This window comes from Myxocyprinus asiaticus, chromosome 9, assembly GCF_019703515.2.
Source record: "Myxocyprinus asiaticus isolate MX2 ecotype Aquarium Trade chromosome 9, UBuf_Myxa_2, whole genome shotgun sequence".
NCBI lineage: Eukaryota > Metazoa > Chordata > Actinopteri > Cypriniformes > Catostomidae > Myxocyprinus > Myxocyprinus asiaticus.
The window spans coordinates 3282371-3421004 of NC_059352.1; the positions used below are offsets into that span (position 1 = coordinate 3282371).

The window sequence follows — 138634 nt, forward strand, 5'->3', positions numbered from 1 at the left end:
CTCAGATGTTTCTCCTAAAAATTTACCATTAACTCAAACCCCTTACCCAAACCCTAAACCTAGAATTAGGAGAAATTAAAAAAGATGCAAATGAGACCATTTTTTTAATAGAGTTTAATGAATGTGAATAGCATAACTCAACATAGTCTCATGACAACTCGTAATAATTTGTACCAGATGGCGAAATCTCAAGATATCATACAACTTTTAGTCCAACCAATCAACAAACAGAATTTCAAATCGATACAATACAGGCATCAAATTTTAGCTAGCCTCCTTTCCAACACTTTATTTCAAGAAAGGAACCGTCTGTGAAAATTTGGTTACTCATTCCATATTTATGTATACAATACAAATGATTAATGTATGTTAATAACCTGTAATGCACTTCCCTCGTCTCGTTCTACAACCAGATGTTTTCTTTATTCTATGATACACAAAAGTTAGGTTTAGGTTTGGGGTTAAACTTAGGAAAAATCATAATAACTTTGGGCCTCATTCATGAAACACGAGCAGAACTAATTTGTGTATAAATCGTTCGTAAAGCCATTTTGTCGTAAATTTTTAGGATTCATGAAAGCTTTCATATTTTCAAAATGTTAGTTGATACGAACAAAATTTACATCTGCTCCCAACCAAAATTGTGCGTAAAACATCCGAACGTGTTGTATTCTTTCAGGCAAACTGACATGACTACATTTTTTTAGAAGTGAAGTTAAATAAGTAATGAAAAAAATGGGGCCTGGGTAGCTCGGCAAGTAAAGATGCTGACTACCACACCTGGAGTTCGCTAGTTCAAATCCCAGGGTGTGCTGAGTGACTCCAGCCAGGTCTCCTAAGCAACCAATTGGCCCGGTTGCTAGGGAGGGTAGAGTCACATGGGGTAACCTCCTTGTGGTCGCTATAATGTGGTTCTCGCTCTCGGTGGGGCGTGTGGTGAGTTGTGTGTGGATGCCGCAAAAAATAGCATGAGCCTCCACACACGCTACGTCTCTGCGGTAACGCGCTCAACAAGCCACTTGATAAGATGTGTGGATTGACGGTCTCAGATGCGGAGTCAACTGAGATTCGTCCTCCGCCACCCAGATTGAGGCGAGTCACTATGCCACCAGGAGGACTTAGAGCGCACTGGGAATTCCAAATTGGTGATAAAAGGGAGAAAAATTCCTAAAAAAAACCCCCTAATAATTAAATGAATGAAATTAACCTTAAAAGATAACATAAATTAGTTAAAATATATATATATATATAATCTTTGTTTTCATTTTAAACCACAGCCTATACTTATTTAAAAATATTTATTTGCTGATTGCATTTATTTTTTCAAAGAATAGTTTCACAGAATAGCTTATCGTTTTTTCCAGCAAAACTGCTTGACATGGGATGAAAGGTTCATGGAAAGAGGCAGTTTACGTTTGATTTTCTCGAAAAAATAATGCTAACGTAACTGGTTGGACATTTTTTTTAATTTGATTTATAATTTAGTATAGGCATCGGTTAATCATGTTCAGTTGATAACGTGTGGTCAATGCTAATGCTGTTAAATCCATAAATAAACACATTGCGGGCAGGTGTGTACACAATACAATGGGGAAAAAATAGAAAAAGCCCGCACACTGCCGTATAGCTTGCAAATCTGTAATATCTTACAGCGTTTCGGTCAAAGATCTTCTTCAGGCACTTTATTAATGTCTCTGAAGATTCTTCCAGTTGTGAGTATATCACTGTTACCATCATGATTTACCCAAGAAGTTTCACAAATGATTCTGGTGATGTGTTGAGAAATGAACCAGAGAAGGTTAATGGTGGAGAACATCCTCCTCCTGGCATGAACTGAAAATTTTTTACACATCATGTCAAACCATTTTTATTGACTTCTTGAACTGTTTGATTCACAAAAGAGTGTCATATAACAGCAAAAAACATGCGATGACAGTAAGTCCTCACTTTCTTTGAGACGCTATTGTGCTTGCTAAATCAAACTTTTATGATGTGAATGCACTTCATTCATATAAAACGATTTCATTACTGTTCCGCATAGATGTTAACAGCATTTACTAGCGAGTCCCTTCTTTATATGGCGTTTTCATGAGTGTGGATTATGATCATTGTGAATGAACGTGCACATGCCCCCTCTTTACGAATGTTTGGAATTTACTAACATACATACATTTTACTAACAAATCTGGGGAGTACGAAGCGTTTGTGGATCATGCAGAGCGTTTTCAGGAAGGTCCATTTTACGCTTAAATTACTCCGAATTTACTTATATATTTTTACGAATTTCATAAATGAGGCCCATTGTTTGTTGGTTCATTTTATTTTTCTATATAGCAGTAAAAGTTGCAGATTTCACCATCTTGTACTATTATTACGACTTGACATGAGACCGGGTTGGATAATTTGGTGAACACTATGACAAATGTTTGAGTTCATTTTGAGATCTCTGACTTTTGACTTTTGACTTTGGGATCATGTCAAATCTGAGCACAGTTTGTGTCATTGTTGAGATCTCTTCTAAAACTCTAAAGGAGATAATACATGTGAGATTGCTGAGGTATTTTCTCGGGAGAAACTACAGCAAGTACATACACACACACATATACATAAAAAAAAAAAAAAAAACAATATATATATATATATATATATATATATATATATATATATATATATATATATATATATATATATATATATATATATATATATATATATATATATATATATATATATATATATATATATATATATATATATATATATATACAGCTCTGGTACAGACACACAAGGTGATACACACAGGTTTAAATGGCAATTAAAGGTTAATTTCCCACACCTGTGGCTTTTTAAATTGCAATTAGTGTCTGTGTATAAATAGTCAATGAGTTTGTTAGCTCTCACGTGGATGCACTGAGCAGGCTAGATACTGAGCCATGGGGAGCAGAAAAGAACTGTCAAAATACCTGCGTAACAAGGTAATGGAACTTTATAAAGATGGAAAAGGATATAAAAAGATGTCCAAAGCCTTGAAAATGTACTGTTCAATCACTTATTAAGAAGTAGAAAATTTGGGGATCTCTTGATATCAAGCCAAGGTCGGGTAGACCAAGAAAGATTTCAGCCACAACTGCCAGAAGAATTGTTCAGGATACAAAGAAAAACCCACATGTAACCTCAGGAGAAATACAGGCTGCTCTGGAAAAAGACGGTGTGGTTGTTTCAAGGAGCACAATACGACGATACTTGAACAAAAATGAGCTGCATGGTCGAGTTGCCAGAAAGAAGCCTTTACTGCACCAATGCCACAAAAAATCCCAGTTACAATATGCCCGACAACACCTTGACACGCCTCACAGCTTCTGGCACACTGTAATTTGGAGTGACGAGACCAAAATAGAGCTTTATGGTCACAACCATAAGTGCTATGTTTGGAGAGGGGTCAACAAGGCCTATAGTGAAAAGAATACCATCCCCACTGTGAAGCATGGTGGTGGCTCACTGATGTTTTGGGGGTGTGTGAGCTCTAAAGGCACGGGGAATCTTGTGAAAACTGACGGCAAGATGAATGCAGCATGTTATCAGAAAATACTGGCAGATAATTTGCATTCTTCTGCACAAAAGCTGCGCATGGGACGCTCTTGGACTTTCCAGCACATCAATGACCCTAAGCACAAGGCCAAGTTGATCCTCCAGTGGTTACAGCAGAAAAAGGTGAAGGTTCTGGAGTGGCCATCACAGTCTCCTGACCTTAATATCATCGAGCCACTCTGGGGAGATCTCAAACGTGCAGTTCATGCAAGACGACCAAAGACTTTGCATGACCTGGAGGCATTTTGCCAAGACGAATGGGCAGCTATACCACCTGCAACAATTTGGGGCCTCATAGACAACTATTACAAAAGACTGCACGCTGTCATTGATGCTAAAGGGGGCAATACACAGTATTAAGAACTAAGGGTATGCAGACTTTTGAACAGGGGTCATTTCATTTTTTTCTTTGTTGCCATGTTTTGTTTTATGATTGTGCCATTCTGTTATAACCTACAGTTGAATATGAATCCCATAAGAAATAAAAGAAATGTGTTTTGCCTGCTCACTCATGTTTTCTATAAAAATGATACATATATTACCAATTCTCAAAGGGTATGCAAACTTTTGAGCACAACTGTATGTGTTTGAGTTAAATGAATATTTTTGTTTTATTCTATAAAGTACGGACAACATTTCTCCCAAATTCCAAATAAAAATATTGTCATTTAGAGCATTTATTTGCAGGAAATGTCAACTGGTCAAAATAACAATTTATTGTGCTTTAATGTCCTTTTTGGAGATCCCCATTGTAATGTAAAAGAGCAGCTCATTTTGGGTGAACTATCCCTTCAAAAGAGATTCATCAGTATCGACCTCATTTACACACTTAGCTGGAGTATCAGTCTGATAGATCCGATAAAGGATTTGCTCTTTCTCTTCATTCTCATAGTTATTTACAGATGGTAACTGTCTGACAAGGTGGCATGGACACATTTCATCAGCATGCATGAAATCTTTACCCTGGAATGTGGCCCGATATGTCAAACAGCACCTAAACAAAAAGCAAACAGAGCCTGAGTAAACAGAGTGGATGTTTCATAATATCATCCTGACTATGTATGTGCTGAATGTCTTTTCCACTTGCTATGTTTACACTTTACATTAACTTGTATTAGTATATGGATAGTTATGGAAGAATGCAACATTGAATATAAAAGAACATTTAATAAGAAGTAGATGTAAATGTTTGGCAGGCCAAAGAGATTTGGCTGGAAAAATGTCTGAACAGGTTCGGTTCATGGGTTACAGTAGTTAATCTTATGAAATCCCTATGGAAAAAATGAATGGGAAAAGTACTTCTGGAACCAAGACGGCTTATTAGCAATGTTTTCTCTATTACGAGTGTTTATGGGGATTGATTACCATGTAATCTAGACCTCCATCTTTCTCTACTGGACACAAATGTAAACTTCGCAAGAACGCACGTTAAGTATGTTCAACCGAATGGCATACGCGTAAAGTATATTTCTGGACTTACAATAGCTACAGTAGCTTTATAGCACACACACACACACACACACACACACACGTACACAAAGCCTGTTTTTAAGATTCACGCATTTCCGTTTCATAACAAATTTCCATAAAATTGAATTGAGTAATCTTTAACAAAATTAAGTTAAAAAAAAACTTCGATATTTTAGGTTTTACTAATTTAATTTAGTTAAAGATCACAAAATTCAATCTGATGGAAATTTGTTATGAAATTGAAATGTGTGAATCTTAAAAACAGGCTTTGTGTGTGTGTGTGTGAGAGAGAGAGAGAGAGAGAGAGAGAGAGAGAGAGAGTGTGTGTATGTGTGTGTGAGAGAGAGAGAGAGAGAGAGAGAGAGAGAGAATGTGTGTGTATGTGTGTGTGTGTGTGAGAGAGAGAGAGAGAGAGAGAGTGTGTGTGAGAGAGAGAGAGAGAGAGTGAGAGAGAGAGAGAGAGTGTGTGTGTGTGTGTGTGTGTGAGAGAGAGAGAGAGAGAGAGAGAGAGAGTGTTTGTGTGTGTGTGTGTGTGTGTGTGTGTGTTGGCCATTATGAACCTAAGAGATCTTGCAGTAAAAGAAAGGACTTTTGTTTTCCAGAACATTAAAGCATTATTGTAAGTAGACCAAAGTTTAAAGGACTGTTCATACAAAAGTGAAAAATCTCAATCTCAGTCATCCAAACAAACCAGTTCACTAAAATTAACCTTATGATTCAAATAAGAATGTTTGATTTTCCTCCTTGCCTATCATGCTTATAAAGAAGGGTTAATATGTGTGAACACGTTGGGAAAATATAGATATTCCGGGAGATTTAATTTTTCCAGGACAGATGGCCAAAATCCGTGATGATCCTGGAAAATCCTGGATGGGTGGCAACCGAATGCGATGTGACAATGATGATTCGAACTGAACGCAAGTACGAATGAGAATTGAGAGTTCAGACGGTAAGGTTGATTTTCAACAAATAACGACTTAAATTTTGGTCTGTTCCTCTCACAACGTTACCATATGGCTTTAGGAAACTAAATATATAGCGCACAAGTCATATAAACTACTTTTATGGTGCTTTTTGCCATTTTTGACAGAATTTTCCATTTTGGATATCGCTTTAAGTTCTGTCATTGGTTTTCGGTTAGTATTCGTTTTTATAATTCTCTATCTGTTTCTTCAAAATAAACTTTAGATACAAGTGCTGCACTCATCCCTCCCTTTTTACATCCAGTTGTGCTCAAAACAAGCCCGGACAGCTAACAACCCCCCCAGATAAACACATACAGGAAATGAGTGCGGTTGAGTCATGATTCACCCTCGACTGGAAACACTTAATGTCTGAAAGATTCATTCCAGGTTTTAGACAATCTCTGGCATGTGTACAGCACCAGATGCCACTTTTAAGTGCCTATTTGTTGCTTTTTGTTTATAGTGAGAACTCAGCTTTTAAGTCATTGCTAATTTTAGTATTCACATGAGTACATTTATACGCTGCGGCTTTCTGACGAAACTCCAACAGTTCCCATTAGAAACTGGAGATATTACTGAATATTCCTTGACATTCCTCCACAATGGGAATTTTCACAGACAAATTTGAGAAAAACTCTATTGAAACTGATGTAATTTTTTCTATGTTAAAATTTCTTCTCATATCCCAGCGCCATATACAGAGACAACTATCCATTCGTAGGTTGATGACATGAGCTCCTTGGAAATTTCTATGCTAATGTGAAGAAATTACACATTTTAGCTTTAAGAACTTATGTGATCCCACAGGAAAGAACAATCACAATTTAGATCTCTTTAACATCTCACTTGTTTCTCCAAAACTGCAATGAGATTAAATGTAGTGCAAACGGAGGCTTTTACTTTTACGATTTTTTTTCCAAAGCAAAAAAGACCTCAGCAATCTACGTGTCTCCTCTAGAGTCTCAGGAGAGATCTCAACATCATCTCAAACTGTGCTCAAACTTGCCAAGATACCAGAGTCTGCAATCGAAAGACGGATATGAAATCAAACATTACTCATTAAATTATTCCAAGACAAAATATTTTTTAGCAATGCTATCCACATTCACACTAAGAGCCAGAAACCTTGCACAAGTATGCAAATGCAAAACAAATGCTATGCCAACACATTTTAAGCATGCAGTAATGATTAACAGTGTGTTCTTGCAATGCTGTGTCAGTAACAAAACTCAGTTCTCAAATGTGCATTAAAGAGTTTCCTTCATATGTCTGTGCCATTGAACTGAATGTTATATTATTCATATTATCTATCTATCTGTTTGTCTGTCTGACTGTCTGTCTGTCTGTCTGTATGTCTGTCTATCTATCTATCTGTGTCTGTCTCTCTGTCTGTCTGTCTATATATCTATCTGTCTATCTATATTTCTGTCTGTCTGAATGTATATCTGTCTGTCTGTCTGTCTGTCTATCTATCTATCTATCTATCTGTCTGTCTGCCTGTCTATCTATCTATCTATCTATCTTTCTGTCTGTCTGTCTGTCTGTTTGTCTATCTGTCTATCTGAATGTATGTATGTCTATCTATCTATCTATCTATCTATCTATCTATCTATCTATCTATCTATCTATCTATCTGTCTGTCTGTCTGTCTGTCTGTCTGTCTGTCTGTCTATCTGTCTGTCTGTCTGTCTGTCTATCTGTCTGTCTGTCTATCTATCTATCTATCTGTCTGTCTGTCTGTCTATCTATCTATCTATCTATCTGTCTGTGTCTATCTGAATGTATGTCTGTCTATCTATCTATCTATCTATCTATCTATCTATCTATCTATCTATCTATCTGTCTGTCTGTCTGTCTGTCTGTCTATCTGTCTGTCTGTCTGTCTGTCTGTCTGTCTATCTATCTGTCTGTCTGCCTATCTGAATGTATGTCTGTCTGTCTGTCTATCTATCTATCTATCTATCTATCTATCTATCTATCTATCTATCTGTCTGTCTGTCTGTCTGTCTGTCTATCTATCTATCTATCTGATGGTTTATCTGATTGTCTATGTGACAGTCTGTCTGACTAGCTAACTATCTGGCTGTTGTCTTACTGTTATGTCTGTATAACCATCACACAACAAACATTTAAAACTAGTTCAAACCAAGATCAAAGTCTGTCGTGACAGACTTAACCTATCTAGTTAGTTTATGCTAATGTCCGCTATAGTGCCTCTGGTGACAATGCTGGAAATACTCAGAAATACTATAAACTTAGAAACATCGTTTAAGTATAAATATAGTTTACTTGGAATACTACAAAATAGTTGCAATCAACTGTGGTCTGAAACATTTCAGAACACAAAAATGCAAAAAGTCAAGCTTGCATAGCTAGAAGAGTTAGCATTCACATATTTTTGTAGACATAAAAGCATTGTCATATTTTTGCGTTTCGGGCCTTAAGTTGTTTAGCCTCGTGTGACCCCTGCGTACACATTCGTGAACGTTGTATTTTTGCTTCGCTATACGAAATGAATAACTTAAATTCATTTAAACGGACTGATCTCAGTACAGAAGACTCTGTGCTGTCAGTAAAGGGTTAAACTTTCGACATACAGAGTCATGTTACAAAACAACTTGCCGCTGATCACAGCGGAGCGGAAACGCCAACAAAACTACATGTAAGAAACCTAATTACATTTTTACACTGAAACCTATTTGAGTCAAAAGATAAGAGTCTCTAGTTTCATCTGATATGACATTTTTAAAATTTGAGCAGTTTATTGTGGAATGCCAGACTGATAAACACAATGTACACTAATGTGTACTTCAGTGCATTTCTTTCCTTACAAATCCTATATTTACTGTATATTATCACATTGAGAATCAATGGGTTCATCCAAAAGCTGAAAAATGTAGCTTTTAGAGGCCTTATATTATAGTTAGGATGAAAATAAGGTGCATTTCAAACTGTTCTGAGACCAGTGCAGACAGACAGCACACTGGAGGTTAAGTCATTCACTAAATAGGGAGCAAGGGAGCATCCTTAAGTGCATTCACTCCTAAAATCCGACCAAAAGTTCAGTTTCAGGCTGCAGATGATGTTTGGATCACTCAACATGTTTGGCAGACATGAGACAATGATAATCAGTACATAGATTCAGAATTTATAATGTATCATTTTATTTTAACATGGTTGGCAGAGGATAAGTATGCCAAGTATGACTTTGTGGAGAAATATCTGAGACAAAAAATAACTGGGAATATCCTGAGCTGTAAAAGAGCAACCTTTAAGCAAAAAACCTACCCCTGGCCTAGAAAGCATGTGTTCAGTCTATGCTGCTTCATATCACTGTGTCTTTCCACCACTTAACTAGTTCCAAATTTGCATGTGTTATCAGTAGAAAGACGGAAGCCCTCAAGACCTTTTTAGCCATGCAAGACAGCTGGTTGGAGATGGCAGATCGAGTAAAGACTCTTACCTTTAGATGAACCATAAAGGCTGGTCTGTGCCTTCAGGCATTGCTCTTGCTCTCTCTATCTCTCTTTTAAAGGAATAGTACGCCTACAAATTATTTTTATGTCAATTTGTACTCACCTTCATGTTGTTCCAAATCTGTCTGACTTTCTTTCTTCCATGGAACACAACAGGAATTTTATCAACTTTAGGAAGAATCATAAAAGCACCATGAAAGTATTATAAAAGTAGAGCATTTGACTTGTGCACTATATTCCAAGTTGTCTGAAGTCATACGATAGCTTTAAGTGATAGACAGACCTAAATTTAAGTTATTAGTTTATCTTCCCCACCACCAATGTGACTTTTAAAGAGCGGCCATGATGTTATTTAAAATTCCCTTTTTGTTTTATACTTGTTTATTCCTGTCTTAGTGAGTTAGCTTGCTAATCGCCAAGCCTTGCTTCGTCCGTCATCTTGGAGTCCGTCGCAGTAAGTGACATGATAGGTGTGGGTGAGAAACAGATCAATATTTAAGTCATTTTTTACTATAAATCTCCACTTTCACTTTCATGTTCTTTTTTTTCCTTCTTTTTTTGGTGATTTACATTCTTTGTGCATATCGCCACCTACTGGGCAGTGAGGAGAATTAATAGTAAAAAAGGACTTAAATATTTATCTGTTTTTCACCCAGAGATATGATAGGTTATCATATCTCTTCTGAAGACATGGATTAAACCACTACAGTCATATGGATTACATTTATGCTGCCTTTATGGGCTTTTTGGACCTTCAACGTTCAGGCCACCATTCACTTGCATTGTATGGACCTACAGAGCTGAGATATTCTTCTAAAGATCTTTGTGTTTTTAAGAAGAAAGAAAGTCATACACATCTGGGATGGCATGAGGGTGAGTAAATAATGAGATAATTTTAATTTTGGGTGAACTATCCCTTTAAGCAACTTTAAAGTCAGTTATATATATGAGCAAACTTCCCAGCTGTCACAGTTTTGCATGACAACAGAGGTTTACTAGTAATATTCACAGCTATGAGGCGCACAATAGTCAAGCAATATCTTTAAATATGGGATTTTCCTAGTATACTGGATATTTGTCAAGGATTATTTACTGTTTCATTATTCATAAAGTTCTAAATGAAGGCACTGTTAGCTGCTGCCCTTTCACATCTGTTGCTGTTATTGTAAATAAACCACAATGTTGTTTTCCAGGAAAACCCAACCCAAATTACACCTGTCTTTGACTGGCAGGTTTGCCATGTGTTTGGTGCCAAGATAAGCTTAATGAGGGCTTTATTAAAATTGATCCTGATATGCAAATCAAAATATAAATTGGGGGGAAAAATAGACCACTTATTGTAGCAAGCATTTTATGCACTTTCTTAGATTTCTCGATATAAGATCAAGCTTGTTGGCCAGATATCTATGTGAGGTAGCTTGGCCAGAGAGTATGTGCAAGCAAAACAAAAGATCTCCTGATAGCAGAAGCATGTAATGGCATACATAAACATCATGTTAATAATAATGATGAAAATAGCATTGATACTGGTTGTAATTATGGCAGTTTGGTTTTTGATATGTCACCCCAAGTCTAAATTTCTCCCCTTTTAAAACTCATCAGATTTGTTCTAGAAATCATCAGTGGTCCAGACTTGCATAATTGTAGACAAGTGTGAAATTATGAACCTCAACAGATTGCGTCTCAGTTGTGCATAAAATTTGCTAATCCGACGACATTGTTTAATTCGCTCACTAGTCAATGCAAAAATACAAATAGTTGAACTTGCGGTCATTGGAATCACAGGACACACATCATCCAAGTGGAAGCAAAAGTTTTTGTCAAAGTAAAGGATCAACATGCTGCAATTTGCATTAGATGTGGCACCATCAACAACAGGTGGTTTACTAAGTCAGTCACATCACAACCATCCCTTAATAAAGTGCCCTGCGCTGTGAGAATCAAACATATGGTCCAGATGAGCATGTAGTATTAACATCAACTGTCCACATTTGAAGCAATCATAGCGCAATCAATAGAAGACACAGTCTGACAATTGCTTACAACAAGACTTGATGCCTTTGAGTTAATCGTTCAACCGACTAAATATTGAAAATATGACCAAAAACGTCGAGAATTAGACGTGGCCTAAGGCATTAAAATTGTGCAATATATTAAACAGATTTGCGTCAAATTAAATATGGAGTACCCAATCTGACAATTTCTTACAATCCCATACAGCAAACATGATATTGAATTTTTTCTGGCCAAAAACATATTTGTAAAATATGTGTTGTAATCAGCACGGGGTTAAAAAAAAAGTGTAAACCAACAACATACAGTATTCTGTTTAAACCTTCAAATTTCTATTTATATTACAGAATATCACCTGAATGCACAGTAAGTCGTATATTTAACTCTCTCTTTCTCTCTCTCTCTCTCTCTCTCTCTCTCTCTCTCTCTCTCTCTCTATACATATATATATATATTATTTAATATTTTCTTGCCAAAAATATATATGCAAAATATTTTTGGTTTAAACCTTCAAATTTCAATTTATATTACATAACATTGCTTGAATGCACAGTAATATATTTAACTATATATATATATATAGAGAGAGAGAGAGAGAGAGAGAGAGAGAGAGAGAGAGAGAGAGAGAGAGAGAGAGAAATGAAAAATAGATATCTAAAAAATATATTAGTAATATATTTCTGGAGCTATTTTGGCCTTTTTTTCTACATTTTAAAATACATTAAAATATGTGTTTAAACCTTCAAATTTCAAATTATATTACAGAATATAGCTTTAATGCACAGTAAGTCATATAAATATATATATATATTTCATTTAATATAGAAAAGTTTGGCAAATTAAAAATAGATATCTAAAAACATATATTAGTAATATTTTTATTTTAAAATACATTTAAAAAAAAATAAACATTGCAAAATATTTATTATTGGGAAAAGAGAAACCAGGATTTTATTTATGTATGTATTTTTTTGCAGGAAAAAACTGATCTCTTTTTCAAAACAAACCCCCCGTGCATCAGATAATGTCTTCTAAGACAGGGCCTGGCTGAAAAGGGAATTCATGCAGGCTGCTTTGATTATTGCTGTTTAGTTCATTACAGCAGAATAAATAGGACTAGCTGTGTATCAGTTGGGAGAGACAGATGCTTTTAATTAAGCTGGATGAGTCTCATGTGCCGTGGAGTAATTTTCTTGTGCTGCAAAGTAGGTAATGAACATTTTCTGAGAAAGCAAGAAACATCTTTATGTTTTCCTTAGTGGGCCGGAGTGGCCAGTTCCCTCAGAAAAACGGACATCTGTTGTCTGCCATGGAGGCGTTAGGAGGCCGTGGCTTCGTTAGCAATAGCGTAGGACAATTGGCTGTGCGTGTTTTGAGTGACGTGGAGGAGGGGTGTTTGGGTGGGTGACACTGGAGACGAAGGCAGACCCCTGAATTCCCACAGAATGGGTTGAAGGAAGGATAAAAAGGACCCGATACCTCCACCCTACCATGTTCTACTAATGACCCCCACCAACTCTCTGTGTTTCCTCCCTGGAAGGGTCTGCTCCACCCTGTGTAGGAAGAATGCCTCTCATCGTCTGTAATTTAAATTAATTCCAGGCTTTTTCAGCAGGGATTCTTTGTCGGTCCTGCCCCTTTTAAACACACATGGCAATGTTTGGAATGGAATATTAGCTTACTAAACTGCACAAAAATCATATTCTTAATCAGTATGTTTGTCTTGTTTTCAAGTAAAATATCTAAACATCCCTGAAGCAAGATACATTTACTCAAGAAGCAAAATTGCTGAAGAAATCAAGACTATATCTTGAATTAAAGGAATATTCCGGGTTCAGTACAAGTTAAGCTCAGTTGACAGCATTTGTGGCATAATGTTGATTATTGATTTATCCTTTAAAAAAAATAAATAAAATAAAAAATAAAAATCTGGGTTACAGCTTACAGTGGAAGTGAATGGGGCCAATTGTTGGAGGGTTTAAAGGCAGAAATGTGAAGCTTATAATTTTATAAAAGCACTTATATTAATTCTGCTGTTAAAACTTGTGTAGTCTGCAAATGGGTTTTCAGAAATGTTTTCAGTTCATTAGTATTCTTTTTCTGTCTTTCACACCAACACAAACACAGGTAAACAAGCTTAATGTACACACACATGCCACTCACAGCTAAGAAGGTTGTAGATAGCAGACACACACACACACACACACACACACACACACACATACACCTGAAGATACTACTACAGCATATTTGAGATAAGAAAGTTAAGTTGCATTTTTAGAAATGCATTGGATCTCTTTAGCCAAGTTGCTGTCTTTGTCACATTGCTGTAATTTGGTTAATATTTCAGTCAATATTAAAGTACTAAAAGAGCTATTAGTGTCACATTTGTTTTTATTTAGCAGATTTGATTGGTTTTAGAAAGTAACTTCAAATTAAAGTAATTAGTAATCTGATTACTTTCCATATTAAGTAATTAGTAAAGTAATATAATTACAATTTTTGCAAAAGTAATTAGTAATCAGTAATATATTACTTTTTAGAAAGTAACTTACCCAACACTGGTTAACATTACATCATCATGGCAACAAATTGGCTATAACTTCACACAGATGCGGTTAGTAAGTGATTTTATCACAGTAAAATCATGTTAACACACATATTGTTTATGTCTTGTGGCTATACTTTTGAAACAGTGAGTATTTTAATGTTTACAGATTGGCCCCCATTGACATCCATTGTAAGTGTCTCACTATAACATCGATTTTTGCTCTTTTTAAAGAAAAGGAAGGGCAAGTGAAAATAATTTTTTTGTGGTAATCAACATTATGACACAAATGCTGTCGATGGAGCTAAACTTGTACTGAACCCAGAATATTCCTTTAAGCTTATTTTTCTTACTCATTTGCAAACTGTATTTTCTTATTTTAAGTTAATTTAACTACATTGTCAGCAATGTTTTTACAAAATTGCCAAGGGGATAAGAAAAATAAACATTTCAATAAATAGATGATTCTTACAAAACCTGTCAAGAAAATGTCCTATCCAAATTTAAGCCCCAATCTATACCACAAATAATAAATAAATAAATGTAAAAAAAATATATATATATATATATATATATATATATATATATATATATATATATATATATATTAAAAAATGTACATTTATATTTACATTTTCATTTAAAGAAAATTAAGCCTATATTTACAACCATTGAGATTTTTTGCATTGTGACATTGTTGTCAGGACACTTCTCATTACCGCAATGCATCTGGACCTTTAACTTTTACCAGTTGTTTTCAATGATGATTTTCATTACCGTAACATGGATTGTCATTACTGTGCACTACAGTAAAAATATGCTGTTCTCAATCTCAATATGTAAATAGCCTGACGATTTTTGGTTTTTAGGCTTTGGAATTTAAACAAATAAAGGTATGACAGTTAATCACTGGTGCCAATTTAAACACAAGAAACGCTACGTTAAGTGTTTTTTTTTTCAACAGATTTTGCATTGGCAAAGCTCAACGACAATTTGCATGAGATGTACATTGAAAAGAGATGGTTTCTATAAGAAACTCAATTTTAACATTTTCTGAGAGAAAAGAAAAATCTTTCCTCAACAAGCCACAGGATTTAACGTATCATTCATGTCTGTAGCACAAACTGGGGTTCCTTAAAATCCCTCATCCAAAGTAAGTATGAGAAGTGAAGCTAGCCTTAGCAAACACCACTAACTAGCACACTTTTCATTTAGCACATAATACGCTTTGTGGTTGATACAGCTTTCAGCCATCTTGAGACGTAGCATTTTCCGCTAATTGCCTATGACCTGCATTAGCATAGGTCATCCAATCAAGGGTTGTATAAAACATATGTATGACCCCAAACAAATGAGGCTTTGCACATCTTAATAAGACAAGGAAGTTTACATATATTAAAAATGTATTTATGCAAAACTGGGACACAAATGCTGCCAATGTGATGCTAGCTTAGCTTGTCTGTTGATATTTTGACTAATTAACAGCATGTACTCTATAATTATTCACTCATCAGATTTTGTTATGTAGTTAATCGTTTGATAAATCACGCAAAATATATTCTACAACAACTGCATTATTAACTGTATCTACAGTAAACTTTGACAAAAGTATGGACTGATTGAAATGTTTATATTTCATTTAAAGGAGCACTCAGTATGTTTTTCCTCATTAAAAAAGTTGAACTCCTGAGGACATGAATTGTAATTCTGCAATGTATGTAGGAAATCATGAGCACTTACATTAAAATGAAGACTCCAGTCATATCAGTATACTTATAAAAGCTGTTTTATTCTACATGGAGAGGGTCCACACAGTAACCATCCTGTTATTGGACACTTTCACTCACTGATTAAAGTAATCATGGCTGACTGTTAATACTACATTTCTACAATGACATCTGAAACTGAAAACTATTGATTTTAAATGATGCTACATCCAAGCCACTAGGTGTCAGTGTAAGTCCAAGATGACACAAAGACAAAAGTTACTGAGTGCACCTTTACTATGAGGACAAATAATGCTAGCTAAGGCAGGCATACTTAGAAAAGTAATAGCACACATATAGTCTAAGCTATCATATTTGTACAGAGCCCCATAGAGTACAGGGAGGGAGTTTATTTTCTAAAATTGTTTAGTGTTCCCTTGCAATAGTTTGCGTTCTCTCGCAATACATTTTGGGTTTCTTCACAATAGCTTTATCCATCCCTTACTAAAATTAATCATGGTTGCACTACTGTAACAACAGCTGAACTATGGTATTTGTAGTAAAACTGTAGTAACCACAACAGTTTACCATGGTGTTACTACAGGTAACCATATTTTAACCATGATATTCGTAGTAAACTAATAGTAATGATAAAAAAAATAAAAATAAAATAAAAAGTTGGTCTGGTTTCACACTCACTTGATTCTATTGAACGCCGGTCCATTTGCGTTCATCTTACGTCATCACAAACACGCATGGAGAACACAACGCGACTCATCATACTTTTTGTTTTTTTGTTATTTTGGTGCCATTATGCACAGCAGAACAAACGACAACTGCGTATATGTGCGCTTCATGGCGTAACTCATCAGATGTCCAGGGGAAGGCGGCTTGCTGCTGCTCGCAAACTGCGTTTTTTGAGGAGACAGCTGATTGCAAGGAATTGATTTGCATCTACACTGCACCCTTATTCACGCTCGTGTCCAAGGTGAAGTTATCGCCACTGTCATTTCCTATTATACCCTATATTTATTAGTCGAAACTAATGATGTCGTCATTGGCTAAAACGCATGCGCAGGTTACTTTACTTCCTGAACGAGTGCGCACCCGAGTCCGAGTTGCTTTCACATTCACTCGAATCGTGCTACAGTTCCATTGCAAACGAGCCCAGACCACCTCCCACAGGTAGTCTTGGGTTCAGTACTGTGCTGCCCTCCCTGGTCCGCATGACAGCTTTCACATTATCAATTTTCCATGTGAACCGTGCTGTGTTTCTAACTAAACTGCCAGTGTGAAAGCACTGACCAGTGCGAAAACACCCAGAACACCCTAGAAACTACTTAGCAACTTGCTAAAACCACTCAGGACATCTTAGCAACCAAACATCAATGGCCTAACAACCTCTCACAACAGCCTAGCATTGTTCATGGAGGCGAGTTTTTGCACTGGTAAGCTAAGCTCCACTCACATTTTTATTGGAAAATGTAAAAATCTAGTTTCTTAAAGAGCTGTAATTGATTCCCATTTCTCTTGGTAATCCATTAGCCTGGCTGACAGTAATAATTGTCCATGCTTTTTGTCTCTGCGTGTTTTTAATTAAGTTAGCTTAAGTTGTGTTGCCTTTTTCAGAGTTGGGTTGCAGCAAATGTCAACAAACATCTTCAAGACGCAAATCCATCAAGAGATACAGTTCTGTCACAAATATTTTATAGACGTTCCGTGTATACGCATCATCACGGGACTGTTCAAAGTCTGTTTGAGTGGGGGTTTCAATTTGTGCCTGTGTTTCACACCAATCAACACCTTTAAGGTACAAGAGGAAGTTCCGCCACAATCAGCTACATTCAATCATCAAAGCAAGCTTGTCAAAGTTGGTGTGGCTCAACTTACAGTTCTATGCAGTAAAGAATCAGCATAAGTGGAGGCAGTTATAGTCAACTGTGCACGCGCTGCAAAGTGACACATCTGGTTCAACAGGTTCTGAGGGAGATGCTCATACTTGCTTTACTGTCAGTTCAGTTACATGAGTCAGTCACTCAGTATACACGCTAACACCTGCGATTTTGTCTCAAGCACTGGTGGATGTGTTTGCTGTGAGAACGGGTGAAGATAGGGGATGGTTTGATAAGGAGATGCGATACAGTGAATCTGTTTACCGGTGAAGACATATCGACCAGACGAATCTTGAGGATGTGCACTACAAGTCAAAAGTTTGGATATACATACTCATTGTTTATTATTAATATTCTTCACCTTTTATAAAAAAAGAAATTTTAAAAATAATGAAGTCATATAACTCTTAAAAACTATGAAATAATGCATATGGAACAATTATTGAATAGGCTCTTGTTGGCTTGGGTTAGGGTTTTTTTTTTTTTACCTTTGTGAAGACATTAATATATAGGCACAATTTATATTTGTCTCCAAAACTAATTTAAAGTAAACTAAAATAATGGTTTCAAGGATCATGAGAAAACATTCACTCAACTGTGTCCAAACTTTGGACTAGTAACGCATATTCTAACTTTACAGATAAAAGGCTAAAGATGCCAAAAAATTATAGATTTGGCTATTATTTTGTGTGACATGTATGACCACATGTTGCATTAATAATAAAACGTTACGCTAATAAGTTATGCTGAATGCAGAAAGACAGTGTTATTGAATATTTGAAAATATTTAGTCAATATTTTCTCTATGCCTCTTTGTTTATCTCTACTCAACAGTCCTGTCACATCATTCAAAACCGCAGTGAGAACACAGTGGAAGATGATATAAATATGAAAAGAGTGATGCGGAAACTTCTTTCACATCATTACTGTTGTGCTGTCACACCAATTTGCGAGATAAGCATCAAAATGATAGGAGGTCTGTTTTGAGCAAATGGCAAAAACAAACATTCAAAGAGTAATCCAGGTAAGACAGGTGTTTGGTAGGTCCTTGATAATTGTTCAACTAAATCCTTCCGAGGAAATGATTTTAAACCGTTTGATATTTAGCATAATGACGACCACGACTTTGTGTGAGCACTGCTGCCATTTATTATGAAAAAAAAACAACAAAAAAAAAACAATCTTTGTACACATGAATTGGCCATGTTTGACATGCCTCATTGGTAGGGTACGCATATAGTGAAGTGCACAACTCATAAACGTCATCAATGGGGAGTCTTGGCTGATGCAAATAAAGAGAGTTTGGTTTTTATTTATTTCTTCTCCTGCAGCTTTAAACCAATATTACACATATCTATAAAGAATATCATTCCCACAGCCTAACCACTAAGTGATAAAAAAAAACAAACCCCTTTATAAAAGCTTAACACGTCTTTTTAAAAGTTAAACCAAACACCATAGTTTTACCAATATTTACAAATCCCATTAAATTACAACATAAATTAGAAAATATTTACATTTGGGGAAAGACAATTGGAATATTTAACTTCTAGTCTGACTTAAAGGCATGGAAAGATGATACACGCAAACAGGGTTGTACTCTCATACAAAAATACACAAGCACACACACCCAACCACATGGTATTTTATATGACCACATTATCTTAATCATTGTAACAGCATTCCTTAATTCGTCTAGTTTGTGAACATTTTAGGCCAAACTCGAAGGAAACGTTCAACTAAATGTCCTTCGTCTTGAAACAGCATTTCTCATTTAGCAAAAATCCTGGATGCTTCACTGATCTACTTGATCCAAATGAGTTTAGGGTCGTTTAAAATGGTAATCATACATCCTTGCACACAAAACACGCACTCATGCCAACAACTTGCCCATAAACTGAGTAACAATAACACTGAGTCTAATGAAGTCAAGCGTGGAACAACTTATAATGTCTCAAACATAATCACATCCCTGGTAAGTCCGATAGGAGGTCAGCACCAAGGAGGAGGACACTGAGGAATGAGATTTCCTCCTCCCAGATTGTTAGCGGGTAAAAACATTTTTAAATCCACATAAACTCTTGAAATGGTGTCTTTGGGAAACTCAACAATTTCCTCTTTGCGGTTCCCCTCAGAGAGACAACTTCCTGATGCTCATCTAAAGCATTGCTCATGCAGCGGCGCCACAGGAATTGCTTGATAAAGAACTTTGCCATAAGCCTCTCATGAAGGCTAAATATTGAAATGTGTATGTGTCTTTGTGGAGGAGAAAGTGCTGAAAGACGTGGAAAGAGGGCATCAAGTTTAAGCTTAACCTTGATGTTCAAAAAGCAGAACGGAAACAGACTCGACCAGTACAATAATAAGGAATCAGATCTGGTATATATGTCCGTAACAAAAATGTTTTTAGTATTCGAAACTTTGAATCGTCCAATCCTTAGCTCAACAAGTCTCACTTTCTGTGTTTGTCCATTTTGTCTACTTTGTTGCCGCCATCAGAAGACGTCTGTGAGGAATCTCCAGTCGAACTCATGTACATTTTGTCCACCTGTTTCAGCGCCTCATTGAGGTAGTTCTGCAGCGAAGTCATGGCCGCACAGATGGCTGGAGAGCCGAAGCCGTGGGTGATGAGACTGAAGTGAGTCAGACAGCTCTGGATCCCTGGTTCGAGAATGGGAGCCGGCCGAGAGTTTCCCAATGGTGATCGATCCTGAGTCAGCAAGTCAGTAAACTCCTTACAGATTTGCCTAAAAGATTAGATGGCCAGTTAAAGGCTATAGCATAAGAGCATTAACTCACTTGCAGATTTGAAAAGCTAGTTTTGTTATATCACAGGGAGGAATTATCACTGGATTAGGCGGAGATACTAGAGGACTTGTCCCCAGATGGATGACTTCTTAGGGACACCAAACCATAGAGTTTGGCCACCCTAAACCTACACTGAAAATATTAAAAGCTACTCGAGGTACCATTTAAGGTTCCTCAGCTGCCCCAACAGTGGAACCCTCTGGAGATCCACCCTTTCCCTGAGAAACTTACCTTTAGTTCCTGCAAGAACTTGAAGGACTGTGAATGGATCCTCTAGTAACCCCATCTTCAGGGAAATACTTCAAGGCTCGTAAAATATATATAGAATTTTCTTGAGTACATAAATAGGATGTTTGAGACACCTTAAAAGTGTGTCAGGTCGATCTCCAAAGGGTTACACCTGTGTGGCAGCTGAGGAACCCCTAATGGTGCCTTGAGTATCTTACCTTGCCAATGAGCCTGTGACAAGGAGGAGGGCGGGGCGGGGCCGTGACTTCGCACGCCCGGCCCCCAATCGGGCTAATCAGCTGAGGAGAGGGATAAGTGCAGCGGGATGCGGCAGTTCGAGAGAGTGAGAGCCACACGCAGCTGCCATGTGTGCATTTGTGTTGTGTGTCTTTTTGTTTCATTAAATATTATTTTGACCATTCAGCCGGTTCCCACCTCCTCCTTTCCCATTTTTACCTTTGTTACAGAGCCCTGATTGGTAAGGGATGTCACGGTTTCTCAACACGAACCATTTGGCCCGATGGTAGAAAAGCAGCTATAGTATCTTTTGCAAGCCCTTGCATTTTCCCTGTATGTCCTTGCGCAGAACAATCCCCCCACTGGCATCAATGGATTTGTAGCGCAAACCCTAGTGTGTACACTTTCACATTTTTCAAGCATCTGGTTTTATATGAAATGGGAGGAACAAATGGATGGTTACTCACTTGGCTGCCAAGAGCATGGTTTTACGAGAGTTGATCTCATTGCGTTCCATGTGTGGTCGACCGAGGTATTCTGCGATGGCTTTTGCAGGAAACTCTGTCTCGCAGACATACCCAAAATCTCTCGCCAGGTGTACGGCCTCACCTGCAGACAGAATCAGATGTGAATCAGATGACTAACGTACCATATGACTGAGCCACCAACATGAGTCAATGTCGACTCCATCAGTTTGGAACTGACTCAAAGTAACATCACATAGACAATAATTTCCACTCTAATCAAAGGGCCACTGCGATGAATAGATTCTCTCTTGCGGAGAAGGATGGTCACACTGCATGTCCTTAATGAGCCGATGTTGCTGAAGGCATCTAATGTTTGTTGAGACCCAACTGATAGACTAGCACATTATTCACAGTCCTTGTCTTTAAGGTCAGTCTCTCCTCTTGGCTAGCATGTGATAACAAGCTCTAATTCAGCTTTGAAGGTCTGTAAATACACAGCCTTCTAGTCATGTCCCTGCTTCCAACCCATGAGCACATTAATGGTGAGAATAGTGACATTAAGAGAGAGTGCTAAAAATATTCTACATCACTTCTGGTGCTAGTTCACTCGTGATCTCTGCGGTAACGCCTCAGTGACTCAACCAATTTAACCATATTCATGCGAAAGGTAAAACCAGAGATAAAATGTGAAGAAATGTAAAGATTGCTTACATGAACACGTGTTGTAAATACCTATTGTAGAGGAGACCTGGACTAGTTGAAAGTTGTCACAAGGGCTGTATCTCAATAACTATCCATAAGGTTTGTAGGCAAATATCCAATTGCACAAATGCTGGTTTTCTCTAGTAGTGGTTTTGAACTCTATGATGGTTTCAAACACCTAGTTAACAATTGTCTACTAACTCTGAATCCCTTTCAATTAAAATTCCTATAGCATCATAGTTTTGTAATAGCAGTTGGATATTGGCAACAGTGAACTATACAATCAAGGTTGAATTGTGTCATTAATGTCAGGTCAGGTGATATTTTCACATTTTTATTGGAGCAAGCTGTGAAATGTGTTTGATATGTTGTAATTTTATACAATTTGTTAATCGCTATTTTATAATTTTGTATGCTACATTTTCCATTTTTACTATTTCATGATCAGAGGGTTATGTTTCAAATATTTACTTTTTTTATTTTTTTGCTGAAAAGACATACTGAAGTGTGACAACAACATGCCCCGCTTTAGGAGAACGTGTGTTAAAATGTGCCCCCCCAGGCAATAACAGAAAAATGTGGTACTTCAGACAGAAACAAAAGCCAATACGTAACAGGTTAGCTGCATTCAAACCTCAAAACATCCAAAATAGTTTGTCATTTAGCACACTGAGCATGGATTAAATTAGTTAAAAAGTATGGAAATTGGTTTAGACTGGATTGTTATGTCATCATGTTTATTTGTATGATTCAAATAAGCTTGTGTTGTTAGCATTTAGCATTTTAGCATGCTAAAACTCTGGCATGTGGCTGGATTTACAGGAACAGTGATGTAACATGGGTAAAATTTGACTGACATAAAAGTGCTTACCTTCAACCAGGGCTGTTAGTAAGGTGACGTTAGCAGCCTTTCTACGACCCGCTGGCAAGTTTAGTCCAATTTTATCCAGTTTTTCCCTCAGTGATCGTCCGCCGTTCTTCGACTTAGCTCTTTATCATAAAATGAAGGTTATGTAAGATCAATGAAATTCATGATTGATGTTGTGATCTGTTGCATTTTAAATCAGTTTCTCCATAATTTCTCCATTTCTTAAAAAAAAAAAAAAGAAAAAAAGAAAAGGCAGATAAAATGCTTTTGCAATATCACAATTTATTCCATCCCACGTAAGAATAATATCAATGCATTTTTACTTTATAATCACATTTTATTTAATTAATTAATTAAAATATCCATTTCATTCCTATGGGACATTCTATTATGCTTGTATGAGTGAGCAACAGTAATTAAGGTGGGTGGAGCTTAGCAAAAGGTCAAATATTGTAGGTAAAACTCATGGATTGTATTTCTTTTGTTAGTGTTATATGATATTGAAGCCAATTTGTAAAGAGTTCTTGGATAAATACTCACCAAAAAACACAGGCGCATGAAACACAATGATGTCACAGCTCAAGCGTTTAAAATGCAACGAAACAAACATGCATACACATGCAGACAAAATGCCCACTTGCTGTTTCCGCAATTGTTATATGCATGACTAGAGCTGTGGGCTCGCATCACCCTTTACTACCCCCCACCCCCCAAAAAATGCTTGCTTTATGACCTACTTAACAGATATCTGTGTGTTTGTGTCCAGCACATGTGAACTGAAAAATATTCCCAGTAAAAAGGGGATTGAGATTAGCTTGGGTGTTTGATGACATCATCACAAATCCCCCCACCCCAATTTCATAGCTTCCAAAACATCTCATGCTGGCATAAGGGGCATAAAGTCAACTGTTCAGCATCATAACAAACAGGGCATTATAGTACAAATCTACATAGATTCAGATAAACACATCGACTGCCAAATGCATATGGGTTAATCTTATATAAACATGTCCAGGTTAGGGTTAGATAGGTCCAGGTAACAATTCATTCAAAAATCATACTTTTTGCATAAAAATAAAACAGAGAATTAAGATTTTATGCATTGTGAGATTATTTCCATGACAAGCACATATTCCCCAAAATTTCATACTGTGTAATGTTTTTTATTTTATTTTTTTATTGTAATTCTCATTATTCGCAATGCTGATTCTCATTAGTTCCTTTAAAACAGCAATTTTTGGTAATGCTATATAATTATTTTCTTTATTTAAAACAGCAAATATTAAAGGCAATGTAACAAATACTACCATAACATACAAATACTCTAAAATGTAAATAGCATATAGTTTTTTTATGCATTACACTAAGGAGTTAGATTTTTAATATTATTGTAATGAGAATTTAATTGGCTTAATTAGGTTTAATTGTAATGAATAGTGTCACAATGCAAAACAAACCTTAATGGTCAGTATACAAGGTATAATTTCTTATTTCTTTTTTATTTATTATTATTATGGAGTGAAAACTGACCTGGACATGTTCTTGACAGGTTTCTTGAGATTTGCCCCAGATTTACACCTGAATATATCACAGTGTTTCTAAGTCTAAGTGTGCATGTACAGTACGTATGATAGCTGCTCACCTGCGTAATACCCCACCGAGCAGGGAGGCGTTTAAACACTCCGGTGGAGACAGTCGTCTCTGAACTTCTGCTACCGTCACTTTGTACTTTGAGGTTGAACTCAGAAGAGAAAGACGACCCGGTACTGAACAGAACACCTCTGTGGGGTTCGACACCATTCCCAGCAGAGGCTCCTTCTGGAAGGGAATTCCAAACGCATTTCCCTTCGGCAGGGACACTGGACCTGAAGATGAGAGGCATAGTTTGATGGTCAACAGATTTGATCGGTATTCGTAGTTTGTTTTAAAAAAGAGTGAATATTATCTATCACTTTGCAAGGAGCTGAGATGGCATTAATTGGAGATGCTTAAAAAAGATTTATGGACTAAATGGGAGCCAAACATGTGATATGCATTTTGATAAAAACCAAAATGGGACACCACACTGCAGCACAGTCATCCATGCTATAATCATGGATGCTAAAATATTGACATAAACATTAATTCAGCAAGGCACACTGGTGACTCAAAAGAACATCAAAATTACTAACTGACTAAAAAGCACAGCAGAATCTGTCAATCAGCTTGTGTGCAAAACATACTGTAGATGCAACACAGGAACACATATAATTATATTTCAAGAAACGGAAAAGATCCCCAAGCGCCCTTAAAAAAACATATCCTCTGAAACAGATTTTTTGTCTAGGAAAACTTAGCTGCGAAACATTTTGCATTCGATTGATTTTGCAGTAGACGATCTTACTGCATTTTGCAACAGCGTGCATATAATTCAGACACTCCTTAGCTTGGTATTTTAACATTCTTCTAGTTTTTGTGCCATGTCAGTGCTTTGCAGGCATGCTTAACATATATTTATGAGTTTGTTTCTTTTTAAAGGGCATTACAAAGACCTACAAAACTAGAACTCATTAAGTTATCTTCAAATGCTTTTGGCATACACCAGTATTTCTTGACTGGTGGGTCATGACCGTTGGTCTGTTAGGGTAAAAACAATGCTAATTGCAAATAATACAATGCAAATGACCATATAATTATGCATAGATAATATTGCTAAATAAATAGACGCAGACACTTCCCATATCTTTTGTTGTTGACATCAAAGGTGTGCGTCCGATTTGATGGTATTTTGATGCAAATGTATCTTTCACATGGTAGAAGGAAGCCAAATTAGTCAAATGCAAACATGTACGGTTTAAGTGGCATGCCCTCATCCTGGAAAACCATGAAAAAAACTATGCAAGACAGAAGTATCGAACTAAATTGTTCATTACTAATGAAAAATGGCATTTTGGTTGCAAATCTAAGAACATTTTTGTTTACTATCGGATGATAACTTCGATAATGTGTTGGGTCGCCACTTTGATGTCCAATGTGAAAGCATAACCAGTTGAGATGCACTAGTATACAAAATTCACTTCAGCAACTAGTGGGTTCGCAAAACAAACAGACTTACAAAACTGTCTCTGGGTTTTGCTTATTCAAGAAGATTTCATGTCACAACATATGACTGAACAAAGTACCCATGCATGTTTAAATGCCGCCACACCCCAAAAACAGTTGATTCTTGTTTCTTCATCTTCCTCTCTATGTGTGTATTGGGGAAGAACGGTGCACCATCAATGCTCAGTGTTGTTTCAGAAGGCCAACTCGTTAAAAAAAAAAAAGCAATCCTAGGCTTCGTCTCTCTGAGCAAACACACCATTTTAAAGATTGCTCAACTTCCTCAACTATGGCCAGTCTGCCATTTTGAAGAGAATTCCTCCCTTTGGCTTTCAATTCATGTTGAAAGATTGGCATAATGCTTGGTGTATCAACGCCAGATTAGTTAAATGGACCACATGACCTAAAGGATTACTGATGTATGTATGAACCAGTACCACCTCAACTCCGCCTTTCTAAACCGTTGTTTCAGGAAAAGCAGAGCCAAATTTGGAGCCTGACTATAAACTTCCTCTGACAATAAAGGTGCCTGTTTTTACTCCTTAACCTGTTTTAAGTATCAGACCAGGGTCAGGGTCACACTAATGATAAAACCATGCCTATGCATAGAATTTAAACTACCTATACTTGAGCAATTGCAATAAGTGCACTGAATAAGTTTGAGGAAATATTCCGGATTTAATACAAGTTAAGCTCAATCGACAGCATTTGTGGCATAACGTTGATTACCACAAAAATTTATTTCACCTCGTCCCTCCTTTTCTTTAAAAAAATAACAAAAATCGAGGTTACATACAATCGAGGCACTTACAGAGGAAGTGAATGGGGCCAATTTTTTGAGGGTTTAAAGGCAGAAATGTGAAGCTTATAATTTATAATAGCACTTAAATGTATCCTTCTGTTCAAACTTGTGTGTTATTTGAGCTGTAAAGTTGTTGAAATGGTTGTTTACCAGGATTACAGGGTTGCGGAATGGCTACGAGGTTTTAAAATTGGATATAACTCTACACAATAAATCATGTAAACATGCACATTTTTTACATCTTGTGGCTATACTTGGGAAATGTTTATGGATTGGCCCCATTCACTTCCATTGTAAGTGCCTCACTGCAACCCAGATTTGTGCTTTTTTTAAACAAAAGGATGGACAAATCTAAATTTTGTAGTAATCAACGTTATGCCACAAATGCTGTCGAATGAGTTTAACTTGTATTGAATATTTGTTTAATGAAAACTTTTTATGAGTCAACTTAAAGAATCAAAATGTTTGCCATTGTAGGGTATAGCAATTATACGTGTACAAGATTTTTACAACACAGTCTTATTTTTTCCAATCACACTTCACAAATTTATAGTGAGGTACAGTAGTTGACCTGCGAGGTGACATGCAAAACTCCATCTAAATCTATTTTAAACAACATTTCTATAATTATTTTTAAATTATTATGAATGCACCATTTAGGACTTCATATTAATTGAAAACATGTGAACAACTAGTGAAAGCATAAAATGCGATTAAAAAACTTTAAAGATATGGTGACCAATTACAAGACCCAAGATATATACTTCTTTTGATACATTGGTATGAACTCAAACATAAAATCATTTTGATAAAAAATAGTCAATGAAAATATTATGAATAAACTGACCTATTCATATGAGTATTTGCCAAAAGTGCATTGCATAATTATAATTTTACATTTCTTATCGACCCATATAACTTTTTATGATTGACTTTAAAATATTTTGTGAGCCTTTGTGAGATATAGAAATTATATTTTGTGAAATCACACAAATGGTAGAAAATAAAAAGGCAACCAACCTTTTTTGATGACTGTATGATCAGGAATTACAATGCTGTGATCACCTTCGTGCTGCAAGAAACAAATTGCAAATGTTTTACTATCCACTTCTTCCCAAAGAAATAAATATGCAATTACCATATAAACACATCATATCAACTCACCTGAACATCATCCAATCCGTGGCCTAACTCGTGCAATCCAATGTTATCGCTTAAAGAATCTATGCCGTGGATATGCGGAGGGAGTAGCTCTGGTCTCCTGAAGCCATCCCGGCGCATCCCGGACGAGCCCCCTTCCAAGCCCAGAATTGGGCTGGCGAGGCCACTGCGGCCATGGGACCCAATGGCCTCTTGTCCTTGCCGTCCGGGCCATGACTGCTGCTGGTTAGACGCTGTAGATTGGTGTATTGAGTTGATATTAAACGGGTCGCCCAGGTGAGAATATGGGTCGCTGGATTGAGCGTATGGTAGGGGTTGGTATGGGGGAGGGAAGTACGGTGGTTGGAAGTCTGAGCCGGCGGTATGTGAGAGTGACGGTGGCGGGCTGTAAAGGTGCTGGCTCACCGTGGGTATGTGTGGTAACCGGGAGTTCCCATTACTGCTAACGTCATGTCTTTCCTGCTGAAATAGAGAGCACTTCACATTAAATGACCCAAAATGTACTCATACGAAAATGTCAGTTTAAATTAGTTTATTTAAATATTTTTATTTGACATCCTTTTAATGCACTATAAGTTGCTTTGGATAAAAGTGAAATACAGACTGCCAATAACATACATGCAAATGCATACATTTGAAGTGCTTCAAAGGGAAAGCATGAATTTTGGTAAAAAAGTAAAAAAAACATAATCTTCCATTTCAAGTTTTAATGCAAGACCGTTTTTATTTTGTTTTGTTTTTCATAATAGTCTTAGTCAAATGTTTTTATCCCTGGCCAATTGCCACGGATATGGGCAATTTGTCAATCACAATTCACAAATTCCTGAAAATAGAATTCCTGAAATAGCTGGGATTTTCCATGCAAATTAAAGACTGAATTGTAGTCTTTGCATATTAAACCATATAGTTAGCCTATATATACAGCATAAAGTTTACCATGCAACATTATACACAGGCTCAAAGACCTTGTAATAAATAACACTACTTTTGTACATTATAAAAGGTGAAAAGATGCAATTGTTACCTTAATAGTTACTTTCCAAAATTAGGCCTAAACGTAATGTATTTGGTTGATTCAGATTTAAATAACATTTTGAATTTGAATCAAACTAGTTATAATTTTGATGTTACCACATGAGGCACATTTTAGCTTACCTGAAAACAACTTTTACAGTGTAATTTGTTCTCTTTTTAATTCACTTGAAAAGCAGCTATTTTGAAATAAAGCACCACCATTTCAATAGAAACTCTCTTCTTTAATGGTGTGCAGCACTTGAGTGAAAGTGTGCATTAATGTCGCGGTGTCTCCGTCCTATTGTCTGGTAAAGTTACTTCGATAGTTACTGTCACCACAGACAAAGAATGAATGACAATGTTCGCGACGGGCCATTTCTATACAGGTAAATAGAGACCACACGCTTTCGACTTGAGAGTTTCACTCATTTTCATTCATATTGAAAACTGAAACTCGAAAACAATCACTCATGCTGCTTAAATGGAATAATAGTGTGCCAATGGAAGAGAAAAGTAGTGAAAACTAATAAGATTTATCGAAATTAATCCATTTGAAATATGCCAATTAATGCAAATGAGTCTCGAATTAAATGTTATCAGGCCTTGCATTTTTATTATTAGGCCTGTCATCATAATGATCATTATTTTCAATAGTTTGACTAATATAGTTCTTATATTTAGCAACTTCTAATTAGTCATTATTAACTAATTAAATAACCTTTTTTTTATATACATCTTTAAATGTATTTTTTATTTATTATTTAAACGAAATGCTTGTCACTAATAGTCTAGTGTCGTTTTTCAGCACAAGATTGGATTTTAAAATGTTATCTAATTAAAATAATAATAATAAATAGAAACTCTTTTTCCAACTCTTTACCAGAACACATTTTGCATAGTTTTTCGAAACAGAAATTGCATATGTCAGTTCTGATTTTCTAGTTGTGATATTTTAAACAATATAAATGCACTCGATAAACGACGACAAAACTTTGTCAAAACAATTGTTTTATCTCGTCGGGTTGTCCCTCTTACCTCACAGTCATCTTCATATTTCACGTTATCTGCTAATTTCCACAACATTTTGCCTCTCACAAGCGCAAATCGTGGACGTGCGGAGCTGTTGAGATGGTTTCTTGTTGTCTAGAATTTTCTATTCGTTTTGGAAAATTATCCAGACGAGAATTTAATCCGAGACGTGATGCATAGACGTCAAACATCAACTCTTGAAGACTGATGGAAAATGAATCGAAGTCCTGCAACTCTTAACAGAAACTAATTCGAGGGGCCCCGCTCCGCTTCAGAAGTGCCGATACTCGACTCCCTCTGACGGACAGAAGTGTTGCTCAGTCCTTCACTCGCTGATACTCTCTGCACAAGTCTCACTTCTATATTTGCATGAGCCAGCAGTGGGCGGCGACCTACTGTGATGTCGAAGTAAGAGCGAAGAAGTAACTGTTACTGATTGGTCACAGTCAGAACAACGGACCAATCGCAGAGCTGTCCGTCTGTTCAGAGGGTACCGCGATCTTGGACGACAAGTTACGAAAAAAAGTTGCTTTTGGCCAAAAAAAAAAAAAAAACTCCAAACATTGAATAATGATGTGGACATATAACTATTATTATTATTATTATTATTATTATTATTAATAATAATATATAAAATTAAGAGTTACATCAAATGTAATAATAATTATGATAGATAGAATAAATATCATATTTAAGAATGCTTGGTCACTACACTTAATAAAATAATAAGTTTAAGATTTGATTTCTTTATTGTTATAACAGAATTCCAAAAATTAAACTGAGTAATATTTAACAAAATAAAATAAAAACCCTAAATATTTAAAGTTTTATAATTTTATTTAGTTTTATTAATATATTTAATTTGATGAATTGTTGTGAACACATTTAAATGCGTAAATCTTACAAATAGGCATATATGTGTGTGTGTGTGTGTGTGTGTGTGTGTGTGTGTGTGTGTGTGTGTGTGTGATTAAATGTAGTATCCAAATTCTGGTCACGACTTCATTCGTTGTACAGATGGTCAGATTTCCTTGTCTTCTTTGCACATGCTGTCATTAAAGCTAAAAGGGGTTATGCTACACACACACACACACACACACACATACACACACACACACACACACAAAAGATCTGAAATACATGTTAATTTTTCACTGAAACTTTTCACCCAAATTGGTTATGCTAATGACATTATCTGTAGTTATTTTTTTGTATTAGGCAATAAGATTTTGTATCAAAAATTTCCTGATTTCGTGTCGAAAAAAATGAGAAACAACGCCGTATTTCCCCAGCTTTAAAAAACCCCCAAAAACAAACAACAATAACAAAAACCTTGTTTGCTTAACACTTGTGCAACCTTCGAGACATTTTTGTTTGTTAATGCCAATGGCATAAATTTGGCCAAAGGTGTGTATATTTGGTGGAATTTTGATGCCTCAGTTCCTTTAATACATCTATAATACACTGTGTACACAAAATAGTTACACTCAGGACCTTCAGGACAAAAATGTCCCCATTGAAACCCATTCAAATTGTAATATTTGATCCCAGTGCAATTAAAGCATAAAATCATGAATTCTATGATATTATGCTTTCATTCCGGAGCCCTGGCTTCAAAATATACATTTTTAATATTTTCCACCAGATGGCGCCATTTTTTTTATTTTTTTTTAGCCTATGGAGCAAATACAAACTTTTTCCCTATTTTCTGTTTGTTGTATTATAGAGCACTGCTGGACAAGTGAATAAATGATGCAGATAAAATTGTGTGGGTGTGTTGGTATGGATGTCAGAGTGTGTTTTGTATGTGTGTACTGAGAAATGTGTGTAAAAAAACAACAGTGGCATTATGTAAACAAACTGGCATTTAAAGGGTTAAAATCCTGAAAATGAATGAATATTTGGTAATAGTATTTTAGGACTGATGTTGGTTAAAAAAATCAAAGTCAGTGAAAGTGAAAAATATATTAATATATAATATTTTTATGGCAGTTTTATGACGCGGACATTTCTGTCCTCTAAGGTGCTGAGTGTGAGTATATTTTTAAATCTGACACTGCACAAAAAAATAATAATGCATCAAAATCAATGTTGTTGCTAATCATTGACATATCCCAGACTGTGATAATCAAACATTTTGAAATTTTGATAATTTAGATTAAAAAAATAATTTTATCTATCTATATATATATATATATATATATATATATATATATATATATATATATATATATATATATATATATATATTATATAAAAAATATATATTATATTATATAAAAAACAACAGTGGCATTATGTAAACAAACTGCCATTTAAAGGGTTAAAATCCTGAAAATGAATGAATATTTTTTTAGTTATGATCAGGACTGATGTTGTTTAAAAAATCAAAGTCAGTGAAAGTCGAAAATAATATTAATATATAATATTTTAATGGCAGTTTTATGACGCGGACTTTTTTGTGCTCTAAGGACCTCTGAGTAACGTTTTTTAAAATTGACGCACAAGGGTTAACTTCTTTTAAATGAAAAGTATATAATAATAATAAAATAAGCTAATAGTTAATACAATGATAATAATGATTAATAAAGTAAAGCCAAATGTATTGCATAGAAAGAAAGCAAGAAAGCAAGAAAAAGAGAAAATAGATAATAATTCATTTGAATAATAAAATCAAGCAACATTTCTGAAAGCCAAATCTATCGAAAATAAACGAAGAAAGAAAGAAAGAAAGTAGAAAATAGATAATAAACAAACGTACACATAATTAAGTGAGAGTCCTCAGGCCAGACTCACCTGTCTGTTAATTCCTTTAATGCAGGTGAATTAAATATAATCCCGGGGCAAAAGCGCCTGCGGTTATTTACAGTCTCAGCTCGCGCTTGACTGCGATAAAGGACGCCGCTTTTGTTGTATCCTAAATGTGTGTAAGTACAGGGAGCTTAAACGCCTGTGTTCTCTTTAAACCACAGAAGCGGGTGGGATTCGCTTTTGGTGAAACTGCTGCGAGATATTTCGATCCACTATTATAAACGCGAGCGACATTTTGCGTCGAGAAACATCTGGTGACATCGTAAACATCCACTGATGATATAATGGAATGCATGAATGTCTAAAACAATTTATAGCTCTCTAAAAAACAGTAACAGTCTGTATGTTGACGTGCTCTTTTTATTTAGTCGGTGCTGAATTCGATATGTAATTTAACGAATTGCTTGAAATAATCGAGATCATGCTTTAACTCTCATTATAATATCAAATATCCTCATCTGAAATAAAATAAATGAAATTATGAAACATGCACAGAGTAAAAAAACAATAAAACAACCCAAAAGCCTAAATGAATCGCCTAAAAAAGGTTAAGTTGACAAAACACGATCATATAGGCCGATATGGAGCAATAGTGCAGGCCCTTATTGTGAAAAGCACATTTAATTGAATGCATGCACACCACTCACCACTGTGCACAATTATTTATTTACTTAATAGCACAATTTGATGGCGTTTCCAAACAACAGTATAATTAAAAGGAACCTTTTTATTAGTGAATGATTAAATGACTAAATTTGTTGTTGGGACCGCTTGTTTTGTGTGTGCCTCATTTGTAAGCCGTAAGAATTTATGCAAAAATAAATAAATAAATAAATGCAATACAAAGTTACAAAATTCAAGATTGTCTGTGTAATTAGAAATTCTATGCATTTGATTTTTGTCTTCCCATAATAATAACACAGAGGAAGCAAGCGGGGAATTACGTTTGCCACACCCGACAATAGAGAAACGTTGCAGTTATTAGGCTATTTTTATTGCTATTTTATTATTATAATTAATCATATTTTTATTACTATTATAGTATTGTTGTTTTACTGTTTTTAGACTTTCTGCAAATAAAAAAAAATATTATATATAAAAAAATATAATAATAATAATAATAATAATAATAATAATAATAATAATAAATAAATAAATAAATAATACAAGTCTACTGGTGCTCAATAGCAATTAATTAACGGAATTCTCACAGCATTTTAGGAAATAAAGCAATGGTAAAACATAAACATAAAATGCAGAAGAAATAAAACTTAAATGGAACTTTTCCAACCATCTTTGCACAGATATGGGCCAATGTGTATAGAGCAATTGTAAATATATATATATATATATATATATATATAATGGTGATGTGACGTAGTATGTGTTATTTATTTATTTATTTATTTTCATACAAATGTATCTGCAGAGACCTACAAAGAAAATACATAAATTAATGAATTGAAAAACATACCCGCCAATCTATCCTCTCCAGTAACGACATCTGCTTTGGTAGCTGTTCAGTCCCCACCGCGAAACAGCGAATGCTCAGATCACAGGCGCTGCGCATCACTCATTGCACCTGGACGCGGACGGCTGGCAGTGCGCATGCGTGGCATGTTGTAACACCTGAGCGGGGGGAGCAGCATTCCAGCGGTGCGAAACAGCATTCCGATCGATTAAAGTGATTAATCACCACATCAGCTTTGTGGAGCAACACACTATTGCACAATGACGCTTTAATGAAAGAAAAGTAATTAAAATTCAAGACAAGACAATCCAGGTCCCCACACCTTTGACCAATAAAATTCCACTTCTCCAGTCATTCCTTATATTGGAAATAAGGATTCAAAAATATTTTATGCAGCTTGCACTAAGAAAGGTAGAGTACAGCAGGGCTAAAGGCACACCTTAAGAAAAATGTGCTTGTTTTCAAGTATGTATTTTTATTAAATATTGATGGAGCAACATAATTAGTGTGAAAAGGAATAATAACGGAAGGTTGATTTGATTAAAATTCAGGGTTTTTTTTTAAAGGTGGTGAGGGAGCCTTTTACCCCACACTGGAGGTATAAGGCCACTAAAAGGGTTATAGCAGGGCCATAGCAAGGTATTCTGGGCCCTCTGACTGTATATTGGTCAGGACCCCTTTCCTATTAAAAAAATCAAGTTTAGAATTTGTTGTGGGGCCCACCTGGACCTGTGGGCCCCTAGAATTGTTACCACCTTTCACCCCACTAGCTACGGCCCTGGGTTATAGTAACATCATGTTGATATAGGGGCAATAGATATAGAGCAAAATTTGTCATAATGCAAACAGTTTTGAGACAGCAAAATGCTTTTTTTGAGTAACAGATGAAGATAATGCTGCACTTCAGAAAAGGGTGCACAATTTCCTGTTCATTTCAAACACTTTTGACATCGTATAACATCTCAAGTATTCTATAAACAAATGAATCTCCATTATGAATGGATCAGTCAATGTGAGCCCACAAATCTATCCCCCTCCTCCCCTTAAAACAATCAATGTGTTTAATAGGGGCTTTTAGCACCTGCAACAGGGGGGCTTTTATTTATGTAAATGATAAAGTATTTTGTCTCAAAATAAATGTGATGAGATTTTTATTAGCTACATATATTTACAACATAAAAAAAAAAAAATCGTTAAAATGTTATAAAATTACCTCAAAATAAACTTTAGACCCCACATGCAAAGATCTCATGGATCAGGATATTTTTTCAGTGCATAGTGACAAACAGGTGTTTAGGGAAAGAGCTGAGGTAGTTTTTGATGCTATGTTTTTTTTATTTATTTATTTTTTCCCCCTTTTCTCCCCAATTTGGAATGCCCAATTCCCAATGCACTCTAGGTCCTCGTGGTGGCGTAGTGACTCGCCTCAATCCGGCTGGCGGAGGACGAATCTCAGTTTCCTGAGACGTCAATCCGTGCATCTTATCACGTGGCTTGTTGAGCGTTACCAGAGACCTAGCGCGTGTGGAGGCTGCACGCTATTCTCCGCGGCATCCACGCACAACTCACCACACGCCCCACCGAGAGCGAGAACCACATTATAGCGACCACGAGGAGGTTACCCCATGTGACTCTACCCTCCCTAGCAACCGGGCCAATTTGGTTGCTTAGAAGACCTGGCTGGAGTCACTCAGCACACCCTGGATTCAAACTCGTGACTCCAGGTGTGGTAGTCAGCGTCTTTACTTGCTGAGCTACCCAGGACCCCTGATTTTGATGCTATTTAGTGTTTTGGGAGAAATAAAAATCAAAGGAGCCTTTAGCCCCATTGTACCCTATTCAAAAGCTATAAACTGAACTGGTAAATGGTCAACAGTATATAAAAATGACATAACTTCAGAAGATTCAGATATGGGAAAACTATTTTAAAACTCCCCTGGTTGACCCTGAAATTACAAATAATAAGGCATAGCCTACAGGAACATGAAAATAAGAGAAGTCCTACAAGCAAAATGAAATCTTAAAAACCTTTTGGGGAAATAAAATAATGAAATATACATACACACTGAAAAAATGCACAAAGAAAATGAGTTCTTTTGATATGAAATTAAAATGTAGGCTCTACTTAACTATTTTGTGAATTAATTGAGTTAACCTAACAAAGTTGATTTGTTCAAATAACTCTAATGAACACTGCAACTTGCTGCTAGCGAGCAACAAACAGATTTGCATATTATACATCTTTTTGTACCGTATAACAAGTATGGTGCTTCTGAGAGTTTACAGATCATCAATTAGTCATTATACTGATGATTCATCCATATTTACTTCATGAGAATAACAATATACACTGATTTTTACAGTAGAAATGTACTCATCCTCGATCTAACCATTAACTCCACTCTTCTACACTATGGTAACCTCCAAAAAAATTCTAGTATTATTCACATAGTCCAAACACAACTGGATTTGGTGAACATAGATGGCTTGTACACAAGACCAAATGCTAAATAATTGTGTTGCATTAGCTCATTTTAATTAAGTTAATTGACCAAGCAGTAACAAATCACTTTGAGTGAACACCATCCTTTAGAAGTCTGAATCCATTTGAACATTTCATAGCAATGTGATCATATCACTTTCTGATGACTGTGTTGAATGTGATTTGGACTTTACACAATATAATGATATCCTCATCTCAAACATAGATGTATAAAGTTGCTTACAAGTGTAATAGCTTAGTATTTTCAATAGAGCTGCTTTCCCTTTTTCAGTGTACATGTACTACTTCCTTAAACAATTTAAGTTCCTTAAAAACACAAGGAGTAATACAGGACCTTTGTAGTTTCAAGTAAATACATTTCTCGAGCTTTCTCACCCACATTGCTGTAACAAACACAGAAATGAAGAAACAGCTGATAATTCAGAGTCTAGATTTATTTTTTATCTTGACTGTAGTACATTAATGATAATATGAATGTTAAAGAAAATAAATAACTACCAAAGATTTAATTATGGATCTAGGGAGCAGCACTTAACTGTAGACCTCTACTGCCACCTTGTGGAGAAATGAAGAGTTTAAATGAAACCCTTCACTACTAATGTACAGAAACAGTGCATGATTTCTTCCAAACTGAACCTTTATTCTGTACACAAATAATGCATATTTAAAAGTACAATAAATAGTGCATTATTCGTGAACTTTCAAAAGTAACATCAGTACTTCATAAAAATGCATTATTGCTCCTAAGTAACACCATAGATGAAAAACACACAAAGATCTGCCTTTTAAAATGTTGTTTTAAATGCCTTAATCTGAATTAAGCTGGCAACACCACATGTATTAAAACAAGATATTGTTGCAAAGCACTTTTACTTCTGATGATCAAATATAGAGTCAGAACATCAACAACAAAAAAATATTAAAAAAAGAACATAGGTTTCATAACAGCCGTAGAGCAATATAAAACGCTTAGGGACTATTGTTCTGCATGCAAGGAAAGCTCTATTATAGTTAAGATGTCCCTAACTGGAATATAAGTTTGCACACTGTCAACAAAAGATATTAGAGTAAAATCAAATTATAAATGTGATGCAAAAAAAAAAAAAGAAAGAAATAGGCTGCAAAATAAAAATAAACAGAAAGCAATGCATCAATCCACTTGATAGTTTGGTGTAATTTACTGCTTATCCAAAGCCTGACCACTAGAGAGTGCACTCTTCTGGGAAGGATGCGTTTAAAAGTGGTAGGGCGTGTGAGTGACCCAGTTGGAGATCTGGTCTTTGGTGCGTTTGGCAGAGCTGTGAGAGGTAAACAGCGATTTGTAGGTCTCAGATTTGTCCCGCATGTCTTGGATAGATCGCTTGCTGCCGGTCAAAGGTTCCGCAGGGGTCTTTATCATCTTCGAGTGCTCACCGGAGGTTGAGGGACCAGGAGCTGAGCAGAAAATAAGAGAACAAGGCACATATTTGGATGATTTAAATTAATATTTGGATGTATTATTTAACGTATAGGTGTTTCTTTAACCTCGGGCAATTTCATGTTGCTGAGCGGTTGTGTGAGGTATTGTTGCTGCTGTTATTTTTCCCCTGTTTTGTGATTAGTTATTAGTTGGAGAGTTTATTTATATTTTGGTTTATTTTTATTTTCTTGAGTAGGGAATTTAATTTCATTTGGGGAGCAGTTTGTCTTTTGTTTGTCATTTTGCCCGTACTCATCTCTGAAGTTTTTGCTTTTTTTTTTTTTTTTCAAATTAAACAAATTAAGGCAAATTGTTGATACTGTCTGCAGTGTCACATTTATGCTGCATCCTTTCCCCTAGATGGGACATAACAGAGTTCATTTTTTAAAGTGAATTAACACTCCTATTCTGTTCAAGAAGGGCCTCTTAACTGTTCACGGTCATTTTTGACTGGAAACATTACAAGTGTAACTTTTTTGTTATTAAATGATAACATTTATTCTCCCCGAAGTAAAAACCTGCCATCATTAACCCTATAACGTCTATGTGTATCAAATATGATCCACAATGTTTGACAGCTCCTGTTTCACTTTCTGTTCAAGCTGACAAGCCAAACAACCTATGGTGTGTAAGTTTCACATGTTTATGGCACCATTAAGTGGTTATTTGTGAAAAAAGTGGTTTCAATATTTATATCGATCTATTTAAAATGGCGCAGACTTGCGCGAAAAGTAACTCTTATGTTGGGATAAATAACAGCTTATTTTAATAAAGTAAAAGTGACAGTAATGATTATATTGTAACTGATATTTTAAAATGAGTATTTACTGAATATAAGCAACTTGTGCTTGGTTAAAATTTTGAATATCATTTTATTGAAAAAGCCCCTTTGAAATTCATGTATCTAATATGATACAACAGACTTTTGAGGCATATCTATCAATCGCAATTACATTACATTCATGCACACCACAAAAAAAATAAAAAAAATAAAAAAAACAAGCGCTTGGAAAATTCTGACATATATATTTTATAGATATATTTAAAGTGTGAACTAATATTTCAGTGTATTTTCATATATGCAGCCTGCTCTGTCATTATAAAAATCTCATTATTTTACATTACATTATTATGATGTCATCTTACCATAAGTTTCTGAGACCCAGTGAAAAAAGTTTTACAATTTTCCCTTTTTTAAAAGTCGATATAGTGTTTGGTGCATAAAATACATATGATAAAAATTGTTTATTGAAAAAAGAATATTCTATTCATATTGTATTTGATGTGCTGAATTGAACTGTGATACATTTCAGTCCATATTTATAGACTAAGGAGAGGAAGTTGTCATGGCCAAACTCGCAAACATTTAGTAGCTCTGAAAAGCCCAGAGAGTCCTCTGATAATACCCCAAGATTTACCACTGTAGAAAAACTTACATAACAAATGTCCTACACAAAAATGATACAAATATGATACATTAAAAAAAGTTTAGTTTTTTACGATTTATTTTTATAGTTTGTCTAATGGTACTAAAACAGTTCTTACATATGTCAGGCTTTACAGGGTTAACCAATGCCAACCATTTGCTTGTACTCAATGGTTAAATTTAAAACATGGTTTAACACCAATGCATGCTGGAATACCTGATTCACTGTGGGTTACACTGCTGCTCTCTCCATTCAGCAATGTAGATTTAGTCTCAGAGGTGTTTCTGGTCTCACAGTTTCCTTCCATTAACAGGCGGGGGTGGGGGTGGGGGGGGGGGGGGGAGAATATCACATTTACTAAAAGTTTCAGGTCAGAGAAAATAAATAGTTTAACCATTTTAGCAGGTGGTTTAGCAGGGGTTTCCCATTGCTTCTGAGAAATATATACAGTAGTTGTAGAGAGGTTGAGCAGGTGGTAATCAGTTATACTTTACAACATGTTCCTCCCAGAATGTTATACCACTGTGCATTCACACATTTAAAGAAAAACACGATTATACTTACTTTGATTAATAACATTAACAAACCTTATTACATCATATAATGCTTAACAGATCACTAAAGTACACTTAAATAGTTATTCAAGTAACCACTGATCTGTTAAGCATTGTTAGGCAAAGACAGTTCACAGTGACCATGTCTTTCAGCTCCAAACTGAACTGTTGTTGCTTTGTGATCTTCAAAGTTTATAGAGTAATTTATGAAAAAAAGTTAATTCTTGGGTGAACTATTCCTTTAATGTGATTTTATTGCACCTGTTGGAGTTGTCACGATTTCAGTAGTCAGTACAAATTCCTGCTAAAAATCCAAAAGTTTCGACACCAATTTTGATACCACTGCAACAATAGTTCATATACACTGCTTTATTGAAAAAGCTCAACAGTAATCTAACCATTAATAAAATTAAAACACTGTTTTACGGCACGCTGTCTTCAAGTCTCAATTAAGTAAACGTTGCTGCAAGTTTATGATGATTACATCATTCAGGTAAACTCATAATAATAAAGATCAAAATATAAATTCAACTAAAAATGTACCAATAAAAACAAATAAATTAAGAACTGTATTTTCTATTTCTGTTCTATCAGTATTGTCTTTTTGTCCTTAAAAAAGGAACATGGTTGTTCAAAGGTTTCACAGGAAGTCCTAAATGCACAGATTATATTATTTTGACTAATATTCTTTTTTTTTTTTTTTTTTTTTCACTTGTTTGCATTTATTAAGACAAATGTTTTTTGTTTTTGTTTTTTACTTGGTCCTGAAATTACTAGTACCTTTGACATCTCTAGTACCTGTTGAATCCTGCGGCTTGGAGGTGACCTTTAAATCTTTGCTCTTCTTTGATTTCTGTGGGGAGAAACAATGTACATTTGTGATACTAAAAATTGGTTCAGGCTGAAAATTGTTCTTCACATTATATGAAACAGAAAGTGATTTTCGCTTTTCAAGCAGTCTGTACACGAACATCCTGCCTTCTCAGAAATAAGGTCAAAAGTATTTGGTTTGCTTTCTTGTGGTTTTGATTCATTCTAGCTTTCAGTCACATCTCAACCATCACAGCTTTTCTTTTTCAGCAAGGCAGCCTTTTACCTTTGCTGTTTTTGCCTTCAATCTGCGCTCCTCCATGGTTTTCTGCAGCTTCTCCACATTATCTTTAGATCCATTTAGCACCACAATGTCATCTTCTTGGAAAGGATCACCACACTATAAAAAAACCACAAGAACGTCAAGAACTTGAGCCGGATGAGAACATTAAGCATTTTGATGATATGCAATGTTGGTGGTAACGTGTTACCATTTCTTACATTTCTACTTATTGAGAAATACAATTTTCTTCATAACTTACTTACGTAGGTCTACGTAGTGCACGTGACATGTCTCTTACATTCAACAATATAATATCTAGCAAGTGGAGCGACATCTATACAGTGGTTTAGACGATGCATGCATATTGGAGGATGGGAAAAAAAATGGCTGTTTTAATAGTGCCAGTAATAGTGAGTCATTGTGTCAATCACCTCGAAACTCTGATTTAATGATTTATTCATCATCCCTCAGAAAAGTTCATGGAAATCTCTGCATTGCTTTTTGATATATTAAAATATTTCAGCAAAATATATATAAATATTAGGGATGCATTGATATGAATTGTTTTTGCCGATACCGATATTAACAAAAATAACTATATGCCGATACCGATATTTTGCCATGTCCCTTAGGCTTTGTTCACACTGCAGGAAAAAGCAGATTTTTCCTCAAATTCGATTTTTTGGAGTGACTGTTCAAACTGCAAGTTATATGTGGCCAGATCAGATTTTTTCTGTTCAGACTAGTCGCTTTTGCTATCATGTCCACATTAGCTGTCATGCTAATGCAGCAAACTTGCATATATTCACCATGCATGAGATTTTAGCGATGGATGTTTTACCACTGATTACGCTTTTCATGAGGGCAGTATCCAAATATGAACATTCTTCACAGACAACATCTTAAAAATGGGAGAGGTGGCATATGCAATGTTAGTTGCTGCCCAGTTTAGCAGGGACATCCTATATTTTGGCCAAAATTATGACATCCCATACAGGACGCCTTTTATCTTGGGGTCCTGTATTTTAGCATAATATGGGTGCATATAAATACTTTCTCTATAATTTCAAGGAGCATACATCCAAATTCTGACGAGAATCACATTTTCGATGCGTTTAAAAGAAGTGTGTCACTGTCATAAAAATATGCCTGGCATTCATCAAGGACTGCCCAATTTAATCAAAGGACCCATATTTCCATTATTTTAATTCATTGCACACAGTCCATTTGCACTACCAACTTCTTAAGAATGTGCTGTCATTGTTTAAATTGTTGGTGCTTGAGGGAATGGACTATATAATAGGACGCAGAACCTCTGAATTAAATTGCACTTGGTCCAGCGTTTTTGAGCGTTGCACGCGTAATTTAGCCAAACCCACTTGCGCCTAGACTTAGTGCATGCTTGCGTGAAAATACCAAAACTTCACGGCCATGCCCACTGGACTTTGCGCTTTTGACTTACGGCATTGTGCGTAACGCTTGCACTCTTAAAATAGGGCCCCAATTCTTGGTGGCTTTAATTAGAAATTCTCAAGTAAAGTTTACTCACTCTTTGTTCAAACATTTTAAGCAATATAGCACTGAATTAAGCCATGCTTTCAGAGGTCCACACAGTAATTTGTTCCTCATTAAAAAAGTTGAACTCCTAAAGACATGAATTGTAATTCTGCAATATATGTAGGAAATCATGAACATTCACATTAAAATGAAGACCATGGAGAGGGTCCGCACATGACCAGTCGAATACCACTCGCTTAATCTCAGTAACCGTCCTGTTATTGGACACTTTCACTCATTGATTAAAGTAATCATGGCTGACTGTTAATACTGCATTTCTACAATGACATCTGAAACTGAAAACTATTGATTTTAAATGATGCTACATCCAAGCTGCTAGGTGTTACTGACGGCACCTTTAAAAGTGTACTAACATTTCAATGCTTTTTTTAACATACTTACACGTGGAAGCCTTCCACAGTGGAGCTTAATGCATGCTATGTAGTCTGTTAGATGGATTTAAATTTAGATTTTTACTTAATAGCGAAAGAAACAAGATCTAGAGCTGCGCATGCAGACCTGAACACTTGGTGGACAAAACTCGATGACGGTAACAATAAACAGATAATTTTTTGATCACGAATGGGTCATTTTGAGTAGAAAATGAACTCCAGAGTTCACAAAACAAGAAGTTACCAAACCTAACAACAAAATCAACAATAGAAACAGTGTAATTTAACTTGCAAAAAGTGAACCCATTATTTATTCAAGCCCGGTGCATGCTGCGAACACCAGCTTCGAAAAGTTAAGTCAAATGTACTTAATTCATTTACCTGCGAAATTTTCTCAAATTAGCAAATAAATATGACAAGGTTTTCTACTTAAGGATTGATACATGATGACACATTTGTAAGATAACAAACAATAATAAATAATATTTACTCATAAGCTAAAGCAGAGATGCCCAAACCAGGGCCCGCCGTATATAACAAGCTATTGCTATCGACTCAGCTTTTCATTGCATTCATTTAGCAGATTGCAGAGTGTGTGTATAATGAAATCATAGAGGGAAACCAGGGCAACTTTCATATTTTAATATAATACAGTTTGCAGAGCCTGAAATTCGACGTGGGATTGTGGGTATTGCACACAATTTTAATCATGCGCTTTGTCGCGTAGTTACTGAACTTAAGATGTTACATACTGTATGTATAAACCTTTCTAAACCTGTTAATTCCACATGCAAATTGCGTTATACCGTAAACGATATTGTTCTTGTTCATAATCAAGCTGTTATCATTGCAAGCGCATGACGGTGAACGCCTTTCATATCTTGGTGCTCCCTCATAATGCAGCACATTTGCAAGACAGGCAGAAATAGCAAAAATGCGTTGTGTATGGTACCAGCTGCATGGTTAAGAGAGATACTTAAACACCTGTTACATCTCTCATCTCCATCTCTAGTTCTATCCAGGGTCGGAAATTAACAGGGGCTCTGGGAATTTTGTTTCTCTCCCTGCAACCTGACATAGTTCCAAATACATACATCGCGATCTTCATTTGAATTTTCGCTGAACATTATTTGTTTCGTGCCGTCCGTTGTGCAGATGTTGCCGAGTCAGTGGAGGATGCTCATGCCATAAACCCGCACAGACGGGCACTCCGCATCTCACACTCCGCATCAGTTCAGTTTCGTGCTCACGTGCTAAAATTATCAAATGCTACAATGTAGATAATAATAATATTAACCAAAATAACATTTGGATGTGTCAAATAGCCTTGATGTTAAATAAAACGTTATTAATGGTGTATGAATCGTATCTCTGATGTTCACTGTTAAATGTTTATTTTTGCATTATTATTGTTTTATTCAATTGGCATGAAGGAATTGCTAAGTCTACTCCTGTGTGTCGGTGCATTTCTTTTGTAGGCTGTTAATTTAATAGTCAAAACATTTGGAAATATGTGAATGAGAAAAAAAAAAAAAGTTTTGTTTCAGTAACAATGCACATTATGCAATGTAGAGATTATGCAAATTTGTAATTATTGATTACAAAGTATTTGAGTATTTTTGAGAATTTTTTTTACAGAAATACTCAAACCAGCCCATCTGCCAGCAAAGCTCCAAATCACTGAGATCACATTTTTTCCCCATTTTGATGGTTGATGTGAACATGCTGACCCGTATCTGCGTGATTTTATGCACTGCACTGCTGCCACGTGATTGGCTGATTAGGTAATCGCATGGATGCTATTCTGAGATTCGGGTTGGCGCTGTTTTGGCGGCACGAGGGGGACCTGCACAATATTAGGCAGGTGGTTCTAATGTTGTGGCTGATCGGTGTATACTAACAATAAAATACATACAATGAATTTATCGTGTAACTACATGTTGTTGTGCAAAATTCGCATTTGCTGCTACCAAGGTTGAGGTACAATTAGGTCTAGGAGTAGTGTTATGGTTAGGTGTTAAGGATGATTTATAATGATGCGTTGAACCTACACAGTAGCCTGACATGCACCTCTTTAAAAATGACTGCATGTCATGTTGACGCAGACCACAACAGCTGTGATTGGTGCACTTTGTAACCAGAGACCACCCCTCAGGATGATCTGGGGTAGCGTCACATTTTACCTAGATTATTTTAATATCTATGCATCATATCATATTGTATTTGGACTAAAGCAATCGTCTCAATCGGGAGCATCTGCTATTTTTATGTTCTGTTTGTGTTTCATGAAGTTACAGGTGAAACGCAACAAAAGATATCGGTTTACAGCTTATAAACTTTTACAGCTTATAAACTTTTCTCAAGGCTTTTACTTGATATTAATTTGATATGTGAGTGAAATAATGCGTTGTATTCTACTTGCGAACCTTCTGATCTGCACAATGATTTGACTGTATGTTTGACAGTATTGTGTACAGTAAATAATCTTTAAAGTTATGGAAATGGAGTTGGTTATATTGCATATACGCATTTCAAAGTCTAAAACGACACCCATTTAGTGTTCCCCAAGCGTGTAGTTATTAATTAATTTGATGATATCTTTTTCAGCATGGAATGTCAAAATATTTATAAATAAGCGACTCAACAGCAAGCATACAGTATTTTTCTCATTCTTTTGCTCCCTGCAATGCAGGCAACATGTACTGTATAATAAATAATATGCATCTAAATTTCAACATTTTCACATACTTTGAACTCGTTAATGCTACAATAATTTAATATATACTTTTGAATCCACAAATGACATTTATTCTGTTTATTTATGAATGTATAATTAGCATTTTGGCTGTGTAATCGCAGAAAAATGCAGACACCAATGCAGAACTATAAATGTAAACCAACATGTTGGCCACTACGTGGAGCCTACGCCATAGGTTAGACGCAGAAGCATAAATCAGCCTTTAGGGTTAGGGTAAGGTTAGGTTTAGGGGTAAGGTTAACAGTGTAACAACAGATGTAATTAAACACATGTACTTTAAATGTAAGTACAAAGTGCACTGTATCAAATGCTTAACCCTTGTGCTCTGTTCGTTACGGGTGCGTTCTCTTAGTGTTTGGGGTCAAATTTGACCCCGAACAATAAACGTGTAAATATGTACCATAATCAACAAATGTAATAAACAAATGTAAATGTAATAACACTAACTACACTCATTTAAAAACAATTTAAAGTTGTGCAGTGTTGTGCAACTACACCATTCATTTTCATAGAAAATAGGAACATTTTATGTTACATTCACTTCAGTGAAGATCTACATTTCTCAATTCTATTCATGGAGAGAATATGAAAAATGTGTCATGCATTAGGAGCAAATTGCTGCCCCTAATGCATGTTTCTTTCGCTATTAAATGTATTTATTTTTTTTAATTAAAATGACCTGAAATTACAACTTTAACCAGCAGATTGCTGCAGAGGTCCACTCATTCGCTTGGTTGTAGCAAACATCTGATCACAAGTTATGCATTTGGATATATATTAAGACATTATCAAAAACATTTAAAACAAAAATGTTTTTGTCAAAGTTTGCCATTTTTATGGTTGGTGTTGGTGTGCGTGCATGTGTGTGAGCATGCTTGGTGTGTGGTAAGTATTATTGTCACACCCTTCTATTTCTGTGTGTGTATGTCTGTGTGTGCGTGTTGGTGTGCGTGTATGTGTGTGAGCATGCTTGGTGCATGCTAAGTATTATTGTTACACCCTTCCATTTCTGTGTGTGTATGTCTGTGTGTGCGTGTTGGTGTGCATGCATGTGTGTGAGCATGCTTGGTGCATGCTAAGTATTATTGTCACGCCCTTCCATTTCTGTGTGTGTAGGTCTGTGTGTGCGTGTTGGTGTGCGTGTATGTGTGTGAGCATGCTTGGTGCATGCTAAGTATTATTGTCACGCCCTTCCATTTCTGTGTGTGTAGGTCTGTGTGTGCGTGTTGGTGTGCGTGTATGTGTGTGAGCATGCTTGGTGCATGCTAAGTATTATTGTTACACCCTTCCATTTCTGTGTGTGTATGTCTGTGTGTGCGTGTTGGTGTGCGTGTATGTGTGTGAGCATGCTTGGTGCATGCTAAGTATTATTGTCACACCCTTCCATTTCTGTGTGTGTATGTCTGTGTATGCGTGTTGGTGTGCATGCATGTGTGTGAGCATGCTTGGTGCATGCTAAGTATTATTGTCTCACCCTTTAATTTATGTGTGTGTGTTCTCCATTGTGTATGTGTTTTGGTCTCACCCCTTCATTTCTGTGTGTTTTGCATTCTGGCTGATTTTATTTGACAAATTCTATAAAAAATGCTCTCTTTTATAGTCTCACCTTTTCATTCCTGTGTTTGATTGTGTGGGTGTGTGTGAGCATGCGTGTTCCACACTGTGGATGTGTTATAGTATCACCCCTTCATTTGTGTGTGTGTGTTCTGCATTGTGGCTAATTTATTGGTTTAATTTGACAAATTAAAAAAACGAAATTCTTGGTTTTATCGTCTCATCCATTCATTTCCTATGTGGGGTCAAATTTGACCCCGAACACGATGCGTGTGAGTATTTTTGATCACACCACCACAACCCAGCCCCAATTTATTTGTGTGTATAGATAGCAAATGTAGGAAAAGTCACCAAACTTCATGCCACTGAGATGAAGGTACCCATGCTTTTTAAAGAAGCAAAGTTCAAAGGGGTCATTTCTTCCCCCAAACTACTTATGTCAACAAAAAATTTCAGCTTTTAATGAGACTTTTACTATTACTATGTTTTACTATATGCGGACAGTTACACCACTTTGACTTTAAGCCCCCCAAAACAATCTCAAAATGACCTTGAACTCAGAAACTGCAAACATGTTTATCATAATAGAGGTGCATTTGAGTAATTGTTTCGTGTGAATTGCGTTTTTAATGTATTTTTGAATAACTTAATAGTCCTAGCCACAAAAAATGAGGGTAACGTCATTGACCCAGGGACAGAAAATTCAACAGAGTTTGAAAACAACATGAGGTTGAATAAATGGCAAAAAAATATTTTTTTTCGAGTGAACTATTCATTAGAAGTTAACATGAAGTAATTATCAACTGACAACACATATCTGACCAGTTCTGCTCCAACAACTGGTTACATAACTGGTCAGATGTTTCAAGACGATAATGGGGAAAAACAAATGAAAATGCTTCATTACAATATCCTCCTCGTGACTTAAGGAAAAAGGAAGTGTTAAAGAGGAAAAGAGCTGTAAATTATGGTTCTGGTTAGACCAACCCCTTCATCCCTTCCTCTCGTTCCTCCCACTCTCTCATGGGGAGCGTAACCGAGCAGCCGATCCCCACAGCTTAGGGAGGACAGCACGCGCACAACGACATCACAACAGCAACAAGCGGCACACGCCCAGCACCATATCTCAGTAGCACATATTCACTGTCTGTGACACACATCAGAAGTTTTCTGTTCAGCGGTCAGGCTGAAGTAAGCATTCGCGAGAACGTTTAACCTCATTTCCCACTTAAAGGAGTGGATAAGGCTTGAGCTAAAAGGTAGGCACACTTTAACTCATTGATTTATGGGGCTGCGTCTAAATGCACTAGAGAAATTGTGCGTAGACCTAATCGAAAGGAGTGTTGTAAGAAAGTTTGTTTAAGTGGTTTAATTGTTTCATTGAAAACAACATCAGGTAGTCGATTTAAAATCTAAATCACAACTAATTTAAAATACGTTTAAGAGTCTCACATCACATTTTAACACCATAGCCCTAGTATAGTTATTCTTGGGCCATTTTCAACCCTAGCTCATTGAGCAGTCCAAGCGCTCTCAGAGCAGTATAACGTGTATATGTGAACAACCCAAGTGGTCTCAGACGCCCCAAAAGGACCCTAAAGCGAACCGAACTCAGACCACATATGGGAATTTTTAGCAAATATAGATATACCATGATTACCTTGATGTGTTTTTGTCTCTCATATTCCATTCTTGTTGTATTATTTGAGCACCTAAAATGTACGGACCGGCCACATTCAGAGCAGAGCAGAGCAGCGCGTTAAGATGAACCGCTTTAAAGTGCTCTGATGGGCATACCGTATACAAAGGTTCGTGCTAAACTCCCACGAAAATGCAAGTGAGGATTTCTATAGTTTCGCTTTAATTTTATTTGCGCAGTGGCAAACGTTCTTGGCTCATACACACAATGTAAATGACACGCAGGAGGAGATGCTTGCTTGCTCCATTACTCTCGAGATGATAAAGAAGCATATTTTCAAATACACATAGAATTTCAAATGTTTTACTTAGGATTTATCGGAGAGTCTTAACATAATGTGAGAGAGTGAAGAATTTAGGACAGAAATACAGTATGCATTATTACTATTGCATAATGTAATAGACTTGCCGGTGTTGTCTGGGTTTCATAAATGATATAACATATAAAATATGACTTTTTATGTAATTCTATCCCTGTGGAATATTTTGTAATGAAAAAGTAAACAAATTTTAAAGCCTCAAAAGTAATCATATAGCCCCATTTTGTTATATGATTTCAAGTTAAATATCAATAAATTACTACTTAAAGTGTAGGCCTATCTGTCATAAGCATACGCACACCTTAAGAGTTATGACAATTGCTTATCATAATAATTGCAATTATTTATGAAAAATGATTGTCAGCCAATTTCCTAATCGTGACAGCCCTAGCTGCAATGGTGTCTGAGTTCTTAAAAAGCTGTGGTGTGAACCACAAAAGGTTTGAAGGCGAAGAGGGCCAAAATAGAAACTGGGTCCTATTTTAAGTCCACTTACATTGTGTACACCAAAAGCACTGAAGTCATTTGCATCTGGTGCCCTTTCCGGTTCACTTTAACCGAACTGGGTTTGGTTCACTTAAAACGTACTATATGTGAAACCACCCTTAAACTGTAATGGGTAACACTATTTTTAATGACAAGCAGCTTCAAAAAATAATTACACAAAAAGTACATGTAGTAACATGAGCAGGTCACAATTAAACCCATGAAGTTTGATCGTACGTTTACTTTTATGTCACCAGGTGCTTTAATGAATTGAAAGTCAGGTAGAAAACTGAACAAATCATATTCCACTGCGAGAGAGTGTATTACCAATAAAACTAAATATCTAGAACAATTTCTTAACAGATACGGCCTTATCTAAGTGCATATACTGACAATTACTTTACGATGTATCTACGAATACAAATCAAGATAAAAAATAAAAAAAAACATACTTTTTCAATGTTTGCTTTGTAGGTGCATTAAAGAGTTGAAATTTAGACTGCTTCAACCCTTCCTTAACCAATCAATAGATGAACAATCCTGGAATTCTCCAAAACAATCGGCACTCTATCCTTAAAGGAATATTCTGTGTTCAATACAAATTCAGCTCAATCGACAGCATTTTTTGCCATAATTTTGATAACCACAAAAATGTATTTCGAGTTGTCCCTCTTTTTAAAAAAAAAAAAAAAAGCAAAAATAAGTGTTACAGTGAGGCACTTAAAAGGGAAGCAAATGGGACCAATCCATAAACGTCTAAATACTAAATACGTTAAAAAAATTATAGACACAAGACGTACACAATATATGTATACATATATACATAATACATTTTCTGTGTAAACTTATATCCGATTTTACACATTTTTTGTCATGACAACATTACCCCAAAAACCCTGTAATCCTGCACAAACAACTATTTAAACAACTTTACAGCTCGAATAATACACAAGTTAACCAAATGGTTGCTTCACTTTTCTGCCTTTAAACCCTCAAAAAATTGGCCCCAACCACTTCCATTGTAAGTGCCTCACTGTAACATCGATTTTTGCTTTTCTTTTTTTTAAGAAAAGGAGGGGAGTCTAAATTATTTTTTGTTGTAATCAACATTATGCCACAAATGTTGTCGATTAAGCTAAACTTGTATTGAACCTGGTATATTTCTTTAATGTGTAAAATGTTCCACATTTATTTTAGGCCTCTGAAATAACTTTATGATGATTAATGTCCCCTGATGTCAAAGTTGTGTAGAAGACACGCAAGTCACAACAGGTTTTTTGTTTAGTTGAGAGGTTAGTTGATATTTTTTCTTGTTTTAAGCATAAAGTTTACAAAATTTGGTCATATTACTCTTCAAACAAACTTAATATGTTATGCCATTTTGCTAGTCAAGAAAATATATCTTGTTTTAAAAATATTTAGATTATTTTACTGGACAAAAAGACGAAAACACTAATTAAGAATATGATTTTTTGCAGTATACTGCATCCTGGGAAAAAAAAAAAATATTATTTAAATGGTAACATATTTATGAAAGTAGTACTGCCTTCCATTTTTTTTTTTACTGTAATACAGTTAAAAATGACTGTTGCAGTTATGAGAATCATTACTGAAAACAATGGGAAGAGTAAAGTAAAACATCCAGATGTGTAACGGTAGTGAGAATTGAGTGGACGAATGTGTTTGTGTCGTGAAAACAATGTCAAAATGTAAAAAATCGTAATAGTCCTAAACGTAAGCTTCATTTTCTTTATGCAAAATATAATTTCCGATTTTAAAAAAATTATAATTTACAATTTGGGGTGAAAATGACCAAGACATTTTGTTGACAGGATTCATGACAATCATCCGAGGCAGCAATTGAAATGCACCATGAAAAGGTCGAGCTCTACCATGTCAAATGTTGGCAACAAAACACAATGTTGATTTGGGGAGTTCAATATCAGTATTCCCGCAGGAACATCACTTGCTTGCTTCCGACAAGCCTTGCCTTTTCAAAAACAACAGTATGTTGTCATATTGGTCCTTTTGCAATTGCACATCAAGTGAAACATGGGAGTTATTATTATGCAATATTATGCAACAAAAAAAAAAAAAAAAAAAAAAAAAAAAGATTTTTGATAACTTTGCAAATTTATTTAAAAAAACTGAAATATCACACTGACATTCAGATCTTTTGCTATGACACTTGAAATTTAGCTCAGGTGCATCCAATTTCTCTGGACCACCTTTGAGATGTTTCTACACTTTGATTGGATTCCACCTGTGGAAAATTCAATTGATTGGACATGATTTGCAAAGGCACACACCTGTCTATATAAGGTCTCACAGCTGAAAATGCATATCAGAGCAAAAACCAAGCCATGAGGTCAAAGGAACTGCCTGCAGAGCTCAGAGATAGGATTGTATTGAGGCACAGATCTGGGGAAGGCTACAAAAAAATTCGGCTGCATTGAAGGTTCCCAAGAGCACAGTGACCTCCATAATTCTTCCTAGAGCTGGCCGCCTGGCCAAACTGAGCAATCGGGGGAGAAGGGCCTTGGTAGGAGAGGTGACCAAGGACTTGATGGTCACTCTGGTTGAGCTCCAGAAATCATGTGTGGAGATGGGAGAAACTTGCAGAAGGACAACCATCACTGCAACACTCCACCGATCTGGACTTTATGGCAGAGTGGCCAGACGGAAATCTCTCCTCAGTGCAAGATGCATATTGACAATTAATTTATGATGTATCTACAAATACAAATCAAGATGAAACAGTAGTGCTGTTAATAATAATTGCTTGTAGGTGCATTGAAGAGTTGAAATTTAAGCCGCTTCAACCCTTCCTTAACCAATCAATAGATGAACAATCCTGGAATTCTCCAAAACAATCGGCACTTTATCCTTAAAGGAATATTCTGGGTTCAATACAAGTGAACTGCATTCGCTGCCAAAGGTGCTTCAACTAAGTACTGTGTAAAGGGTCTGAATACTTATGTCAATATGACATTTCAGTTTTTATAAAGTTATAAAAAAAATCTGGGTTTTGCTTTGTCATTATGGGGTACGGAGTGTAGATTGATGTGAAAAAAATTAATAATTTAAAGCATCCTATATATAGGAGAGGTGGTGGCATAGTGGGTTAAAGCACAGTACTAGTAAGCAGAGGGTTGCCAGTTTGATCCCCACAGCCACCATTGTGTCCTTGAGAAAGGCAATTAACCCCAGGTTGCTCCAGAGGTATTGTCCTTGTAATATGTGCACTGTAAGTCACTTTGGATAAAAGCGTCTGCCAAATGCATAAAAAATGTAAATTTAAAAAAATATTCAAAGTCTTCTAAAGTCATAAGAACAACACAAACAAACTGAATTCACTATTGACTGAAAATCCCCCTCTACAGTGAGCTGTTAATTGCTCCAACTGGATAATTGAGTCAGTGAGTTGAACTTGAGAACCAATGTGAACGAATGAGTAGGTGAACTGGATCAATCAATTCATTGAAATGATCCGTTTACAAATCAAACATCATAGTTCTCTCATTAAAATGCAAATGAGAGCAATTTCATTGAACAACAACTTTTTGGTGTGTTTCGCACACAAAGCTATCATATAAAAAAAAAAAGAGACTTTTAATATACCGCAAGTCATATGGATGACTTTTATGATAAATGCTTAATTTTGTCCTCATTAACTTTCACTGTATGGAACGGAGCAGCCAGGATTTTCTTCAAACCTTCACATTTTCTGTTCCACAGAGGAAAGAAAGTTAAACAGGTTTGTGATAACATAAGGTTGAGGAAATAATGACTTTCATTTTTGTGTAAAAATAACCCTTTAATTAATTACCATGCCCTGGGTGGCTTGAGCCAAAAGCCCTATAAAGGGTCAAGGTACAGTTTGAAAAGCAATATCTAAAGCCTGAGCTAAAGACTAACCAACAAGTCACGCACAGTACACATTACATGATGCTGATATAACTGTGTGCTTTCCCTTCTTTAAGGTGGCAATGCCAGTGTCCTATACAAGCCCCTGAGGGTTCATTAAACAGCTTTCATTGCCAAGACAAAAGTGATATTCAAAGCTCCTTTGTGTCCCATGACCATTGACAGGGACCTATACCAGACCCCATGGTGCGCAGAGCTCTCTAGGGTGCTATTAAGAAGAACTCTAAGTTGTGACTAGAGGGAAAAAGACATTTGTCACCTAATAGGGATATGAAAGCAAGTGTCATCACTTTCCAAAGGCTATGACTATGGGAGCATATCATTATGATGGCTCATACAGGAGAGATGTCACAGGCTTCTGAGTAATCCAGACACCCAATTTAAAAATAGCACAGATGTTTATCCATGTAGTTCATAATAGGATTATTTCTGTCTGTGATCTCACAAAACAGGCAGCTGAGATAGTGGGACCCACCCAGACGTGATTTGATACACCTTTATGTCATATAATGTATCATTGGCTGAAGTACTGACATAAACATTTTAAATATTATTTAATATTTAAATGCTTTTAAATCATTATTAGCTTACAAGCACCTGTCCTAACTTATTGCATTTGTGACAGTCATTTCAATGTTTTAATGTTTACAACTGAAGTCAGAAGTTTACACACACTAAGGTTGAAGTCATTAAAACTCATTTTTTAACCACTCCACAGATTTCATATAAGCAAACTATAGTTTTGACAAGTCGTTTAGGACATCTACATTGTGTATGACACAAGTAATTTTTCCAACAATTGTTTACAGACAGATTGTTTCACGTTTAATTGACTATACATATCATAATTCCAGTGGGTCAGAAGTTTACATACAATAAGTTAACTGTAACTTTAAGCAGCTTGGAAAATTCCAGAAAATGATGTCAAGCCTAATTTAGCTTCTGATTGGCTAATTGGAGTCAATTGGAGGTGTACCTGTGAATGTATTTTAAGGCCTACCTTCAAACTCAGTGTCTCTCTGCTTGACATCATGGGAAAATTAAAAGAAACCAGCCAAGACCTCAAAAAAAAAACAACAACAAAAAAAATTGTGGACCTCCACAAGTCTGGTTCATTCTTTGGAGCAATTTCCAAATGCCTGAAGATACCACGTTCATCTGTACAAACAATAGTACGCAAGTATAAACACCATGGGACCACACAGCCATCATACCACACAGGAAGGAGACGCATTCTGTCTCCTAGAGATGAACATAGTTTGGTGTGAAAAGTGCAAATCAATCCCAGAACAACAGCAAAGGACCTTGTGAAGATGCTGGAGGAAACAGGTAGACAAGTATCTATATCCACAGTAAAACGAGTCCTATATCGACATAACCTGAAAGGCTGCTCCGCAAGGAAGAAGCCACTGCTCCAAAACCGCCATTAAAAAGCCAGACTACAGTTTGCAAGTGCACATGGGGACAAAGATCGTACTTTTTGGAGAAATGTCTTCTGGTCTGATGAAACAAAAATGGCCATAATGACCATCGTAATGTTTGGAGGAAAAAGGGTGAGGCTTGCAAGCCGAAGAACACCATCCCAACCGTGAAGCATGGGGGTGGCAGCATCATGTTGTGGGGGTGCTTTGCTGCAGGAGGGACTGGTGCACATCACAAAATAGATGGCATCATGAGGAAGGAAAATTATGTGGATATATTGAAGCAACATCTCAAGACATCAACCAGGAAGTTAAAGCTCGGTCGCAAATGGGTCTTCCAAATGGACAATGACCCCAAGCATACCTCCAAAGTTGTGGAAAAATGGCTTAAGAACAACAAAGTCAAGGTATTGGATTGGCTATCACAAAGCCCTGACCTCAGTCTGATAGGAAATTTGTGGGCAGAACTGAAAAAGCGTGTGTGAGCAAGGAAGCCTACAAACCTGACTCAGTTACACCAGTTCTGTCTGGAGGAATGGGCCAAAATTCCAGCAACTTATTGTGAGAAGCTTGTGGAAGGTTACCCAAAACGTTTGACCCAAGTTAAACAATTTAAAGGCAATGCTACCAAATACTAACAAAGTGTCTGTAAACTTCTGACCCACTGGGAATGTGATGAAAGAAATAAAAGCTGAAATACATAATTCTCTCTACAATTATTCTGATATCTCACATTCTTAAAATAAAGTAGTGATCCTAACTGACCTAAGACAGGGAATGTTTTCTATGATTAAATGTCAGGACTTGTGAAACACTGAGTTTAAATGTATTTAGCTAAGTTGTATGTAAACTTCTGACTTCAACTTTGTGTCATGGTTGTATGGGGTCCATAAGCGAGCAACTGTAAATGCTTTTTTCACATTCTCTGTATTCTCAGATTATTATCTGTGAAATTGACAGCATGTGACAGAGACTTACCATAAACCACAGAGGCGGGAACTCCCCTGCTGTTAGTGTTGTTTATTCGCACGTGTTATCTTCGTTGTTTTAGCAACCGACTAAGTAAAGGAGCTATTCAAATCAGGTAAAAATGTAAAAATTAAATTGGTGCCGAAAAATCACACTAGTACATAACGTGATTTTAATCTGTGCGCTGAATGATTACGGAATGACATTCGTATGTCAGATGGTATCGGTTCTCGGTGTAGGAGCATTTTTACTAGCATGAGTAAGAGCGGCATCGAACCTGATACTGATATCCCTACCCATTATAAAACTCTTCTCCATAATTTAATTATAATTTGCTGAATTACTGCTTCCATGATAACTAAAAAATGTACAAAACATCCTCTTTTAAACTAAATTAGTTTACTGCTAATTGCGCCAGGAAAATAGCACTCATTTGGCACACTGTATAACAGGCCTAGTTTACATAAAAGGATGTGTTTGCACTGAAAAGAATGACAGTGAATTAATTTTGATGCACATAGCAGAGTGCAATGCCAATGCATATAGCGTCTGGTGCACCCAGTAATTTTTTGCTATTTTCTATATTCTATTTTCCAAAAACAGAATTGTAATATTAGTAGTAATAATAGTTTTGAGAAGTATGTTTAAAATGATGCACACTCACTTGAGATGAAGACTCGAGTCTTATCCGTCTTAAGGCCAAAGTATACTTCGGTTTTCCACGTGCCACTATCTCTCGTGCACACTGTGCATAGCGCAAATGTCGTCATTAGCACGGTACGCACTTTCTGTCTGCGTGGAGCTGCATTAAAAAGTATCAGTCGTAGTGCGCACACGCAAACGCGTCCATATGGGCTCGCTGTCAAAGAGTTTACTTTGAAAGGCTCAGCACTTGACTGTGCGCGAGACGTAACGGCATGTGGAAAAATTGGAGGAAAATACTGCTTTATTCTACCTGTGGTGCTGGGGGCACATTCATGAGCACCACCAAGTTCAGATGGTGTAACCAGTTGAATATTACTCACTTTATCTCGAAAACCCCAATTAAATGAGAACTTCGGTTTTTGGTTGATGCTTAATCTTCACCACAAGGAGGCAGTGAACATAAATGTAAATATCGCTGAGTGCACCTGCATTAAACTTATTTAATTATTTTGTTTTTGTGCTCTGTTTCAGAAGATCTCTAATTGCTTTTCCAATGCTGGACTATTATGGTCCAGCTTGAGAGCACCAAATGCAGTTTTCTCCTCTGCCTTGGAGTCTGCATCCTAATCTGTTCAGTCATCTACCTGAAAGCCAAAGTATCCAATGCACCTCAAGCTATTGTCCTTCCAAATGTCTTAAGCTGCCAACCCCTGCCTGACAACTGTCCAATTCTTCCATCATCACCTCCCGGGTTTAAGTGGCAGCGAAATGACTGTACGAACACCAGCGAGGTCAACAAACCTAAAGTCAGCTGCGCTAGATTGAGGTCAGAACTTCACTTCATTATGTCGCCACTGAGCAAAGAAGAAAAAGACTTCCCTTTGGCCTTCATCATCACCATACACAAGGAGCTAAAAACATTTGTGAGGCTCCTGAGAGCAATCTATGTGCCTCAGAATGTCTACTGCATTCACATAGACGCAAAAGCGCCAGAAGAATACAAGACAAGGGTCCAGAACCTAGTGAGGTGCTTCCCAAATGTCTTCTTGGCATCTGTCAGCGAAAGGGTGACCTACGCTGGCTTCTCCCGTCTTAAGGCTGACATCAACTGCATGAAGGACCTGGTAAGATCTCCAAAGAAATGGAGAAGAGTTATAAACTTGTGTGGACAGGACTTCCCCATCCAAAGCAACCTGGAGTTGGTTCGGTACATGCAAGGATCTAAATGGAAAGACCGGAATATGACGCCCGGAGTCAAGCAGCCACCAACTATGCAGCATAGGACTGAGTTTCAGTACGTGGAGGTGAAAGACTCCCATGTGGCACTAAAGGGCAAGGGTGAAAAGAAGGGACCTTCTCCACACAACTTGACTATCTACTTTGGGACTGCTTATTACTCCTTGACAAGAGAGTTTGTGGAATATGCCCTCAGCAGCCCGGTTGCCCAAGACTTGCTCGAGTGGTCTAAAGATACCTTTAGCCCCGATGAACATTACTGGGTAACACTAAATCACTTAGAGGGTAAGCTGCAACTACACCAACCAAACACATCGATAGATATGCAATATCACACAAGCAACTGTGTAGGTTTATTAAGGACTATTTTCTTAAGGAATTGCAAATAGTATTTGAAATTGAATTTTCTGTATGTAGCTGCATTCATGGTGACAATTGAAATGTAATTATAAATCATGTAATTGCGTTTGGTGGTTGGGGTCCCCCTCGGTCGTTTCGCTGTCGGGTCAGCAATCGTTCTCGTCCCCTTTCACCTCAGACCCCAGTGCGGCTGCACACGCTGCACTGCTTGTAATTACATTCACTTGGCCGATCAAATTCGAGAAACTGAACTAAGTGTTGCATAATCAAAAGTATGTTTGGTTTTTTGATGTGCTGTAATTTGACTCACTGTTTGTTCCCATCAGTGATTTCAGATTTCTTAAGATGCTGTAGTATGAATGTTGCTCACAGGAAACTGCTCAGAATTACATGGTCTTCCATGTCTCCTTAGAAGCACCCAACAGTCACGTCAATGGTGGATGGGACGGCAATATTCGTGCAATCAAATGGAAGGACCAAGAAGGAACAGTACACCAAGGCTGTGAAGGTACGAAATCAGATGGCTACCAAATCTTGATTAAAATATTGCATTAATTTCAGGCAAATTCAGTTCATGATCAATACAGAAAAACAGAACGTAATCGTAAAGTGTTGCCAAAATATGTAAACATCCTCAAAACAGGACACATTTACTAGGGATGTGCGAGACTAGCTGACTAAGCGGTTCCGATGCTGCTAGTCGACACTGAAATTACTAGTCAGTTAATATTTCCCCCCATTAACTGATCATCATTTTCACACATTTACATTTGGCTTCATATTTTTACAGAGGCTGTCATATTAATGTGACATAATTTAAATAGAATTAATAATACAAATATTATTTTAAAAAGAGGATATCTGAAGCAGATACAAAGTTTTATTTCACCTCAGGCTGTGTGTGCTTCTTTCCTCTCTCACTCGCGGCACGTGCAGGAAAATGCCCTCTCGGTAGACAAGCAAACTCAGCAAAGTAGTAATGAAAACACTTTGGTGGTGGTGCGGGAATCGGCTTTCCAAATGTTTGAAAGTCCCTATGGATGTTTTCACATTTGAGTCTTTAAATCTGTGCATGCTTGTACATTATTTTTCTGCTGTGCAGGCATTTTCAAGCACAGGATAGCCGCCTAGGGTGAGCCAAGTCCTGTCTTTCACCGGACCATGTCGACGTGTTAATTTTGCTCATCAAAACATTATGCTTTTAAGTAAGTAGCCTAGTTTATTTTTAACAAGGTGCCAACTGCTTAACAGGTTAAACTATCTTTTATTCTGTGTGCACGGCATGTTTAGAATACATTAGGTTTATTGTAAGCTACATCACAGGCCTGTTTTCATCTTATGGCTACTTTTTATTGGTTAACGTTCTTTACCGAACAGCTGCCTTATTAGATCAATGGTTAATGCACGACTGCACGTTGTGAAATATGCGCAACTTTTCAGTTCATTTTGTTTCTCTTGTAGATTTGGCTTAGCCTACCTGTTAATTATTTTCAACAATGTCCTGACTGTTTTACAATGTTAAGTAACTTTTACGTTGTTAATTCCGTTTAGAACAGGCTGGGTTGCTCTATTGGTCCCGAATTATTCATTCAACTGTTTTCAATAAATATGCCTGTTAAATATTCGCTAACGTTGATTCAGTGAATGCGTCATGTTTTATATTTCATGTACAATGATCATAACGCAAGGCGAGCACGTTGCAGATAAATGCCCCTTTTCAGCGGAATTTAGCTTCAGATTTGGAATAGATTAAGTATTTTAAATGGGTCGCATAAACACACTTTTTTTACTGTTTTCTGAAGGTTGGTTTCTTTTTTGACTAGTCGACTTCAAAATTTCCATTTAAACGTCAGTGAAATTAGTCGTTCAGCACATCCCTAACATTCACTTGAGAAGCAAAATTACATATTAATATTCTGAGAGAAAAAAAATGAGTGAGGTTTATGTTTAAAACAAGAAAAAAATACTTGCCTGTGGGGTAAGAAAAATGAACTTAATTCAAAGCGAACACAAGAACATTCATCTTGCTCCATTGGCAATTTTCTTTTCTTGTTTTAGGCATAAACCTCTAAATGTTGTTAGATTTTTGCCTCTTAAATAAATGTATCTTGTATTAAATATATTTAGATATTTTTTTCAGTAGCCTAAAACAAGACATAAATATGGGGTATCAAAATGATTTATTTCAGTTAAGGCCTTTGTGCAATCATAACATTACAGTTGCAAACAAATGCTGTGTAATATCCCATTGAGCAAATTGTTCAATATTTCATATAAGATTACACAATGGCACAATCTATATAGAGTATTCACAACAGAAAGATTCAAGATTTGAACCTTGCATCTAATGACATCAAGAATGCTGTGTTTCTACTCGCAGGACGATATGTCAGGGATATCTGCATCTTTGGGATTGGGGATTTACCGTGGGTCGTCAACAAAGGCAGCATGTTTGCTAATAAATTCGAGACTGCAAGCTTTCCTGAAGCTCTGGATTGCCTGGAATTGTGGCACAGGAATAAACTTCTCCAACAAGCCACAGTTCCCATTCAGCCATCATGGCATCTTGCAACATTGGTAAACGTCAACAGCACTCTTATTTCAACAGCTGGTGGCTGAACATCAAAACTGTTTTGGGACAAATATCGGCGCATTGAAAGTCATAAAGAAAGGGAACTAAAGCAAAATTCACACAGTAAGTAACCATTTCCAGGCTTGCTAAATGAGATACCACACATCACAAAATGAACTGTTTTATCTATCAGCATCAGTTCCTGTTGTGCCGAAACCAAGATTTCATGGATGCTGTAGTGACAAATGTAATAAATAACAATGCCCTCTGTGGAAGATTTCCTGCGAGCTACAATGCAAATTTGCCAGGACATACACAACATCCACAATGTACACACAAACATACAGCTCTTGAAGTTTTAACATTGTAAGAACATTAATTGACTTGTGAGTGTTGAGTAATTTATTTAAAGTGTTGTACTGTTCATAATTACATTAGTAATTATTTAGACTATTTATTGACAGCTACCATTTTAATGCAGTTACTGAAGCATTCATTACCCAAAAATGAAAATTCTCTCATTATTCATCGATCAATGGATGTCTTCTGAAGCTAATCAATAGGTTTATGTAAGAAACAAGTCGATAATTAAATTGGCTTCCATCCAAGGCTCTGGTGCGGTTTGAAATGGCCGAAACGCTTCGCGTTAGCTGCTGGCAGGAAGTGCATTTTAAAAGTTAATAATGTTTTAATTATCGATTTATTTTTACACAAACGTATCGATTTGCTTCAGAAGACATTCATTGTTCGACTGGAGCCAGGATTTCTTTTATGCTACCTAAATGTGACATTTGGACAGTCAAAGTGCTGGCACCTGTGTACTTCCATTATAAGGAACTGACAGAGCTCTATGTTCTTCTAAAAATCTTCAATTGTGTTTTGCTGAAGAAAGACAGTCATACACATCTGAGATGGCATCAGGATAAGTGAATAAGAGAATTTTCATTTTTTGAGTGAACTATTTCTTTAAGTCAGGGGTGTCAAACTCAGTTCCTGGAGGGCCGCAGCCCTGCAGAGTTTAGTTCCAGCCCTGCTCCAAAATGCCTCCTTGTAATCTTCAAGCACTCCTGAAGACCTTGATTAGCTGCTTCAGGTACGTTTAATTAGGGTTGGAGCTAAACTCTGCTGGACTGTGGCCCTCCAGGAACAGAGTTTGACACCCCTGCCATAAGTGATTAAGATTTATTTATGTAAGAACCAGTTAAGATTTATTTATGTTGATGGTTCTTTTTATTTATTTTTTTATAAAAGTTATATATGTGCAGTATCAGGGCAATAGCTTCCTATGGTTTTACTTATAAGCATTCAAACAGTAGGGGTGGGCAATATAGTGTCTGAATAAAACATATTCAATAATATATTAATATTAGATATTAAATTATATTATTACATATATTTTTTTGTATTTAACATTATTGAATTTATTATTATATAATATACTATATATATTTAACATATAAAAAATGGTAGAAACTATTCATTTTTTAGTATTGTTTCTGATTCAAGGTTATGCAAAATAGTACTGCATGGTAGGGAATGTGCATTACAAACACTTTGCGTTCAGTTTGCTAAGCCCCACCCCCTTAGTTACTGCTGCTAATGCAGTCCATTTATTTGCCCTTGTTCTGCTGCTGTCAAACACGGATTGATATTGGATTAAAACTGTGTTTTGATTGAGTGAATTACCTCAAGAATTGATCAATAACATCTGAATTAACTGTGTATTTATATCCAGTTATTATGTATAGTCATCAAAAAGGTTTACAGTACGCCATGGAAGGCTAAACCTGTGAAGCTGGACAAAGAAATGCGTTAAAAACACTATTTTTATGTTGAAGTACTTTCTCCTACCCCATCTTAATATGCTGAGACAACTATGAGTAAGACATTCATAGGTAAAAAATAAAAATAAAAATGTAAACCCTGTGTCTGTGTAGCATTATGAAAATACTCTGTAGTTGTTTGTTTTGAGTGACCCATCTGAAAAGAGACAATAACACTGACTCGACCAATGGCATGAGTTGGGGGTGGGACTATCTGTTTGTTCGATCAACGAGGGCGTGTTCAGAAAGCCGTTTTGAAAACAATGTTTATTTTCCCAATTCCGTTTGGTGGCGCTAGTGGCACAGAAATTACATACTTCAGTTTTAAGGCTAGGGTACACTTTGTTTATCCATTTGTCGTTCCGTCTCGCGCACAGTTGAGCACTCAGCCTTTCGAAATACACTCTTTTGACAGCGAGTCCAGAGGAATGTGTTAGACGAAGTGCAATAATGCAGACTATCTGCTTGTCTAGAAACACTAGAATTCACGCAAACAGTCTACGATGACTAAATTTGTGTTGCGCCCACTGTATGGTGTATATAGCCATTATAACTTTCAAATAAAAATAGAGAAGCCTCATTTGAATGCAAAGTAGAAAAAATAATATTTTTAATGATTATTTATAATTAGCTAAATAAGTAAGATGCCTGGTTAGCTCAGTGGTAAAGACGCTGATTACCACCCCTGGAGTTCGCTAGTTCGAATCCCAGGGTGTGCTCAGTGACTCCAGCCAGGTCTCCTATGCAACCAAATTGGCCCAGTTGCTAGGGAGGGTAGAGTCACATGGGGTAACCTCCTCGTGGTCACTATAATGTGGTTCGTTCTCGTGGGGCGCGTGGTGAGTTGAGCGTGGATGCCGCGGTGGATGGCATAAAGCCTCCACACGCGTTATGTGTCCGTGGCAACGCGCTCAACAAGCCACGTGATAAGATGCGCGGATTGACGGTCTCAGACGCGGAGGCAGCTGGAATTCATTCTCCGCCACCCGGATTGAGGCGAATCACTACGTGACCACAAGGACTTTAAAGCACATTGGGCGTTCCAAATTGGGAGAATTTTTGTTATTTTTTTTTTTATTAGCTTAATAAGTTAAGTCAAAAGGATCTTTCATTATTTTTCAGTGGCTTTTTACTCACTTTACTTTAAAATTTTGTAGACTGTGATTTATATATATCATTATTAACCAAAATTATTAAAATATAGTAACAGAACATTTCACCTATATTGCCCACTCCTAGGAGCCAAATTCTCTTGTGTGTCCTTTAATTTTCTCAATATGTAAATTTTCATGCAAAATGATGTACACATGGACATCTGCTATGCAGAGGTTAATGCAGTCAAAATTTGATTTCAGTCCAGTTCATTTTGTCCAGTTGAGTCTTTATGCTTCACTTTCCATTGCTGTCACTATATATTCACTCAATAAAACCCCATTATACACATTCTACATCAAGCACTTGTTTCATTTGCATTGTGGTCTCAAAAAAAAATTCTCTTTGGTAACAGAAAAGATTCTCTTTGAAAGGAGCAAACTGATAAAAGCAGAAAGCACTAATAGAGGAACACATTTCATTACCACAAAGTAGTCCAGATTTAACCTTATAGACACTTATGACACCCTAGAATCGTGATGCTGACTTTTGCCCAGCCAAGCACTACAAACATATATATCTGATTAGGGCTGCAACTAAAGTTTATTTTGATAATCGATTAATATAACGATTATTGTAACGATTATTCAACTATTCACTGAATTAAAGGGAAAAAACTACTTTTTATTAAGTTTAATTCAGAAAAGAAATTCACTGCAAAAAAGAAAAGTGTTTTTGTCTTGTTTTCCATTTAAATTTGTCTAAAAATCCTTAAAACAAGATACATTTACTTGAGAAGCAACATATAAGATATTTAGACTTGCTTTAAGAGAATGTACAGTACTGTGCAAAAGTTTTAGGCACTTGTGAAAAATGTTGCATAGTGAGGATGTCTTCAAAAATAATGCCATAAACAGTTTTCATTTATCAATTAACATCATATAAAGTCCAGTAAACATAAAAAAGCTAAATCAATATTTGGTGTGACCACCTTTGCCTTTAAAACAGCACCAATTCTCCTAGATACACCTGGACACTGTTTTTGGTTGTTGGCAGATAGGATGTTCCAAGCTTCTTGGAGAATTCACCCATGCAGGGTTCCCACTCTTTTCAAGCCACAATTTTCTAGGATATTTTATTTAATTTTAATTAATTTAATTTATTTATCACACATTATACATTTGCACATAAACAGTGAAATTCTTTTTTTTCACATATCCCAGCTAAGCTGGGGTCAGAGTGCAGGGTCAGCCATGATACAGCACCCCTGGAGCAGATAGGGTCAAGGGCCTTGCTCAAGGGCCCAGCAGTGGCATCTTGGCAGTGCTGGGGCTTGAACCCCCAACCTTCTGATCAGTAACCCAGAGCCTTTAACTGCTAAGCCACCACTGCACCCAACAAGCGTAATATTTAAGCAAAAACACGTGTCCATTTAAATCGAACTTTTATTTTACCGTTTCTGTGTGTTTTGGACAGTAGTTTCTCACCTCCAGATAAGCAGTATGCTCCATGGCATAGTGTGATTATTAATCCCCATAAAGCAGTAACTTAATTAAATAAATACATAGTCTGTATGTGCTGTGCACTTCAGAGTGCTCTCTGTCTCTGTCATCTCACACACACACAAGCATACACATGATGATCATGATGAGGTGCTTTCAGTGTATGAACAGACGGCTCTACACATTCATTTTGAAGCACACATCACTTGCAGATTATTTTATTTATTCAATTAAATCAGAGACTTTTTTTGTTTAATTATCACACTAGGACATAGAAATGTTTTCTGCACACTACATGTTGTAACCACGGAATAAGCTGACTCCGATTGTTGAATTACTGAAAACTAATTCACATTCCGAGATGTTAAAGCCGAATCATCACGCTACGTACCCATTGTGAATTATTTTATTTTTTTAAATCAGTGGTCCGACTGTCATCATTGTCTAAAGTTTATAACTCACAGGGATGCAAACTCATGAGGGTCCAAAAAGTTGAGGCAATCACTAATCCATGGACATGTTTTCCGGGGTTATTTTTTTTAAAAATATAAGCTAAAAGCACCAACTTAAGCTATTCTAATGATTCAAGTATAGCAAATTATCTGCACAATTGTGTAGAATTAGCTGCAAAAATAAAGGCTACTTTGGTGTGGCTTGCTTCTGTTTCACAAATTTGTTCAGTTTCATTAATTGATTCGTTTAGTGACCCCTTCTGGAGATGCCACTAGGTGGTGACAAATGAAAGTCTAATGTGCAATGAGTGAGTCACTGAATCATCTTTAGATGTTCACGACCAAAATCTGCCAAGAGACTTTATAGTATTTAAGCATTATAAGAACAAAGCAGATCTATAATTTCCACTCAGTTTGTGAACTGCCGAGCATGACTTTTCATCCAGAAAGACAACAATAATAGTCTAATAATAATGAGTATCAATAATGTCCTTACCTTCAACATTATTAAAATTTGCATGACAAATCTTCTGACTTCAGTCGAATGTTTAAGCATTATAAGAACAAAGCAGGTGTACTGTATCATTTTCCTACAGCATTTAAACTGCAGAGCATGACTTTTATCCGAAAAGACAACAATAATAGCATAATAATAATAATTTTGAGTTTCAATGATGTCCCTTCGTCATTGTAAAGTGCATTTCATATGAGTTGAGTCGAGGCGTCAAGGCTCCGCTAAACGCCAGCGTCAAGCGGCGCTTTGCCCTCCAACGTGAAGCATTTACATGTTTCCATTGATCATGGTATAAATATTGGGGGGCTGTACTTGCTTGTTTTGATTATTGAGTGTTAACCTCCCCCCCATCCCCCCTGGAATATACGCCCGACCACGACCTTTGTGTCGTTTGTCAGGAGATTTTAGCTAATGACAGCATGCAACCTGCTAAACTCCACAGTCACCTTGACACCAAGCATGCTGAGGTAGTGGGGAAAACCTCCTGAGTTTTTCCAAAGAAAACTTCAAGCCTTTCAAGGTCAGAAAAAAGTTGTCTGAGAATTTGTCAAATTAAATGTAAAGGCCACTGACGCTTCATATCATGTTGCGCTGCATTTTGCCAAGGCGGACAAAGCACATAACATCGGAGAGACACTGATTCTGCCGGCAGCCAAAGAGATCCTTGATGGTAGGAGAGGCAGCGGCTTCTAAGCTTGATTCTGTTCCACTCTCTGACAACACAGTGGGTCAGTGCATCTCTGACATGACACAGGATGTGAAGGAGCAAGTGTTAGACAGCATCAGGCACAGCCCATTTTTTGCACTCCAGATTGACGAATCCACTGATGTGGCCAGCTGCGCACAGCTGTTAACATATGTGAGGTACGTGAAAAACATGGACATTCTAGAAGAGTTTCTATTCAGTAGTCCTTTGTGCACACACACACACACACACATGTTGGTGCGGCTATCCTTATGAGGACTCTCCATAGACATAATGATTTTTATACTGTACAAAGTATATATTCTATAACCTAACTCTACCTCTAAACCTAACCCTCACAAAAAACATTCCGCATTGGGAGCGTCATCATGTATGTTGTGTCACAAGGGAGGCCCACTGTCTTTGACTTTGAAAACCCCTGTCCTAGTAAGTAAGCACCCTTAAGGTCAATTTATACTTCTGTGTCGAATTTACGCCGTAGGCTATGCGTAGCTACGGTGGTTACGGTGTAGCCTATGCCATAGCCTGACGTGCACCTCCTCAAAGGTTTTACTGCCGTCGCATCGACACAGACCACAACAGCTGTGATTGGTCCACTTTAACCAGAGACCACCCCCAGGATGATAACAAGGATGTCTGAGGTAGCGTCGCATTTTATCCAAGATTATTTCCAAATACATATCACATTGTATTTGGACTCAGGACCATTAAAATAATTGTCTCAATCGGGAGCATCTGCTGTTTTTTTTTAATTTATTTTTTATTCTGTTTGTGTTTCATAATAATAATATGTTTATTTTATATAGCGCCTTTCTTGAACCCAAGGTCACTTTACATGAAAGCAAATACATGAAATTCAGCAAATGGATAACACATACACTCCAAAAAAAAACAACAACTCCCAAACAAGCAGCCAAGAGATAACACCGAGTGAAGAGATGAGTTTTAGATGTGATTTAAAGGAGGAGAAAGTAGTGAGTTCCCGAATGGGGTTGTGGGAGAGCATTCCAATGTCGAGGAGCAACAGTCATAAATGACCTGCCTCCCATTGGAGACAACCTGAACTTCGGGCTAACAGGAAATTTGCACCAGTAGACTGTAGAGTGCGAGAAGTGGGAATTTCACACACCATTGCACTTGTGTATATGGCTGTGTGACAGTAAAGTGATTTGATTTGAAGGGCGAAGCATCTCAGTGATGTACTGAGGAACAAGTGTGTGAAGTGCCTTGAAAGTTATCAACAACATCTTGTATTGAATGCGATAGGTAATTGGTAGCCAATGGAGCTGTTGCTGTGGGGTGATGTGTGCAGACTTTTTACTGGAAGTAAGAACTGTAGCTGCAGAATTTTGGATGTATTGTAGGCGAAGATGTATTTCATGAAATTAGTAAAGTTTAGAAAAGTTAATGAAGAGGTAAGTTTACTCCACGTTGTAGTAAGTGTTATGGAGGGGTGAATTTATGAGCTTGTCACGCAAGAAAACAGGAGGTGTGCACAATAAACATTGAAAAATTGTATTACTGTAGTTCAATAACTGGGGCCTCTGGATACTTGGAAATTATAAGGTAAAAATGTATTAAATTAAATTATGAGACGTTCAACATCTCTTCATAAATTTCAACCATTTTAAAATATTTAATGTAGCTTTGTACTCTCAAAGACATCATTTGTGAAGCAAAACGTGTGTGAAAAACACTTTGGTGTGAAGTTGGAGCCGAGGTTGTGCTGACGCGTCACTTCATAGGCTTCAGTGTATTCAGCAGCACTGACACAAGTCATGTGAAATCCTCTCAACGTGTAGAAACAACAGTCACTTTTACACATTAGTAGCTCTTCCGCCCTTTTCTCTCCATTATGAACAAGTTAGACTCACATGCTGATGCTGAAGTAAACGAACAACATGCCCCTCTCATTCAGTTGGTCAGTACAAGTACCAGGTACTCAGTTTGTTTATGAATGAGAAGTTTCACGAATGCCGCTTCTTACTTTGCATGTGCCGCTGAAGCAAAGCACGCGATTGGTCGTAGCTGTAACCAATCAAGAAATCTGCCTAGGTTGGACCACGATTGCCAAGCACACGATTGACTGCTGCTGTCATCAATCATGAGGGTGTAAGCACCCTGTTGGGCCTCATGTATTCAGATAGAAGACAAAGGCAGGCCTAACAGTCGTAAAACCTAACTCAGCCCCACACATTCCATGTCGTAAATTTTACTGATAAAAATCGCGCTAAAATCAAACAAAGGGTGTCCAAAACAGACTACAAATCCAGGAAGCCTTGCTCACTAAAGGATCGAGCTCTCAACTCCTATTGGATGAGGCACACAACAGAACGTCCCTCAAACATGACATCATCAGGAGTTCAAATAATTCTGAAATGCTTAAAGATTTCGCTTCCAGCGACTTAGTTCACCGAATACGGACGTAGCTTTTTGCTGCTCTCAGGTGCAACCTCGTGGCCCAAGGAAGTAATGTCCGACTTGAAACTGTAGCCATACAATCTCCATCTCGCTGGACGAGTTGAGATTACTCTGTGTTCAACCGAACACTCTAACAGATCCGAAGGAGACCGCCGAGCAATTCGCATCTTCATCTGTTGGCCTACAGAAGTGAAGAGATTAAAGATTTCTCTTCCATCTTCAATCAAGTCGACATTTCTGAGTTCTCCGCCAGCCCGCCGACAATCAACAGCCGTACCGCCCGCCGACAGCGCGAGGAAACGGCCTCCCGTCATCACACGAGCCTCAAGGAACCGGGTCAAAGTTAAAGGACGGAGGAAAACACATTCTACCTGTGTCCTCATACGATTCAAGTAAGAGGTTTACGTCTGGGCAGAGACAGAATATTATAGCGTGTTATTCTTGTGTTTCAAGGTTTTTGCTTGTACAGTTTATGGACCGCCATGTCCGCTCATTATTAATACTCAGGGTATTAATTATCACAAATTTGTTTTGCTGTATTGTGGTCCAACCAAATTGGATTGTTGTGCATTTTCGCCATCGCGGGTGAAACAGAAACTGAGTTCATCCATTAGAGTCAAATAACGCAGGACTTTTACAAGCCCCGCTCGTAAAACCGCGTCTCTGTGTGATGAGCACAGCTGCTTTCTCTCCAGCTATCGCGAAATCAGCTTTCGGGCTGTCACTTAATAATCTCTCTCTCTCTCTCTCTCTCTCTCACTAACCACACTGACACACACACACACACACAGTCACACACACACCTTATGTGTTATAGGATTATTTTTATTTCCATATCTAATCATGTCACTGTTTAGTTTGTAGTTGTAAGTCGGAAGTTTATTGACTGCATTGTATTAATTATTAATTGATATTACTGCATAAATAAACTTTGTTTATATTACAAAGAGAAGTGTTCTGGTTTGTTTTGCATACGCCTGTGTCATGCTGACGGGATGTCAGTGCTCGGATTCAAACCTTCATTCATTGTTTTTTCCCGAAAATCGATATTCTTCAGATGCCGATTTTCCTAAGAAAACAATCTAATATTGAGACTGTTTTACTATTCGGTTATTAGTCCCTGATTTCAGGGTGGTGCCCCGTCAATGTTAATCCTTATTAATATTCTATTGATTTTTGATAATTATCTTTGATTGAATTTGAATGATCAATAAGCGAGTGTTAATTTTAATTAATGTTTCATCGATGTTAACAATTAACGATTATCTTTGATAATTGTTGATTTAAAGGATTTTAAAAAGCTAACACTGATTCTCATCAATGTTCTATTGATTTTAATATTTAATAATTATCTTTGATAATTATTAATTATTGCTAATAACGAAACTTGCTGCTAAACGTAGCACACTACATATACTGGAGTCCTATATGAGGTTTTAATGAGTTAGGTCCAATTAATTAATTTAAATATTGATTAATAACTACGGAAATAATTATTAATTATTTCTGATAGTAACACTGATCTAAACAACCAGTAAAGCCCTACATAATAATTGGTGCCCCGTGTGAGGAATCCTACAGCCCTTAACCGCTGATGTTGTTTCACAATGCGCAGCCACCAGCAGTGAAAAACTATACAAATTTGTGTATTTAACTCCTATGTTTTTGTGCTTGTAATGGAAACCTTGCTAGCAACACAGTCAAATGGTTATATTAATATTTTCCAGGACAAATCATAATTTTTCCAGGACATTTAGATATTTTTATAATTTTCCATGACTTTTCCATAATTGGAAAACTGCACTGCAAAATTCCAGGTTTTCCAGAACGCGTGGGAACCCTGCCAGTGTTTCTGCAGGTTCGAAGGAATGAAATGTAAGACTTTTTAAGGCAAAATAAAAGAAAAATGTAAGACCACTTTCACAATAATTATAATAAAAAACACATTAAATAATCCATTAGCTGGTAAATACAAAACCACTGAGACTACTTGGATGTCTAAATGTTTTTTATATTTTAATGTGCATTTATGTTTTTTTTAGTAAGTTAATACAACATTAAAACTCTAAATTAATTTATTAAGAATGCATGTAGACCCTTCTCTTTAGTCACTTGCTTTCCAGCAAGACGTGACACAACAGACCAATGCTTTGGCAACCTCACCGCTTATGTCAAACACAGAAGTGGTGGCAAAACCATGCGTAAAAAGTAAACTTTTATCAGATTACGTTGTTGAGAATGATTCCGAGGGGTCTAGTTGACTGCTGTGGCTTCAAGCCATCAACAGAGCTGAATGGACTGAGATAATTTCAACACACAACTTAGCAGCAAAAATTTATAGCAAACATGATTACATGTTTGTTATCAACTCATTTTATTATAGTAATTGTATCGCTAAGAATGTATTTGTATTTATGGTTTTGTGTCAAACTTTCATTTAATCATCTAATCTGTCAAATCTAACACAACAGTCAGTGGGCTTTCTGCCACCATTTACTGCGCATGCGCTGACAAGAGGATTGGTCTATAGACCTTATTCACAGTAGACAGTTTGATTTTTAAAGGGAATGGAAATGAAGCTGTGAGGGATAGACTTACCATCTCTTCAATGGCATGCACGGTATAAATCTGTAAAAAGCTCCAATATCCCATCTGATTTTCCACAACTCATGTTGTCTACTGAGTGTTCTTGAAAAGAGATTTTTCCAATGTTTTGTCCGCGGAACGATCCAAAAACACTTTAAACTGCAGTACAGCCCACTGAAGAGGCTGTACGTCTATCTCTCAACGCCTCGTTGTCATTCTCGTCAAAAATTGAATATGGCGCTGCTGTGAATAAGGTCTAGCATGTGCTGAATAACATTTATACATTTTGTCTTGGCAGATACCTTTAATAAATACTTTAACAGGTAGTTAAAGGGCAGTTCGTTTAAAAATGACATTTCTGTCATCACTGCTCACCCTTGAGTCTGTATGAATTTTTCTCTGCCATGGAACAAAAAGTAGATGTTAAGCAAAACGTTTAGTCTCAGTCACCATTCACTGTCACTGCACCTTGTTTTTCATTCAATGAAAGTGAATGGTGACTGGAACTCCCTAATATCTCCTTTTGATATCCACTGAAATAAGAAAGTCATACAGGTTTGCAACAGCATGAAGATAAGTGATGACAATTTTAATTTTTGTGTGAAATATCTCAAGTAAAAGTCGAAACTCGTCAGTTACCTTAAAAATGGCCATTTTAAGTTGACAATATGTATTGAAAATGTTAACGGATTAAATTATGAAAGGGAACTGTGCTGCATAATTAGTTAAGATGTATATTGAAAACAGATTGTATACTAAATATTAAATATAGCTAATATATTTTCATATTATGTATATTATTAATATTTATATAATTATATTATTATTGTTTTGTATATTATTAAAAAAAAAAATTTTTATTGACTGATTCAGATGGCAGAGAAAATACCTGTATATGTCAGATGGAGCTCAAGAGAGACGGAGATGAGAGATATAACAGGTGCAATGGTGCGTTCACATACAACGCGAAGCGAGTGTTTCGCGCAGCGCGATTACATACAAAGTCAATGCAAAGATGCAAATAGACACAAATTCAAGCAAATGACGCGACTCAAACACGCAAAATCGCTTCATTCGCGTATTTGCGCGAGTTGAAATTTTTCAACTCGAGCGAGAAATTCGCATTGAGATTGTCCGGATGTCACTGACGTACTGACGTAGTAGCAGAAGTAATCTGGAAAAATGGATGAAAAAAATTGTTGTAGCGGTGTGTGGGCACCCGGAATTGTATGACACAACGTCATACATTTACAGAGACTGGACGAAGCGGCAGTCATCCAGACGCAGTTCCTGGAGAAGGCGGTGAAATTCACCGAGCTGTATGCGCCTCCGGATGATATCATGCACCCAAACACGACGGTGTTTGGTTTTCCGACGTGTCTGGGACTTAACAGATACAGAGCAGCAATTATTGTGATATCGGCCATGGTTGATGGCGGAAAGATAAGTTGTCGTAGAAGCCCCTCCTCCTGTCCTTTTCCGGAAGAGAAGGGGGAATACTCACGGGGGTCGCGTTAATAGCGGAACGCGAGTTTAAACACAAATGTATAATCCAGCGGTCAAACTCGCGCAAGCAATCCGAGGCGTACATTTTCTTCGCGTTGTATGTGAACGCACCATAACTCTGCAGCTGAGTAGTTCTGTTAGCTATACAATTGTGTCCAGTTTCAAAGGCTGCATGCTAGGTAGGATGCGTCCTTTGAAGGCTGCAGTATACCGAGCGTCCTCCTTTAAACAAGTCTCATTTAAACGAGACGGCCTTCGTAGGATGAAAGGTAATGTAACGTAACATGGTTGCAATGACAGCACGCCACGAGTGAGAAGGGAACAAATTCCCTTTGCATGGGAATGTATGATGTACATTTTAGGAGAGTTATAGTGATGTAAAGAGAAAAGAATACAGATTTTACAGGTGTAATTTTAGTCTAATACTTTATTTTAATTATATATTAATATAATTATACATATTATATACTCTGCACCCATCTACTGAGGTACTTCAACTTAAGAATTAACATTATTTGCATTTGAACATCATATTTACGGGCAAATTCACGTTATTTTTTTTTTAGACATTTCCATTGAAGCAAAGAATTGTGGGTTGTGAGTTTCCACGATGGATATACCTCATGCAACCTCCAAATTCCCGTGAAAGAAAGTCGCATTCGAAGGCTGCATTCGAAGTGTCCTACTCGCTTTTATGAAAAAAAGACAGGCTTGATGACGTATGCGGCCGACAAATGCGACCTCCGGAGGACGCAGCCTTCCAAACGAGACACAGCCAAAGGTAATGTAAAATAAGGACGCGCCCAGATTTGAAAGGCATCAAAAGACCGCTCCAACCTCGTGCGCTTGCAAATTGTCATGTTGACAGCTTTGTCGATTATAAGCAGGAGCGACAGTGTTGGCGCATCGCTCGCTTACAGAGACGCAAAATTACGGCATTTGCATTTCTGATTAATGAGTTTATGAAGGTTTATAAATGTGTAACATTGTAAGTTCAGTAAAAATGCGCTTCCCTGTGCGCACTCACACTAAACTCAAGCGTCAGCTGCTAAAGTATGGATGCATGAGAGAGAGAGACAGAGAGAGATGATTTTGACTCACGCATATTCTGCTGTTTTAAGATTCTCCTCTATTCACGCCCCAAACTTTAAGTTCCCAGCAAATGAAATTTAAGACTTCTTGTTATTTATTTAAGATATTTAAGACTTTTTATGGCCTCAAATTTTAAAAAGTAAATTTAAGACTTTTTAAGAACCCACGGAAACCCGGTCACCACAATTCTTCTATCTATTTAGGCTATCTCAATTGCAATCTCAGACTGACACGATGTTCAGTGGGGGGCTTTGTGGGGGATATGACATCTGTTGCAGGGCTCCCTGTTCTACTATTCTAATCTTTTCTATTTGCAAAAGTAATGTTTGGGAGTCTAACATTTATATTTCCTACTGACACACTAAAGCTGAAGCTATAAATAACCATCTTAAGACAAATGCTTTTGTGAAACATCTTATGTACCTAAAACTTTTGCACAGTACTGTATCTTAAATATAAGTGTATTTTGTATATAAGTGTATTTTTTTCACTTGGTTATACTTCTGCGAGTGCAGTAAAGACAAAACACTTATATTCATGATCTATTCTCTAAAAGCAAGTCTAAATATCTTATATGAAGAACATTTTTGTAGACAATTTTTCATTGTCGACGTTGTCGATAAAATCGACTAATCGTTTCAGCCCTATATCTGATAAACCTGTGCTTGCAGCCTTGCACCCATGCTAGTGTACATAAGAAACTGTGGTCTTGCTGCGACTGATACTGCAAAAGATAAGGTTCCAGCCTCTTATTTGGCCATTCGACCAGGTCATCTATTTCTCGGGTCAAAAACAGGCATGACAGATGGGCATTCAAGAGCTAAAAGGTGTGTAACACAATACATAACCACAGGTTATGATTAACAGCACCATGGATAGTTAAACATTTGCTTTAGAGATATCCATCCCTTTGGGGGCTTACATACTATATTCAAATTTTGCTGTATGTTTGTCCAAGCACAGCTCGGCATGCCATGTAAAACTGCTTATACTGGCTTGGAGAAGAGAGCGTGCAATTTCCCCATTTCCTCCATAATACCTGGATTAATTATGAATGTGATGGATAAACATTAGCTTTCTGAGCCTGAAACCAATTAGAATGAGGCAGGGGACTGCAGAGTTAATCAGTCATTACTGACAACAAACTAAACACTCATTAGCCATGGTCCCACCCAGTCCAAGCTCAGCCATGCTCAGTACACACAGTAGAATGTATACACATTTAGGGCAGGGTGATCATTACCAAATTGCCTTTTATAAGTACACAACTATAGTTGCTGGCTTATTATAGCTCTTATTGTCACATTTGATGATAAACCATTGTCCAGACTTAAAGTTATAAGTTTAAAGATATAAAGTTTTTAGCTATTTGGGGCTTACAGCAGCAGTGATCAGCGCATAAAAGAGACGTTTGTATTTGATGTCTTACAGATATCATATTTCACTTTGTGATTCTTTTGAAAATCTTTCATACTGTGGTATTAGGGAAACAACATAAACTGTACAGTTGCATTCCTGTGAATGATAGCTTTCATTAGATAAATGATTTTTCTATTTAAGTGCTATTTGACTTTAATATTCATATTAATATTTCTGCCACGTCCTCTAGGTGGCGCTGATTTGTTACATGAACGTTTCCAGGCCTGATTTTGTTATTTAATATAACATAAATGCAGAAATTAGAGTTATCTATAAAAAGTTCAGATTCTAAGCTTTCAAACGATACCATATATTCCTGACTTTCGTATTCAGAGACGTGAACATTTCTAACGTAAACTTTTTTGAGACAGCGCCCACTTTTGAACCCGCCAGCGGGTCTGCAGAGTTGAAGAGGATTAAAATGTAAACTTTTAAAAACAAGTCTCGACATACTGTACCTACGTTCTGTTCTATTCGCTGCACATAGTGTATAGCTCTTTTAGCGAAAGATCGCATTCAAATTTACCGAACCCTAAGGCTTTTTACATGTCAGGCCAAGGGCGTAGATTTGGCTTGAACATTGGCGGGGTTGCAGCGTGAAGCATTTGCATGTTTCCATTGATCATGGTAGAAATAATGGGGGGGTTGTACTTGCTTGTTTTGATTATTGGGGGTTACCTCCCCCCCGGAATCTACGCTCCTGTGTCAGGCACATACCTTACCATGCCTGACAGTGACATTTAGCCAGGACAATATTCTCAATATACTGTAGTTATACATTATTGCTTTCCGAAGTGAAATCTAAATTCCTATTAAAACATCTTATTTTGACCATCAAATTAGGCACTACTACATCACAAAGGAAACTATTCACACTTTATCTTTACACTTGCCTCAAAAGCAAACTTTGGTCTGGAAAATCCGTATTTTTTATCAGCTATGACCAAGACATTTGAAGAAGATTAGACATCTGCTTATTTTGCAGGAAGTAAACAAATGAAGCATTTTCTGGTTATGTCACTGGTCTTTTATCCTGTTGGGTTTAACGAACAGTATTAGCATACAGCTGATACAATAAAGAGATGGAGCGAGAGCCAGCCCAATGGGGATAATACAAACATTAAAAACAGAAAACATGTTTTTTGTTTTCCACTCACCTTGTGGCAGATCTCAGTCTTGACCTCTTTGAGTGCTCGCTCTGAGAAAACACATCCACACGTCTGCAGGTAACAAAACCTGACACAAACACAGTGCAAAAAGTATCATAATACCCTGAAGGGAACATGAACATACAAATATACACACCGATCAGTCACAACATTAAAACCACCTGCCTAATATTGTGTATGTACCCCTCGTGCCGCCAAAACAGCGCCAACCCACATCTCAGAATAGCATTCTGAGATTATATTCTTCTCGCTACGATTGTACAGAGTGGTTATCTGAGTTACCGTAGACTTTGTCAGTTCAAACCAGTCTGGTCATTCTCTGTTGACCTCTCTCATCAAAAAGTCGTTTCCGTCTGCAGAATTGCCACTCACTGGATGTTTTGGTTTTTTTTGGCACCATTCTGAGTAAATTCTAGAGACTGTTGTGTGTGAAAATCCCAGGAGATCAGCAGTTACAGAAATACTCAAACCAGCCCATCTGGCACCAACAATCATGCCACGCTCCAAATCACTGAGATCACATTTTTTCCCCATTCTGATGGTTGATGTGAACATTAACTGAATCTCCTGACCCGTATCTGGATGATTTTATGCACCGCACTGTTGCCACACGATTGGCTGATTAGATAATCGCATGGATGATTGTTGGTGCCAGATGGGCTGGTTTGAGTATTTCTGTAACTGCTGATCTCCTGGGATTTTCACACACAACAGTCTCTAGAATTTACTCAGAATGGAGCCAAAAACAAAAAACATCCAGTGAGCGGCAGTTCTGCGGACAGACACACTTTGTTGATGAGAGAGGTCAACAGAGAATGGCCAGACTGGTTTGAACTGACAAAGTCTACGGTAACTCAGATAACCACTCTGTACAATTGTGGCGAGAAGAATATAATCTCAGAATGCTATTCTGAGATGCTGGTTGGTGCTGTTTTGGCGGCACGAGGGGGACCTACACAATATTAGACAGGTGTTAAGGTTTTAATGTTGTGGCTGATCTGTATAATTATTATTATTTCATTGAGTTTTTTTTAGATACATTTGCAATATATTTACAATAAATGGTTCTGGCAGTATATCCACTACTGGCCACATTTGATTCAATTTATGTTTCTCATAATGTTAAAAACCTTGTGATCTAAAGACTTATGCTAAATGCTTTTTAGACAAATGTTTTTAGATGACGCCCGTGTATAAATTTCTTTACAAAACTAACATTTTAATTTAAGACTTTTTTATTTTTTGTGGATGGTTGAGTTGGAGTGCGCAACAAGATACTTTACTCTTGTTCTAAAATAACAGTAATTATAAAGTATGAGCAGATTTGTCCAAACTTTTGACTGGACATCCATGATCTCAGACGCGTGTTTGAGTGTCTCCAGTCAGAAAGGCTTAATATTTTATTTGTGGTCAATAGCAGTGCATGACCTGACAGAATGTGGTCTTACTTGTGTTTGCCACTCATCTCCAGACCGACGACAGGACAGATGAACATGGCACAGTGCATGTCTTCATAACAGTCTCCTTTAATGTTCCTGCTCTCACCCTCCCATGCTGGATTATCAGTGAGGTTCAGCTCCTTTACATCCTACAAACAGATGGAGACACACAAACACAGCTCAGGCATTATGTATCAGGTATATACTGTCCAATAACAAGCCTTTTTTGTCACACTTTTACGCATGACCTAAAGCTCTCGGGGCTCATTTTCTTCATTTGAACATGTACTGACCTTGATTCCACGGATGTGAGCCACAACCTCAGTGTTTGGCCTCTCTGCTGATTTATCCAACAGGTACTCAATGATCGCATCTTTATTATACAGTCTGGTAGAAGAAAAAATACTTTTAATGCAGGTGACTGAAAAAAAAAAAAATGTAGGGTTTCAAATTGAAATCTAGTAATGTTGTGTGGTAGATTTTTACTAAATAATCTACTTAGGGAATCCACTTCCTTTTTAATACAACTATGGCAATTGTAGTCATTTAGGCTAATACCGTACCATAGTTTGTTATTGAAACCATAGTTACATTGGTGTAAGCATCATCATCAACGTGCACTCTTGTCACGTTTTGTGCACTGATTATGGGAGGATATACAGTATGTGGAATTATGTAGAATGAATTTAATATAAGGCAAAATGTGCCAACCAGAGGTCAGAATACAACACTCTTATTGGTAACTATTCAAAACTCGAGATAATTATTTAAAACTCCTTCAAAATGAAACTAATGAAGAGCCATCCATGGTTTTACTTGTGTTCACTAGAGGTCGACCGATATATCGGATTTACTGATTAATCGGGACCGATAGTTGTGTTTTTTAACTAATAGCTATAGGGGAAAATCAACACCGATAGTCTCCAAAAGTTTATGATATGCTGGAGGGTTCTACAGGTTGAACTCCTTGGTTCAACAATATAACGGCGCCCTCTAGAGGTTAAATAAAAAAAACAATCACTGACTCAGGTTGGAGTTTGTTGCGTCACATGACTAGGCTGTGCAGCGAGATGGACACTTCAAAAACAGATTTAAAACATCGACAGAAAAGCCAAGGTATGTATACAATACACGTTATTATTATTGTCACGGTACAATTAATTTAAGATAACCAAATGTGGTTTGACAATTAATTTGTTTATAACTAATCACTGCACTGGAGAATTGCATTGCAGACAAGGTGGAGAGGATAACATAAGAGCTAACATTAGCTGTTCCAATGGTTAGAACAATGTCACAAAGGATGGAAACTGCTTAACTTTCCTCTTAATACGCTATTTTGAATAAAAATAAAAAGTCACTTGTGAATTCGTGCAGATCCGTTGAGTTTTTTTCTTTTTCTTCTCGGGGTTGAGGGGCATCCAGTTTGTCCCAGTCATATAATAAACATTAGCGCTATGAAGCGGTTTTGTTGTGAAGCTAATTATCAGTAGTAAATCATAATTTCATGTCAACCTTATGCGAAAATGCTGCCTGAGTTTTAGCTTTTGCTCGGCCGTTTGCTTGCGTCAGAGAACAAGCACACGCACAGGAACAGTTTTAAAATAAACTTCTGTCCAAGCTTCCTAATTTTATGACGTAGTTACGTACTTACAAAAGAAATGTAAAAGCATGGTCAAATATATAGGCTACATCTGAAATATAAATGTAATATTCATGAGAGGGCACACTGCACAGACTCGAGTTGATTTTATTTCTACCTCTTTTTCCCTCTCCCTTTCTTGTACATCATTCATAAATGTAATATGACTATAAAAAATTATAATAAATATCGTCAGTAGTGATGAAACATACAGTCAATATTTGGCAGTGTTTTATGTTACTGCTGAACAATAAACACATTTGACCTGTAATATTTTAATTAATATTCTCATTTATTTCAAATGGCAAAGGCTTTAAAGAAAGTACCCGTGTGGGAGAAATGTATAAAGTATTGCCATTGAAAGTAATACTTACTATAGTTCAGCACTATTTTACATTGAGTGGAAGGTTTTCATTCATATTATATATTTTAAAAACTATCGGCCGATTAATCGGCCTGTTTTCCCATATCTGCAAAACCCACTATCGGTCGAACTCTAGTGGTCATTATGGTCTTACTACTGATCCATATTAGTCTATGGTTACTATACAAAAACTATGGTAAATCTTCATATGGGTGGTAAACTTTTGAACAACATCCTGGCAAAATTTAACTAATTCTGAATGGTTCAGTCAATAATCTTAAAGGAATATTCCGGTTTCAATACAAGTCAAGCTCAATCGACAGCATTTAAGACATAATGTTGATTACCTCAATAGTTACATTTTCGAGCTTACAGTGAGGCACTTACAATGGAAGTCAATGGGGCCAATTTTTGGAGGACTTAAAGGCAGAAATGTGAAGCTTATAATTTTATAAAAGCACTTACATTAATTCTTCTGCTAAAAAAATTATTCTTTGCGCTGTAAAGTTGTTTAAATTGACATTTCCTGTGGGATTACAGGGTTACGGCATGACGTTGTCATGACAACAAGGTTGTCTATATATGAACTGGATATAACTTTACATAGAAAAGGTTATTAAGTGATTTTATCACACTAAAATAATGTTAACATGCATATTGTTTATGCCTTGTGGCTATACTTTTGAAACAGTGAGTATTTTAATGTTTACGGATTGACCCCCATTCACTTCCATTTTAAGTGTCTCACTATAACCCAGATTTGTACTGTTTTTAAAGAAAAGGAGGGACAAGCCACAAAAAATTTGAGGTAATCAATATTATGCCATAAATGCTGTCGATTGAGCTGAACTTGTACTGAACCCGGAATATTCCTTTAAACAATGTGTGCAACTGTTTGAGTCGGCCACATATCACTCTTACTAGACAAACGGAAACATTAATAACTCACCTGCCCAGCTCACAGGCCACAACAGGACGCTTTAACTTCTCTTGACTCAAAGCGCAATATTTCCATTTGGCAGCGAGTTCTGCATTTTTATCAACCTGTAAAACAAAAGTTATATTAAGTAAACTTATACCAGTTATTAATGCAGATTGTTTAGCTCTCCATACTTAAGCTAAATATCTCAAGGGTTAAAAACACATTATATATATTTTCCACCAGATGGCGACATTTTGCTCATGTTTAGCCTATGGAGCAAATACAAGCTTTTTCCCTATTTCCCTTGTTTGCTGTATTATAGAGCACTGCAGGCCAGCTGAATAAATAATGCAGCTAAAATTGTGTGGGTGTGTTGGTATGGATGTCAGAGTGTGTTTTGTATGTGTGTATTGAGAAATTTGAATAAATGATGCAGCTAAAATGGTGTGGGTGTGTTGGTATGGATGTCAGAGTGTGTTTTGTATGTGTGTATTGAGACATTTGAATAAATAATCAGCTAAAATTGTGTGGGTGTGTTGGTATGGATGTCAGAGTGTGTTTTGTATGTGTGTATTGAGAAATGTGTGTGTGTGTGTGTGTGTGGTGTGTGTGTGTGTGTGTGTGTGTGTGTGTGTGTAAAAAACAACAGTGGCGTTATGTAAACAAACCAGCATTTAAAGGGTTAAAATCCTGAAAATGAATGACTATTTGGTAGTTATGATCAGGACTGATCTTGGTTAAAAAAATTAACTCATTGAAAGAGGAAAATAATATGAATATTATTATGGCAGTTTTTTGACAGACATTTTTGTCTTCTAAGAACCTCTGAGTAACTTTTTTTTTAAATTGAAGCACAAGGGTTAAAAACACATTATATACATTTACAAAATAAATTGTATTTAGGCTAAGTGTATTTATGTGACACTCCTCACATTTATTAGTGAACCCATTTAATATTTGTAGCCTAAACCCTTACCATAAAAGTACTATGGCATTACCATGGTACAGTAATGAAAAATTACCATGGTATTAACATTGCACCTTAAGGTACTCCAAAGAATAACAAAACCATAGTAAACCAATGTTACGTGTCCAAAACTATGGCAAAGCGATGATATTTGTGTACATGTCCACACCAGGGCTCAACGCTAAGGAATTATTTCTACTGGCCCGGTTGGGCCAGTGCTTCAGATTTTTACTGGCCCTGCCAACATTTTCACTGACCCCAACACAAAAATGATAAATAGCTGTTTTTACCATCATGGCTTAAAAAAAATATGTCCCAAGATAAATATTTTTTTTATGTATCTTATGTTTTTAATGCAATGTCCCCCAGGGGCCTGGGTAGTTTAGCGAGTAAAGACGCTGACTACCACCCCTGGAGTCATGAGTTCAAATCCAGGGCATGCTGAGTGACTCCAGCCAGGTCTCCTAAGCAACCAAATTGGCCCTGTTGCTAGGGAGGGGAGAGTCACCTGGTGTAACCTCCTTGTGGTCGCTATAATGTGGTTCTCGCTCTTGGTGGGGCACATTATCTTCACCCTGCAGCTGAACAGCTCTGATGATAATAACAGCCTAATAGCCATAGTGATCTTGCTTCTTCTTATTTCAAACGCCATTATCATGTCAAATTAATGTTTACATTTTGAAACATTACCTAATTAAATGTATACTTATATTTTGGATATTGAGCAGACACGTGCATAACTGGGGTTTAACAAAGTTTATTACATCTCATTCGGCGCTTCATCTCTAAAGGTGAATTAATGAGTGAAAATGTTTTTGTTTTTTTACAGTGGTAATAAAACTAGTGCTCTGTCCCTTTACGAGAGCACATGCATGTTAAACGGTCTACGCTGCATGGAGAAAGATGATGATGATGAGACATATGCACGGAGAGACATGGATTTTCAGTCCTATAGAAAGAAACTGTTGATTTCTTGTGTTCCAATGTGTGGATTACTAATTTTCACCAACATGTAAAAACGAAAAACGTGGGGATTTCACACACTGTGAACACGGAATGTGCAGGGAAACTTAAAATGTTGCACAAGATCTTAAATCCCACTACGAAATTAATTAATTAATTAATTAATAATTAAGTGGGTTTTTTCCTGCTATTTTCTACACATTGGTAATAGCTGCTGCTAAGACACTTGGAAAAAAGCGAGGACAGTGCTAGGAGAGTGTGCTCGGTGTCTGCACTCGACTGTGCCTTGGCACGTTCAGTATATTATGCATTTGCACATCTATGCGAGATAAATATACTCGCGCTCGCTCCTCGGTTAGAAGACTTCGTTCGCTCCGTGTAAATTTTGTGCTCTCTCGCTTGTTGTTTGCTTGCACTAATGTTATAAATGCAGCACTGGCCCGATCGGGCAAGTGACAGTTCTAGAAACTGGCCCGAATCTTTCTCACACTGGCCCCGGGCCATCCTTATTGTCGAGCCCTGCACACATCTCTAATCAACAACGACTATAATAAATTGTTTCTTTGAATTAAACAACCAGCCAGCTAAGAAATGTTAAAGAGTAGTCCATTCACTAATGCAAAACTATCATAGTTTATTGCAGTTCTATTTCACTTTGAATGTGTAAAATACCAGCATGATCTCACAGTGAAATCGGTACACGTTGACCGAAATTTCGAAACACTGCCCCCAGTGGCCAAAGCGGTAAGTGTTGTAGGGCATATGGGCACGTGTGAGTTCCATTTATGTCCAGGAGAGTTCGCCAAAAGCTAGAAGTGAAGCAAGATGTTTTCAGCTTTACATGATGTTATTCAATGAAGAGAAAAGCATATATTTATAGATTCTATCCCCCAAACCATATGTTTGAGGGAAACGTGGAACCTCTGAATCATGCTCGTCATTAATCAGTCAAACGTGGTTACTGTATGGCTTTAAACCCTAGTCTCCCACGCAGATGATGCAACGCGCTGCCAATCATGCCAGGTGGAAATGTAAATAAATTGAAACCACTGCAAATGTCAGCGCGTCGTCATACAGTCGCAGATCCTAGGGTACCGAAACTATCGGTAACATCATGCCGACTCCACGTGTGATCATGCTGCAAATACAGACGTTTGATGAAAATCCTCGAGCTAATCTCGTGCTAACAAGCTACGAGCTAACTTCCGGAGCACAACTTACAAATAAACGAGTATTCAATTAATGTTTAGTTACCTTTTCCACCTTTTTCGGTCCTTTCACTAATTCGTGTCTTTTAGGAATTGTTCCGCCATCACATCCCATATTGAAAATCAGATTTAAACGCTTTTATTGCTGAGGAAAAAAAATATGACTGACGCTAACAGTGAAAACCTGTACCAGATGTAAACAACCGAAGAGTTTCAGTAAAGAGCGACCGCTGTGTGACTTCATTTTTCTTTAAACAGCGCCACCTGTCGAGCTTCCAGGACATTAATTTTCTTGCATGTTGTTTCATGCACAAACCAGCATAGGGCGGTACATACTCTGTTTTAGTATGGCTACACTGAAAAATTAGGACATATTTAATTTAATTCATGTGGAGCTAAAATATAAATATTTAACGAATGAATCATGTATTTATTTATTTATTTAATGTGGTGTTATTCATGTTTTTGTGGCATGTGACATGGTAATACCAAGTTTTGTTTTGTTTTCTTTACATATACCACAGTAAAAACCATGGTATCCTTCACTGACAAAAATAATGTGTTGGATTTACTTTAAATATATATGTAGCATTTTTGCATCACTCTTTTTAATTTAATTCAACTTATGGTCATTTTATGTCAGCACAACTAGAAAACCTTTGTTAGATATACACAAATGTATCAGTTCATTCAACTCTATTTATTTATTCGTTATGTCACATGAATAAGATTTAACAACTAATAGCAAGTTGTTTCAAATTAACATTTACATAATTGTTTCTACTTAATGGAAATAATTTGATTCCCCAAAGAAGTGCACATAAAGCTGCACTTCAGCAACGCCCATTCACATGCACAAGGGAAAATTACATGGATTGTTTGACTTGGTAGTAGTTTAAACCTTAATTTTAAAGATTTTTAAGCCTTAAAATTGATATTTTGTGCATTCATGAAAATTGAGTAAAGCTAAAAATGTTATAAATATGTACATTTCTGAATGGAAGCTATTTATTTTCAGATATTACAGTTGTTTAGCCAACAATTTTTTTGACTTGCCATGTAAAAAGCATAGTATTACCATCAAAATGTTAAAGTACATAGTTTTTATTTTATTTGTTTTTGTAAATTCACAAACAGACTATCCCATACAGAAATCTGATATATGGCTATATTTGTAATACACACATATACATGATTTTCACTAATATAAATATCACATTTATTTCAAAATACTACAAAGTATATAGTTGTAAATCCTGAATATATATTTGTAATCCTGAATATATCAGTATAAATCAGAATATGTAGTTGTAAATCCTGAATATATACTTGTAAATCTGAATATATAAATACCCAACCCCGTGGTAATAGTACAGCCCACAGCGCAACTTGCAAGACGCAAAAATTAAAAAAACAGAAAATTGGTGACAAGTCATATATTCAAAAAATTATTGCTTAAGTCACAATTTAGAAAAAATAAAATTGAAGAAAAGGAGAGGAAAAAGTCAGTTATCCATTCATAAAGTAACAGGAAAACAGGAATAATGAAAGTTTCAACCTGTTTTTCTATTTTTGTATTTGGATTGGTATGGTCTAAAAAATCAACTGTAAAGCATTACATGGACCTATTCAGGATTTACATTTATATATTCAGATTTATATTTATATATTCAGATTTACAAGTATGAATTCAGATTTATATTTATATATTCGGATTTACAACTATATATTCAGATTTATATATATTCAGATTTACAAGTATATTTATATATATATATATATACAGATTTATATATATTCGGAATTACAACTATATTCTGATTAATATTCATATATTCAGAATTACTACTACATATTCTGATATATATTTATATATTCAGACTTACTATATATTCAGATTTATATTCATATATTCAGAATTACAACTATATATTCTGATTTATATTTATATATTCAGGGTTTACAAGTATATATTCGTAATTACAACTATATATTCAGATTTATATATTCAGACTTACAACTATATATTCTGATTTATATTTATATATTCAGGATTTACAAGTATATATTCGGAATTACAACTATATATTCAGATTTATATATTCAGATTTACAACTATATATTCAGATTTATATTTATATATTCAGATTTACAAGTATATATTCAGATTTATATTTATATATTCAGACTTACAAGTATATATTCAGATTTATATTTATATATTCAGATTTACAAGTATATATTCAGATTTATATTTATATATTCAGACTTACAACTATATATTCTGATTTATATTTATATATTCGGAATTACAACTATATATTCAGATTTATATATTCAGACTTACAAGTATATATTCAGAATTACAACTATATATTCTGATTTATATTTATATATTCAGGATTTACAAGTATATATTCGGAATTACAACTATATATTCTGATTTATATTTATATATTCAGAATTACAACTATATATTCAGATTTATATATTCAGACTTACAAGTATATATTCTGATTTATATATTCAGATTTATATATTCAGACTTACAAGTATATATTCAGATTTATATTTATATATTCAGATTTACAAGTATATATTCAGATTTATATTTATATATTCAGACTTACAACTATATATTCTGATTTATATTTATATATTCGGAATTACAACTATATATTCAGATTTATATATTCAGACTTACAAGTATATATTCGGAATTACAACTATATATTCTGATTTATATTTATATATTCGGAATTACAACTATATATTCAGATTTATATATTCAGACTTACAAGTATATATTCTGATTTATATATTCAGATTTATATATTCAGACTTACAAGTATATATTCAGATTTATATTTATATATTCAGATTTACAAGTATATATTCAGATTTATATTTATATATTCAGACTTACAACTATATATTCTGATTTATATTTATATATTCGGAATTACAACTATATATTCAGATTTATATATTCAGACTTACAAGTATATATTCGGAATTACAACTATATATTCTGATTTATATTTATATATTCGGAATTACAACTATATATTCAGATTTATATATTCAGACTTACAAGTATATATTCGGAATTACAACTATATATTCTGATTTATATTTATATATTCAGGATTTACAACTATATATTCAGATTGTATATAATTATTTCCTGTTTGGTCATATATATATAGACAGCTCTGGAAAAAAATTAAGAGACCACACCAAATGTTCAGTTTCTCAGGATTCACTATTTATAGGAATGTATTTGAGTTTTATTCTATAAAGTACGGACAACATTTCTTCCAAATTCCCAATAAAAATATTGTCATTTAGAGCATTTATTTGCAGAAAATGACAACTGGTCAAAATATAAAAAAAGATGCTGTGTTTTCAGACCTCGAATAATGCAAAGAAACAAGTTTGTATTCATTTATAAACAACACAATACTAATGTTTTAACTTAGGAAGAGTTCAGAAATCAATATTTGGTGGAATAACCCTGATTTTCAATCACAGTTTACATGTGTCTTGGCATGTGGGCAGTGGTGGCTCAGTGGCTAAGGCTCTGGGTTACTGATCAGAAAGTCAGGGGTTCAAGCCCCAGCACTGCCAAGTTGCCACTGTTGGGCCCTTGAGCAAGGCCCTTGACCTTATCTGCTCCAGGGGTGCTGTATCATGGCTGACCCTGCACTCTTACCCCAGCTTAGCTGGGATATGTGAAAAAAAGAATTTCATTGTATATGTGCAGATGTGTGATAAATAAATATAATTAGTTAATTAAATGCTCTCTATCAGTCTTTCACATTGATGTTGGGTGCAAAAATTAAACAGACAATGGAATGACTGCCATTCATGTAGAGATGCTGATTTAAGAAACATTTGGAGTGGTCTCTTAATTTGTTCCAGAGCTGTATATATTCAGGGAGATAGATAATAACATTAAAGTGACCATGGTATTACCATGTTTTTGTCCATGATACCATGGAAAATACTATGTTGTTATGTATATGTTTTTTAGCTATAAACATATACATAACATGTCTCCACTGATTCTTGTAGACAAGATTCTGAGGTCACTTTGGTCTTCAGTAAGGTTTGTCTCAGGCTGCTGTTGGATTTTCAGCTATTTCATTGTAATTCTGACACTGTTGACAATGAATATGAATCAAAATGGTCAGTGACAGGCTACTTAGTCTAATTCTGTAGGTGAGCACTAAAAGTTGTCTTAGGAGAGGAGGTGAGTGCTAATAAAGTCTATTTCCTGTGCCTTCAGGAACGACTGATTGGTTTAACATTGACGTGCACATCTGCGTGACCATTAGTTTGTGCAGCGGTATGTAAAGGAGCACTGCGGCTATATCATTTATTAAACTGCATGTCCTAATGCCATGAATACAGTTCAGTCAGTGTTATAGCTAATATGATGTATTTCTAAATAAAAGGTATAATAATGATGGTTGTAGTCTTGGGTAAATTTGTATTTTTGTTTGACATCATCAAATAAAAACATACAGTTCATCTCCATTACCTATTTGCTCTACCAGTAATACAGAAATTACGTTATGTTTCTTATTGGATTACGTATGCCTCTCTCATGGCTAAATGTTTTGTAATATGGATTTTCATTAGATCAAGGAGAGCTCTAAACAGTTAGCACACTCTTTGAAATACTTAAAGTGTCTTTCAACACACTAGAGCAGATCATTGGATCCATAATTGTTTTCTAGCTCTTTCTACTTTTGATAAACAGATTCACTCTCTTAGATTCACCTCTGAGCGTGTTTGGAAAAGCAGAGCCATTTACCTGAATTTAATTGTCACTGCATTAACCTTTCAAATTGTGTTTGGCTTAAAAACTGTTGTCACCATCCATAAAAGTTGTGGCACAGAGTAAAACAAATTCCATCTCATGTGGAAGAGCTTGAAGATATACACTGCAAAAAATAATTTTCCACTTTTCCACAATTGTCTAAACATTCTTTAAACAAGATACATTTACTGGAGAAGCAGAATGACATAAGATATTTTGTCTTGTTTTCAGAGAAATCTAAACCAAATTTAGTGACCTTTATGCTTATTACAAGAAAAAACTATTTGCCAGTCGGGTAAGAGAAAATAAACTTGATTTAACGGGAAAACAGGTTTATTTTTCTTACCCCATTGGCAGTTTTTTTTTTGGCTAGATTTATCTGAAAACAAGACCTATTCAAGTTGTTCTGCTTCTCAAGTATTATAATTTTTTTGAAGAATGTTTAGATATTTTTTATTAGAAAATAAGACAAGAATACTCAGTAATAGCATTATAGAGTGTAGTTCAACCAAACTAAAAATGTACTCATCTTCTTTGATTTGATTCTTCCATGAAGCACAAAAAAAGATGTTTGGCAAAATGTCCAGCAGTTCTTTTACATACAACGAAAGTGAATGGTGATTTAAAGAGCCAAGCACAAAAAAGCATCATAAAAGTAAAGTATCATAAAAGTAGTTTATACGCCTCATGTACTTTATTCCAAGTCTTCTGAAGTCATATGCTAGCTTTATGTGAGGAACAGACCAAATTTAAGCCATTATTCATAGATAATCTTCTTTAAATCCCATTCACGCTTGCGTTCAATTAAAAAATGGCACCTTTAGCACACCATTGGTTCTCGTCTGTCATGTGACCACCAATCACGACATGGCAAGTCTGAAATCAAGAGGGCAGAGGGGAAGATTATCAGTGAATAATAACCTCAGTCCTAGTTTGTTCTTCACACAAAGCTATCGTGTGACTTCAGATTTGGAATACAGCATGAGTTGTTTGGACTACTTTTATGGTGCTTAATTATCTGCTTTTGTTGTATGTAAAAGAAGAAAGAAAATAAAGGCCCACTTTCCATTAGATGTCTTTAACTACTATGTACTAACATTAAAAATGCTGTAAGCGATTTTTTCATGGAAAGGTATGCCAAATATTTTCCTGCTCCCTGAAAGATATTAATGAAATAAGTGCCTGTCAATCATTTTGCGTGTTCTCATAGTATTGTAGTTGAAGTGAATTATTGAGGCTTAATGGCATATTTATGCCATGTTGTTTATAATTATTGTCAGTTGAGGGCGCTATTTTGCTGCTGTTGTTTTTGACAACCGCATCTGCTCGGTGTCGGTCTCAAACAAAGCTCATTTGGTATATTTGGAGTGTTGTGTTTTGGAAAGAGGTGCGTGGCTAATCCAACGGCTCAGTTTGTGGAAATTCCAGAAGGGCTAAAATCACTTACAGCACCTTTAAAATACATACAATACAATGTATTTTTTGCTTAACTACATGTTGTTCTGCAAAATTCTCACAAGATTCAAATTTTCTGCTACTGAGGTCGGGGTACGGGTAGATTCAGAAGTAGGGTTAGGTTAGGGCTTAGGTTAATAGTGTATCTACAAACATATTTAAATGCAGGTACTTTAAATGTAAGTACAATGCAACAACACATATGTACATAATAAGTACAAGGTATCAAATGTACATAGTATCTAAAGACACCTAATATAAATTGGGTCCGAAAATAATACAGGGTCGGAAACGACATGAGAGTGACTAAATAATAAAATCTTTGGATGAGCTATCCCTTTAAATTTAAGATGTTAACATCAAGTTTTCAACTTCTTGCAGAATGGTAACAGAATCTACTCGTCCCATTAGTGTGACTGAAATGTTAAGCAACTAAGGTGCAATCAAGTTGAACTGGGCCGTGCAGATGAGGAGAGCTTTAATTGAACGGATCAGAGTTCACAGGGCAGTGAATCAAATGCTTTTAGCATGTCTAATTGGCCAGGCATCTCTGTGTTTGTACTGGCCTGTTCCCATCCCAACTTGACTAGTCGTCTGCTACTTCAAGCAGGCCAGACTCTGGAAACCCGAAGGAATGCATTTTTTTTTTTTTTTTTTCATGCTACAGCAGGAAGCAAAGCATACCAAGGGAATTTTGGCAGGCAGATATGATATAGACATCATACAGCGCATTCAGGGTTAAAATAATAAGCCTCATAGTGCATTCAGGGAGGGAAACAAAATTTAATTGGGTTTCAAGGAGTAGTCAATCAAAATATTGGATATGCATTGGACATCACTTTGAAAATGAGAGGCTTTTGCGTATTGTTTTCACAGAATGCACCTGGACACATTAACTGCTGAGCCAGTTTGTCAGTTATTATGGCAAATTATAAAATATTTGAGGATTTTTATAGGGGGTCATTAAACTGCAGTGGTCTGATACAGAATGAATTTATAATTAGTGGTGCTTGCCTAGGCAGTCATCTCTGTTATTATTGCTCATAGTTAGGGTTAGTAATTTGAACAAACCCCTAACCCTATGTATTAAACTTCGCATTTGACACCAAGCTGTATTGCATTTAAGGTTTACACTTTATCAGCTACGCTGATGACACGCAACTCTACTTGTCTTTCCAACCCAACGACACCACAGTGACTGCTCAAATTTCTGCCTGCCTGGCAGACTTCTCAGCCTGAATGAAGGAACACCACCTGCAACTCAACCCAGCCAAGACTGAACTCCTTGTCTTTCCAGCCAACCCTGCTGCTGAACACAACATCACCGTGCAGCTGGGTACACCTACAGTAACGCCTTCCAAAACGGTCAGAAATCTAGGGGTAACCATCGACAACAAACTAAATTTCACAGACCACATCTCAAAAACCACAAGATCATGCAGATTTACACTCTACAATATCAGGAAGATAAGACCCTTCCTCTCTGAACATGCCACACAACTGCTTGTCCAGTCACTTGTCATAACTAGACTGGACTACTGTAACGCTCTCATTGCAGGCCTCCCTGCATGTGCAATTAGACCCCTGCAAATGATCCAGAATGCAGCAGCACATCTGGTCTTTAATCAACCAAAGAGAGAGCATGTTACACCACTCCTCATCTCTCTCCACTGGCTGCCGGTTGATGCACGTATCAAATTCAAGGCTCTGATGCTGGCATACAGAACAGTCACTGGGTCTGCTCCAGCATACCTAAAATCATTTCTGCAGAGCTACGCGCCCACTAGAAGCCTGCGGTTGGTTAAGGAACGTCGCCTTGTTGTACCAACACAATGAGGCACCAAAACACTTTCCCGGACTTTCGGCTTCATCATACCACGTTGGTGGAATGACCTTCCCAACTCCATCTGTGAAGCTAACTCACTCTCTGTCTTCAAGAAATGACTAAAACACATCTTTTCCATGAGCACTTAACCAGTCATTAAAAAAAAAAAATTCTTGTTACACATTAATCTGTTTTGAATACTATTCTGATGCTAGTGAAACTTTGTAATATGGCACTTTTCGTACCACTGTCTCCTTAAGATGATTCGCTTATGTTTTTCCTCTTTTGTAAGTCGCTTTCGATAAAAGCATCTGCCAAATGAATAAATGTAAAATGTAAATGTAAGAGATGTGCTCTGTCAGTTGAGGTATTGGAAGTAATTAGCATAAAATATCCCCTAAGCAACCATATAGCAATGCCTTGGCAACCACACACAAGCATTGAGGTTTGCGAAAATCTAGTTAGATATGATTTTTAATTTAATGACAATTCAGTCTTGAATTGTTGTATCTGTCACACCAATGGACCATAGTGTTAAAGTGCAAGGAGATTGACAGAGCAGATTGAAAAGAACAATAAATCAATGTGGAAAATGAGGAAGAGAAAGACACAGATTTGTCTTCTAGGATGACTGGAAGAAGATATGAGTGTGGTATGTTAAGACACGTTGATCGTCACTCCACCATCATTTTATTTCTTTTGCATCTGGATTTTCCCTCAAAGCTCACTTTTGCTGCAATCTTATTTCCCAAGTTGGGAAATACAACCCGTGACGAATTCCTCTTTTCTCTGGATCCTCAACAGAAGTCAAGTTGTCCACCAGCTTAACTGGATTGCTTCCAAAATCTGCACAATGTTAAATGCTTGCAAATCTATATTAAATAACACACAACTTTTAAAGGGATAACTGTTTAAAGGGATAGTTCGAACAAAAATGAAAATTCTCTCATCATTTACTCACCCCTCATGCCATCTTGCATGACTTTCTTTCTTCTTGCTGAAAACAAACAAAGATTTTTAGCGGAATATTTCAGCTCTGTAGGTCCATTCAATTCAAGTGAATAGTGACCAGACCTTTCAAGTTGAGATTTATAGTAAAAGCCGGCGATTAAGAAGCTGGATTCACCCTCGTCTTTTACAGCGTGTTGTATCTCGTGAGCACGCGCCCTGAAGGAAATTCGACCTTATTTGAATGCAGTGGGTCCAGGTCTCTTGTGATCACGCTGTCACCATCGCTTTAGTTCAGCCGTGAAATGGCATTGGCATTGCATTTAAGAACGTCAACTCTGACTTTGGTGAAACTGTTTCCCGGACCTTTTTTACAACATTCTTAGTTTTAAAGCATGGCTACAGACCAGTAATGTGCCTGTTGGACGTTTGTTAGAAGGTAAAAGTGTTCCCTCGAGAGGTTGTAGATTTGAAACATTATTTCTAATCATACATTGCACAAATGAGGGAAAAACCACTGTGCAACTTCCCTCTCGTTAATGTGCACTGTGCTTATTCAACTGTAAACACTTGCACGCAGAGCAGCCATTCTCTTAAAGAGATCAATTTAGCGCTTATATATATATACACACACACACTACCGGTCAAAAGTTTTGAAACACGACTGAAATGTTTCTCATGATCTTAAAAATCTTTTGATCTGAAGGCGTATGCTTAAATGTTTGAAATTAGTTTTGTAGACAAAAATATAATTGTGCCACCATATTAATTTATTTCATTATAAAACTAAAATGTAATTAAAAAAAGTTTTTGAAATTGATGACTTGGACCAAATAATAAAGAAAAGCAGCCAATAAGTGCCCAACATAGATGGGAACTCCTTCAATACTGTTTAAAAAGCATCCCAGGGTGATACCTCAAGAAGTTGGTTGAGAAAATGTCAAGAGTACATGTCTGCAAATTCTAGGCAAAGGGTGACTACTTTGAAGATGCTAAAATATAACACAGTTTTGATTTATTTTGGATTTTTGTTTAGTCACAACATAATTCCCATAGTTACATTTAAGTTATTCCATAGTTTTGATGACTTTTATTATTTGAAAATGTGAAAAAAATTATAATAAAGAATGAGTAAGTGTTTCAAAACATTTGACCGGTAGTGTATATATATATATATATATATATATATATATACAGTATATGATTCCCCCTTCTCTGTTTTCATAATATATTTTTTAGCTTTCATTTGCATTACACTTTGATGTTGTCAAAAGTCTGGCGAGTAAAAACAAAAATTTACTAACCAATGGCAATTAATAAATAGAAAAAAACTATTTGCCAGTGGTGTAAGAAATCAAATTTGATTCAAAGGGAAAACTATATTTTTTTATTACCCCATTGGCAAATAATGTTTTCTTGTTTTAAGCATTAACCCCAGCAAATTTTGTTAGATTTCTCTGAAAACAAGACTTAATATCTTATACCATTTTTGCTTCTCAAGTAATTTGTTTCTTGTTTTAGGATGTTTAGATACGGTTACTGGAAAATAAGACAAAAATCCTCCATAAGAATTTTTTTTTTTTTTTGCAGTGTGTAATGTCTGTATTGTCTTAAAGTCCTCATTGAGCAGTTTAAATAAAAAACAGTGATCGAAAATCATGCTTTAAAAATGTTAGTAAATGGAGATAAAAACCTATGGAGATACCAATCTCAGCTGGGGGAGCCAGTTCCCCTCTGGCTATACAGCATGAATATAATGCCAATATTAGTTATCTATGCATAATACAAATCATGTATTATTTGAAAATAACTGAGCAGATGTTAGTATGCAATGTTTAAAACTAAAGTGTGTTGAATAAATTGTAAGATTAATGATTACGTTTCTTTGAATTCCATCCTGAATTGACTGTGAAAAAAATGCACGTACATGCAGTGTCCTTGTAATTTGGCTGATGAATGCTATAGTTGGCATGAATTTTTTATCTATTCTACTTGACAATTTCCTATTGGTCAACTCTGCAAATTTGCATGTCAAACTCCAGCAAACTTGATCAGCAAGCCCTTGACACCTGAAAGATCCGCAAACTTGAACATAATGCAAAAACCTCTGGATGACCATGCAGACGAAATTCTTGTTCACTCAGATTCCCATTGAGATGACTGTATTTCACCCATGGAATTTTGCCACACAAAGAAAAATGTGACCGCAACTTTTATGTGACTGAGCCTTTATCCTCTACAATTTTGGTTGCCCAGAATCATCTAGTTGACAGTCGAACACCTGCAAAGAAAATATTAGCATTGCAGTTTGTTTTTTTGTCCTCTTCCAAGTATCGGGCAATAAGACGTCTTTATGGTTTAAATGCAGCAAAATTAAGTTGTAATGGACCCTCTTCACAGACTGTGATGATTTGCGTTGCTTTATAGCAGCGTAAATCTAGCAAACTTCTTCATATTTTCAATTTTTTTATGATGTAATGTAAATATACAACAATACTTTGTGTTATATCAATTAACTAAAAAAACTAGTCAACATTGCTGCCATGGATTTCAAATACAGCTGCTGAAGGAGTGAATTTTTCATCTCTCTCTCTCTCTCTCTTGACTAGTGTATTTTTTCTTCTTTTGCTGTTGGAGCAAATGGGAATGCAAACATAATGCTATGGTCTCTCAATTACCGCTATAGAAGTTTACCCTGCTATAGTTTACTTCTGCGTTCCAATACCAGAAATGTAAAATCAGTCCATATTCCACATACGACATTGGAATGGAACACTCAAGTCCATTAGGGTTTTAAGGACTGGTGCATTCTGGGTAATGTAGTCCAGTCTGTAAAGTTTTCCAGACTACTTATTATCTCTAACCACTGAGGAACACCCACCACTGAGTATTCCACGAAATATGATTATTCATATGGATAATGCACACTCTAGACCCATGTCATAATTTGTCTGTCTTCTTGAAGGACTCAAGATTGTTTCCACCACACCAAAGTATCAGAAATTGGCAGAGTTGACATTCCTTATAAAGGATGCCTGAAGCCTGAAATTCCAAGGAAAACCCATACCTCTGAAACTGCTTCGGTGTGCAACCCCCAACTCGGCCAAACTCATCAATGGCTGTTTGGGCCATTTCGGCTCGAGTTAGGCTGATGGTAGAGGTGAGGGGTTCTGACAGCTACTTGGCCAGCTAGGGGTTACCCAGTGGGCTGAGAGACATACCTGCGGCTGTGATGAGTATGTGTGTTTGTGTCTGCGTGTTTGTGTGCGATGCAGACATGCGCAGAGGCGGTGCAATGTGGAAGAGCACACCAGGCCTCCTCTTGCTGTACCCCAATAATAACAGCACTCCCTGCCTGCACCGCATGCCTCTGCATATCAATGAGCTGCAGTTTACTTTTCCACATTCAGCACTCTCCGTCAAAGAGGAAAATGGCTCAATATTGGGAAGCAGTTTGTACGCCTGCCAGTTTGCCAGATGGATGAACACGGATGCCATTTTACATTGGTGGTTGGGAAAAGTGCTTGTCTGGGAATTCCCTTGCAATTACTCTTTTGTGTGTAATGCTCAGCCAAGAACACACACATACTTACAATCAATCAATCAATCAGTCTGTCTGTCTGTCTCTCTGGCTGGCTGGTTGGCTGGCTGTCTGGCTGTCTGTCTGTCTGTCTATCTATCTATCTATCTATCTATCTATCTATATGTTTCTCATAACAACAGTCTCCTTAGGTTTGCATAAATGTTTGGTCCTATTTTTACTGCAGACTAATCAGCTGTAAATTCTTCTTTAATTCTATAATGCATATGTGGGTCAAAAATGACACAGCGTTTTTAAAACATCAATCTTACTAGGGCTGTCGATTTAACACATTAATTCAGTGTGATTGAGTATATAAAAAAAATAGCATTCAAAAAATTAATGCAATTAATCATGTCTCCGGACAGTAATAAGGAATATTCCTGAGCAATTAAAGCTTGAAGTGCCACTTGTTTTCTCCAGGGGGCAGTAAGCAAAACTTCAGCTGTATAGACAATGAGCAGCTTATACAGAGAACAAACCAACCTTTCAGCAGACAGTAAAACACGAGGACGTGTTCTTGCGTTCAAAACACAGCTTGATGGAGTGCAAATCTGAACTGAAGGATCTCAAGACATGTTTTTCTGAGTATTAAACTGCATTATATTTATGACGCAATGCAACCGAGATGATCCAAAAGTGTCCGTCTGATGCAGGTGTACATTGGTGCATCCTTAAACAAGCCCTCATAATAAACCTTAGACTGACTGACAAATTCAATTGCAAAATGGATTTTTGTGAACTGTAGGCCAATGATTGGCTTATGTTCAATAATATGCAAATAAACAATATGTTGGATTCTAAAGCTACTTTTTGTATTGTCTTATCAATGCTTAACTCCTCTGCCACAATAATGTAATGCATTTGAATTATCTGAGTATTATGACTTTTATTATATATATACTGTATATATATATTTGCGGTAAATTAGTTGACGAGCCTGTTCTGTTCCCCGAGGCTGTCAACGAGCCTGTCCAGTTCCCCGAGGCTGATGACGAGCCTGTCTAGTTCCCTGTGGCTATCGACGAGCCTGTCTAGTTCCCTGAGGCTGACGACAAGTCTGTCGAGTTCCCTAAATCTGTCCAGTTCCCCGAGCCTGTCCAGTTCCCTGAGGCTGTCTACGAGTTTGTCCAGTTCCCTGAGTCTGTCCAGTTCCCTGAGCCTGTCCAGTTCCATGAGCCTGTCCAGTTCCCTGAGTCTGTCCAGTTCCCAGACCCTGTCCTGTTCCCCAAGTCTGTCTAGTTCCCTGAGTCTGACCAGTTCCCAAAGTCTGTCCAATTCCCCGAGTCTGGCCAGTTCCCCGAGTCTGCCCAGTTCCCTGAGTCTGTCCTGTTCCCTGAGCCTGGCCAGTTCCCCGAGTCTGTCCAGTTCCCTGGTGACTTTGAGCCTGTTCGGTCCCCTGTGACCGTCGAGAATCCTGTCCAGTCCCCAGCAGCCATTGACCAGCCTGTTGCTCAATCCTATGGTCAGTGTTAGTCAGACACAAGCTTCCAGTCTGTTCATTGTCCAGTGGCCACCCACTTCCAGTATGATACCTGTCCAGCGGCCATCGTCCAGTCTGCTGACCCCTATCCAGCGACCGGCATACAGTCTGCTGATCTCTGTCCAGCAACTCTGCCCTCTAAGTCTCCACCTCCTGCGGCTCCACCCCCTGAGTCTCCGCCCCCTGAGTCTCCTCCTCCTGCATCCCCGCCCCCTGAGTCTCCACCTCCTGCAGCTCCTCCACCTGAACCCTTACCTCCTGTGGCTCCATCTCCGGAGCCTCCACCTCCTGTGGCTCCGCCCCCTGAGCCCTTGCCTCCTGTAGCTCCATCTCCGGAGCCTCCACCTCCTGCAGCTCCGCTCCCTGAATCTCTGCTTCCTATGAACTTTTTTTTTTTTAATATGTTATGGAACGTCAACAGCCGCTCCTTAGATGGGGGCTCTGTAACACTTGGGACATTCTCCCAAGCAGCCACTAGAGGTCGCTAGAAGGATAAAGACTTTTAGTTTGAAGATTGGTTTTGGTTTTTGTTGTGTCTTTGTTCTCTTTGTTCCCCTTGATTGATCCCAGCTGTGTCTTGTTAACCTTGTTAGTTCTTGTGTTTATATTGCCCTCTTGTTCTCTCTGTCTTGGTCAGTTGTTAACCTTGCATGGATATAATAGTTTGTTCTGTTGTTGAGTTCTTTTATGTTTATTTCTCTGAGTTTTAATTAAAAAGCCTGCACATAGATCCTCCTTCTCACGCCTCTTTCCTGCAAATGTTACACAGCCACAGTCACAACATGTCCTAACCTGATAGCAAACAACACGCGATAAAATTTATTTTTCCTATGTTAATCATAGATTTTGTCCTAACCAGCAGTGACGAGCGACGGTACATTCTATCGATCGCTTGTTTTCTATTTTCGGCATCGCACATGTAACTCTGTCTGCTGTGAACTGGCACTGGTCCAAAATCTTTCAAAAAATTAATGCTGGGCATGGAAATGCATCAATTCTTCAACTACAAACTCTTCAGACATGTTTAGTAAGTTCTGTTCTCTTTTTTGTGTGCAGTTGTGTTGTGTTTGTTTGTCGCTATCACTGTGGAGGACCTGTTTTTAGATAAACAAATGAGTTTTCACTTGTACGCCCCAATGTCACAAGGGCGCTGCGTGAACTGTTGCTCTTGTACCCTATCATGAACGTGAACAGGAGATCAACTCTCAGTGAACATTTTCAATAATGAATACAATAGATTTTGGTTTGTTTCTCACCAAACCTTATCGTATGCTTTTATAACAATCATGAGTCTCATGGAATAATTTATTAGACTTCTGAATTATACTTTTGCATTCTTTTGAAGCTTGAAGAGGTGGTCACCATAAACTGCCATTGTATGACATCACTGAGGACAATTTTTTTCATAATTTCTCCCATTGCGTTAAGAAAAACAAAGAAAGAAAGACATATAGGGTTATAACAACACAGGGGTGAGTAAACAATGAATGAATTTTTTTTCTGGGTGAACTAATCCTTTAAGAAAGGAAAGGAGAAAGAGTCAAGTAGTTATTAAAGCACTGAAGCCCATTGCACAAGAACTCTCTCAAAGGAGAGGAGAAGAAAAGGGGGAGGGGCCAGAATGAAACAGAAGACAAGTAAAGAGCTCTGGGGTTTGACAAATGATCTAATAAATGGGCAGGAGGATTATGGGTCAGGCATCCACTGTGAAGAGGAAGTGTATGTGTAAATATTCTAAAAGGTTGTCAATAAATTTGGAGAGTTGAGAGTAGATGCTCACAAGAGGATGATTATCAACAGCAGAATAACTGAGAAATATGTCAATATACACATATGGCAAACAATAGGTAGATTTTTGGACAGTTTTACAGACAGACAGACAGACAGACAGATAGATGCTAAAAATAAAACGATGAAAAAAAGCAATTTTATAATAAGTCTGTACCTGCTGTTATGCTACAGCTGTGCTCAGAAGTTTGCATACCCTGGCAGAAATTGTGAAATTTTGGCATTGATTTTGAAAATATGACTGATCATGCAAAAAAAACAACTGTCTTTTATTTAAGAATAGTGATCATATGAAGCCATTTATTATCTCATAGTTGTTTGGCTCCTTTTTAAATCATAATGATAACAGAAATCACCCAAATGGCCCTGATCAAAAGTTTACATACCCTTGAATGTTTGGCCTTGTTACAGACACACAAGGTGACACACACAGGTTTAAATGGCAATTAAAGATTAATTAAAGAAATACAGGCTGCTCTGGAAAAAGATGGTGTGGTTGTTTCAAGGAACACAATACGACGATACTTGAACAAAAATGAGCTGCATGGTCGAGTTGCCAGAAAGAAGCCTTTACTGCGCCAATGCCACAAAAAAGCCGGGTTACAATATGCCCAACAACACCTTGACACACCTCACAAGTTCTGGCACACTGTAATATGGAGTGACGAGACCAAAATAGAGCTTTATGTTCACAACCATAAGCACTATGTTTGGAGAGAGGTCATCAAGTATTGTGCTCCTTGAAACAACCACACTGTCCTTTTCCAGAGCAGCCTGTATTTCTCCTGAGGTTACCTGTGGGTTTTTCTTTGTATCCCGAACAATTCTTCTGGCAGTTGTGGCTGAAATCTTTCTTGGTCTACCTGACCTTGGCTTGGTATCAAGAGATCCCTGAATTTTCCACTTCTTAATAAGTGATTGAACAGTACTGACTGGCATTTTCAAGGTTTTGGATATCTTTTTATATCCTTTTCCATCTTTATAAAGTTCCATTACCTTGTTACGCAGGTCTTTTGACAGTTCTTTTCTGCTCCCCATGGCTCAGTATCTAGCCTGCTCAGTGCATCCACATGAGAGCTAACAAACTCATTGACTATTTATACACAGACACTAATTGCAATTTAAAAAGCCACAGGTGTGGGAAATTAACCTTTAATTGCCATTTAAACCTGTGTGTGTCACCTTGTGTGTCTGTAACAAGGCCAAACATTCAAGGGTATGTAAACTTTTGATCAGGGCCATTTGGATGATTTCTGTTATCATTATGATTTAAAAAGGAGCCAAACAACTATGTGATAATAAATGGCTTCATATGATCACTATCCTTAAATAAAAGACAGTTTTTTTGCATGATCAGTCATATTTTCAAAATCAATGCCAAAATTTCACAATTTCTGCCAGGGTATGCAAACTTTTGAGCACAACGTGAATATCAGAGCAACCTCTGAGCATTGCAAAATGTCCTTAGTTACATATTTCCAGTGTAAGCACAGGGTGGACAACAGCTGCCCATTTTACAGCCCCACATCCACCGATTCGCTCAGTTTTTTTGGGGATTTCTAAACAGGGTTCCCCTCCTGTCCATCCTCCTCTGCTGTGTTCTTTCTCAAGAACTCGGCCCTTTGAACCTATAAATGTCACCTTCACTCACTTTCCCACACCATTCATCTTAGCTGGTTAGTCATCAGTGTGTTAAAGCCGATTTAAGCAGTTCACCTGCGCTGACTAGGGGGCAGTTGTTTCCCGAGCTGAGTGAGGGTTTGATGAGGTGAGGAGGGATCACTCGGGGTCAGGTCTGTGTGCACTTGCCCCACAGAGGGGTTGATTAGATGATATAAAGATAGGGTGATAAATCAGATGTGGAGAGGTGATGAAAGATGATAGATCTGTTATGATGTCAGACCAGCTGTCTTGGAAGGTAGGAAAATGGAAGTTAGACGTTGAGAAACTTTCCACCAAAGCCACCATCTGCTTGCAAAAGTGAATTAACTCATATAGTTACTATATTTTATAACCGAGTATATAAAATGGCACTTTGTTATTGAAGGCCAGCATCAAATTCAAACTAAAGAGGTTTAGAATGAAAATAAACACATTACCACATTGGGTGTTAACATAGACATATTTCAGGGAAGAAAAATAAAACTTTAGAACAAAAATGAAGGCAGCAAATTTAATTTTAGGACCTCCCTGGATTCACTGTTGAACAAGAAAATATCACCCCTTCGAATTAGATTTTTTATTCAAGCATAAAAAATAAATAAATAAATAATAATAATAATAATAATAATAATAAAATAAATGGTTTAGAATTAAGGCACATTTCAGGGTTCAAAAATAAGAAAAAAATAACAAAATTATTTTTTCAGGGGATTCAGTCTTGACCAAGCAAATGTTCCCTCTTAAAATGTGAATTCAAAACAAAGTTGCAATAAAACAAACATAAAATACAATAAAATAATAAGGTATAGGAGGAAAATGAACACATTAGGATTCACTCTTAAACAAGAAAATATTATCTTAATTAATTACGTTAATTTATTGTAGATAACCCACCAAAAATATGGAAATAATAAAATAAAATAAAGGTTTATATTGAAAATAAACATTACTATGTTGGATGTTAACCCAAGCATAATTCAATTAACAAAAAGTAAAGATAAGAAAGGAAAAAAAAAAACTAAATGGCAACAACTTAAAAATTTTATTTCAGGACCACCATGGATTCAGTCTTGACCAATAAACTATTACCTCTTAAATTGTAAATTCAGCACAAAAAGTGATAAAAAATGAAACTATTGCAATAAAATAAAATAATGAGGTTTAAAATGAAAATAAACACATTATTGCATGAGCACTCACTCTTGAATAAAAAAACAATTACCTTAATTAATTACGAGAGATGCACCGATATAAAATTTTTGGGCCAATACCAATTTTAACAAAAAACTGTAGGCTGATCAGGATACTGATATTTTGCAATTTACCGTATTTTGACATCAGATCCCTGTTTTATTTAGGAGTGCTTAAAAAATGTACAAAGAGGAACATATGCTTTTTTACTTTTTAAACAGTAATTAATTTGCATTGAACATTGGATCTGTTGAATACATGACAGGACACAATTTTAAAGGGAGCCACAGTGAAAGATACATACAAGACAAAAAGAAAAATATATATATATATAAAGACAATATGACAACATGATGATTGATATGATTTTTTTGTTGTTGTTGTTGTTATTTTGTGCTTCTAAAACTTTTTTGCACTTCTGCTTTAGCAGTTAAAAATACAGCCTTTTAAAGTGTAATATTCACACAAAGCCATGTTACAATTCAAAATCTTAATTCATTCAGTCATGCAGAATTAATGGATATCATACCAAAAGTCTGCTGGTTTCAGAGCATTTTGGATGATTTCACTCATCATGTAGCCTATAGGTAAGTGCCGTTTCCACAACTGTCACGTCCATTTATGGTGTTTTTTCCCGCATTAACGTGAGAACGAGAAAGAAAACAATAAATCAATATTGCATGTTCTTAGGAGTGCCAACGCTTCTACGTATTGTAGCTATTATTATTTCTGGATTGTGCATTTTAATTCACAGAGTTTTTACAAAGTGTGTTACTAATTAGTTATAAATACAGCATCAGTTTTTTTTTTGTAGATAATCCACCTAAAATATGGAAATAATATAAAATAAATTAAAATAGAATAAAATAAAGATTTAGAATTACACTGCATTGGATGTTAACAAAGACATACTTCAGGGAACACAAAATAATAATAATAATAATAGATAATAATAATAATAATAATAATAATGGCACAATCCAAGCATTTAATTTCAGGACTTTGCTGGATTTAGTCTTGACCATAAATTCATCACACACACACACACACACACACACACACACAAAAGAGCTTTAAAATGAAAATAAACACATTACTGCATGCGGACTACCCTGAACTCACTCTTGAACAAAATATCTTAATTCATGAATTAATAACATTATTAAATGAATTAATTGTAGGCAATCCACCTAAAATATGGAAATAAAATAAAATAAATGCTTAAAAGTGGCTTTTGGGTTGTCGAAAAGCCATATGTATTGATAAATCTGCTTTTTACATCTTCTAGCCTTGCCAGTCAATCACACTTACAGCAGTCAAACTTACTATGATATTTCTGAATTTTAATGGTCCGTAAGTGAGAAGTGAACTGTGAATTATAAATGTCCTGCTACCACACACGTCATTATTCACTCAGGGCTTTGGACACACACACAGACACACCCTCCCTGTAGAGTTTTGAATATCTGTTGATGTGGGCCGTGTCTTCGCATTAAACAGAGTCTGAGGCCATTCTTGCTCACTGAGGCATCACTATAATCCCCAGCCGCATCATGAGCTGAGAATAACACCACACCTTATTGAGTCAGTGTGGCCGTACTCTCACATAGCTAGATTTTTGAATTGTGCCACTGACTCGAGGTCCACTTTGCAGCTCATTCTGGCCAAGAACTGCCCACTTTAGACAGAAAATAAGTGCCATTAGATTAGTGCTTATTGGATCGAGAAAGTGAATGGACACGTGCCAAGATCCTTAACTGATCTGCCAAAACCACAGCAGACCATCTGAACTCTAGCACAAATTCTCTCTGACAGGCTGCGGGATGGATGAACTTGAGCTAATCAATGTTCCTGTCCTCCCGTGTGCTAAAAGGCCATTAGAGTCATTCTCTTCTTTAGACGCTCACCTCGCATGCTGTAACTTTCCCTGGAGCTCTTCATACATCATAATATTGAGGACGAGCCAAGAGTGTTTTCTCAAAATTCTTCTCTACTTTTGTATTGTATTTAAATTGCCATTTTTGCTTTCTGTGCATGCTAAATGGAAGTGTTTGTCAGATGTTTTTCCTGAAAAATAGACCCTAGCAATATCACATGTATTTCCTCCTAGCAACCACACAGAACACCCTAGCAATGGCATAGCAATGCACAAAAAAACCCTCCCTCAGAACACCTTCACAACCATATTGCCAAGTCCTGGTAAAAGACACAATGGTAGCAGTGCTCACATTCTTATTCAGAAAATGTCTTTCTCTTCGCCAGCACACATTCTCCATCTACTCAAACACACAGTAACCAGAAACTCCAGGCAAACACAAGGAACACAGACCCACCAAACACTTCACTGAAGTATGCGTGCATCACAGCCCAACACCTCACTAAATCAAACATTTGTCTTTACCAATTACCATCAACTTTCTCTGTGTGCCCTAGTGGAGTGAAGCCAACGTCTGGCCACCATCAAGAGGCACGTTTCTAAACTCTCCAATTTATTCAAGTGCTGTTTAACGATCACATGTAGAAAGATGTCATTGTGGAACAGACTGATCTTACAGTGAAATCGGAAACAGTAGGTTGACTTTTCTTTTGGTAAAATCGGTCTGAGCTTACCGACATGCCAAACTATGCCCCCGGTGGCCAAAGTGGTAACTGTTGTTGGTCATATGGACATGTGTGAGCTCCATTTTCCAGGTGAAATGTTCACGGAGGGGTGCCAACAAAGTTGTGAAGTAAGTTGTTTTCAGCTGTACAGCCGATGTAAAAATGTCTGACAGGAGATGCCGCTTGTCAGTGTGTCTGCATAATGCGGCCGTTCCTAGAGTACGGAACTCTCGGAAACAACATTCCGACTTCCTGTGTTTTGCGTGGAATAAGAGTCATAACATCAAAACATTAATTAATTGTTCTTGAAATTAATTTTTATTTAAATAGATTATACAAAGTATACAAACATATAGCAGAATAATTAATAATTACAATATGTTTTACATTTGAATATGTGAAGCATATGTAAATCATATGTAAAAATCAGCGCTGCTGATACAGTTCTATTCAGCAGTCACTGAGTCTGTCCTCTGCACTTCTAGAACGGTCTGCTTTGGTTCAGCTACCAATCAGACATCAGAAGACTACAAAGGACAGTTCGGACTGCTGAGAGGATTATTGGCGCTCCCCCACCCACCTTGATAGAACTGTACACCTCCAGAGTGAGGAAAAGGGCTGGAAAAGCACTCTTGACCTCATTCACCCAGCACACTTCCTCTTCGAACTGTTGCCTTCTGACCGGCGCTACAGAGCTCTGAGCACCAGAACCGTCAGGCACAAGAACAGTTTCTTCCCTCAGGCCATTCACCTTATGAACAGTTAAAACTGCCCCCAAATACTTTCCTTTGGTCAATACAACCATTTGCAATATTCATATCATCCATTCCTACTTATATCCATATTTCATTTATATTCTTTAACATATCCTACCTCTTCTTCAATACATCACCAGCACATACTGTATATTTGCATATAAAATATTCGTACAACATTATTGCGCTATTGTATATTTCTCTATTTTCTATCTTTTTTTTTTTAATCTGTTAAATCGTATTTTTTTTATTATTATTTTTCTGTCACTGTATGTATATAAGATATAAGTTGCACTGGAAGCTTCTGTCACCATGAGAAATTCCTTGTGTGTGTAAGCATGCTTGGCAATGAAGTATAAAATATATTTTTATTATATATTGAAATATGTTTTCCTGCTTATATTTTCTTTTTTCCATGTTTCAAAATATCAGATATATTTTTACATATCAAAAAATGTAGTAAAATGTAAATGTATACAGTATATACATCATTTAATAATAAATAATATACTGTATATATAAAACTACTGCATAATTTAATGATATATTACAGTTAGGTTTTCCTGATTAGATTTTCTAGTTTCAATGTTGAAAAAAATATACATCAGATGTATTTCTTTTTTTTTCTGTGACGAGGAGGAGGGCGTGGCCGGGTCGTGAGGATTGAATTGCCCAATCAGCGGGAGAGGGATAAAGGAGGAGCCGGGGATGCCAGAGAGAGAGAGAGACACAGACACAAGCAGCGGCTCTGTGTGTGTGTGTGTGTGTGTGTGTGTGTGTGTGTTTATGTTGCTGTGTTTTCAGTTTGATGTTCTGTCTAATTAAAGTTTTGTTGAATGTGGATCCGGCTCCCACTTCCTCCTTTCCCAGACGAACAGAGGTCCTTCAAAATATCGTTATCAATAGATATATTTAAAACTAAAATATATTCTATTTATATATTACCAATATGCAATATAAAATAAATACAAAATTATAATAAAATATAAAAATAAAAATTACATATGTGTGTGTATATATATATATATATATATACTGTATATATAATGGACTATTGCTTTTGGCCAATCATCTCCCCCTCTCTCTCCAAACAGACTTTGCTGTTAATTTTCCTTGGCAGTGCTCTCAGGCTTCTGGTTCATGCAAATTCAGACTCTCTGGGCATCAAGTTGTGCCATACATTCTGTCAGACCGTCCCGCTGAGAGACGGTGATGTCAGAAACAGAGAAGCTACTGAAATAAAGATAAATCCCAACTTGGTTACTTGTTATCAGTTTAGTCACAAATTCTCATTCTCAAAATCCGTTTTTACCACATGTACTCTTTCTTGCCACACAAAACTCCAGCTTCATTTTACACATTCCAGTGTCATTTTTTATCATTTAATATCCCTAAATGGGAATAAAATGTGTTTAATAGAACTATAGTCAATGTGAAATATAATTTTAAGATTTTAGGTAGTCAATAAAGAAATCAGACACCCAACAACCACCTAGAACAACCTAGCAACTACATAGCAACATGCTATCAGTCGCTCAGAACAACTTAGCAACAGAATGGCAGTACCCTGGCAGCTATCCGGAAAATCATTTATTTATTAAAGGCAAGAACAACTCATATTTTCTTCAAAACAATGTACAGATGTTTAATATTATTAAAGACTTTATGTTAAGTTGCTTTAAAGAAAATGTGCGTTTTGATGAAAGATTATTATTTAGAATAACATGCATTAATGAACAGTTTTGATTTCACGTTCTCTTTAAACTGCACGCTGATGACACAAACCCTGTTTTCGTTGTTGCATGAAGAGTTTTTGCCAGCAGACCATCATTCTTATAGTTCACTAGCCAAGCTTCAGGGGTTTTAGTTTTCATTGAAAGGGGGGACAAGGGAACCCCACTGTCTGCACTCCACCCTATCCTGGACTCGAGTCGCGAGCTTCTACATTCTGTCAGTTAGCAAACGGAGAGACCTCTAAGACCAAATTCTTATACAGTATGTCGTTCCAAACCCGTATGACATTGTTTCTTCCGTGGAACACAAACGGAGATGTTAGGTAGTATGTTAGTCTCAGTCACCATTCACATTTATTGCATCTTTTCCATTCAATGAATTTAAATGGTGACTGAAGCTGTCAGTCCCTAATATTGTGACTAACTTCTCCTTTTGTGTTCCACAGAAAAAAGAAAGTCATACAGATTCTAAAGAGCACGTGGGTAAGTAAATGATGACAACATTTTCATATTTTGGGTGAACTATCCGTTTATTAACAAGGTCTTTATTGTCTTGTCTAGTTTGGGACATGTCTCACTCTGTATTTTCACATTATTCCATGTCTCCTTAGTCTCGTAAATAAATGAAAGAAGTCCTGCCCACTGATGGCCATGTTTATGGTACAGAAGAATCTCTTGTTGACACATTTACGCATGCATGGTTTAAAACGTCATACTGCACGTGTTGAGTGTAATATGATTACAAAGTAATTAGTTACTGTAATATAATTACATTTAGTAAAAAAAAAAAAAAAACTTTCTGTGAAAGTGTTTTAGAAAGTAATGAGAAGTAATGAGAAGGAATTTGGAATTACACTTCATCCTGCCCTGCCCAAATAGCCATTAAGGACTCTTACCGCACATTCATCAATTAATGACCCTACTTGCTGTTCAAAAACAAACAACGGCAACTTCCTGCGGTATTTTAGTCAATGCAAGCCCACCTCGCTCATGTCCACAGCACCCCGACCAAATCAACACCAGATGGCCCTAAACCGTTTTTTTGTCTTCTCTTCCCCTCTTCCTTCATCCCTCTTTCCTGTCTGGAATTCCACATTCTGAGTGGTGATTTGGGCAGCCCAGAGGTGTCTACTATTGGATCTTTACAGTATCTTTAAAACCTGTTACACATGAATGTTGCATTCCCTCGCTAATAATATACACCCAACGCACCAAACACAAACATTTAAGCATGCAAATTTAAAGGAATAGGTCACCCAAAAATACAAATTCTGTCATCATTTACTCACCCTCATGTCATTCCAAACTAGGACTGGGCGATATGGCTACAAATTTTGCATCTCAATATTTTTTTTATTTTTCAGTTGACGATATCTGATACATATCTCAATAATTATATGTTCTAAAATGGCTTAATTTGTATTTTAAATGTTTTTTAATAAATCAGGAAAACCATAATTTCATCCAAACAGCCACTTAAACCAAGTAGATTAAAAAAATGTAAAGCATGATGTAAAAATCTAGTTAAAAATAACAGTGAAGGCAGGTTTATGGCGAATAATATTTAATAATTTTTATTTATATGCACCAAAATACAACAATTGATTGTAGCCTAATAAAAAGCATAAGTCACCTATATGTTTATTAAAAAAACATTTTTTGTGTGGGACCCTTTTAATTTTATTATTATAACAAATTTACATTTATTATAAATTAATACTGAATTATTATTATTATTATTATTATTATTATTATTATGTTTGTTTGTTTTATACAATAATACACAAAAAAATATATTTTAGCCTATTTTTAAGATTTATGAATTTCAATTTCTTACATAAATTTCCATCAAATTGAATTGAAAGATCTTAAATAAAATGAAACATATTTATGCTTTAGCATGAATATCATTATCTTTTAATTAAACCTAAGCATATATATATATATATATATATATATATATATATATATATATATATATATATATATATATATGGTTATGTTTAATTAAAAGATAATGATTAAATTATATTAAATTAAATTAATGATTAACAAAATTAAATTAGTAAAAGTATATATATATATATATATATATATATATATATATATATATATATATATATATATATATATATATATATATATATATTTTTTTTTTTTTTTTTTTTTTTTTTTTTGGGGTGTAATATTTTCCTGTTGCATTTACTTCGCCTTTACCTGGAGCCTTTCCCATTTCCCATTTTGTTGGAAAACTGAGCAGTGTGGATCCCCTTGAGCGTCTCACCGCTAAAATACGGGATCATTTGATGTTTGAAAATCACAATAATCACTTATCGCTTATTCTGATGTCATTTTGAAAAAAAAAGAAAGCAAAGAAAGTAAACTGTGACTAAGGCAAACCTTCAATATCGATTTTCTTGAATGAACAATGCACAAACTGATACAGTACAATTATCCAGCCCACTACAGTACATCCATTTAAAGAACACGCTGAGGAGTTTGCCCACAGACGCATTAAACATTTAGTGTCTCCATGCATCATGCAGCTCTTTGAAGCTGAGCACGTCTCAATAAGGGCCGACAGTATGCGTTAACTCCTGCCAAAGAGATGGCAAATCGGCCCATTAGCCCACCCAAAACCATCTAACACCCAGCCTGTGTCGACACACACCATTCACACCGCTCCGTCAGCCAGGAGGGAAGACTAATTTACTTTTCCCTTTCAGCGCAAAAGAAAACAACAGCCCTGCAGTGTCTAAACAAAGAAGCCACTCGAGAGGTGATAGCAGCTCTTCTGGAAGCTTCACTCTCAGATAAAGCCTATTTAACAGAAAGTAAACACACACACACACTCTCTCTCTCTCTCGTTCTTTCTCTGTGCCAGTCTGCGTGAAAGAGTGTAAATAGATCCCAGTGTTGTTTTTAAGGCTCAAGAGGACCTGAGGGTTCAGTACTGGAGTGAGAGAGTGAGTCAGTGCGTTTGAAGTCCGAGATGGGTCAATGGAGCTGAATTTATGGCTCTCTCGATTTGTTCTCACCCCTTTCAGTGATATATAAGGAGGTGTCTTTGAGGAGTATGCGCAGAATTGTGATGTTTGATCGGTTAATAATGTCCAAATTTAAGCAATTCAGTGAGAATAATTTGTTTGTGGAAGCCATTCGGACTTGTGGCTATAGTTTTGAAACTGATTGGCCCCATTCACTTCCATTGTAAGTGGCATTTTTTGTTGTTGAGCTCAAATTGTATTTAACGCGGAATATTCCTTTAATTTAGAACTATCAATACACACCAAAAATACCATGATATTAGCAGGTTCCACGTACAATACATCATTTTTATTTAATGTAATGACATGCAGACATTCAGGATCTCCTGTCCGACACACCCACTCCACAGTGTGCAACACGTACAGCTCACTAATAGTCTCTCTGAGACAGTGGACGGGCTCAGTGGCAGCGGGGTTTAAGGGGAATGTTATGGGAAGGAAAAGCTCTCATTGCTTGGGATCCGCTTGTGTAAACAATCGGGTTAATGAAGCCCACTGCTCCTAATCCCCCTCCCCCACCCTTGACCCTCCCACCCCTGGCTCGACTTAATCCCAGCACACAACCCCAACCTGTCAATCAAACAGCCCCGGGGCAGGGGGTGAGCGCACGTGTGTGTGTGTGTGTGTGTGTGTGTGGATCAAGGTGAATTTCAGAGCCTGATTCATACTCAAGCCCATATGAGAGCAAAGAGGCGCACAAGTTTAATCAGCAACACATGATTGTGCTTCCAGCCGAACGAGGCATACAAACACTTGCATCATGACCTACAGCTCTGGGGCTAAAAATCAAGGCATTTATGGAGCGTATTACGGGCACAGATGTGTACGCCGCACATGAAGACATGCATTAGAGCAGTTTATCATTATAAGATACTGTACGATGATGGAATTTTTATGTGTATTATATTAAAAGTCACAATAGGTTATTATTTGTTTCTTTAGTATTTTATTATAGCGTTAAATTATATTTAGCATAAAGAAAAATATTTTTTCATTAGAATTAAGTACATTTTCCCTTCCTAATTCCCATTACTGTAATGTGAAAAAATAACAATGTAAATATTAAATTTTTTCTGGGAAAAAAGAACAGAAAAAAAGTCTCATTTCATGCAAAAATCAAAAGAAAAAAGCATAAGAAATGATATTTAGCATAAAGAAAATCAAGCCAATCAACATTTTTCATTGTGAAATTATTTTCATGACAACTGACCATGTTTTCCCTCCAAAATTCCCATTATTGTAAAAAAATGTAAACTATATATATATATATACATATATATATATATATATATATATATATATATATATATATATATATATATATATATATATATAAATTTAATTGTACAGTACTTATAAATTGTAGTATTATTTGTTATACTACCTTTAATTTACACTGATTTTAATTGGTAATTGTTTACATTACATTAATGACAATACTAGTATTACATTAATGACATTCATCATAGACAAAATTACTGATGGTTGGAATATGCCTTGAAAATAATGTCATAATTTTAAAATTTTTGTTTAACCTATTTAAAAAAAAATAAATATAAATAAATATATATATATATATATATATATATATATAGCATAAAGAAAATTAAGACTATTTTTAGGACCATTGTGATTTATTTTTTACATTGTGACATTATTTAACTGACGATTAAGCCCATATTCCCAATAGTAATGTAAAAATAAAATCACATCATAGTTAAATTGAACAGTATTTATGTGTTGTGGCATTATTTGTTATACAATCTTTAATTTACATTGATTTTAATAGTTGTTTTTTTTTTACTTACTGAGAATTCTAGAACTACGTTAATGAGAATCTAATGATTTGGGTTTACTTAAATGAAACCTATTTTTAGGACCCTCAAGATTTTAATTTATTTTTTACATTATTTTCATGATAATTAAGCACTTTATCCCTCCAAAATTCCAATCAATGTGAAAAAAACAACAAATTATAATCATTACTTTAATGTACAAAATAAGGATATATTATTTAAATTACACTATAGTATACATTGTGGTATTACTTATTACACTGCCTTTAATTTATGCTGATTTTAATTGGTATTTTTTACTTTAGGTTAACGGTATACTAGTATTATTTTAATGAGAAACATGATTCATGATTGACAGAAATGATAATGATGGGTTTAAATATGCTTATACAATGCAAAACATTATTTTTATATTTATCATTATTATTTGTTTGTTTTTGGTTTATATTTTTGTTTAACCTATGTTCGTAAAAAGTAACTTTATTGTAAAATGACTCGTATTTCACCCCAAAATCAAAAGAGGAAACATAATAAAATGACATTAATATATAGCATAAAGAAAATTAAGCCTTTTTATAGGACCATTAAATTTTTTTTCACATTGTGACATTATTTTTATGACCGTTAAGTGCATTTTCTCTCCCAAATTCCCAATATTGTAATGTTAATTTTTTTATATATATTATACAGTTTTTATAAATTGTTGTATTATTTGATATAAGCTTTTAATACTGATTTAAATTATTTTTATTTTTTTTACTTTACATTATTGAACATTCTATTATTATGTTCATAGATCATCTAATAATGTCCCTTATTGTGTTAAAAATAATGTCATAATGCAAAAAAAAAAAAAAAAAAAAAAATTATATATATATATATATATATATATATATATATATATATATATATTATTCCTTTATTTTGATGTTAGGGTGAAATATGACCCGGGCATGTTTTAGTGAGATTTGCCTTATATTTGCCTCATCCACATTCTGTTGCGGTAACCTCAAGCAAACTTATTATAGAAATATACATTATATACCCATTGATTCTAGTTACCTCAGGGGCTTAAAAGGGCGTTAACCAACAACACTATTGCTTCCTAAGGAAGTGTTTACAAATCTGTTCACTACTTAAATCTTTAAAAAACAATCCTTGAACGCAGACAAAGCTAGGACTGAATACAAATCTGGAGTGTCATATTTTACCCCCAAGAGAAAAAAATATTTATTATAAGCAGAGCTGAACGTGGCATATCCATTATAGGTTCTTCAGATAAGTAGACTTGAAATATAGCGCACGAGTTGCATGAATTACAGTTATGTTTTTTGTCCCATTAGAAGCATGACAGACAGACACGATCACAGTGAATTGTTTTTCCTTTACGGAAAAGAGCAGCTTTAAAATATCTTCTTTTGAATTCCACAGAAGAAAGAAAGTCATACAGGTTTGGAATGACTAAAGGGTGAGTAAATGAGAACTGTTTCTTTAAGAGTGTAGATCCCCCTGAAGGAGTTGTTTCTACAATCAGTAGCATGACTAACATACTGACTGTTTCCGTTCAGTGCATGTCTGTCTGCAGTCCATGTTCTCACACTTCTCTCTTTCCTTGCTGTCGTTGTGTTTCCTGCCTTTCTCCTTCTCTTTTCCTGTCCAGAATGTTCAAACCGGAGGGGAGCCGGGTGATCTATTATAGCATGATTATTGGGATGATGTTGATTTATAAGTTAGATGTCGCTCTCTTTCACTCTTTACTCTGTTTCATCCGTTCTCATGAATCAAACGAGTATGAAATGTTTTGGCAGTCAGCCAATCGTGGCGGAGAAGACACCTTGAGGGATCATGAATAGTTGACACACATCAAAACCTTCTGAAATGTTCTACTTTGTCTCTACAGTGTATGAACATTTGTTCCATATTAGTACTGTTCACAAACAGTAACAGTTGTTATAGTAGCTATTATGTGGTTGTCTTTTCTGTTACTCTTCCTTAAAGGGATAGTTCACCCAAAAATGAAAATTCTCTCATCATTTACTCACCCTCATGTCATCCCAGATGTGTATGACTTTCTTTCTTCCGCTGAACACAAATTAAGATTATTAATAGAATATCTCAGCTCTGTTGGTCCATACAATGCAAGTAAATGGGGTTCAAAACTTCGAAGCTCCAAAAAGATCATAAAGGCAGCATAAAAGTAATCCACACGACTCCAGTGGTTTAATCCATGTCTTCTAAATGCAATCCAGTCAGTTTTGAGTGAGAAAAGAACAAAATGTAATACATTTCTCTCTATAAATCTTGACATCTGCAGTCTCCTTGGTGATAATGATATCAAGCTTGATTACACTTCCTAACGCCATCTAGAGCGCTGCACATGCACCAAATACTAGGAAAAGTAATCAAGCTTTAAATCATGATCGTAAGAAAATGAGTTACATTTTGGTTTATTCTCATTCAAAACCAGTTGGATAACTTCATAGGACATGGATTTAACCACTGGAGTATTATTGATTATTTTTATGCTGCATTTATGTGCTTTTTGGAGCTTCAAAGTTCTGGCCACCATGCACTTGCATTGTATGGACTTACATAGCTGAGATATTCTTCAAAAAAATCTTCATTTGTGTTCTGCAGAAGAAAGAAAGTCATTCACATCTGGGATGGCATGAGGGTGAGTAAATGATGAGAGAATTTTTGGGTGAACTATCCCTTTGAAAAACAACACATTTGCATTTCCCAAGTAAGTTCAAACAATATTCATTCTTGCTTTAATAAAATTTAATTACATTTCCCAACATCTGTTACACTTGCGAAGACGTCAGATGTTTACATGAGTAGACTGTCAAATGAACTGCACAGTAAGACTTATTTACTTCAATAACAAAACAAAAACCATGCTATTCCCTTTTTTTATTTTAATTTTATAAATTTTTTTGTGCATGCATGGTTTTGTTTGGGCAAGGTTTCTTTAACCTCCTGAGACCCATTTTTCATTTCCCTTTTTGATTTGTAACTAGTAGCACCTAATAAACAAAAAAAAAACAAAAAACAAAAAAATAATAAAATAATAATAATAATTATAGAGCAAATAGTTTTCCTAAAATGTATGTCCTCATGTTGACAGCGAGACTTCATAGTGACATTTTAAATAACACTAAGCTATAGAAAGTCAGATTTTTTTCATCAAATTGTTTATGTATCCAGGAGTGTTGATTATTCATGTTTTTGAGACGTTACAGACATTACATCAGAAATTAGCATAATTAATTCTGATTCAAAGTAATGACCAGCATCATCCAATCACTGTCAGTCATGTTAAAATAAAATGATACATTATAAATTCTGAATCTATGTACTGATCATCATTGTCACATGTCTGTCAAACATGTTGAGTGATCCAAACATCATCTGCAGCCTGAAACTGAACTTTTGATAGGAAGTTTGTATTGAATGCATTTGGCTTCATAGGAAAGCTATAGAATGCTCCCTTGATCCCTTGCTCCCTATTTAGTGAATGACTTAACCTCCAGTGTGCTGTCTGTCTGCACTGGTCTCAGAACAGTTTGAAATGCACCTTATTTTCATCCTAACTCCATGTAAAGCCTCTGAAAATAAAAATTTTCAGCTTTTGCATGAATACATTTATTCTCAATGTGACAATGCACAGTAAATATATAGGAATGCATTTACTAATGTTAATGAATAGAACCGTATTGTACAGAGATAAAAAAATGTATATTAAAATGAAGTGAAATGACCCACGGATTTCAAAATAACATGTTTTTGGAACTGCTCCACAGCACTCATCCGAGTACTTCATGTTTATCATCATGCCAAATCGTGAAAAATGAACGAAATATTTAAAGGAGCATATCAAACGATTCTTGAGACACTTTACAACCAAACAGGTTTCAGTGAAATAATTTGAAGAGGTTTCTTACCAGAGGCACTTTTGTTGGTGCTGCGCCCATTGAAGCAGTTCACGGAAATCGACGCCATAGTGTTTGGTCACGTGACTTCATGCATCAGAAGTTAAACTCTTAAATGACTCCTTAGAGTGTCCTGAACAGTATGCAATGGGTTTAAATTACTTTAAATTATGTGTTGTGTATAGCGAATCTAAAATAGCGAGTCCTCGCATGAGGCCATGGGGTCGCACAAGGTTAAAGAACCACCATGTAAATACCATGGTATATATGAAAATGGTAATCATTCAGCATCATGGTATACAGTGGCCCAAAAACTATTTTGAAAACTTAAGCCATACTTAAAAATGAATGAATGTCTTTGAGCGTTTTCAAAATATCAGTAGCATTTATTTTTAGCAAAACATTTCCCCAAATGAAGGCAAAAGGTTTTTTGACACATTGTGGTTGTCAAATGTTAGAGGAACATGTTGATAACTAATGTGATGAACTCAGTGTTCAAATTGAGGGGAGTTGGGGGGGTCCCAGACCCCCCATAATACAAAAAATAAATAAAAAATAAGACCTTGGGGATTCCTTGGTGTTTCATCAAAACTAGAACAAGCTACTAGAAAAATAAAATCCATTTTTTTATTCAAATTATTTCCCTGTCCATTCCAATTGTCCATTATCTGTCCTGGTTTCACTTATTTCGCTGTGTTTTGGCCTTCTGTCTGCACTGAGACGGCGGTTTTGTCCAGCGAAAACTGAGCTTTTCGAAAACGCTCTCCCAAGTTGATAAATTAGAAAACTGAGATATTTGAAAATGTTGTCATGTTATCCATTCAATCCTAAACAATCAGGATGGCGGCCCATGTTGTAGTGGCGTTATTGTGTCTGCTATCCAGTTTAAAACCGTTAAATATAAATGTTACTTTGAACGACCTTCACATTGTATTCCTTCAAAAGTGATGGGAAGTTTACTCGGAATTGCTGTCCGGCAGCGGAACACGAGGACAATTGCATTTCAGATCGTACATGTAACTGCAATTTTTCTCATGCGCAGTAAGGGGATTTAAATGTTTTCATATGTTTTAGTGTGGACAAGGAACTTATGGAAAACACTTTAAAATGACAGTGTGGATGGAAAGCATTTCAAAACTAAACCACACTTACAAATGTATCCATATTAATGTGGATGTAACCTTAAAATCACCAAGACACCAGCTGATTAAAAGGGATTAAAATCAATGAGCCAAAATGGCTCAGAAAATAGTAGTTGGTTCTGAGAAAATCTCCAGCAGCATTTGAGCTGATGACACTTGGTTTAATATATTTAACGACTGATACATTTGACCTAAGTGGCCAAATAATTTTTGAGACCACTATATGTAAGACAGGGCAAGTGAGATATAAATAAGAGAGACGAGAGAGTGGTAGAAGCATAAACTAGAAAATATCAGCACTAAAGCAAGACACAGAATAACAGCAGTGGTTTGGCATTTAATGCGTTGGAGTGAGGGAGCTTTTCCGTGCCATACGTTGGAATCCAGCGCCCAGATTGTGGAGCGTGGAGTCGCTGACTTTGGAGGCTTGATGCCAAAATCAACATGGCAACGTTATTCCGAGCTGTGCATTTGGCAGAACCAGGATACCACCATATCCCTTTATCCCCTCTGTCAGGGTGGTGACATAGGCCGTCTAGCCCCGCACTTACATAAATAGAGCTCCTAACCAGAGGCTTTATGGAAGACCCTGCTGGTTATTATTTCTATTAGCAGGCGTTCTCTTCTCCTCTCTGATGCCAGCGCTCGCTCTCCACAGATGGTTTTGCTCAGACACACTATGTTTGCTTAACTTAAGAGGTGCTTTGCAAAATACCATTGTGATATTTGTCTTTGAAATCGCCTCTGGTCTTTGCTCTATCCTCTCAGTATTAGCTTCTGTGTTTGTGGAAGTGATGCCTTTTAGCACTGTTGTATTTTCTATTTCTGCTTTTCTTTTCTTTTTTAACAGAAATTAGAATTGGGTCATTAGTATAGATTAAAAAGAATCAGCTCTTAAGAGTCATTTGTTCAGAAATCGGGCTACACTGGTTGCGCTGTATAATTGTGTCTCAAACCGCACACATATATGTCATTTCGTAGTGTAATTAGTGTGAGTAGTAGTATGTTAACACTAAAAATGCAACAAATAGAAGTGTACTAGGAGTACCCGAAGGATGCACTTCTTCAACTGTCAAAACTAAGTATGAAATGTTGGACACTTCATGCTCTCAGTGCTCGCGGCTTGCCGTATGTAGTAGAATGGGTGGAGTTACTGGGATACATTCCTTTTCTGACAAAACAATTTTAAATAAAGGAGAATGTAGCAAATAGCAAAACCATAGCCCCACAGCGATAGCAACAACAGAACACAACACAGCTGCACACAAAAGAGAGAACAGAAATTACTAAACATGTCTAAAGAGTTTGTAGTTGAAGAATTGATGCATTTCTATGCCCAGCCTTATTTTTTTTAACTGAGTACTCGGAAATCAAACAGAAACACAGAGGAGGCTACAGGCAGCCACAGTCACACCGTGTCCTAATCTGATGGCAAACGACACACGATAAAAGGTATATATATATATATATATATATATATATATATATATATATATATTATTTTTTTTCCTAACCAGCGGTGATGAGCGATGGTACATTTTTTCGATCGCTTGTTTTCTATTTTCGGCATCACATGGGTAACTCCATCCACTCTGAACTGGCACCAGTCCAAAAACGTAAAAAAAATAAAATACGGCTGGGCATAGAAATGCATACATTTTTCGACTACAAACTCTTCAGACATGTTTAGTAAGTTCTGTTCTCTGTTTTGTGTAGCTGTGTTGTGTTCTGTTGTCACTATCGCTGTGGAGGATCTGTTTTTAGATAAACAAAATGAGTTTTCGCTTGAACGCCCCAATGTCGCAAGGGGGCTGCATGAACTGTTACTCTCGAGCCCAATCATGAACACACACAGGAGATCAACGGTCAGTGAACATTTTCACTAAATAATACATTCGATTTCGGTTTGTTTCTCACCAAATCTTATTGTATGCTTTCATAACAACCATGAGTCTCATGGAAAAATTTATTAGACTTCTGAATTATACTTTTGTGTTCTTTTGAAGCTTGAAGAGGTGGTCACCATAAACTGCCATTGTATGACATCACTGAGCACAAAATTTATTCACAATTTCTCCCTTTGTGTTAAGAAAAAGAAAGAAAATCTTATAGGGTTATAACAACACAGGGGTGAGTAAACGATGATTGAATTTTCATTTTTGGTGAACTAATCCTTTAAAACAAGATACATTAATCTTAAATATAACCCTTACAATAACTGTTGTGTTAGTAATATATGGTACTTGGTACTACGATATACAACATAATACAGATTGATTACTATAATCATAAGCCGTGGTATTTACATGACATTCCAAGGTACCAAGGTACAAAAATGCCTTAGTATTATCACAGTATAAGTGTAAAAACAAAATAAAAAAAGGAACCAAAAAAACATATATACATGTCTTTTACCTTGGTACCATTTCCAACCCCCATTGTACCATGGTAATGTTTTGTTACTGAAAAATGATTTGTCTTGTTCCATTGGAAGATTAAACTTAAATTCTCGCCGCCTCTCAGAGAACTGAAATGTTCCAGTGTTTTGGAATGGGTTCTAATGCACTTTAGAAAGTCTTTCCAAGCAAAGACTTGAGAAGGTAAAGAAACATGTAGAAATGTTGAACAGCAGAAATGGTGGAGACTGTACCTTGGACCTTAAACTGGGATACTGTGCTGTTCTAAGGCCATATTTTTCACCCTAACTTCAGAAACCACTCTACCTATATCAATACCACCAACCACTTAAAAGCTGCCTTTGGCACACCATCCTTACTGCATATCAATAAGCTGACTGCACTGAAAGACCAAGACACTTAAAACCTTTTAACTAGTCCTGTAATTAAGTTAGCCAATATTGTAATGTGCCACTGATCACTGTGGAATTAATTATTAATAAGTTATTGAATTCCTGTAAGCTATGGGGAATTATTAATAATAGATTAAGCCCATCTGGTGGTATGAAAAGGATGTAAACCTGGACCCCCATTCATTAACAATCTATCAATTTGTCTACAAAAACCAACAGAACAAATAAAGTCCTTTACATTTCATATTTATTCATTTGGCAGAATGTTCAGAGTTAACATGAAATCAAAGGCACCCTATTTACTTTCTTCATGCTTGCTTCTAGTTTTATTGTGCACTAGCTAGCAATATGCTGTACCATTTGAGTTACAGTGAGTAAATCTTTAAACCTAAGTACTGTAGATATTAAATGTTTAAGTCTGGATCTGAAAAGCTTTAATATTTCCTTGGCTTAAATCTTATTTTATAATGAAAATGAAATGTTTGGCTTAAATTAAATCTCCTGTTTGAGGGTTCACAGAATTTCTGAAACGGGTGGTGAACCAAAGAACAAAGGGAAAATCTTTAAAATAAATCTTTAAAGAAATCATAAAGTATGTTGGAGTTGCGTTGGTTATGGCAGTCTTGTTCTAATTACAAGTGGTTTGAGTGGCGTTCCAGTATCTTTCCCTCACAGACGGACCAATAAAGATGGTTGACACTGCCCACACACACAAACATACATAGACACACATACACAGCACATTAAGTTACAGAGCGTGACCGCAACTCAACTGGAGACTCATGCCCTGTTAAAGCTCAAAGGACAAACAACGTTTGAACATGGAGGTCAGAGTTCTAAATTCTAGAAAGGAGTCTGCAACAGTCCTTGAGAGTTGTATTAAAAGATTAGTATGAAATATTTACATATTTTAGAGTGTATTTGGAGAAAATGTAAGGTGAAGTGTGTAATTTCTGCATAATTAGTGGCACTAAATGGAACTAAAACTTTTTTAGGAGCTCCTCAGAACATCCTAGCAACTACCAATAACACCCTAGCAACACCTTAACAATTACCCATAACACACTAGAAAGACCATAGCAACCACCCAGAAATACCCTGGAAACTACCCATAACACCCTAGCGACACCCTAACAACTACCCAGAACAACCTAGCAACTACCCGCACCACTCTAGCAACCACCCATAACACCCTAGCAGCTACCCATAACACCCTAGAAACTACCCATAACCAGGGCCAGCCCATCCTACAGGCGAAACAGGGGAAGGAATTCAGATTCTGCCAATATAAAGACGCAAAAAACTCATATAGAGTGAAAATATGAGCAATTCATCTGGAAAATAACCAAACCATCCTATCTGCAAAGATCTCTGCTCTGTAAAAGGTATGCAATTATTCTTTATATTTGCTTACAAATTTATATTTTGTTGCTCTAAATAAACATTTACACATATGTAGGTAGTTGAAATTGAATTTCAACCGTTGTCAGCTGTGTCCTGTACTAATGAAACTATCTAAAACTATTTTAAACAGTATTTTCTTATTTTGTGTTACTTTAATGGGTAACATTTATAGTTGTATTTGTTAACATTAGTTAACTACTGTACATTAGTTAACATGAACTAACACTTAATCATAGTTAATGTTAATTTCTACATATACTTGTCAATTTTTAACATTTACATTAGTTAATAAAATACGAACTCATGAAGAAACAATAAAAATAAAAAAAAAGCAATTTTTTATAAATTGACATTAGCCAAGATTAATAAATGCTGGAAAATTGTACGTTACATTGTTAATTATACCTAATGCAAACCTTGTTGTAAACTGTTACCCAGTAATTATCATACTTGCAGTTTCCATGACCTCATATTAATTGAGACATTGGTGCATTTGAACTTCTAGAAAAAAGTTGAAAGGTGATCAAAATAAGGCGATAAAATGGGGACTTGTCACAGCACCTAAAATACACATTCCATTATGCATGCATGGACATTTTAACCCAAAATCTTCACGTTGGGAAAAAAAAGCTTTTGGACACGTTATTTGTCATCTACCAAGCTATACAGTATAGTGCATCTTTTTTAGTGCTCTCTATTTAACAAATCTACTCATCATGTTTGCAGTTGTTCTATGGATGTTTTAAAGTTATGACAATTTTCACACCGGGGGGCCCATTTTCATGATTTCACCTAGGGCCCCACAAACCCACGGGCCGGACCTGCCCATAACCCCCTAGAAATTACTTAGAACACCTTAGCAACTACCCCTAACATACTAGCATCACTCTAGCAACTACCCATAACAACCTAGCAACTACCCATAACACCATAGCGACTCCCTAACAACTACACATAACACCCTAGAAACTACTTAGAACACCATAGTAACTACCAAAAACACCCTAGAAACTACCCAAAACACACTGGAAACTACTTAGAACACCTTAGCAACTCCCCTTAACACACTAGCATCACCCTAACAACTACCCATAACACCGTAGCGACTCCCTAACAACTACCCATAACACCCTAGAAACTACTTAGAACACCATAGTAACTACCAAAAACACCCTAGAAACTACTTAGAACACATTAGCAACTACCCATAACACATTAGCATCACCCTGCCAACTACCCATAAGACCTTAGCAACTACCCATAAAACACTAGCATCACCCTAACTACCCATAACACTGTAGCCACTCCCTAAAAAGTACCTATAACACCCTAGAAACTACTTAGAACAACATAGTAACTACAAAAAACACCCTAGAAACTACTTAGAACACCTTAGCAACTACCCATAACACATTAGCAACTACCCATAAAACACTAGCATCACCCTAACAACTACCCATAACACTGTAGCCACTCCCTAAAAAGTACCTATAACACCCTAGAAACTACTTAGAACACCAAAGCAACTACACATAACACTCTAGAAACTACCCAGAGCACCCTAGAAACTACTTAGAACACCTTAGCAACAACACATAACACCCTTGCAACTTCTCTTATAATTCTAGCAACTGCATTAAGTAGAAACACTCCATCAACCACCTACAACACCATTGCATCGTTATGGCAAGTTTTGCATGGATGGACACCACTAACATTTTCTTCAGAAAATATAAAAATCTAGTTAACAGAGTGACCCCAAAATAAACCTCAAACAAATATGGAATTACGGGGCGGATTTTGGAATTCAAAATGCAGGTGAAAGTGACGAGAAAGCAAGCGCAGGTTCACACAGGGTGTTAAAGCACTGATAAGGCACAATGGGAGGAGTTTTCACATGAGTTTGATTGACAAGGAAAGGCCAGAGAGAGGGAGGCAGAGTTTTGGGAAATGTTCAGCCTAGAGCCAGTTGGCGAACAGGAGAGGAAATGCACAGAATGTCATTTTTTTTTTTTTTTTTTGTTCTCACACCTTCTCCTTCTCTCGTCACCTCAGGCATGAAGGAGAGTCGACCTACCACCCCCCCTTACCTGCCCTGCCCTCCCTTGTCTGTGAGAACAAAAATAGTCTAAGGTCTCTCTGTTCGCCTTTCCTATAGTTCTCTTGTGCCAAAATCACCTGAGGCGAGCTTCTTTATAAGACTCAATCTCTCTCTACCACTGTCAAAAATGAATTCCCCACCTCTGAAGCTTCTTTTAAGATCAATATTAATGCTTTAAGCAAATGACCTCTGCATGCCCCTTCACCCCACACCAACACCCATTTCTGACTAATCCATTAGTTATTGACGACATTAGCTCAGTACCAAAATCTACATTTTAAGTGTAAATATACTGCCTTCTGAGGCCATGTCCACTAATATGTTTTCAGTTGAAAACTCAAAAACCCATTTCCTAACGTCATAGTTTTCCAAAGTATGCGGTAATAGAAAGCGTTTTTGATATCAAAGAACTACTGTTAAAAATAGCTCAATCTAATAAAAAATTACCATTTTACCCAATATTTCTGTATGTTATGTATTTTATTGTTTATTAGAGTACGGAATTGTTAGCTTAGCAACAACGGCAAAATCAATTGAAATCAATAATGAGTCAAGTTTCCTTTGCGCTTCACGTAAAAAGCGCTATTTGTCGTAACTTGACGTTCTGAGTTGCTGTCTATGTAGAACGTTTCAAATCAGTCAATTTTGAGGGATCCATTTCAGCTAGGATGCTGCCTTCACACTGAACATGTTTTTGCATCCATCTGTGCTGTCCTATGTAAACATGCGCAAGACGGATGTCTTTGACTGTTGCGCTGTGTCTCGCTTTTTTCCCTGCCGTCTTGTGTAGAAGTAACACATTTTTTAGATGGCTTGTCAATGTTTGTAGCACTGCATCTAGCTTTTATTTAGGTGTGAATGGTCCTTTAGAAGGTATGTGGGCAGTAGACAGTGAGTCTAGCTCACTAGAGTCATTGACTATGTTTACATGGAGACCAGAAAGCAGCTTATTGCGAGAAAGTGGCATTCCCATTTACATGTACTGTATAAGCTGCGTACACTTTACTCCCGTATACATGCGGCTCGGTTAGTAAACAGCTTTCTCCAAAGCAACGTAATTTCCCCATGATGCTTGTGTAAATAACAAAACATGGCATCCAAGAAGACTTTGCTATTTTATTCTCTGTTGCTTCACTATATTTCCAAATATTCCAGAGTTGTTGCTGTGTTTGTTTTCCTAATTTTAAATTGCAACCTGCTGCGGAATTGCGCTGCAATAGTGGGGTTTCCCTCTTATGTAAAACTCCGGGATTCCCCAATATATTTGAGCGCATTTACCGAACATGAGGGACAGTCGATATTTTACATTGATGTGTATAAATGGGTATAATTTATAGTGTATGTGCTTTTCCCACTGTACTTCCAGAAATGCTGGATTCTTTCCGCTGTGTTGACTTGTTGTTTGGCTCCATCCTATGATGTTTGTTATCCGGCCTGTTGACGCACACGCGCACTCTTCAAAAACCTGTAAGAATGCCACTTATGCGTTTACATGGCCATATAAGCCGCGTTCTCTGGGAGAAACCCAGATGTGTGAAACCACTTTCTCTTAATCCCTTAAACGGTGTAAGGAAATCGGCGTTATCATTCACAAGATGTTTCAGAACAGCACTTTCTTCTAAAACCTTGGAATAAACCGTGCATATAAAAGTGGTCATTGTCTCCATAGTGAGCGTGTTTACATGCACGTTCTTACACTGATTATGGTTAATAAGCCGACAACGTGTGAAGTCATGTAAACACAATAAACGGCTTTCATTTAATGTGTAAAGCCATAAACGGCGTAAGAATAAACCAATTGACACGGGTAGATTTTTGCCCATTAAACGCCACAATGTAAACACCTTTACCGGCGTTCTTACTGCCTTATCCAATGTGTGCACATATTGTGCGCATGTTTGACGTCAAAAGCAGAGAATAACGTGATTACTTCAAATATCATGTAAATGCAGATTTCTTGATATTTTTCAGTAATCAGCGTATTGGTGTACATGTAAACATGCTGTGTCTAGTTGACATTACCAACACGGTTGCAACTGGCCTATCAGTGCGTTTTCATACTGATGATCTTACAAAGGGAGTGCCTTTACTTTTTGGCATCGCACAATACAGTGAATTTAATTTCCTCAATAAAAATGGCTTATTTTCATATTCTGGTCCAGACATAACAGCATGTTGTTACTGTATAAGTTCAATCAAGTGCAAACCAACAAAAAACTTTTAATTCTTTGTGGCACAGTGCGGCTGGGGGACACAGTCTCAATGACCTCACGACCACAGTTCAGAGTTATTAAAACTCAAATGGATTCACTTTCCATAGTGTGTTTGTGGGGTTTGGTGGACTTTGAAAAGAAAGCAACCAATGCCTTTTTCCCTTCCAAACTGAACACCCACCAGCAGGCAAAAATCTAGCAATGATGTGGCTTTTAAAGAGAGAATTTAAGATAGAAAAACAAAGAGATGGTCGTTTAAGGGTGGAGTGTTATCATAGCTCATTCGTAACCTTATGTCTCAGTTGAGGTTTTTATTCACCTTTAACCCTTGTACAGTTCAAGCCGTGAGAACGTTAAAGACTTTCTCCCATGTTTTCACTAATTCTCTCACTTTTCTGTCATCCTTTACTCTTGAAAGTCAAATAAGAATCGGTTTAAAGTATAATCTGAAGTATGGGTGGAGATACAGAAAACACTGATATTTTATTGATATTGATATTCCTTGAATGTTGCATATTCAAAATACGTTCCTGACACATTTAGCACACACATATCCATAGATGCATATAGCTATGTAACATGGACACATAATGGATATTGTCAACTTGATAGTAAAGATGCTCTTTCGTTGCTCAGGTCACTTAATGGAGTCCTCATTTCACTGAAGTATCAACTTTCTCTCAGATGTTTATCATAAAATTCCTTTGGAGAAATATATAGACACAAATCAGACAATTGTTGACAAAGTAAGGGTATAGAGCTTTAAAATGAATGTGGATAGCATATCTCAGATCATTTGGGCTTGGAAGAATTTGATGATAAAAGTTTGAGTTCATATTGAGATCTTTGACTTTTGATTGCAGACTTGGCAATCTTGGCAAATCTGAGCAGAGTTTAAGACACTTTTGTGGTCTCTTCTGAGACACATGTGAGATTACTGGGGTCTTTTTCTCAGGAGAAACATCTCCATTTGCTCTCCATTTCATCTCACTGCTGTCTAGGAGAAACAATTGAGATAATATAGCTGCAAGCAGCAATTAACGGGGTTCAAGCATTCAAGGCCTTTAAGTACATAGGTAAAAGATATTAAGTATTAATAAGAATGTCCGTTAGCACTTAAAATAGAGATAAAGTGCCATAATTTGCAGAACCATCAGGTTGAGGGCCACATATCTCTATGGTATATACCAAATGTGGAACACTCATGTCTGGGATCAATCTGAGGGCACATGAAAAAAAAAATTAAAATTGCACGCATCGTCCACTTTGTAGAGCTGTACCAGTGACAAACCTTAAAATAGCTCTTACTATGGAAATTTGCATGACCTGATCAACCTGATGGTTCTGTTAATTATGGCAGAGATATGGCCTTTTTAACATTCCTGACTGTTATAGCGCCACCTATTGTCCGATCTCCGCCAGATGTTGCAGGCTTCTTCAGAATCACGTTGCACATGTGCACTAAATTTGATTAAAATCGGATTTGTTGTTTAGGAGTTGTAGGCTTCTGGGTAAACTTGGCCACGCCCATATTTGCTAGTTCACAAAGTAGTATTTTTAAGTAATCTCAAATGTTTCGCTGATGAAATTTGATTGGTCAATGGCAGCCATGTTTTTCAAGATATGCAACTGTCCTCATAAAGCTTGATGGCACCCTGGGAAAAGACACTTCGTGCAAAATTTCAAGTCGATTGGACCAACTGTTCCATAGTTAGAGCTATTTTAGGCTTGTCACTGGTATAGCACCACCAAGTGGCTGAGGTACCCAATTTTTTCCATGTGCTCTCAGACTGACCCCATACATGACGCACTTCTTACGTTTTGGCATGCCATCGCAACATTGAATCAAAAGTTCACTTGGTAGAGCTGTACCAGTGACAAACTTTAAAATAGCTCTTACTATGGAACTGTTGGACCGATCGACTTGAAATCTGATCAACCTGATGGTTCTGTTAATTAGAGATATGCAGAGATATGGCCTTTTTAACATTCCTGACTGTTATAGCTCCATCTATTGTCCGATCTCCACCAGATGTTGCAGGCTTCTTCAGAATCACATGTTGTATATGTGTACTAAATTTGATTAAAATCGGATTTGTTGTTTAGGAGTTGTAGGCTTCTGGATAAACTAGGCCATGCCCACATTTGTTGATGTCGAATGAAAAACCCAGGACTAGTTTGCAAAAGGTTTTTCAAATAATCTAAAATATTTAGCTGCTGAAAATTGATTGGTCAATGTTTTTCAAGACATGCAACTGTCCTCATAGAACTTAATGGCACATTGGACAAATACACTTATATTTATGCATTTGGCAGACACTTTTATCCAAAGCAACTTACAGTGCCCTTATTACAGGGACAATCTCCCTGGAACAACCTGGAGTTAAATGCCTTGCTCAAGGACACAATGATGGTGGCTGTGGGGATTGAACCAACAACCTTGTATTTACCAGTTCAATGCTTTAGTCCACTACACCACCACCACCACTTACTGCAAACTTTCAAGTCGATCAGACCAACAGTTCCATAGTTAGTGATATTTTTATGTTTGTCACTGGTATAGCACCACCAGTTGGCTGAGGCACACAACTTATTTCATGTCCCCCAGACTGACCCCATACATGAGTGTTTCAAATTTGGAGAAAATACTTCATTCCGTCGCGAGGTTGAATCGAAAGTTCAAACTTTTTTTTATAATTTGATATTGGGACTCCAAAGAATCTTTCTGCACTCATTTGGCAAGTTCAGGCGAAAGGCTCGGGACTAGTTCGAAAAAGTGGGTTTTGCTAAAAATCCAATATGGCAGAAAAATGTTATGACGGATATGAAATCAGAGATTTCCCCAATATTAAAAGCGTCTGAAAATAGCCATTTTTGTCTTGTTTGTGGTTGATGTTAACTAGTACTGCTGCTCTCATCCTCGGGCGAATCATTTTATATCAATGTGTCCAGATGAATATTTAGGGAATTTCCCCATTGTTGTGCTGTCACAACTCCATTATTATACAAAACAGACAAAATATGTTTTTTGTGACATGTGCTATCAAATTCTCCAAGCCAAATAACCAAATTATCTGAGCTATGTTATTCATAATAATCTTATATCTTTTACTATACATATGTCAACAATTGAAGTTTAGGAGCAACATCTGAGGTGAAGATACTATTTACATGCATGGCTTTTACAGATTTTATTTTTCACGGTATAGTGTAATAGAATTCCCCCCCAAAATTGCAAGGTCTTAAATCATGGTTAACACTTATGTTTCAATTGTTTGCTTGCGCTGTGGTTGGGAAGGCAACGGTTGTTTGGTAGCTCTTAAACAGAGCTGTGCTAATGCCAGTACCTGCTGTATTGTTTGGTTAACAATGCTTTAGCGCCTGTGGCCACGCGAAACGCCATCTTTCTCTGAGCCCCACCTACCTACACCCAGCTTACAGTCAGACAAACACAAACAGAAACACAAAGCTATTGAGAACGGCATCTATTCTTTCCTAACACTGTCGCCTATGCCTGAGGGGGGATACAGATACATATACGCACACACAAGTACACGGCTTATTATTCTCCCATCATTTACTCAACCTCATGTCGTTCCAAACCCGAAATACTTTTGTTTTTCCATGGGACATGGAAACTGCTCTTTTTTTTTTACATTGAAAGCAAGTAGTGACTAGGGATTACCAAGATCCAAAAATGACCATAATTGTAGTCCATAAAACTCGTGCACTATATTCCAAGTCTTCTGAAGCCATACAATAGCTCTGTGTTAGGAACAGACTAAAATTCAGCTTCTTATTCACACATAATCTTGCCCTCCATCATAGCTCTCAGATCTCATTTGTGTACTGACTAAACAACAGTCTCAAGACGAATTGAAATCATGAGATAAGAAAAGGTACGACTTTTATTCCTATAGAGACCAACCAATCAACAAACATAATTTCAAATCGATACAATACAGGAATGACATTTTATTGTAAAAAAGTAAAAATCTGTGAACAAATGTGAATACTCATTCCGTATTTATTTATGCGTTCAAATGACTGATGTACACTGAAAAAAAAAATTACTTTCTACATTGAATCAGTTAAAGTGTGAACTTGAAAAAAATAAGTAAATTCTACATTCGTATTTAAATTCAAACATGTAAAAATTAATGGTAGCTTATAAGTAAATATCATTAATGATCGTTTGTAATCTTTACAATGCGTCATCATGAATCAATCTTAAAATAGAAAACATCCTTATTTGCTCATTTGAGTAAATTTCACAGGTAAATAAAATAAGTACATTTTACTTAAATGTTGTGTGGTACACAAAAGTTCTTTTTCTATCAAAATCGTGGTTAGGTTTAGCTTTGGGTTAGGGGTTAAACTTGGAAAAAATCTTAGTAACATCAATTAACATTCAGTAGTTAATTTACTTTTCTCTATTGGAGTAAAAGTCGTACGTTTTTGAACAAGCCGACTTTCAGGGAACTATTTAAAAAAAAAAAAAGAATATTTTTTATGATTTTCTCCCCAATTTGGAATGCCCAATTCCCAATGCGCTCTAAGTCCTCGTGGTGGCATAGTGACTCGCCTCAATCCGAGTGGCGAACCTCAGTTGCCTCCGTGTCTGAGACCGTCAATCCGCATATCTTATCACGTGGCTTGTTGAGTGCGCTACCGCGGAGACATAGCGCGTGTGGAGGCTTCACGCTATTCTCAACGGCATCCACGCACAACACTCCACGCGCCCCTCTGAGAGCAAGAACCACATTATAGCGACCACGAGGAGGTTACCCCATGTGACTCTACCCTCCCTAGCAACCAGGCCAGTTTGGTTGCTTAGGAGACCTGGCTGGAGTCACTCAGCACACCCTGGATTCAAACTCGTGACTCCAGGAGTGGTAGTCAGCGTCAATAATCGCTGAGCTACCCAGGCCCTCCTCAAGGAACTATTTCTTACAATTTCGCCATCTCGTGATACCGGGTTGGACTAAAATATAACGTGTCAAGATGCATTGCACCAGGTTTGACGTCAGTGACATCAAATGCAATTGGTTCTTGCTTGTCTTTTAACCGAAATGCAAAATACCAAGTTTGAATATGTGGCATTTCGAATGATATTTGAAAGTTACTTTGGAGGGGAAGGTTTTCAGTGAACAACAACTTAACTTTTGGTCTGTTCCATACACAAAGCTATTGTATGACTTCAGGAGACTTACTGTTCATCATATGAACTACTATTATGATACTTCTATTGTGCATTTTTGTCCTTTTTAGAGCTTGATAGACCCTGATATGCTTTCATTTTATGGAAAATAACAGCTTAGATATTTAGTAAAATAACTTTTGTGTTCCACAGATGTAAAAAGTCATACCGGTTTGGAACAACATACTGTACATATTCGTAGATGCATATACTGTAGATATGTAACACACAAATGTTACAGTGAAATAATATCTAGCTGCACAATGTACACAGTATAACTTGCATTAGACATGTCTGCTAGACATGCAAAGTAATGATAAAAAAAAATCTCCTGGTACATGGGCCTCCGGGTCAGGTGCATTTTTAACTGCCGTGGGAACCACGAAATTAAATGTGTGAATGTATCTGTCTCACCTCTGGGGCTGGGCTGCAGAAACAGAGATGAGACGTTGTGAGAAACACATGCACTTTCACACAGTCCTGATCTGTCATAAAGCGTTCAGACTGCTTGTGGCCTGAGATTATTATTAATTATCTGGGAGCTGTTAATTTAAACAGACCGGAACAGGTGTCAATCAAATGCAGGCGTCAAGGAAAACATGCAAAAAAATTATGAAATAGTGAAAAATAAACCAATTATATTTTACTTTATTTTGTATATTATTTTATTTCATATTAAAATGATTAACATTCATTTTATTTTATTCTAGATATTTTATTCCATTTTATTTGTTTATTCTATAAATAAATAGATTATAAATTCTATAAATACATACATTACATTACATTTTTATAAATTATATATTTATAATGGAATATTTATAATTATATTTTTCTATTATTTGATATATTTTTTTCTACATATTGTGTGTACATGTGTGAAAATAGATAGCTGACATTAAATATTTTGTGACATGCTATACTCAATCTAAATCTATTTGAAACAGCATTTTGCTTGTTCTTTTATAATTATTATGCAACTTTAATAAACTCTTATGAATTAAGAGTCAATATGGGATATATATACTTTTAAAAATTAATTTGTCACAACCCAGAACCATTTAAACTGATCTAATACAAAAAGGTGATTTAAATGGTCATAGCATCTAAGATTAATATTTTCCCTTATACATTCATGTCAATTTTAATGTCAAATTTTGATGCTTATAAAAAAAATTTTTTTTTAAAAATTCATATTATGTGTCAACTGCCCAAATGTGTATGTACGAACTGTATATATAATGTTATAAATGCTTTGCCAATGTAAAGCTTTTTAACATGCCACTAAGATGCTTTAATCTGAATTTGAAACCAGAGGTCAAACAGCAAGTGAGGACAGACTTTCGACACTGATAAAGGTTTTGATTTTCATCAATTCTTCGGTTTTGCATCACTAGTGTCTATTCAATATCTGTTGTTGACGCTCTTGTTTTGGAGATGCTTCTGAACTCCAGCAGCACTCATTCCAGAATGGCATTTTTCACATTAGTCGACAAGACCAGACCAAATATGTGTTCATGGGATAATAGCACTGTGTTTGTATCAAATACCTTCCTGCAAGGCACTTTTGTATCAGTTCATTTTTGAAAGCACATTGTTGGAAATGTTTCATAATTTGTCTATAAGCTTAAGTACAGGAAGATCTGTACACACCTTCCACTCAGATTTCTAGGAGGAGAAGGTACACTCTTCAAAATAAAGGTCCCAAAAAGGTGTTACAGCCTGACTGAAGAACCATTATTTTTAATAGTGTAGACATGACATTGGAAGTAAACTGGATGGGGTTGCCGTGATGGTGATTTTTGTTGTTGAGGTATGTATTGATGGACCCCTGCAGGGTCAGTGAGGTCTCCATAGATATCGCTTCTATCTGAACTTCATCGGCTGCAACATCTGTTGTAATTTCTGTCAAATTAAACTTTTATTACCTGATCATTAAAGTCCCGCAATGGAAAAAACAGATGTCCGCGCTGTTCTTACGACCACTGTGTTTTATGGCGTTGGTGAAAATTGAACCAAAGGGAGGCCCCCCTATCCACCCCCATTATAAAATTAAAGTGGAAATGATTTCCACATTCCAGGAACAAGAGGGGCACTGAGAGAGGAGGAACTAGTGTGCGAGGGGTTAGAAGAACCCTGAACTACACACTAAACTACTGACAGTTTATTAGCGCACAAGAATGGTCTGCTGTGAAGGGCTGTACTGTGTTTACTGGTGTGGCTCAGAGACTCAGGTACATTATAGGAGTTGATCTTTATGAGGTTTAGTTCAGTTATGGTGCTAAGATTGCTGTCAGGAATCTAGGGTGTTGTGGGTGGTTGCCAGGGCGTTGCTATGCGGTTGCTACAGTGTTCTGGGAGGTTTTTAGCACCCAATTGATATACGTTTGATAGGATGTTGTGGGTGGTTGTTTGAACGTTGCTATGTGATTGCAAATGTTTCCTGAGTGGTTTTGATTGTGTTCAAGTGTGGTTTCTAGTGTGTTGGAGGTGGTTGCCAGTGCATTGTTATACAGTTGCTAAGGTGTTCTGGGTGTTTTTTAATGTGTTGCTATGTGGTTACTTGGGCACTGTGGGTGGTTGCCAGGGCATTGCTTCATGGTTGCTAAGGTGTTTCTAATGTTTTTAAATGCATTGCTATGGTGTTACAGGGTTGCCAGAGCGTTGCAATGCTGTTGCTACAGTGTTTTTCTGGGTGTTTTCTTAGCATGTTGATATGCATTTAATATGGTGTTGTGGGTGGTTGTTGGGACGTTGCTATGTGATTGCAATGCTTTCCTAAGTGGTTTTTATCGTGTTGCAGTTTGGTAGCTAGGGTGTTGTGGGTGGTTGCCAGGGTGTTGTTATACGGTTGCTGAGGTGTTCTGAGTTGTTTTAAATGTGTTGATATGTGGTTGCTAGGGTGCTGTGAGTAATTATCAGGCTATTGTTATGCAGTTGCTAAGGTGTTGTCGTGGACGCTATATGGTTGCTAAGGTGTTTCTAATGTTTTGAAGCACATTGCTAGGGTGTTGTGGCTGGTTGCCAGGGCATTGCTATGCAGTTGCTACTGTATTCTGGGTGGTTTTTAGCACCCAACTGACATATGTGTGATAGGGTGTTGTGGGTGGTTGACAGGGTGCTGCTATGCGGATGCTATAGTGTTCTGGGTGATTTTTAATGTGTTGCTATGTGGCTGCTAGGGTGTTGTGAGTAATTGTCAGGCTATTGTTATGCAGTTGCTAAGGTGTTGTCGGTGATTGCTATATGGCTGCTAAGGTGTTTCTAATGTTTTTAAGCGCATTGCTAGGGTATTGTGGTGGTTGTCAGAGTGTTGCTATGCTGTTGCTACAGTGTTCTTTTGGGTTTTTTGTTAGCATGTTGATATGCATTTAATATGGTGTTGTGGTGGTTGTTGGGATGTTGCTCTGTGATTGCAATGGTTTCCTGAGTGGTTTTTATTATGTTGGAGTTTGGTTGCTAGGGTGTTGTGGGTGGTTGCCAGGGCGTTGCTATGCGGTTGCTACAGTGTTCTGGGTGTATTTTAATATGTTGCTATGTGGTTACTTGGGCATTGTGGGTGGTTGCCAGGGCATTGCTTTATGATTGCTAAGGCGTCCTAAGTGGTTTTTAATGAACTGCAGTGCTGTTGCTTGGGTGTTCTGGGTGGTTGTTAGGTGTTGGCTTACTGACCATAGTTATATCTCTTCAGTTCTGATCAATTATATTTCTGGTCACTAGATATTCAAATAATTCTCAATAATTGAAATAATGTTCAAATAAATGGCAATACTAATACTTGCCTTAGCAAACACTCCTAAATATATTCACTACTGCCCAGTAAGGATTTTAATATTAGTATTGGCATTAGCTGAACGCAGACTTGAAAATAAATGAATTTAATCTCTATTGGGGGATATTTACATGATGTTTTAGAAATGGGTTCTAGCTCTTTGCTTATGAGGGATGTTAGACAGAACTGAACTGGTAAATTGTGGGAAAACGCTCCCTAATGTCGTGCTGTTCACAGCATGTTCGACCGGCTCAACAAAACGGCAAGAGAGAAATAAAGATAAAGACAATGGCTGCTTTCATTTTCTTCCTTAGCCTCACATTCCACCAAAATATCGCCCACCCTCCTTGAAAAAAAAATGAATCATGAGCAGACAAATTCGTGTCTGGGTTGCGTTACTAAACTATAGTCATAGGTAAGGTTACAAGATTTGTCCTCGTCCGTGCTCTCACTCTCTTTTATTCTTACTCTTTCTAGCTTGTTTCGCCCTCCACACTGTTACCATCACTGGAAATAAATCAAATCAACTCACATATCAGACAAACATCTGAAACACTTCTCATTGTAACCATATGATGTCCTTGTTGTAATATTTCTTTAAACATGAATAAAGTCTGAACTTGATTTGACCTTCAGGTATAGTGGTTAGTAAAGTTAAAGTGTGTTGAAATCTACCATCTATCACATTTTAAAGGCGATTTCTGTTTCTGATTTGAATTAATAGAGGAGATCGTTGCTATTAGAGCCCATTTTTTCTGCAGGGAGTATTTCACACAGTAGTTATATTTTCAAAAGTAATTTTCTGTATTAACCAATTGCAAAGATAATGATTGTTTTTCAACAGGTTTCCTGAAATATTTCTTCATCTGCCATTAGTCTATACAACAGATTGTTTGGCCAATAATTAGTAAATCACATGTAACAACTTGCTCTAATAAAATGTGATAACTTGCATCAACCTGACATTAATGAAGTTTAAGTACAAGTTTAAGACACTTTTGAACTAGGTTTTTTAAACCAAAAACCATTTGTGTAATTTGACTTTTAACTCAAACCATTATACTGAGATATAACATATGTGACAACTTGCCCCTGTCCTCCATACGAGTATGTTCGGAAGCTCCATTTACAGTTTTGTTTTGTAAGACCTTTAGTGAGAATAATTGTTACATATTTAACATTGTTAACACAATATTAACAATGAGGCTTAAAGGGATATTTCATCTAAAATTGAAAATTCACTCATTATTTACTCACCCTCATGCCAAGGTTTTTAGAAGAATATCTCAACTCTGTAGGTTTACACGATGCAAGTGAATGGTGGCCAGAATTTTGAAGATCAAAAAAGCATAAAAGTAATCCATATGACTCCAGTGGTTAAATCCATATGAAATGATAGGTGCGGGAGAGAAACAGATCAATGTGAATCCCCAAAAACAAAAGAATGTGGAAATGAAAGTGAAAGTGGAGATTTATAGTAAAAAAAATTTAAAAAAAAGGACGTAAATATTGATCTTTTTCTCACCTGCACCTATCATATCACTTCTGAAGACATGGATTAAACCACCGGAGTTATATGGGTTAATTTTATGCTGCCTTTATATGTTTTTTGGACCTTCAAAGTTCTGGCATGATGGTAAATAAATGATGAAATGATTTTCATTTTTGGGTGAACTATCCCTTTAAAGGCAGTTTGAAATGTACACATGGTTCTCTTATCAGATTATTTACCAGCCATAGTCAAAAATGTACTCCACAGATCTACTGTGTGTGTACTAGGAAACAACATAACTTGTATGACCAGTATATTTCATCCTTTCCCATAATGTTTACTCAACATAATGGCAACAGGAACATCCAGTATACAAGTGCTTGATGCATTTTAAACCTACTGAAAAAGACCTGTATTTGCCTAACTAACGTTATGTACACATACATTTGTAGCAATATGGTTTACACATAATTCAAAATTTCTAAATAAGAGTGACAAAATGAGCAAATAGTTTCTATAGTTATATATATATATATATATATATATATATATATATATATATATATATATATATATATATATATATAATGCAAACGGACATGTAATGTGCAATTATATATATTTGTCTAATGATAATCTAAATTTAGCCTTCTCTTTGAGCTGCTTCTGAAATGAACCTTTGGAGACAACTTTTACTATCTGTCATTTCTATGAAAATTATAGGTTAAAGTTTACACTCCTAACTTGATATACAGGTTTTAATTATAGTTTTATTATTTTTATTTAATTATTTTATTTTTATTTTTTTATTATTATAATATT

At 36.4% G+C, this 138634-nt stretch overlaps 3 protein-coding genes across 8 annotated transcripts; 1 reads left to right on the plus strand and 2 right to left on the minus strand.

The window, feature by feature from the left end:
* Positions 1 to 18783: 18783 nt before the first annotated feature.
* On the minus strand, positions 18784 to 34451 carry tfap2c (transcription factor AP-2 gamma (activating enhancer binding protein 2 gamma)). 4 transcript variants are annotated; one of them, XM_051706620.1, is made up of 7 exons: positions 34341 to 34451; positions 28016 to 28471; positions 27872 to 27923; positions 24611 to 24833; positions 22972 to 23090; positions 21399 to 21540; positions 18784 to 20405 (listed from the first exon to the last, which is right to left on the minus strand). In XM_051706620.1, the coding sequence occupies exons 1-7, from the start codon at positions 34434 to 34436 to the stop codon at positions 20111 to 20113; spliced, it is 1383 nt and encodes a 460-aa protein (XP_051562580.1). In that variant the 5' UTR covers positions 34437 to 34451; the 3' UTR covers positions 18784 to 20110. The 4 variants fall into 4 exon arrangements, with proteins under 4 accessions (XP_051562580.1, XP_051562579.1, XP_051562582.1 ...); XM_051706619.1 differs by having other exon boundaries at positions 28016 to 28474; XM_051706622.1 differs by lacking the exon at positions 34341 to 34451 and adding an exon at positions 30062 to 30399.
* A 2805-nt stretch (positions 34452 to 37256) lies between these two features.
* LOC127446023 (replication termination factor 2-like) lies at positions 37257 to 85257 on the minus strand. 2 transcript variants are annotated; one of them, XM_051706629.1, is made up of 9 exons: positions 85102 to 85257; positions 81945 to 82039; positions 79283 to 79376; positions 78999 to 79138; positions 77539 to 77617; positions 41377 to 41490; positions 41079 to 41133; positions 39943 to 40026; positions 37257 to 38274 (listed from the first exon to the last, which is right to left on the minus strand). In XM_051706629.1, the coding sequence occupies exons 1-9, from the start codon at positions 85168 to 85170 to the stop codon at positions 38075 to 38077; spliced, it is 930 nt and encodes a 309-aa protein (XP_051562589.1). In that variant the 5' UTR covers positions 85171 to 85257; the 3' UTR covers positions 37257 to 38074. The 2 variants fall into 2 exon arrangements, with proteins under 2 accessions (XP_051562589.1, XP_051562588.1); XM_051706628.1 differs by having other exon boundaries at positions 41061 to 41133.
* gcnt7 (glucosaminyl (N-acetyl) transferase family member 7) lies at positions 48674 to 64539 on the plus strand. Of its 2 annotated transcripts, none has more exons than XM_051706625.1 (4): positions 48674 to 48893; positions 57632 to 58621; positions 59109 to 59204; positions 61077 to 64539. In XM_051706625.1, the coding sequence occupies exons 2-4, from the start codon at positions 57667 to 57669 to the stop codon at positions 61313 to 61315; spliced, it is 1290 nt and encodes a 429-aa protein (XP_051562585.1). In that variant the 5' UTR covers positions 48674 to 48893; positions 57632 to 57666; the 3' UTR covers positions 61316 to 64539. The 2 variants fall into 2 exon arrangements, with proteins under 2 accessions (XP_051562585.1, XP_051562586.1); XM_051706626.1 differs by having other exon boundaries at positions 59112 to 59204.
* Positions 85258 to 138634: the final 53377 nt, after the last annotated feature.

What these genes read in the sequence shown, in the direction of transcription:
- tfap2c (XM_051706619.1), bottom strand. Translation starts at nt 34,436, where the DNA reads ATGCGCAGCGCCTGTGATCTGAGCATTCGCTGTTTCGCGGTGGGGACT. An exon ending in TGGAGAGGATAGATTGGCGG is followed by an intron (nt 28,475 to 34,340) that starts GTATGTTTTTCA and finishes TCTCTATTTCAG; the next exon opens with CAGGAAAGACATGACGTTAG. An exon ending in ACGGATTGGATGATGTTCAG is followed by an intron (nt 27,924 to 28,015) that starts GTGAGTTGATAT and finishes TGTTTCTTGCAG; the next exon opens with CACGAAGGTGATCACAGCAT.
- gcnt7 (XM_051706625.1), top strand. Translation starts at nt 57,667, where the DNA reads ATGGTCCAGCTTGAGAGCACCAAATGCAGTTTTCTCCTCTGCCTTGGA. An exon ending in AACACTAAATCACTTAGAGG is followed by an intron (nt 58,622 to 59,108) that starts GTAAGCTGCAAC and finishes ATGTCTCCTTAG; the next exon opens with AAGCACCCAACAGTCACGTC. An exon ending in AGTACACCAAGGCTGTGAAG is followed by an intron (nt 59,205 to 61,076) that starts GTACGAAATCAG and finishes TTCTACTCGCAG; the next exon opens with GACGATATGTCAGGGATATC.
- LOC127446023 (XM_051706628.1), bottom strand. Translation starts at nt 85,170, where the DNA reads ATGGGATGTGATGGCGGAACAATTCCTAAAAGACACGAATTAGTGAAA. An exon ending in AGACTGAGATCTGCCACAAG is followed by an intron (nt 41,491 to 77,538) that starts GTGAGTGGAAAA and finishes GTTTTTTTATAG; the next exon opens with TGTGGTGATCCTTTCCAAGA. An exon ending in TGTAACCCACAGTGAATCAG is followed by an intron (nt 38,275 to 39,942) that starts GTATTCCAGCAT and finishes TTTTCTGCTCAG; the next exon opens with CTCCTGGTCCCTCAACCTCC.